The sequence below is a fragment of the Myotis yumanensis genome, unplaced genomic scaffold (genome assembly GCF_028538775.1).
Source record: "Myotis yumanensis isolate MYYU_CA2020_CCGP unplaced genomic scaffold, mMyoYum1.0.hap1 SCAF_5, whole genome shotgun sequence".
Classification (NCBI taxonomy): Eukaryota; Metazoa; Chordata; class Mammalia; order Chiroptera; family Vespertilionidae; genus Myotis; species Myotis yumanensis.
In genome coordinates, this window is record NW_027223756.1 from 71,077,588 (window position 1) to 71,221,766 (window position 144,179).

A 144,179-nucleotide genomic window follows, 5' to 3' on the forward strand; every position below is an offset into this window, starting at 1 on the left:
CACGGGGAATTGAACCCAGCAACCTTTTGGTGCACCTCACAACACTCAATCTACTGAGCCACACTAGCTAGGCACACCACAGCTTTTAAAAAAATATGTTTTCTTGATTTTAGAGAGAGAGAGATAGAAACACTGAGGAGAGACAAACATCAATCAGCTGCCTCCTGCATGGCCCCTACTGGGGATCAAGCCGACAACCCATGTGCTCTGATTGGGAATTGAACCACTGACCTCTTGGTACTTGGGTTGACACTCAACCACTGAGCAACACCAGCCAGGCCATAGCTTTTTTATCCACTCATTGACTGATGGACACTTGGACTGCTTCCAAATCTTGACTATTGTAAATAATGAAGATAGAGGTGTATATATTTTTTCGAATTAGTGTTTCGGGTTTTTTTGGGTATATACCCAGAAAGGGAGTTGCTGGGTCATAAGGCAGTTCCATTTTTTATGTTTTGAGGAGACTCCATACTGTTTCCCACAGTGGTTGCACCAATCTGCAGACTTAATGTTACTTAGGGCTGTTAGGCACAGTGTAGTGCCAAACAATATTTTGGAATAAAAGTGCCAAAGAATCTCATGAGCACACTCAGCGTTAGAGGATACCGATCGGTGAAACTGAGGTGGAAATGAGAGGAGGCGGACTCCTCTGGTCCTCTCCCGTTTAATTTCAGTTCTGGGGTACTGGCTGGTCTAATACAGGAGTGCTGAAATTTGCCTGACTAAATAGAGGGGTCTGTATCTCTCCCCCTCTTTCTCTCTCTTTTTTAATATACTTTATTGATACAGAGAGGAAGGGAGAGGGATAGTGAGTTAGAAACATCAATGAGTGAGAAACATCGATCAGCTGCCTCCTGCACACCCCCTACTGGGGATGTGCCCACAACCAAGGTATATGCCCTTGACCTGAATTGAACCTGGGACTCTTCAGTCAGCAGTCCGATGCTCTATTCACTAAGCCAAACCAGTTAGGGCACTTTTTCTCTCTTTTAACTTCCTTTTAACTTCTTTCTCTTTTATCTTTATTTAGACCATTCACTTTTAGGTTTTTATGGACAATACTTTTTATTATCAATTGGGTCTCTTGTGACCTGGAAATACTTGCCAAATTAAAGGAAGTTCGTTGTTGTTTTTCTCTTGTGAAAGACAGCAAACCCTTCTATAACACTCTGCGAGACAGATACAACCCCAAGCACTCACCATAGATCAGCTCGCAACAGCCCTAAGTCCCATTCTATAGATGAGAAAATTGAGATGCATAGAGACTAAGCAACTTGCCCACCATCACCCATATGATTAAGGGCAGGGCTGTGGATTTGAATCCAAGCAATGTGGTTCCCACTAGCCTCAGAGCCACTCAAGGTTAGTTTGATATATAATTAGCTTCTGTGAGCTGGAGCTGTGAGGGCTTACAAAGACCTGGAACTTTGTCTTCAAATGGTCTGAAGTTTAGCATTGGAACTGTGATAATAGTATAAAGCCATTCTTAGTTACTATAGTGGAGTGGATTTCTTTCTAGAGTAAAGAAAGCTACCACTAGATAAAATTGATATATTAGGTTATCCTTGAAGGTAAATAAAATGGAAAACATGTATTACCATTATAGCAACAGCATTCTACATCAGAGTTTCTGGGTTATAATTTGAGGGAATGCCAAATAAAGATTGATAGGTAATGAATCAAAGGAATGATCTTCATATTAGAAATTATGGACTAGAATCTGGACTAATCACAACCTAGACATAAATATTGTAAACCAACACCATGAATCTAAGAAAACCATGACATAGACAAAATAGTTGATCTATCGCCACCAGCATCCTGCCTTCTACAGATTATTTTCTACGAAACTGGAAGTTACTGAAATCAAACCAGAAAGTCTACTGGACCTGAGACTCTGGGGATGCAGGAACATGGCACGTAGTTCCCCACAATCCTGTGTCTGCCACCTTACCACCGATTCCTCCTGGGGATCGAGGTACTGCTGCTCCCCAATGCCATTCGGCTGTGTGGCACTGAAAAATTCCTGGTGTTGACTAGGCAAAGACCACCAACCTCTAGACAGCCTTGGAACCCAGGTCTCCAAAGGTGAAAGGTCACAGCCTCACCTCCCAGCACCGCCTTGGGTCTGTTTCTTATTACCAAATAATTTCCAGAAGGAGACCAGGCTAGGTCTAGTAGCAGTAGGAAGGGAAAGGGCAGTGTGAGGAGAAGCGATATTCTCTGCGCAGTCGCCGGTGAGTGACTGACAGTGGGAAGCGCAGTGGTGTCAGGAGGCAGACAGTCCTGGTCGCAGGAAAGGGTGGCAGTTTGAATGAGCCAGATGCTCTACAGAGGAGAGAACCTTACTGTGAGGAGATAGGAGGAAAGGAAGACCCTGCCAACAGAAGGGGCCAGCAATTGCTCAGGGCCACAGTCAATGGAGCCTTTGACAGGCCCAGTCCCAACAGAGCAGAGGTGAAAACCGCCTTCATGTAGCTGAGGTGAGGGACCACCGTTAAAAATAAATAAGAAACTCCGCATGTGTAAATCCGATATAAGCCGAACCATCTGGCTGAAAATGAAAACATTTTCGCCCTCTATCTTTGGGAAAATTCTTACTCGCGTTTACATACAGGAAAGTATTAACGCACCTTTTGCCATGTAGTTTCAACCCTGATATATGGCATTGATAATAGAAGCAGTTCAATGATACTTCCAGTGTTTGTGTAGCTATGTACATAAAAGGAGGTTGTGCCTACACCAGAAGTGCTAAAATCCTGGGGTAACACCTCATACATTAGTGGCCTTCCACGGTGAACAAAGTCATTTTTCAAGCAAGTCATAAAGTAGGCTGAAAAACAAGCGTTTCAGTGTTTGCCCCAAATGAGGCAGTGGTCCCGGGACCACCGTTCATCTGACATCATTTCTGACACAGTCAGCGCTGGTTTGGTATCTGATTAGGGCTCCCGCCACCGTGGTGCCAGACTTCGTCTTGAAGTGAGGTGGTGGAGGCAAATTAGTGTGTCAGACTGACCAGAAGGTGAGAGTGTCTGCCTCATGTTTCCTCTGGAGAGCGTCAGCTGGAATGGCCTTTGATTCTTTCCAAGACCATCTATTGAAGCTATTTGTGGAGCTCGGTAATAGGGGAGGACCAGCGTCCCACAGGAAGCTGAGCTGGCATCAGAAGGGAGGATGGCCTAAAGGATGCGGTGACATCTGTACCCCTTTGTGGTAAAATAGCCGAGTCATGTAAAGGCTGCATTGCGGTCTCCCCTGAAGAGCTGAATTCCTAAAGGCTGAATTTTCAACTTGGCCGAGCCACTGACCTGCTGCCTGGTTCTGGACAATCACATAAGCAATCTCCATGTCGAACTGTTTACCTTAAACAAGGAAATGCTATCCGATGCGTGGGAAAATTAGGTAGAAAATACCAAAATGTGCTCTGAGATTTCTTAATGAAAGGACGGTATATTCCTAAAGGTATTGTTTCTGTTCCGTGATTTTTTTCTCCACCCTCCACCCCTCCTGTTCTGTCAGCTGCTACACACATTAAACTTATCACAACTCCCAACCCATTTGACTTCCACTTTCCAGGTAACCTTCTGGATCTGCAGATGGAAGACTCCATGGTGCCTTTCCTTTATTCAATTGAGGAAAAGTGCACAACATAATTTTGCAGACCTTAAAGTCAGACAGAAATACCCATTACTATCTCCTGTTTTCTATTGAGAAAATAGAGCAGAAGAATGTGTTCTTTGCACCAGACAAATCTGGGCTTGAATCCTCACTCTGCCGCTTACATATGCATAACTCATGCATGCATACATGCATTCGTACACACACACACAAGTGTGAACCAAGATCATCACACTATACACACACGCACACACGAACACAGATGCTCTCACTAATGCATGCACACACAAGCCCACAGGCACTCATATATACATGAAACTTATGCCCATTAAGCTAATTTTTTTGCAGTGGTTCTGAGACTAGAGAAGCAGTTTTACGTGATTGGCAGTTCTGCTACATTGGAGCATGCTGCCTTGCTCTCCAGGAAGGACATTTTCTTGTATGTCTTGCATCTAGCTCAGAAAACCATTTCTCTGAGTGTAGGGGCCAAAGTATCACTGTGGGGCCAGGAGACTGGGTTTGACTCCTGCCTCCACTACCTAACAGCTATGTGATCTTGGATAAATTCCTAAGCACTTGTGCCTCTGTTTCCTCATCTGTAAATCAGGAATAATAATAGAACTGATTTCACAAGGTTGTTGAGAAAATTAAATTCATAAGCTACTCAGGACAAGGCTTGGTACATGGTAAAAGCTACTGATTTATTTGTTAATATTAAGGGGAGAAATTCAGCACAATTAGAAAAAAAGATTTCTTTCCCAATATGACCTTTAATGAAATTTTCCATGTGTAAATGGGTGAATGAAACATCTTATTGTGAATTAACAAAAACTTTAGTGGGCTAGTTCATTTTAATGCCACCTTTGAGAAGGATGTGTCATTTTTATAGCAAATGTCAGGCTTTTCTGGTTTACCCAGAGAGATGGTCAGATCGGTGCTCCAGTGACTTTCAGGAGAAATGAGAGACCATAGCCAGCTAACAGCCATATGTCTCTAGGCTCATTTCAAACTCTTCTCCTAAGAGATCAACTGAAGGACTTGTATACATGCATATAAGCATAACCAATGGACACAAGACATTGGGGGCAGGGAAGGCCGGGGGAAGGTCAAGGGTGATAAAAAAAAAGAGACATATGTACTACTCTTTGTAATACTTTAAGCAATAAAAATAATTTTTTTTTAATAATTTAATGGTAGGCAATTATCTGCCTCTTCAGAAATCTGGGGGATTGGGTGGAGGCAATAACCATGAAGAAAATGGGTTCCACTGTTTAATATCTATTTTCCTGAATGATGTAATATGTAATAATTTGTTAGTTCTCTATTTCCCTCATATCCAAAAACCCTTAGATGTGGATCTATTGTTCTGAATTATATTTAGAATTGCTGTCTTCTCATCAGTAAATCAGGAATCATATAATTGATTTCACAATAGAACTGTTCAAAAATGTTTATTGCTTCTCAGATTTTTTCTAAAATTATGATATACTTTGGATAGATACATATTGCTTGGACTTGGGACTTTTGGATTGAACAACCTGCCTTATGATGGTGCTTAAAGAAGAGTGAGGACTGCGTGTTAAACAGTGCAACTAACCAATATTTAAATAAATACGAATTCCCAAATTAAGTCTTGGTTATTAATTCTGAATTATTCTTTATGACAGCCTATTCTAACCTTGATTTCAGCAAACTTAAAGAGAGATATTCCATCAACTCATAGCGAAACTTCCTATTTATAAAAATAATGCTCCTTTGACATACATTACTCTGGGACTACATGATAGTTTAATATGTAAATCTTTGCAGCTCTGATTTCTAAATACAGAAATTTATTTCTGTCTCTTCTAGAACCTACCATTGGTGGTGTTCCTTAAGGGTCCATTGCCCTTCACTTTGACTTAAGCAGGAGTCCTCAAACTGCGGCCCGCGGGCCACATGCGGCCCGCCGAAAACATTTATCCGGCCCGCCGGGTGTTTTTGCCGCCGCTGCCTGTCCTGCTTAGCAGCCGACTCATCCCAGGCCCGCAATGCGCATGTGTGGAATGTCTGAGGAACAGTAAACTGGCCCCCTGTTTAAAAAGTTTGAAGACCTCTGACTTAAGGAGATAAGGTGAGCCTGCACCTGAGTTGGGTGACTGCCTTTCCCTCAACTGTAAATTTTCAGTCACATTATCAACCCATTGCCTGCTTCTCATTTTTATTAAGGAGTATGAGCTGCTTGAAGTTTTTAGATAAACAGAATAAATACTTATATATACCAAATTTATCATTTTCTTCTTTGAGATACCCCACTAAAAAAGTTTAATATACATTGCTTTCAGAAAAAAATTGGAGTTCTAGTCAAACAAAACTTAAAGTGTATAAATGAAAAAAAAAATGATAGAAAGGGAATTAATTTTTTTGATAGCCTGTGATGTCTCAGGCACTATTCTTTATTTGAATTACCTTACTTAATTCCCACAACAATCCTGTGAAAACCAAGGGATTGTTGAAACCAAGGAAATTGCACTCATTATAAGTACAAGAAATGAAATTTTATCCTAGATATAAGTACCTATGTATTCTGCTTTTCTAATACAGAAGTACATTATGGGTATTTCAAACACACTATTTCTCTTTAGTATCATCATTTTTTCAATCAACAACATTTACTAAAAGCTGGGTACATACAATGTACTATGATAGGAAACTAGAGAAATGAAAAACTCTGATTCCCATCTTCAAAGATGGGAATTTAGTTGGTGAAAGAAGGCATCTAACCCACATCCCCAATAACCATGTCAGTCTATAGAACAGAATGTGGGACAAATGGAAATAAAGAAAATTCAGTCCGTATGCATATATGGAAAACCTTCTGAAGGAGGAGGCAATGAATTGAATCAGGCACTTAATTATGGGCAGGAATGCACCAAGCAGGAAGAATTTATCGCTGCCTTGTGATGTGAACTCAGTAGAGTGCATTCAGGGGACAGCAGGAAGGCTCCCCACACCAGAGAGGTGCTCAAATCAAAGAGGAATGAGAAAGCAGAGGGTATGACCAGTTTGACCCAGGTTGTAATGCTAGGTGAAAAGTTTGGACTAAATGATATAAAACAACAAATTTATGAGCACTTAAATATCATAATATTTTATAGTATTGTGGGGCCAAAGGGGACAATAAGTGATGATACATTTGGAGGATAAGTAGGGCAATTGGGGCTTGAGGAGATAAAGTCTAGTTCAGGAAAATGATAATATGCATATAAAGGGGGTTGGGAAATAGAATCCAGTGTCTCATTAGATCTGTGAGATCCAGTGGAAAGTTTCAGTGGTGATTGGTTAGTCTGGAAAACTGGTTTTGCAATTCATTTGATTTTACAGGAAAAGACATCTTTCCTGATACAATTAATAATGGTATTCACTTGTGTAATGGAGACAGAGAGAGGAATCATTGGGAATATTATATAGATATAGATATAGATATAGATATAGATATAGATATAGGTATAGATACTTTAGTTATATTGAAAACAATCAATGTTTATGAATTTTACTAAAATTTGATGCAATTCCAAGCCTTTCTTTGATGGATATGTCATCGGGGTTCTAAATCATCTTTCTGGTATAAATCACACATTTAGGGCATTATTTACAATTTCAGGTTGCTGTTTTCTTTCAAGTGAATAAGAAAGTTTCAAAACAATATGATCAAAAATTCATCTACATTGATTTTCTCCCAATCTCTCTTACTTTACCACTTTCAACAGCAATCATTTCAGTGAGTAGTTTTATTAAAATATTCTGAAGCATTCCTTTTAGTTTCCAGTAGAAGATACCTTTCTTTTTGCACTAATATTTAATTGATTTATATAATATCTAACTAAATCACATACTTACAATAACAAATATAACTAGCATGAATAGGTTTAGATAAAACACAGCTGACTCTTGGTTCAAAGATGACTTGACTTGTGATCACAAGAGTGCATGGGACCCTAGAGCAAAATTGCCAGATGAAGCCAGAGCTTTTGGCAGGCTCCAAATAGCAGTCACTGTATTGTATTCCTAGCATGGAGGCAAGAGATAATCCAGTAAGCCAGACAAGTAGAGCTTGGTGAAGAGCTTGTGTTACTCCACAGAGGACACAGTCCTCTAAATGCTAAATAGTAACTAATATTTTTCATGGTTACTACGAGCATTAAAATGGAACCTGACATGAAGTATTCCTCATCTTACCTAATAATAGACAAACATGTAAATTGACCGTAACTTCACTGCACTAACCAGCCAATCAGGAGAGTATGCAAATTAACCCAACAAAGATGGTGGTTAATTTGCATACATAGGCTCCAAGCAGCGGAGTGAAGACTGAAGACAAGCAGGAGCAGCGAAGACGTAAGACTGAAGGCGGCTTCGGCCGGAGCAGCAAAGACGGAAGATGGAAGGCGGCTCTGGCCAGAGCAAAGGCCTGGGTCCCAAGTGCCGGAGGAAAACTGGTGCCAGCAGCCAGGAGAAGGGAAGGCCTATTGCACGAATCTCTTCGTGCAACAGGCCTCTAGTTTTATAATAAGAACATAGCTTAACTTTAAACATCTAGACCTTCCATATTTTCTTTTGGGGAACTGTCAGTACAAAGTAGAATAAATGTCAAGTCTCACAAGTCTGAAATTTGTAGTGAAGTCACGGCAGGAAGTAGATACAAAATGAGATAGAACTTGACATTATAAAGTAAAAAAATTTTTTTTAATGTATGTAAGCTTTGCTTTTATTCATTTCCCACATTCTTTAGTGGCTAATCCAAATGAACACCTACTTATTTTTTGAAAACCATAGCTTTCCAACATTTATAAAATTATGAAGTTGTTTCTTTTTAAGAACCACTTCAGAACATTTTTAACAACTTTCAACAACACAAAATAAATGCATCATCTTAATTTCCTAAAGTGCAATTAAGCAAAAAGTTATAATGCATTTCCTTAAAGTCACCAAATAAGCCTATAAAAGCAAAGACTATAATGAAGCATAATACCCCCAAGTTTAGACTTTAACATTATGGCCCTATATCTATTATCTCGTCTTACTTTCTTTTAAGCCCAAGACTCTCAGGGGTGTATCTGAATGGCAGAGTCTTGGTCACCTGCAACTCCCTAGCTGCATGCTTGGCTGATTTAGTTCCTTGGTATCCCAGTCTATAAATTAGAAAGGACCCAAGTATAAGGTGTTAAAATTACAGATTATGACAACCAAACACTATAGCTGATAATCAAATCATACTATCACATGCCAAAATAAATTTTTTTAAAAAGATGAAGGATCTAATTGAGAATATTTCAACTCCTTATCTTAAAATATAGTCAAATTTAACACAGTAAATTGTCTGGAAAATAAAATTCAACAAAAGAAACTTTAAGTGAGTTAATAATTGAAGATTATCTCCCCCATAGTTTATCTTTTGAAACCCTCTATGTGATAACCATGTCATATCTAGTCTTCTATAAATTGATTGATTCACAAAAATCTGTTTTAGTGGGCATTTTTCATTTAGTGAGCATTTGGAGAGCCATTAACAGCTTTTAGGTCTCTCCAATTTTTAATTATGACAGAATAGGTAGGTATGCAATGTAACACCAAAACCCAGTAATACATTACTTAGATGACACTGTACTTAAGAAGAAGGGGAGTTTGGAGCTGAGTACTTTAGCCGATAAAGCACTCATTTTTCACCTATCGGACCTCAGTTCCTGTTGTCTCTGCTTCCTTAAGTAAAATTAATTTTGTTACGTCAACCATGCTACCATTAGTTGATAATCCAGGAGGCAATAGGTGCCTTGCATATTTCATGTTTTGTTAGCTTCATGGTATTTCTGAACATGGGCTCAATAATAATAAGACATTTCAGATGTGCTTAGCGATCTACTAATTTTAGTTTTAGTTCATAAATTGCAAAAGCTTGGTACATGTTAACAGTTTTAAGCAGGACCGGTGAGACACTTGGGTGATTATTCCACTCTCTGTGAGGGAGGAAATATTGGCAGTTTTAACAAATGTGTCCCAAGTTCAGATTGAGAATTCATTTGTGTTTCTAATATTAATTCTGAGGATATAGATTACTTTGGGATTTCTAGTGTTCTGTGTTTGCCTCCCACTCAGACCTATAAAGCCCCCAGGTTAAGGATGAAATCCCAAACGTCTAGTGGCGTGCTTAGCACATAGTGCGCACTTAAAATATGAGGAGAGCAAGAGGGGTCTGATTTTCATGAGGACCAAATAAACCCACTAGGGACATTATGAAAGATGATTTGGGAATTAATTATCAGACTCCAGGCTATAGGAATTAAGACTCTGAGATGATGACAGAAGAAGCTTTCTAGAAACACCTCAGATAGGCAGAAAACTGCAGAAACAAGAAATGACCAGATGTCTGAGGCAGAGAGTACACTAGACTTTTAGGTGGGCGCTTTCAGGTTCTATTCAAATGTCCTCCAACGCAGAGTTGGAAAAATGTAAGTTCATTGAGCAAGGGACATCAGGAAACGAAAAAAATGAGATCACCCTTCCGGGACTCTTGAACCAGTTGTGCTATAATCGAGGAAAGAAAACTCAACTGTGAAGCATGTGGGGACTTCAATAAGAAGCTGGGAGGACAGAAGAAATCCCCGGGATCGGTCCTACCTATATTCCTGAGTGACAGAGCTGGTCTAGAGGGGTGAGAATGGCTGGCATACCCAGTTATAGTCCTAACACTTGGGCTTGATTTGGAGATAGTGTCATTCACCAAGGGGGTCTAGGCTGGCTGACGGGTAACATTAGCAACGTGTCATGGCTGACAATTTGCTGAGTGAAGAGAAGTACCATAGGCAGGAGCATGAAGAAGTGAATTACCTCCAAGGAGAATGTGGGGGCCACTTGGACTCTATCCGGGAATGGGGATGGCTTTTGGAGGGAAAGTCCAAGGTGTTTCTGGTCTCAGATCCGAAGACTGACTATATTATTATTGTAGTGGATTTATTCACACTACAATTCTACACAGATTTACCCACACTACAATTTAGATGTACATAAAAATGGAGTTAATTGAGGCGCAGAGAAAAGGTATTTTTTCCTGTTTCTCATTCAAATTTCTGGAGCAAGATTGTCCTTAGCCAGCTCTAAACCACTCTGAAACATGACCACATCAAAATACATCAGGTCGTTCCCTGTGGCCAGGCAAAGGGAAGCCTGGGTGTTCAGCTTCCTTGGACTGCTCCAGATCCTACCTAAGCATTGGCCTGGATGACACCCAGACATTCCCATTGAGTGCAGCTGGGCAGGTAGATGACTTGCCAGGTAATATATGTATTTTTGGACCTGCTTTGGGTGAAGGTGAGAAGATACTACAGAAGTCAGGAGAGACAGATGGAGAATGGGGAATGTAATTGGCTTTTATATATGCTGCCATAGATTTTCTTGGCCTCACTCATGTTCCTGCTCATGGAAGGGACTAGATGTTGACGTCTTGCCATCAGAGCTACTGCTTCTTATATCTCAGAAAGGAGACAGAATTGTCCTTCAGTGTGATTCAGCAACACTTAAATAATGCTATTAGGATAATATACAATGAACATAATGAATGTTATATCTGAGGAGCCCCCAAAATAAAAGATGACTGTTTAGTCACTGAAATTTTGAAATAAGAAAATTGTGCTTGCATTTGGACTATAAAATCAACTCTTCTCTTTATCTTCTCTGCATTTAAAATAAACCTCAATCTACTTGTAATAGAAGCATTTTCACTATGCATATTGCCCATTAGACATAATTCAAGTAGTGAAGAGCTATGGTAAAACTGACGTCATCTAAAGTAAGTTCCATAAATATCCTGGAGGTTAAGCTTTGCTCCAATGTTAAAGCCTACTTTTTTATCTTTTCTGATTAAAGTGAGGAAGCGTCTTTAGGGACAACATGATGATACAATAGTGATTTAGAAGTTAAAAATTTAATAGTGCCCTATCCTGTTTGGCCTATTGGATAGAGCACTGGCCAATGGACCAAAGGGTCCTGGGTTTGATTCCAGTCAAGGGCACTTACCTTGGTTGTAGGATCCTCCCCAGCCCAGGCCCTGGTCAGGGCTTGTGCAGGAGGCAACCAATTGATGTGTTTTTCTCACATTGCTGTTTCTCTCTGTCTTTCCCTCTCTCTTCTACTCTCCCTAAAAATCAATGGAAAAATATCCTCGGGTGAGGATTAACGAAAACAAACAAATCTAATAGCAATTCTCATCACTTTGTGTCTTAAAATACGCACTGCTTAGGGACATAATTAGCATCTGGTTAGCAGCAGAACAGGGAAAAGGGTGAAGTGAGTGAGGCACCCTCCTCCTGGCCCTGCTTATCAGGAGGTCAGGTAAGTGAGACAAGGTAGGGACAGCCCTGTCTCTCTTAAACTTTTCAGGTGATTATTGTCACATTTAGTTAACTGCAATATACAAATCCAGGAGACACAGGTTTTAGAAGAGTGGTGTGACCAAAATAGAAACAGTATGTCCTGAATTGATTGTAAGAGGTGACTTTTAGGAAATCAGAGAGAATTAAAAAGGAGTAGTTTAATTCTTGAAAACTTTTCTGTCATATTTGAGGACATGAATATTTATTGAAAGAAAAGAGAGCACTAGTAAAAGTGACTCTGCTAAAGAGTGTAATTCCCCTAAATGACAGTATCCGTATTTTGAACTCCTTTTAGTGCACGGTGTCCAAAATAATTAATAACCTGGGAACTGTGACAAATTTTGAACTCTGAGAAAAGCCCTACATAAATTCTTGAGCATTTTCCCCCTCTATTGTTTGCTTTCCAATCTCTCCAATCTCCTGTTGACTTAAATTAGGTGGCAAAGGGATATTTGATTATGTTAAATTTCTGCCCTAAGGTTAATGAGTAATGTTTGTGATCTGAAACAGGTATATTATATTGATAGTGTCAGGAATGCCTCCTACTGTGCAAAAAAGGTGTCAAAATGCCAATAACCAAGTGTGTGGTGAAGGTCATAGGGACTATATCTGGCCACTTGGTGGGCAGATCATAAACTCTTAATAAGTGGCACTTGGGCTGGGAAAGCCTCATAATTTGTCCACACATGTCTTTTCTTCTATACCACCACACCCCGTCAATTCACAGCCTACGGCTTTAAACATTTTCACGAGCAAATCTCAATGTATTTCTTTCTAACTCCCCTGCAAATAGGTGATAAAGAGGGGTATCTCCTTTGCTTTCAAAAGTCTAATTATTTTAGACCTCCAATGCAGTTTATCCATTTTCGTCTTTTAAAAAATAAATTACACACATGAATGAGTATCTTTAAAATGACGTGCCCTTAGATTACAGTCATGTGCCGCTTAAAGACGGGGATACATTCTGAGTAATGAGTCGTTAGGTGATTTTGTACTTGTGTAAACATCCAGAGTGCACTTACACAAACCTACATGGTACACGCCTAGGTTTTATGGTATAGCTCCTCAATGGTATTGCTTGTAGGTTATAAATTTATACAGCATGTTACTTTACTGATACTGTAGACAACTGTAACACAATGGTAAGTATTTGTGTATCTAAACATATATAAATATGTAAATGGTACAGTAAAAATACAGTATGAAAGATAACACATGATACACGTGTGTAGGGCACTTAGCATGAATGAAGCCTGCAGGACAGGAAGTTGCTATGAGTGAGTCAGTGAGTGAGCGGTAAGTGAATGTGAAGGCCTAGGATTTGACTGTCCACCACTATAGACTTTATAAACACTGTACACGTTGGTTACACTAAATTTATAAGCCATCACCAGATTAAATCAAGCACAAGAGAAAATGATGCAATCTAGGTTCCCAGTAAACACAAGATGTATGAAGCTGCTGTTGCACAAACCCGGCATACTGCTTTACAGCAATTTTACTTAATAAGTAGAAAGACTATACTCTAAAATAAGAATAAAGAGTACAGTACAGTAAATACATAAACCAGTAGCATGGTTGTTTATTATTCTTATCAAGTATTGTGTCTTGTACATAACTGTACATGCTATGCTTTCATACACCAGAAGCACAGGTTTGACTATACCAGCATCGCCACAAGCTCAGGAGTAATGCATTGCACTAAGACAATGAAGAGGGCCACAATGTCACTAAGCAATAGGAGTTTTTTGGCTCCATTAAAATCTTAGGGGACCAAAATGTAGTCATGCGGCACGTGACTGTATCTGTTTGTATTTCAATCTCCCAATTGCCACAGGATGAAGCTCTGAATCTTAATGGCCTGCAGATGCAATTTATGGAATTCCTAATCTGTCACCTTGTTGAAAGATACAAAGACTACCCCATGTGTCTGGTTTTAGAATAGGTTTTAAAATTTTGTGTATTTATTTCCAAACTAACATTCATGATTAATTTATAAGGATTTTTCTTTCTTTCTGTCATTCCATGTGTATGGAGTGTCTACTATGGGCAGGGTAGAATTCTAGGATTTGGGATATTAGTAAAGAGAACAGACATGTTTATGAACCTTGTTTTTGCATAATTTGCAGAATTCTCGATTGGATTTGGCTAGTTTTATTTACATGTGAACTATATCTCTATCACTGGAATGCAGTGCAATCAGGAACATTTATAGTTAGTTACACACTGTGATCTTTGTGTGAGAGAAGAGTTATGATCATTAATCTCATTCTCCTTGCATAGCAATTGTGCCTCGTGTGTCTTTACTCATCAGAAGTTGAAGGAAACAATCCTTCCTGCCTTTCCTCCACTCTATCACCTGCCAGTCAAATAATTAATCTGCCTACCACATCTTGAATAACTATAATTCAGAACCTCTGCAATTCACATCTGGGACAATGGTAGGGAAAATAATCATAAAAAGGGAATTTCTTCTAACCTCTTAATGTTCTACTTTTTCTGTCTCTGGCTTCCTTTTTTACTTTCATCAATGTTGTCATTTGCTCTACTTTTAATTCGCTGGGGACAAAAATGCCACGGGTGTTGTGGCATGTAGAACTTGCATTTTCAAATGGAGACTTTTCTGGTTGCCCTGTTGAACTCAGGTTATGAATGGCTCCTGCTGGTAGCAGAATACAGCTGTGGAATGTGTTAGGTTTCCATGTTGGATGCTTTGCAGTCCAATCAATATTCCTCATTGTTGGAATTATGTTTGTATTATAATACATAAAAGATTTGAGTCAAAGGTTAGAGGGCATTTATGTGCAATTCTTCTCCTACCATGACTGAAGAACTTTTTTTTATTTTCAGATTCATAATTTTTGATGAATAATGTTTTTTTTCTCCCTGAAAAATGTGTTGTTATACTTTGATTTAAATTCTCACACATACTGTACAAATGAGTTTGAATCATATTCCACTCCCCTTTCCAAGAGTTTCTTTGCTGTTGGTTATGCAGAATGTCAAGGGAGTTGTTAATCTTTTAATGTAAATCTTTGGGAAATGGGGTTTCTTTAAAAGCAACCAGATTGTGAGAAATGTTTTAGATTTTTAAAAAGGAAATTTAAATAGTTGTATCTCTAAATAATAAATCTTTGTCTTTGTAGGAAAAGTTTAATTTTTCTTCCAAAAAGATAATGTATAATATCAGCTAAAGTATTACTACTTAGAAAAATATAAGCTGAATGATTTGTGACAGCATTGTTACCTTTTTGTTTCGTTTTGGTATAAACATACTAGAGATACAACTTAATTTCAAGGAAGGTTGTGATATTACCTAAAAAACTAAATAAAAGCATACATAAAATATAATTTTTGTTGTTGTGTGGGTGAATAAGAATCAATTACATTAGTTACTGAAACCACATAATCAGAGAGGTATATTTAATGAGTGAATGTTTATTTGGGGGATTCTGGAATTTATCAAAGAGATTTAGTAGCTTTAATAGCTTTTCCACAACATATAAATCTAGTATAAACATGTATAAAATATTCTTCAAGATGATATTCATAGAAGTAATTGCCACAGTTTGTCTTGTTTCTAGTTTCTGATTTTCAATCTTCAGTTTTCACCTTAACTACAATTTCAAATTAGCTATCTCACTGAAAATAAAAGCCCACGTCAATTAAAATCTGTGTATTCACAACACAGGAAGCTGAGCTACTGATGAAGTGAAATTTTTTTTTAATTGTAGCACATTATTGATTTCCCTAGTAAATGGAAAAGTTACAGTTTAATTAACTAAAACAGAGACTAAGTTGGCACAAACTCAATCAGTGGGAAACCTGGCAACCAGCACAGATAATTGTAATGTGCCAAATGCAAAATCACGTTCCTACTTTGAAGTTTTGCTAACAAGGCACATTGCTAATTCTTGAGGGGAAGGGGTTGTTGAGGTGGGGGCTCTTCTAAAGCATTTGGATGTGAAATAACTTTATAATAGTATTTGTGAAAAGGTGTCATGTTGTTGAATATGTTCACATAGCATTACTTAACGAATAATTTATATAATAATTATGTATTGCAACAAAAAAAGCAATTGAGAAAAAGCAATCATTGAATTGTAAGAAACAGGTTTTTAAATATTATTTATAAAACATTTAGAAATGAACAGATTCTTACCTAACATTTGTGGACTTTAGTTATCTTAAATTATCTCTCTTTTATTTTTTGGTACTTTGTACTTATTCTAATTATTTTTATTTACTGAGTTATGGAAATATTTCTATATTACCACCAAATTAATGAGACCACCAGGCTTCTATATAAAGGCACACAATGAAAGTCAATTTTGTTGACTTAATAACAGTGAAAAATGGCAAATATAAATTCATGTTGCCTTTGGGTACATTTAAAGTAGGAGAGAAACTTTGTAAACATGTCCATATAGTCATAAAAAACATTTTATCACACTGCATTATTTTGTTCAAGTAATATCTTTCCTATGTTGTATTAGTATATCAATAACATGTATTTTCAATAAAAATAGACTTATTTTAACTGTTATGATTGGGGATTTAAATTTATAAATTAGGAACACTATACAAGATTTCTCTGATTATCATTCCTACACTAAAATATAAAAGTAGCAAAGAAAAAGTATACACTTAATTCAAGAAGTACTTATTATATCTCTACCATACACCAAAAACTGCCCTAATTGTGGGATGCAAAAAAGCATAACAAGTGATAACTGTTATCAAAGACCTTACAATTCGTTAAGTAGATAAGTTATGCTGCAGTTGAGAAGATGGTGTATTGAAACTTTAGAAAAGAAAACTAGTGTTGCTCTGGTATTTAGGAAAGTCTTTAACCTGGAAGGAATAAGGGCATTTCAATTAGTAGAAGGAAAAAGATGGCAAGACCAGACCAAGAAGAACTTGTTTAGGGAGTTGATATGAAGAGCCCCTGGCTTGAATAAGGAAACAGTGGAGGGAAATAATAATGGGACACAGCATGAAAAGGAAAGCCAGTTTTGGTCAAATTTAGAGGGCTTCAAATACTTTTATAATATGATAATTTTTATATTCTATACCTAGGCGATTGGGCTATATCCCTTAAGACTTGGGAGACACTGAACAACCAGAGGAATACAGTGTTTTGAAAAAAATTTAATCCAACGTTAATACTTAGGATATATTAGTGGGAAAGTTAATAGAGGCAAGAAGGCAAGAAGTTAAACAAAATTCAAAATTCAGTTCCTGAGTTGCAGTAGCAACATTTCAAGTGCTCAGAAGCTACATACGGAAAATGTAGATAGAGAACATTTCCACCATTATAGAAAGTTCCACTGAGCAGTGCTGGTATGGAGAAGAGGCCAATGGCATCAAGCATTAGAGAAAAGGAAATCACGTAAAGGCTATTTCCATAGTCACCCAAAGAGCTACTAGGGGTCTGATGTAAGGAGGGTGGCATTAGGAATACAAATTGAATGAATGGAGGCAAAATCAAGGTATACCTTAAAGGTGGTGGGGAGCTAATTGTGGAATTTAACTAATTCATAAGCCCACCCTCTCTGAGAGTAACTCTTTAAGAAACAGATACAAGATTCAGAACCAAAATGTTAGCTAAATTACTAAAGTAGCAGAATTGAAGAATATATTTTACCCTATGTCTAGATTTTAGGGGCTCTACCCAAGAAAGAGTTTGCCGCACTAGCGGAGTGTAGTAGCCAACCTCCATACCTTCTGATATCCATGCTTGCTTAGTTCCCTCCATTTTAAATACAGCTGACTTGTGTAACCAATAATATGCTACAGAAATGACTGTGTAACTTCTAACTTGGCTAAAACAACATGGACACTGAGGCACCCACTTTCCTCTCTCTTGCGTTGATCATTCTGGAAGCTAGCCACACAGGAAGGGTACTCCAATAGCCATATGGAGCAGTCCACATGGCAATGAACTGAGGCCTCCACCAACATCCAGTTCGAACTTGCAAGGCATGTGTGAACAGCTTCTCCGGCCCCAGTCAAGCCTTCAAACGACGGCACTCCTAGGTAACACTTTGATGGTAATCTCATGAGAAATCCTGAAACCAGGCATAAACCAGATACCTAGTTGATCTATATACAGTGGGGCCTTGACTTACGAGTGTCCCGACTAACGAGTTTTTCGAGATACGAGCCGTCTCTCGGCCATTTTTTTGCTTTGAGTTGCGAGCTAAAATTCGGGTTACGAGCCAGCTTCAGATACCCCACCGCTAGTTGGTGCAGCGAATGTCACAGTGAACGCCACAACATCAGCCCAGCATCACGTGTCTCACTCGTTCACTTTATGATTTGACATACGAGTAATTTGAGTTACGAGCTCTGTCATGAAACGAATTAAACTCGTAAGTCAAGGCCCCACTGTACTTAGAATTCTGACACCACCGAAACTGTGATATTATGTTTATTGTTTTAAACTGCTTAGTTTTAGGGTGATTTTTTAAAATATATTTTTATTGATTTCAGAGAGGAAGGGAGAGGGAGAGAGAGATAGAAACATCAATGATTAAAGAGAATCATTGATCACCTGCCTCCTGCATGTTCCCTACAGAGGATCGAGCCCACAACCCAGGCATGTACCCTTGACTGGAATTAAACCCTGGGGCCCTTTAGTCCGCAGGCTGATGCTCTATCCACTGTGCCAAACCAGGTAGGGCTTTTAGGGTGATTTTTATGCAGAAAGTTGTTCTTTATACAGCTGACTCTTCATCCAAGGATGTAAAGAAACAAGACTTTTAAACTTATTCCCTCCACACAGTCAAGACGTATGAGCAAATAGACATCAGAGTCTTACTACTCACACCTCTGAGATAAATTAACTCTCCTCTCATTAAGGCCTTAAGGGACAAATTTTGCAAGTATTATTATTTTTTAAAAATCATGTATGGAAGCATGACACCAGCTTCCCAAACTTCAGTGACTAATTGTGGAACATCAAGTTGAAGAATGAGGCTAAATGACTTTGGACACAGCTTACACTTAGACAAAGATGGACTTTACAATAGCATTTCTGGGGGTTCTACTTTTTCATATTCAAGGAAAAGACTGTGGATGAGGTATGGTGGACAATTTAGGAAACATACTTCACAAGCTGACTCTACTTTTGATGGAAGGTGATTATTTCTGCCTGTGTATTTAATTATTAGTATTTCGTATTTCTGCCCATAGTGTTGGCTACAGATATGTTATTTTCATTAATTCATTCAAAACATTTTAATTTATTTTTAGAAATGCTTGAGAAACACTGACACAATTTCAGTTCCTTACTGTAAAACTTATTTTAATTAGATTTTACTTTGATTATATAATGTTAATGCCAAAAGCAGATTAGAAGTTAACATGTATTTGAATATAAGTAATAAAAAAATTACATCATAAAAAATTCAAATGAAGTATTGTAAATCAAAGACTTTTAATAGGCATATTCATTGAGCCCCTATGTTAGACAATTTTCCTCAAACCCACATCACTGAATTCTTGGAAAGAGAATTTAATTTTGTGTTTCTATTTTCATGATAATCCCCAAAATTAATATATACATACACTGGACGATGTAGATGACCAATTATGTCTGAGTATGGCTGCTCAAGATCAGTTCTCATGTTTGTGCATGTGTTTACAATCCCACTTACATTAAGTGGAGGCCAAATAATGTGACAATGTGCTGTATGAATAAAAAAAACAGCAACATTTTTAATGTAGAAAAATGGGATGGGAATTGAATAATCATGGAATAATTATTACTTAATAATCATAATTATAGACAGCAAAATTGGCTGGCCAAACCCCAACAAATAAACAAATAAAAACCTGACATTGTGGCATTAGGTACCATAGTTGAGTTGAATAGACCTGTTGGACAGATTCTTTTTTGCCCAATTTGCAACAGTTAATTGGCAGCAAGTATAATGATAAATGAAGAGTGAAAATGTTTCTGTTAGGATCCAGAAATAATTGGTTTATATACCCATTTAATGTTGATTTCAATAACACTCAATTTCACCCTAAATTCAAGTAAACAATATAGTTTTACAGAGTTATCAAGAACTGCCTTGTTAAAATGGAGAATAATTATGGGTCTCTACCTTTCACTTTATGGTTGTTTTGTCAATGTCAAATAGAATCACTATCATTTTTTATATTAAATAATGTGCCCAGAGAACTAGGCTTTTTTAAAGGATTGAGTAATGGTATGCTCAAAACAGCAGCAAAAGATAAGAAAACACAGCTTGTTTATCTGTTAAATATTGTTATGTCTTTGTTATACGTGAGTTTTCAGAGTTAGTAGATTTTTTTATTTAGTAATTCAAATTTTTCCCCCTTATATCTTAAGCCTTGCCTTTTCCCCCCCTTTGAAACTCACACTCTAATGGGGTCAGTTCTCTAAGCAGAGGCTTAAAGCCATGAAAAAAGTTGCATGCATTATGTAATAAGTTTGTTGATGGCACAATATGTCATTTCAGTTTTTGTGTTTCTTCTCACACCTAGACCGGCACTGAAAGATGCAATAGAGTAATCAGCAAATATACGACTTCAATATCAGCTAAAAGCACTTTACAGAAGAGGAGACTCCAAGGCAACCGATTTCCTATGGCAGCACTTTCCTGAGTGGACGAAGGTAATTAGCCTCAATAGGAGATAATTTTGGTTCACAGGGGTTGCTGTTGTTTTAAGTCTTGCTGGGAAATTTGGATTTTCCATTGATAGCAGTTTTAGCATGTCACACTGGAGCCAGAGTGAATTAAAGTGAAGAGCTACACAGTCTAAACAAACATTCCTTCCCATTATCAGAAGCCTGACAACATAATAGCATAAACTATGGTCATGTGGCCACATTCACAAGTAATGCAGAAACAATTAAAAATCAAAGAAATGCTACATTTCCTAAACCAGACTTGAGTTGGGGTAAGCATGCTTAAAATTACCACTTTCCTCCCTTCCCACACAACTGTTGTTTTGAATTGAAAAATATAGATAGCAATGTTTATATGAACCGTTCTCATGATTAGTCTGTCTCTATCTTTTGGAAAACTAAGGTAGATCATGGTAATATTGCAACACAATTTCAGGTACCTAAACCTTGAAAATATTGTGTGATTTGGTATGCTTAATGTTTTGAAATAATAGTTCTCTATTTTATCAAAGTTTCATAATTATTGGAAAAAATTTAGAGCTACATTTTCCATTTTCTCCAAGGATGTTAATAGAATTTGGTTATACTGACTAAGCAGATTTTTTAAACATGGAATGGGTAATGTAGTTTACATGTTAAAAGTGAAATATTTTTCTATGTATTTTTTCTTTTTTTATAAAGAGGTCATTTAAAAGAATAACCCATACACATTGATGGAATTATACTTCGGTGGGTTCTGAAGTAAATATATTTTGTCAATAATTTAATATATTTTTATTGTTGTTTAAGGGAGGTTGCGTTAATTATATTTCAAGAAATATTTTAGGTTTAGCCCTTCTCTCCACATGTGTATGAGTGACTGACACAAGATGAATTCACCTGCACATGCTTTGAGCTTAGTGACCACATATCCTTCACCTTCTAAGACCCTTATTTTCAAATACTTTGTTTCCTTAAGTATTTTTAGATTTGTCCAAATATTTTTATTCATGAAAAGAAAAATATTAGTGATCACTATAGTAAAGCATCTTTGTGGTTTCTTCTGCAGCAATTCTCCGAACGCGGTCTGGCAAACATCTTGCCCTACTCTTACCTTTGTCCTGGTTTTTGTCTCTGAAAAACAATGAAATATTGGTCTAAATTCAGAGATTGGGGTTAAGAAATAAGTGATCAGGGCATACCAACATGCACCAAAATGAATGATGACAGGAATTCAGTTTATTTTTAATATATCTACTTTACACTAAAAACTGTGCTAGGTGCTGTAAGGGATACAATAATTAGAAATAGTCAGCTCTATCTTCAGAGAACATAGAAACACGGGGGAGATAAGCTATAGAAAAGTAATTACTACAAAAAGCACATTGTGAAAATGGTAGAAGAACAAAAGTTCTGGGGGATAAGAAAAAAGATACAAAGTTCTTAAAAATATCCCCAGTTCATTGATCCTCAAGCCATGCCATCCATGAAAAACACCTAAGAAAATCTTGATAAAAATCCAGATTAGCACTTTCTTGGACCCACTGAATTAAGAATTTCTGGGGGTTGGGGATAGAAACTAGGAATGCATCTTTTAAAAAATCTCTCCTGATAATTTTGAGGCATAATCAAATTTGGAAACACTAATCCACATTACCTGGGTATAGGAAAATTATGAAATGTTGTGTAACTATATCTTTAGCCTTCTTAATTATTTTATATTTAGGGCTATTCACATGGAACTGACACTTCCAAATTAACTTTCAGACAACTTTTATAATTTCATTCAACTATTTCTTGACATATGCTTCCATTTTCTTTCTTTCTTTCTCCCTCCCTCCCTCCCTCCCTCCCTCCCTCCTTTCTTTCTTTCTTTCTTTCTTTCTTTCTTTCTTTCTCTTTCTTTCTTTCTTTCTCTTTCTTTCTTTCTTTCTTTCTTTCTTTCTTTCTTTCTTTCTTTCTTTCTTTCTTCCTTCCTTCCTTCCTTCCTTTCTCTATCTTCTTTCTTTCTTTCTCTATCTTCTTTCTTTCTCTCTCTCTCTCTCTCTTTCTCTCTTTCTTTCCCTTCCTTCCTTCCTTCCTTCCTTCCTTCCTTCCTTCCTTCCTTCCTTCCTTCCTTCCTTTCTTTCTTTCTTTCTTTCTTCCTTTCTTCCTTCCTTTCGTTTTAGTCCATTATGTCTAACCCTGGCTTCAGGATTATAAAATAATGAAAATTTAGAAGACATAGTTCCTGCCCTTAAGGAGTTTTCAGCCCCACCACGAAGACATAAGGCACAAAAAAATGTTTATATGATAAAAGATTGCCTGAGGGGTAGAGTGATCTTTTACCTACCTGCTACCTGCCCTCTGTGTTTGGGGTGGGGGGGCACCATGAAATAACACCCCTATACCAGTTAGTGTTGGTGAAAGGGGAAGAACCTGACCTCCATTTAGCTTAAACCTCTATTTTAACAATATTTGTCTTGAAGCAAATCACTTAGCATTCTCTTCGTGTCTATTTCCTCAACAGAAAAATGGAGGTAATACCTTTCCTCATTCATAAAAATTATAGTAAGATGAAAAAATGAGATAATATATGTAAAAATGAGTTTTTGGGATTCATTGAATGTGTACAAGGCTCTGTGCTAAGTGTTTTGGTAGGTAGTGTCATTCATACTCAAGATCATCTTATGAAAGCTATATATAGTGCATAAAAACCATTATCCTCCCTGTCTTCTAACAGATGAGGAAACTGAGCTTTAAAGAAGTCAAGTGAAATGAGTGCTCAGTGGAAGTGTTAAAATCTAGATTTTTCTCAATCACAGAGCACACATTTAACACTCTTAACCAATACTCTATGCTGCAGTCTTGTTTGTGCAAAAGAAGCAATTGATTTCTAAAGTATTCGCTATTAGTTCCTTCTCTAAAATTTCCACATGTACCCTTAGTCCTCAATGTAGTGGTGTTTCTAGAATATTACTGTTGAAATGTTCATGTCAAATGGGGGAAGAGAATATGGCTGGCCTTCTAGCCTTCTCTTTTTAGATTTATCAAACTATATGATTTTCATATCAGAAGAAACAGTAAGCATGGTACTGAGGAGATGAAGTATGTGACCTAAGTGTCCATAAGAAAGAGGTGGAAAAAAAGAGTTGGCATCCACAAGCCCCACAAAATGAGATGCACTGACTGAGGGAGCAAGCCTGGGGGTGGTTTTGGATTTGGAGAGAACTCTGCTCAATAACTGAATGCAAAAAAGTGTACCTGAAGAAGATTAATGGACACAGAAAGGAGATGATTCTAAAGTGGTCAGAAACATTTTCCTTAGCTGCTCCGGTGTTACCTCCTAGCATCCAGCCTTGACTTTGTTATTATCTGGGGGGTCAATTATAGAGAAAACAAAGATGAGAAACATAGCAAACAGCAATATCACATCTTTGGATTAGATTGAAACTATTGAAAATCATTTTTTTATTTTAAAAATACCATTTTACTCAGTTATACCAAAGATCATATGGTCATTTAAAATTGGCTTGTGCATAAAGAGATATGGTATGCTGTTTGTGTATGTTTGACAAATACTTGTATTTTAAGATCATTTAAAGAGATTCTAGCAGAATGATGCACATGAAGTAAGTTAAGTAATAAAGTCACTGCCATTAAAACTTGAATGAGTTTCTAGAAATTTCTAACGTGTGTGTGGGGGGCAATTTTGATCTGATACTCTTTTCAATAAATGACTTTCTTTAAACTGTAAACCCCTTGAGAGGAAACAATATATCTTTTTAGTTTTGTACAATACTTAGTGCACTTACAGAGTTTAGGTATTTTTTTAATTCACCAGTTGGGCCAATAAAAAATTATTTTTATACTAGGGCACAGTGCACGAATTCGTGCACCTTGAAAGGAACTGTGGCCGTGAGCTGCGTTGGGCACAAGGGTGGGTCTCGGCCCATCCTCTACGCCCCCCTGGCCCCTCCCACCACAGTCCCCAGTCCCCTGTTTGCCGGCAGCCTTACTCCCACCACCGCCGCTCCCAAAGCTGATGGCGCCATCCCACTCGCACCCGCTGAAGGTATGGAGCAATTGGGGCCAGCGCTGGCAGCAGGTGAGAGTGCCAGGCAGGACCACAGCATGTGGGAGCAAAGAATTTTGCTCGCCCCAATGACAGCAACTAGTGCCCTGCCTTGGTCTGGTGCCCCTCTCACCTGCTCCACCATCCCGCTGCGGTGGATGCTTGCGGTGGATATATTATTTACTCAAGTTCAATCAACAACCTTTCAAGGTTTGGTTGTTCTGCTGTTCCTTCTATTTGCATATAAGGATATATATATATATATATATATATATAATGTGTATTAGACATTGCCAATGTACCATGCCCCAAAATTATATTATTGATCTTCTGCCAAACATGCTCCTCCCAGAGTTTGCTACATCCCAGTAAATGGCAATTTCTTTCTACCTGAGCTCAGGCCCAAAACTCTAGAATCAGCCCTGACTCCTCTTTCTCTCTCACATCCACATCTGATCCATCAACAAACTTTATATGCTCCTATTAGTTAGCGTAGAGGCTATGTTGCTCTAATAAGAAGAACACAAAATAGTCTTAAAGAGCTTAAAAGTTAGTTCTTTGTCCTCTAAGAGTTCAAGAAAGAGAGTAATTGTCCTGTTCCAGGGCAGTGGCAGATCTGCCTTTCTCAACACAGTCCAAGGTGCTCTAGTCATCACTATTTCCAGATAGAATGAAGAAAACAGGAGAAACAAATACAAGGCGACCATCACTAGGACGATGGCTAGGAGTTGACACATAGCACTCTACTTAATGGCCAATTTGAGAACCTAGTCATACGGACACTCTTTGCTGCTAAGGAAGCTTGGAAATGTTTCTAGCTGGGCACCCAAATGCCCAGGAAGAAGGATAGGACAGATGCAGGACAGCAGTGATCTTGGCCACAGTTTGTTTTTTCAAAATATATTTAGTCTCCAATTATTTATTATCTCCACTATGACACAACTACTGCATGACTACTGCAAGGCCTCATCATCCATCACCCCAGCATTCATCACCTGGATGCTACTGCCTTTGTTCTTGCCTCTCTAACCTATTCACATCTCAGCCGATGATGATGTTAAAATTCACATTGGATCATGGCATTTTCTGCTCTTAACCCTGCGATAACTTTCCATCTCAGTCTGAATAAAAGTATGTGGCCTGGCCCTGCTACTTCTTGAGCTCAGCTCCTATTCATAGAGTGGACCACCTGGCTCTTCACATGGTCCAATGTATGCTCCCATCTCAGGGAACATGTGTCCTCTCAGTCTAGCAGTTTCTTCCACCAGGACTCTCCAAGCTCACCCTCACCTTCATTTTGATTCAAATGGCCACCTCCTGGCAACCCAATTTAAAATTGAAATTCTTCTACCAACTTGACACTCCTTTTTCTCCATTAAGCTATGGAAGGAAGCAGAGACTTGAACTTGGGAGAAATTACATTTTTTGCCATTCTGAGAATAACCTATTCATGAAATTAAACAATTAATTTCCTCTCTATCTGCTTCAGTTTTCTCAGCTCAGTTAAACATAAATACCTACTTCAGGTTTATAGAGATTTGGAAACTTAAATATGTGAAAAAGACAATGTAATATCTTAAAAGTATTTGCATATAGTTTAGCTTTACATTTACAAATGTTATTAAAGTAAAAAGAGCGGGGCTGGGAGGAGGCGGGTAAAGGAGGGGAAAATGGGAGATATCTGTAATACTGTCAACAATAAATTATATATTTTAAAAATAAAGTAAAAAGAATTCTAAAGAATTTGCTTATTTCAAACAATATATTTGGATAATTTGTACAGAACAGTCCATTCTATGTTGTATTTCAGTCTCTATCTCTAAAGTTGTAGTAAACCTCAAAGGTGTCTTGAATATGTTTAATAAAACAATCATAGTAACAAATATTTTTATATGTGATGTTAAATCCTTGTAAAAACTCTATTGAGGTAGGTTCTTAGAGGGACATGTAGGATATGATTATGGCTGACTAATGATTAAAACAATAATATTTATAATTTGATAATTTAAAAATACTTCAATTCTGACACTAAAACACAACAAAAAGTTGTGTGCGTCAAAATAAGTATATTTTTCTGAGATGAGTATTTACTTACATGGGATATTTCTTTACTTTTGTTCCATAATATATTATTTACTCAAGTTCAATCAACAAAGAATATCCTAATACATTAAAGTGTAAAAAAATAGCCTCCAAAATAATTTCCTCTCTAATAATATGATAAATATGCAATGCTTGTCAAAGGCCACTAATTCAAAACAAACTACTCCAATTTTATTTCTTAAATTAAAAAGGAAAAAAAGAACATAAATTTTTCTACATATTACCTACATATATCCCCATAAATAAGTTTTTATATATAATTTATAAGAGTGACAAACTTAGAAAAAGAAGCAAATTATAAACAAAATGACAAGAGTTTGGAATTATCAAGGAAACAACCCAGATTCCTGCTAATTTGGTTTCAGAAGATGATAATAATGCTTTTTATCTCAAACTTGGCTCAAGCTTGGGGGAAAAATATTTCCCCAGGAAATTTTAGCCCAGCTGAAGCAATTAATTTTTCCTGACTGTATCCAGTATTCTTATTTCTCAATTTTTGCTACTCAATGCATGATCGCTAGAACACACGCATTTGGATGGTTATTCAGAATTGAATCAACAACTTTGGTGGCGTTAATATCTCTGCTGGCCTTCCACAAAATGCCCTTGTTACTCCAGAAGATGGACAAGAACCAGAATAGACATCCCAGTTTCCCAGATACAGCAATTGGGACAATCAAAAACAGTGTTTGAGTACCCACTGTTTCTTAAGACACCATGGAGGGAGCACAAATTTCAAAAAGGACATGGTAGAGGCCTTCAGGAAATAGAATTGATCATATTTTTAAAAATATCTTTAAAGAAAAAATGACAACCAAACCTCCTATTCGTTTATGAACAAGTATGGACACATTTACAAAACTTGTTATTTCTGCAAAATTCTCACAGTGGTGGCCACAAGAAAATTCTCGACAGTCTTACTTTTAACACAAACAACAGGTAATTTCAAATCCATCAAAAATGAAAATGTGAAAGCCATCTGGATGTTGAAAAATAATTTAATGGCTTTTTTGTAAATCTGCTACTTAGATAAATTTCAATATTGATTATGGAAGTTTTAGGATCACCATTATTTTCATTGAGTTTTATAATGGTACTAAGATAAGTGTAGCTAAAACATTTCCAGAGTGTTCTTGGGTTTAAAGGGTCACTTCCTTAATAGATTGGGGCTGTGTCAAAACTACTTTAAAATGAGATGATACATATAGGAATACTCTGTAAAGTTAAAAGCCTCATAGAAATGCAGGACCTTGCATAGATCTAGACCCCCATTTTGGAAGCACTTAACTATAATTACAAATGCTGATAAATGATGAAGTAAGATGCCAAAAAATGCTTTCATGGCCTTTTAAAAACAATTATTGATTGATTTTTAGAGGGAGGGAGGGAGAGAGAGAGAGAGAGAGAGAGAGGGAGATTTGTTGTTCCACTTATTTATGCATTCACTGGTTGATTCTTACATGTGCTCTGACTGATAGGGAATTGAACCCACAACCTTGGTGCATTAGGACAGTGCCCTAACCAACAGAGCTACCCGGCCAGGGCCTTCATTGCCTTTTCCACCAGTCTCACTGATGAGGAGGAATCCATGTCATCCATTAATATGGCAAGACCCTTTAAATGCCAGACACGTAACAAGAACTCAAATCTGAGGTCTCCTTTGAGCTAAGCCCCAGAATGAATGCTCTCTCACCCCCTCACCCCCCCGCCCACTTTTGGCCCTGTATAAATTAAACTTGTTTTAATAACATTTTTTAAATCGTGGTAGTCTAATGAGCATAATTGTAAAAATTATTTGTCTTCCAAAAACAATTTACTCCAACACAGCTACTTCAAAAATCAATAAGCTCCTTCTGACTTGTAGTTCTCCTCTAACAGTAGGGATGGTTTTGTTTACTTCCTCACTTTTTGGGTGTTGCGGGTGGCGGGGGGGGATGTACAAAACTTGACTATCGGTGGAGCATTAAGAATCAGCTTCAGACCAAAAAAAATTAGTGTGTCCTTAGGGTGTGCCCTAGAAAGCTGTCAGATACCTCTATCTCCCTCTACTGGCTAAATCATCATCCCAAATTTTGCGTTCTGGGGAGCCAAGGACAGGCATTCCCCCAGGAACAAGGCAGAAAACCAAGGAAAGCTGTTGTGGTCAGTCAGGTGCTGGGCTCCCAGTCAGGTCCTGTGCCTTGGAATTTCCTTCCCATCTTAGAACAAAAATAAACGAAAAAGTGATTGCCATAAATAAAGAGCCCTTGATGGAAAAAAAAAAGTATTTTCCTTATTTTTTTTTTAATTTACCCAAACAATTCTTGAAGATTGAAGTACAAATGCACAGTGTTCCGTGTGCATAGAATGTGACTTTCCCCGGGATAAATAGGGAACTAAGTCATCTGTAGAATAGTCCCATCAAATCTCATGGCTGAGAAAGTGTGAACATTAAAAAAAAATCCTATATTTACCTTCTTGATAAATGCCTCCTTAGGGCACGACTACCAGAAGTTAGAGAAGGCAAAACCTGAGGTTCGGTATTTTAAGTGGCATTACATGTTTTCTTTGAGTTCAGCGGGTTAACCAGGTAAGTGCTTTCACATGGAGGTCCTTCCTAAAAAAAAATGAGGACAAAAACGATGAGCTAGCCAGTTTTTCAGAGGTGGGGAAAAAACGAGTGAGAACACACCACGTTGGAGACACAGTCCTGCAGTAAGTGGAACCTTCTGACGGTGGAGGCCGTGCGAGGCAGCAGCTGGGTTCTGTCACCCTGACTGGGGCGGCCTTGTTAGTGTAGCGTGACCCCTGGAGCCCTCGCACAGATAATACCGGCACCTCTCCCCACTCTAATCTCCTACCCGTCTGAGCAATTCAGCGGGAGATAGGGGCACTAAGGCCATATTATTCTAAACAACATTTAGCTGAATGGTAGCTGGAGATTGTGACAGCAAAAGACAAATTCTCCCGGCCAAATACTTTCCTTCCCAGAAAAGTTTCCTGTGGTAGCACTTTGGAGACACAAAGATGTCATTAAAAGGGAACCCAAATGGAAGTCTCACACCAGCCTTAGTTGAACCTAAGGAAACTTGAATTTCAGACAGAATTTGGGGGGAGCTTCTTATGCTACAATGAGCTATGATAAATACCCAAACACCCAGATTCAGACTAAGCCATTCATTCATATATTTTGTCGGCATTATGTCATCTCCCCAGATATGTGTAGATAGCTTGTGTTAGCAGCTTGTATCTGGTGGCCTGACTACTTGGTGGCCACTTCTTGGAATGAGGCAGCATTATAGCCTAGCTGACAGTGGTCAGCAAACTCATTAGTCAACAGAGCCAAATATCAACAGTACAACGACTGAAATTTCTTTTGAGAGCCAAATTTTTTAAACTTAAACTATATAGGTAGGTACATTGTTATTAACTGAATTAGGGTACTCCTAAGGCTTAGGAAGAGCCACACTCAAGGGGCCAAAGAGCCGCATGTGGCTCGCGAGCCGCAGTCTGCCGACCACGGGCCTGGGTCACAAATCTAAGCGACAGTGGCCAAGTCCTGCTTTTCATCCCCTGCATTTGGACACTGCTGAATGTGTTTTCTCACAGCCCCGGGAGAAGAAAGTGAAACCTTTCTTAAACTCTTACAAATAATTTTCAGAGCTACAAGTGTCCCCTAACATTATTTTGTATTTGTATTTCGAAGTGGGAATCTGAGCAAATCGATACTGAATGTATGGAAGCATTCCCCCTCGGGTTGCTTTTTCTATTTCTATTGTTTTTTTTCTTTCAAAACATACAGCAACAGGATTTTGTTCTGATGTTCTAATAATCCAATTTGGGTTTTAAATTCTGGCAATGGGACTTATGGGAAAAAAAAACAAACTATCTCGCCGGTAATCTGCCATGCCTGGTGCTCTGAAATAAGATCAGACAGTGATGGGAGATGATTCTTTCCTGTGACAGGACACTGTGTTTTGGGAAAGGCTGATTAGTCTTTTAGTTTTGCCTGCACCAAAGATGAGATGGGTTAATATATCAATGAAGATCTGTTTTCTATGTCTTTCTTTTAAACAATATAGACGGACTTGTTTAATAATAAGGATAAGATTTCCTTTATTGAATAACATTTGATACAGCATTAAAATTTATATTTCATCTGAAATATATATTTCTCACATGTCACCTGAAATAGGTTCATTTGATTTGTTCTGTTGATCAAAGAAAGTAAGCTCTCTCTCTCTCTCTCTCTCTCTCTCTCTCTCTCTCTCTCGTGCGTGTGTGTGTGTGTGTGTGTGTGTGTGTATGCGTGTGCGCCCGCTATGGAAGAGCTGGGGGAATGATGCTGGCGGGCAGTAGAGATGCTAATTCACTCTTATACACTAAAGTAATTCACTTGTTGAATCTGCTATGTCTTGATAGATTATAAAACATGGCTAATTATTCCATTCTTATTAGAATGATTTGACCTGTTTATTAAGAGCTATATCTTTATGTCCTTTTTGTTATTAAAAACAAAAGGGAGAATGTTATGAATGGTAAACATGCTCACTATTTCAACTTAATGAGAAGCATATCACTTTACAACTGAACTTGGTAATTTTCAAATAAATCCCTTTATTTTACTGATTCACAAACAGAATCAAAGAGATGAAATCATTAAGTTCACCTCCTTCCTTATCATGGGAGTTCCTGATGGATCTGGTCTGCTGAATGAGTCTGTTTGCCCGCTCCACTTCAAGCTCCTGCACTTGACCATGCTTAAGCTATTCGTTACATCAGTGAGTAAATAAGTGGAGAAACAGAAATACAAACATTATTTTATGGTTAAAACATATCCAAATAGGATTATAGGAAGTGCCAGATTAAAAAATAGATAGATCAGGCCATCTGAGTAGGGCACTGTGTTACATAAATTGCTGGAATGAATCAGAAATATGATGCCAGGAAACTAGGATTTCTGCAGAACACTGTGTACATAACTATAACTGTAACTCATTCCTGCTCTTGATGAAAATTATAATATTACTTGCCCCCACAAACCTATCTCTGAGTAATTTATTTGGGCTGAGAGTCACAAGTTGGCAAGGAGTGCCAGGGACAGTGAGCTAAAAATCAGAAACAAGTAATACAAGGCTTTACTAGAAAGGCAATTTGTTATCAGATTGAAATAACTATTTAAATTGTTTAATATACTTCCTGAGACACTGTCTATCCCAGAATATTGAAAATGCAAATTGCAGAATGAAAAATGAAGATAAATGAGATTTTACAGACATGGAAGCCAAGAGAAAACATTTATATAATTTTGAACTAAACTTTGTAATTATATATAGCTTCCTATAGTGAGTAATGGAGAAACTAAAAAAAAAAAAAGACAATGTCTGGACTCTTAAAATGTTATAATTTTTAAAGGTAAGAGAACACAATTTACAAAAGCAACAGTAACAACAGCATGCTTAGGAACAGGTTTAACAAGAAATATTCTAATCTTACATAAAACACAATCCAATATTATTAAAAGCAAAACATTCTTGAAGATATAGAAGGCATTCCTGTTTTTAGAATGAGATAGCCAATATTAAGATGCCAGTTCTCTATCACTTAATTTATACATTTAATGTGATCCCAATAAAAATACCAATGACTTTTTTTTAACAGAGCTAGATGAATTTGTACTGAAGTTTATATGAAACAATAAATATGAAGACTAAAAAATACTGTTGAGACTCATGATTTCTAGTATATACATATACAGGGTGGGGCAAAAGTAGGTATACAGTTGTTCATATAGAAAATAATACAATAATTAATTAATAATAATACAAGAATACATTCACACTGTATACCTACTTTTTCCCCATCCTGTATATGTGTTTGTATGTGTACACATACACACACATGCATGTAGACATACATATATATGCTTATGTGCATGGATATATGTACATATCATGTATGTATGTATATGTGTATATAAATAAGTGCATTTTTTTAGTTTTCTTAGAAGCAAAGACACCCAGGAGCACCAGTACACCAAGTGCCCAGAACCTGTCTCAAGTGCTATTACTCTCTACAAGGAACCAGGGCTTCCCTGAGAAATGTCTGATTCTAGGACTGAGGCAGAGTTGGTAAATGAAAAAAAAAAGAAAAAAGAAAAGAAAAGGAAAACCACATAATTCTAGAAAGTAAGAAAACATTTCAAAAAATAAGGAGGCATGTCATAAGAATGAAGGATCCAGCTTAAAGAGGATTCTGAAACAATTTGAGCAACAGAATAATTAAGGAGTAGTAATAGCTTATAGATAATTGAAATAAGTAGGAATCTGTGAGAGTCCATACCAATAATAAGTAAATAATAAATGAAGGAAGGAGGAAAGGTAAAGGAGGGCTCTTGCCTAGAGTAGAATAGAGACTATCAACTGTGAAGGGAGTGGTGGAGTTGGAAAACCATTTTGCAGCCAACATAGTAAAGACTGGTTCAGGCAAACATCATAAAGGAAACCTAAATCAAAGAAATTTAGATGATAAGCAGGGTATTTGCATGGACTTAAATTAAAAGTGGGTCTTGCAAGGGGGGGGGGGGGGACTATACAATGGAAAAATCAGACAGCACCCTGAATGGATAATCAAAGTTAACTCCACCAATGAGAGGCAGATGGACATGAAGCCTGGAGAAGGATAGAGGGTCTTCCATGTAATATCTCACCTGAGACTGCATAACTTCAGTCTAATCTTGAAGAAACATTGACAAAAAAATGTAGCAAGTAAATGCCTTACTAGATCCTAGAGTAAATACTGTACTGAAGGAAAATTAATATTATATAGGACATTAGGTCAATTGACAGATTTGGAATACAGGTGAGGGATTAGACAAAAGTTAAATGTATCAAAGTTGATAAATAAATGTGATTTTATAAATGAATATCCTTCTTAAAATATATATCCTAAAGTATTATAGTAAGGGACCATAAGGCACAAAATTTACTTTTAAATGACTCAGAAAAATATTATATAAATAGATGGATGGGTAAAATACTTAGGTAGATTAGCTATATTAGATGATAGATAGATAGATAGATGGATAGATAGATAGATAGATAGATAAAAAGTGATAAAGCAAATGGGCCTAAATTTTAAATATAGGTGTAGCTGAGTGAAAGCTATATAAGCATTTTATGCATGAGTCTTTTTCTTACAATTTTTCTTTAAGTTTAAAATTATTTCCAAATTTAAAAATAACTTATAGACATTACACATAACTAATTTTGAATATAAAAATCTGAACATTTGATTAATAGAAAATCAATTTATGTCCCCTGCCACTAAACAAATGTTGAACAAATATTTAACAAATGCTAGTTTAATGTTTACCAAATATTGGCCTGCCTAGAGGCCACATCTCAGTGCAGACCTAGATATTAGTGAACTTGTGAGGTAGGCTGTTTTTCTTGATATCACCTATACCTCCTGAAAATTGAAACATAAAACCAACAGAAACAAACTTCTGGATGAATTCTTACCAATAAGGAAAACCTCCTTGGTTATCAAAAAGAAAATGTTAAAATCCCTGAAGAAAAAGCAGTAAGATCATCTTTGAGTCATTGATAGCCAGTAAGTGAAAGTATAGAGATAAACTTGATAACCAAAGTTTGAGGAGAGGAGAGTTCAAAAAATTCAGAGAAAAATTAGATTCAACCCCAAAACATAAATTTCTGGAAGAGAGTCCAAAATGTTTGAGGAGCTGAGAAGACCTCATAAATGCAATTCTAGCTGATGAAGAATAAAAAGGGAAGTACAGATAGAATAGGATTATAATGTATAATAATTTATGACTTCACAAATTTTAATATAGGCATAGAAGTAAAAAATAACTAGGCATATGACAAAGGCTGAATGAAATAGAGTGGTGGGGACAGCCTATATAATAAAAGGCTAATATGCAAATTGACCAAACGGCAGAATGACCGGTCACTATGACGCACACTGACCACCAGGGGGTAGATGCTCAATGCAGGAGCTGCCCCCTGGTGGTAAGTGCACTCCCACAGGGGGAGTGCCGCTCAGCCAGAAGGCAGGCTTACGGCTAATGAGCGCAGTGGCAGTGGCAGGAGCCTCTTCCTGCCTCTGTGGCAGCACTAAGGATGTCCGACTGATAGCTTAGGCCTGCTCCCCATGGAACCATCAATCAGACATCCCCGGAGGGCTCCCAGACTGCAAGAGGGTGCAGACCGGGCTGAGAGACACCCCCCCCAAGTGTACAAATTTTGTGCACTGGGTCTCTAGTGTAAAAATAATGTCAGGAAGACTGAAGTTCTCTATGAAGGGAGGTTTGTTCACTATCCTCCTCCCCACAACAATGCTAAAGGAAACAAAAATATTTCTGCTGCTGTATATGAAGCAAAAAGTTAAGGAATAGAAGATACTTTCGAGGAGAGACCAAGATGGCGGCATAGGTAAACACCGGAGACCGCTGCCGCAAACAACCATTTCAAAAATACAACTAAAAGACGGAACGGACATCACCCAGAACCACAGGAAGGCTGGCTGAAGAGAGACTCTACAACTAGAAGGAAAGAGAACAGCAAACCGAGGCTCAGAGGAGGTGCAGTGTGGAAAATACAAAGGTACCGAGGTGCGCGCGAAAGCGGGCTGGTGGCTGAGGGCGCGGTTGTCGTTTTCGGTCAGGAGTGAGTCTCAGACTCTGGGCTCCAGATCCGGGTGAGTCTCTAGGGACCCAGACTCAAACGGGAGAAGCGGGATCCGGCATCAGTTGGAACCTGAGGGCAGCTTTCTCTCCGAGGTTTGCAGCGGCTGCCGGGGTTCTGAGAAGCAGAGCCTCTGGGAACGGGACTGAGAGCGGCCATAACTGCTCCCTCCGCCCGCCCTGTGGATCCCACCCCGCCCAAACCCTGCGCACAGCCATTTGCCGATCGCCTCAGGCAAAGGCTGGATTAGCGCCTCCCCAGAAGGCAGACGTTTTCCACACAGCTGTTTCCTGCAGCCAGTCGGCCTGGTGGTCAAATCCCTCTAGTGTTAACTACAACAATTAAGGCGTGGCTAGAACAAGACTGCGCACAAAGACCACAAGGGGGTGCACCAAGAAAGCATAAAAGATGCGGAGACAAAAAAACATGACAGAAATGGAGGATATGGAGCTAAGAATCGCAATTTTGAGGGCTTGCCATAAATTTGTGCAGAGCCTCACGAAAACTAATGAGACCCTCGATGCTACGATAAAGAAATTAGAAAGTAAGCATACACGGACTGAAATAAAGAATATTATACCCAATAGCAGACCAGAGGAGCACAAGAATCAAACCAAAGATTTGACAAAAAACACCCAACTGGAAAAGCAAAATGAAAAAAGAATCCGAAAGTGTGAAGATAGTGTAAGGAGCCTCTGGGACAGTTTCAAGCGTACCAACATCAGAATAATAGGGGTGCCAGAAGATGAAAGACAGCAAGATATTGAAAACCTATTTCAAGAAATAATGGCAGAAAACTTCCCCCACCTGGTGAAAGAAATGGACTTACAGGTCCAAGAAGCACAGAGAACCCCAAACAAAAGGAATCCAAAGAGGACCACACCAAGACACATCATCATTAAAATGCCAAGAGCAAAAGACAAAGAGAGAATCTTAAAAGCAGCAAGAGAAAGAGACTCAATTACCTACAAGGGAATACCCATACGACTGTCAGCTGATTTCTCAACAGAAACTTTGCAGGCCAGAAGGGAATGGCAAGAAATATTCAAAGTGCTGAATACCAAGAACCTCAACCAAGATTACTTTATCCAGCAAAGCTATCATTCAGAACTGAAGGTCAGATAAAGAGCTTCACAGATAAGGAAAAGCTAAAGGACTTCATCACCACTAAACCAGTACTATACGAAATGCTGAAAGGTTTCCTTTAAGAAGAGGAAGAAGAAAAAGGTAAAGATACAAATTGTGAACAACATGCATCTATCAACAAGTGAATCTAAGAATCAAGTGAATAAATAATCTGATGTACAGAATGAACTGGTGATTACAATGAATCAGGGACATAGAAGGGGATACTGACTATTCTTGGGGGGGGGGGCGGGGGGGAAGGGGAATGGGAGATGCGGGAAGAGAATGGACAAAAATCGTGCACCTATGGATGAGGACAGTGGGTGGGGAGTGACGGCGGAGGGTGGGGCGGGAACTGGGAGAAGGGGAGTTATGGGAAAAAAAAAGAGGAACAAATGTAATCAGAACAATAAAGATTTAATTTTTAAAAAAAAAAAAAAAAAAAAAGAAGATACTTTCCTCAGCCTGAAGAGTCACAGATGAGACATTATCTGGGCTGAATTTTACATATTCAGAAATAAGAGGTTCAAGAGGGCTTTCTACTTAGAAGGATTGCTAAGACATGCCACAAAGGTGTGGAGTTGAGAATCTTAGAACTTTGGCTGGTTCATAAGGGAGACTAAAGGGCGGAGGTGTGTGACACTCAATGAAGAATGACGATAGCTGGACCATCTAAAGCTTGACTCCTTGTGCAGTCTGTCATGCCAGCCTTACATCCTTTCGGAAAAGACAGTAAAAGGTCTCAAGAGGTTTTTCCCCATTGTGTTCTAGCTGCTATCAAAGTTTGGGCCCTCTAGGAGAAATTTCCTAAAGACACCCAAACTCCAGTTGGAAGCCATAGATAAGGTATTAAATTTGGGTTCACTGTGGCTATGATTTTTTTTTTCAGTAAGATATCCGTCAAGCATCTATTGAAGAATATGGCAAACCCATTACAATAACATATCTGTAAAATATACCTTCTGAATGAATGCATCTCTAAATAACAGCTTTCTGTTCATCACCCATGAGGCCCTCATCCTTCCCTTTCCCAAAAGCCATGTCTTTGTCAATATCCTGTGTACTCCATTGTTTGTTTTTAGAGATGTTAATATAGACCAGTTAAATGTTGGGGGTATGTAAAAAAAATTATGACTCTGGTTTTGAAAGAGTTATTCTAGAGATTTTTTTTCCCTTTTATAGAGAAATTTGCTAGTAGGGCCAGTTATCTTTTGAGGCTGGTTGTAGTTTTTTATAACGCACCCATGCCATCTTTATATTTTTCAGTACACTATGATGGGTGGGAGCAAGCAGGAATGAATAGTGTTTATTTTTAATTTATTCCTCCCTTAACCCTGTACATCTGTTTGGCTAATTATTAATGTAAGGGAAGAAGTTTGACCCAAATCTGTAGTCTGGAGCCTTTCGGTTCCTGTGATGTAGAACAGGCAAGTGTACCTCAAGTCCACCTGCTGCACACCACAGCTTGTAGATGGGTCCATAGGGAGGTAGGGGTCTGCCTCTTTGGTAAAACTTGGGGTGAAGATGACCAACCAAATGGATTCCTGAAGAGGTCCAATTATTTTGAATAATTCATAAGAAACATTACTCGCATTTTCTTGTTCACTTGCTGTGCAGAGTCAAGAGAGAAACTTTCTAACGCTTCTGATGCTGGCTTCTTTTGAGTAACTATTTCAATATTGAACTGAGCTGTTTGCATTCTTATAAAACTAGGAAGATAATTACCCTCTAAGAATGAAATTTCCCCAGAATTGCCATGACCACATTGCCTCCCTACCTGCTGCCCTCCTAGTAACAGGTTGGTAACACATTCCCCCACCTGCTCCAGTACTTGCCTAACCTCCAGAAGAAATAAATAATTACAATGTTCCTCCTAGATATGGTGAGTACTACTGATAATCAGAAAATAAAAATTTCTAAACATTTAGGGCTAATCCACAGTTTTACAGATGGAAATGCAATTTAAATAGAACAGACAGATTTCATTGAAAAAGAGAAACATTTTATAGGAGAAACATAACAAAGGAAACGGGAAAGAACTAAGAAGAATCCAATGAGATCTGATGGAAAGTTCTACAAAATGGAGAGGAAAATATTATTATAATAAAGAATTTTGTTAGTAAAAATCTTGATGTGTTTATTTTAAATTTTCTATAGTAGCAGTAGAAAATAGAACAGATGCAGGTGAAAGCCTCATTAATACTATGGTAAATGAACTGGAAATTATCCTAACACACTGAGTAAAAAAGACAAAGAGTGGGAATTGCAGAAAAAAAGAGATAAACTTAATGGAAGATAGATCCTAGAGATCAAACAGCCCAGTAATTCAGGAACAGATAAAGAAGCAGATGGAGAAAAAGAAACAAAGAAATAAGGGAATATTTCTCTGTGCTGTTTTCAGATCAAGGCTCCTTATTGCTAGGCCAGATTAACAATAATAAAAGACATTCTATTTCACTTGGAAACATTTCTGAATTCCAAGGATAAAACGCCAATCTTCCAAGCTTCCAAACAGAGAGAAGTTTCTCAATAATGAACGAGAAGAGGGAGAAATATTCCCTCAGCAACTCAGGAAGCTGCAACAGAGTAAAATACTATTCACCGTTTTCTAGAGCAAAAAGACTAGCATTCAAGGATTATACAGGCAGCCAAGATATAACTGAACAGCGAGGAAGAGAATTTAAAACTTATCTCACAGAAACTGAGTAATGAAGTAGACAAAAATGTATAAGCATATAAAAAAATTTAAGGAATACAAATTGTACCTGAACTGTGTATAGAATAAAAACTGAGAACATTCATTTTCACTTATGCCCATGAAATATATTTAAAAATTAATATGGATACAGCCACAGAAAATCTTAATAAGTTCCAGCAATACATATTTTATGGCAACACCCTTGGAATTAAAATAAACTAAAAATTAAAATTTCTGGTTATTTAGAGATAGTAAACATAAGGAAGATGGCCAGAGGGAAGGGGGGCAGGGGCTGGGTGGAGGTGGGCAAAGTGGGGGCAGGGAGATAGAGACATCCATAATAGTGTCAACAATAAAAATAAAGTTAAAAAAAAGAATATTCTATATCAAAGCCTATAGTCTACAGTTAAAGGAAAACCCACAGCTTAAGATTTCACAAGTAAATAAGAAACATTTATAACAAATGGAATAGCCATTCAATTTAAGAAAGAAGAAAAATACAGGAGCTGGAAATTAATAAAGATAAAAGCAGGAATTACTGATTTAGGAAACAATAGTCACCGTTAACATTTATAGAGCGTTTGCCATATACCAATTACTGAATAAGTGCTTTGTAAGCATTGTCTTATTTAATCTTCATACTAACTCTAAGGGATAATATTCATTATGAAAAATACCAGTCACAGATCTTTCTGAGGCAAATAACTGCATCAGACTCTATTAAGAAAAAACAGAACTACAATTGTTATTGAGGTCTTTTAAAGAACTCTGTCAGCCGTTGATAAGTTTAGAAAATAAAAGGCCAACGCTCCCTGCAAAACCAAACCAAACCAAAAACTCAGACAGTTTGAATAATGTTGAGTACATGTCTATTTATATTTCTCTCATACAAATCTGGCTTGGAATTAATAAATATGACTCACATATTAATACCCCAATGAAAATTAAATCTGAAAAGCTGAATCTTATACAGGTTATTGTCTTTGTCTACAATTTAATATGTCAAGATATAAATAAGTATTTCCAAATAGAAAAATCTTGGAGTTTGAAATATACCTTCATCTGAAATTATATAATATTAAGAAAATAAAAAATGAGAATATTTTTCCAAAATTTATAGATGAAGCCATATCTGAACATAAAATCAAATTAACAGCCTGGAATATTTTGAATATTAAACAAGAAAAAAATGGAAATAAACAAATAATTCAACTCAAGAAATTCTGATGTATGAAAACTAGCAAAGAAGGATTTCTGAAACCCAAGTAAAATAATTACTTTGAAGCGGAGAGGGGGAGAGGGCTAAACAAAGAACTTACATGCATATATGCATAGCCCATGGACAAACTTTAGTGCAGGGAAGGCCTGGGGAGGGGGCAGGAGTGGGTGGAGGGGGTCAACAGTGGGTGGGAGGATAAGAGGGGGGACATTTGTAATACTTTGAATAATAAAGTTTAAAATAAATAAATAAATAAATGATAAAATAGATAAAAAGAATTGTTAAAAGTTTTTTTTGCTCTTACTTTTTATTTCTTTTTTATATTCTAATTCACTCTGAGTAAACTCAAGTTTGCATTATAACTGCATTTTTTTCTCAGTGTTAATTTTGCTCTGAACTGTTTCAAAAATTGATTTTAGAGATGGAATTTCTTTATGTGCTTTCCTGATCACATTCAGCTACCTTTTCCATGTATGCCCGTCTCCCATCTCATGGGCCTTTCTTGCCACCGACAGTGGACACTATAGTATCACGAGTCTGGCCATTCTTTTCAATGAATTGCTTTATTCCTTAATGTGGCTGCATTAGGAGTTGGATGGATTGCACAAGACCCAAGATGGGAAAAATCAGACCCTTTTCCTTTGAGAGCAAGAGAAAGACAGACACACCAGTCAGGCTCTCTCTGGGAATGTGGGACTTTAAAATGGAAAGCCTGATGCTTCTGGGAGACTTCTTATAGCCACATGGCCTGGCCTGTAGTGAGAGAGTGGAATGAAGCCAATGCATAGAGGGGAACAGAATTAAGGAAGCAACCCAAGTGCCTATCAATAGATAAGTGGATAAAAAGTTGTGGTATATATATATATATATATATATATATATATATATATATTCATTTATAAAATAGAATGAAATATTACCATTTGCAACAACATGGATGGACCTAGAGAGTATTATGTTATGTGAAACTAGTGACTGGTGAATGGATTTGTGCACATTGAAAGGAAATTAATTAGAAGGTGGCCAGTGGGGCGGGACTGGGCAAGATGGACTGAACACACCCTGGAGCCAACCTCCTGTGGTCCCTCCCTGGAGTCTGCAGTGTAAACGGGGTCCCTCCAGCATGTAGGGTCCCTTGGCCCGGGCTGCGGGGATCGGGCTGAAACTGTCTCTCCGACATCCCTCAAGGGGTTCTGGAGTGTGAGAGGGCACTCTGGAAAGTTGCCGTCATACAGGGTGTGGACCGCAAATGCAAGTATGCAGTAAACCAGATTTGGAGCTGACAGGGCCCCAGCAATAACATAATCCATGGCCGAAGGTGTAATCATGCGGCCCCATGAGGAATCAGGCTCCCTCCTCTCTGGTTTCAGGGTCCGTCACCCGAGAACCACCATTGCTAAGTCACTGCAGCTCGGCAGCTCCTGCACTGAGCATCTGCCCCCTGGTGGTCAGTGCACATCATAGCGACTAGGTCGGACAGGCAGAGGGACCCTTAGCATATTAGCCTTTTATATCCTATATAATAAAAGGCTAATATGCAAATAGACCAAACGGCGGAACAACTAGAACAACCAAACAACTGTTCGCTATGATGTGTGCTGACCACCAGGGGGTGTGTGCAGAACCTGGTGGGGCATTGGCTGTGGCAGGATGGTGGAGCAGGGGTGCCAGATTAAGGCAGGGCACTGATCGCTGTCATTGGGGCAAGCCTCTGGTGGTTACTGAAAATTCTTTGTTCCCACGCACCACGGTAGCACCCGGCACTTATGCTGCTGCCAGCGCTGGCCTCACTCACACCTGCAGCCAGTGCCAGAGCCACTGCTTGCACCTGATGCTGATGCCCGGTGTCAGTCCCGATCACTCCGCACCATCAGCGGGTGTGAGTGGCAGCTACCTGCCCTGATCACCCCTGAGGGCTTCTCTACCTCCCCCTGCTCCTGAGGGGTGATCGGTACAGAAGCCTCTGCTTGTACCCACGATGGTGCTAGCCCCACTTGCACCTGCTGCCAATCGCTCTGCACTGTCAACGGGTGCAAGGGGGGCCCGTGCCATCAGTGCATGGGAGCGACGGCATTGGGAGCCGGGCTGCTGGCAGACAGGGGACCAGGGGGGTGGGGGAGGACATGGTGGGAGGGGCCAAGTGGGGGTGTGGAGGATGGGCCAAGATCCGCCTCTATGCCTACCGCAGCCTTGTGGCCCACAGTTCCTTTCAAGGTGCACGAATTTGTGCACTGGGCCCCTAGAATATAGATAAGTCAGATAGAGAAAGATAAATCCCATGATTTCACTTATATATAGAATCTAAAGAACAAAAATAAACAAACAAAATAGAAGCAGACTTATAGATACAGAACACAGACTGATGGCTGCCAAATAGGTGGGGTGTGAGGAACTAGATGATAAAGGAGAAGGAATTGAGAAGTACAAATTGGTAGTTACAAAATAGTCACTGGAATGTAAAGTGCAAAATAGGGAATATAGCCAATAACACTGTAATAACTATGTATACCGGGTGGGTATTGGAAATATCAGGTGGAAAATTTTTGTAAAGTATATGGTTGTCTAACCAATTGGCTATATACCTGGACCTAATACAAAATAATATTGAATGTAAACTGTAATTGAAATAAATAAAATAATGCTCTCAGGTGCTTGTGCAGGTCATTGCTGCTGCTCAGTTACATCCCAGACCTTGTGTCAATCGGCTGTTCCACCATCTCTTTTCCCTCTGTTGTTGGCTGCTTGGAACCAAAAGAGACATTAACACATGGCCTTACTTACATTTCTTATTTTATATCTAGTATTTACTTTTCACCGATTCTATTGAGAATACAAAGTCAATTCTCTAAATGTCTAGTTTCACTTCCCTCCGTCAATCTTTTCTACAAGTGCGCTCCTTCTCAGCGCCTCCAGCACCACATCCTCCATTTTCTCTAACAATCTCCATGGAGGTGCTGTTTTCCTCTTTTGTAGCAATTCGTTCTCTAAGAAAGAGAAGCCCATGCAGCTGAGGATGGATTCTCTTTGTGTTTGCTCCAGTGATGCTGGATGTACACATACATCCCTTAGTCACCGGGCTGAGGTTTAGAGCGCTCCTCCCGTGACTCTGCAGGAGGAATCTCCGGGACATCTCACCATGACGGACAGAGTTCTTTTCTGGTGATTCTGAAGCAGCCTTACATCTTCAATCGGCAAATGAGAACCCTAATCCCTCCACGAGCCACTTTCAGCTTGTGCAGGCTCAGTTTGTTCCCGCAACTGATTTCATATCTTGGAATGTCAAGTGCCGCTCCCTATCCAGTCAGCCTCCAGCCTCCGTGCAATCCTGGCAATCCTCTACCCTCCCTCCAGTCCTGGAGGATAAAGGTTCACGCCCCGGTGTGCTTGTTTGTAACACAGTGATGCACTTTGCCAAAACCACTGGTTCTTGTGTCAGAGATCACAGACAGTAATGCAGGCAGTTCCAAATGTAACGACTGCATAGCATGGAAAATATAGTGTTAGAAAAGTAGAGAACTTCTATGAAGCGAATAAATTGCCCTGGGTAACATTTATCTGTAGGTCCCTGAGTATCTCAGCATTAGTAATTTTAGAGAAATAATTTTAATAGAGATTAGAAATTGATTGAGGAAACAGAATAGAAGACTGTAGGGAGCACTAAGGAGAAGCTCCCCAACTTCCTGTTTGTGGTGGGGTTACTCTCTTATTGTCAAGCTCTGTAGTTATGCTTTCTGTAAGTCACTCTAAAGTCCAAACATAAATTACAATATTAGAGAAGTAAAAGTTAAAATTTATGCATGAATAATTAATGAAAAGTGAGATAAGAATAAAATAGGGTAACATTACATGATTTAACATTGTTTAAAGGAGTCAATATTAAACTTAAGAGGATTTAACTGCAATGCAAAAAAAATAATAAAAATCTTTTAACATTTTTTAAAAGATTAATAGGATAAAAATTATTTCCATCAATACCTCAGCATGAAATTAATGGCATTTTTAAAGGGTTTCCCTGAAAGAATTTACAGAGCAGTGAGGAGAGTTAAGAGAACCAAAAAGGACTAGTGAAAAATGGGAACCCATGACTACTTCTAGGCTTGAAAAGGGAAAAGTGTTTTCCAGATGGGTGCTGTCCAAACCAGTGATGGCCACCCGGCCAAGGGGAGGGGACCTCTCTCCCTGACCTCTTTCCTCCCACCCCCCAATTTTCTTCTGGTGCCTCTCCGGCCACAAAACGGGGCAGAGAGAGAGATCAAAGAATAAATCTGGAAAGACAGAGAAAAACCAACCTGGAGGAAAAGGAATGTAATGGTAGAAAATGATAACAAAACAAAGAAAACATGAAGACAAATGGAGAAAATGTTAATAAATTTAAAACATTAAAGCTCATTAAATAAAAAACTAAAAAAGTGTAGTCTTTGTGGGATGATAGACCAAAAACAAGAATTAGGGCTAGAAACCTGAGCCAAAATATAGAACACTAATCAAGTAAGATTCCAAGCAAAATAATTTATTTTAGAAAATGAAATCAAGAAAGGAAATTCTAATGTTAGAAAGACATGATAAAATTAGAATGCAACAATGAAAATAAAATCAACATAAGCTGAGGCAATAACATACACAAAAAAGTAACCTAATAATGTACATTAGTAGAATTACTTTCATTATTTCTATTTTATACTTTATATATTTTCAGATTTTTAAAATAATAAGTATGCCTTATTTTTATCATCAAAAAGGAAACAAGTATTTGAAAATAAGAAACACATACAAACACAGCTCAGTTAGCCTGCTGATATTCAGTGATACATCAATTAAAAGACTTAATGACAGATGAGAAAACTGTTCATAATTAAGTAATTTGCCTAAAACCAAATAGTTAGTGAGGACATAAAAGTTTTTCTACTGTGTTGTATCTACTCTCTCTCTCTGCTACATTTTAAACTCAGTCTCAAGTACTAGTAGGAAGAGGCGAGCATCTCTCTGTCTCTCATTATATATGATTACAAATAATTTGGGGAAGCAGACACAGTACATTTGGTATCTAAACCCCTAATATAAATATTCCAACATTCAAAAACATACATGTTATTGTATTACTTTCCCAAAACAAGCAATTGTACAATATAAGCATAGAAAGAAAGGGTGGGTATGATAAAGCTCAAGCATGTGCTGCTTCATCACCAGTGTGGGCCGTACCTGCAGCAATGATTCCCAGTCCGACAGGGGCCCCCACCTGCCACTGTCAGAGAAGTCGTATATTTCTCCCACCACTACCCTTGTCCACCAGGAGACATGTTGGAAATTGCAGCATTTTTTTTTGTATTTTTCAACCCAAAACAATTTTTTTCAAACTTTACTTTCTATAGCTTATATTATCACTAGAGGCCCGGTGCACGAAATTTGTGCATGGGTAGGGTCCCTAGGCCTGGCCAGCGATCATGGCCGATTGGGGCCTTCTGGCTGCCGGCCGGGGCCTTCCTTTGTTCCATGCCACCCCCTGTTGGTCAGCACATGTCATAGAGAGCAATTGAACTCCTGGTCTCCCGGTCGAACTCCCAAGGGGACACTTTGCATAGCCTTTTATATATAGATAGATAACAAGAGTTTTTTCTTCCTTCTAATATAGTAAACATTAATTCAATATTTTCAAAAACTGCACCAGTCCCACTGCTCCCAAGGTACAGAAAATTCTCTTACAAGTGTGTCCTCTCTTCTGAGCCTTTGCCTAGAGAATCCCAGCTCCCATGGCCAAGCTGAGAATGAAGGTCCTAGAAAATAGCCTAAAGACCCTATAAATCTCAAAACTGTCTCTCTTTAGGAGATGGAAGAATGCTCTTCTTGGTCCTTACATTTTCTCTTTTGTATAATATGGTCATGTAGTCCCCAAGTGTGTATTCTTGTTACGTGTTCTGGATTTTTAAGGATTAAATCACCAAGTGGAAACTCTTGGCCTGGTCATTACACCTTTGCTTAGGTAAATCCATGTCAGGAAAACTACTCCCTAGTTAGGGTGGACATCCCAGGCAGAAAAGGAAAGCACTGAACACACGGGACTTCCCTGTCCTTGTCATCTCCCCAGAGCACCCAGAAGATTCCACAGTCAGTGGCTATTTTGTGTGGAAGTAAAGGCTATTCCACTGCCCTGTACTTCTGCTCCTGACATTTTACAGTAAGAGAAAGTCCAGACATTAAATAGAAATATAGGGGAAGCTGAAAACTGAATATAAATAAATAAAGTAAGCCTTGAATAATGGGAGTTGTTGATGTTCCTATAATTGGTCCTTGCAACTTTATGGAACAGATGGGAGTCCTAAAAGATCTTAAGAAAAGATAACTGGAGGTTGGCATATATTATATAACTGTCATATTTTGAACTGAAGGGGAGTTCTGGGGGGAAATAACTAAATTAGGAACATGTAAAACAAATGTGTTTATTGTTATCTATTATTTATGGCCCTCTGGATAGCTGGTAGTTCATTTGACCATACTCTGCCTAAGCCAATTTAAATTAATCTAGCTGGTAAATTGAATAATACTGTATCAACTGCTTTGTTGCAATCAAGATATATTGCATATACTCAACTCTCTTAATCTAGTAACCATATTTTCCAACGTTGATGGATAATTGCCTTTAAGTGCATCCCTGCCCTCTCTGCTTTTAGGTCTGGTTGATAGGATCATTACTGGAAGTGGTATGTTCCCAGAACCATTTTGAGAATGCAATTTGGCTTAACTCTGCCATCAGTAATATCAATATAATCTGAGGGTTCTAAAGGCTATTAGCTTTCTCTAATGGTCTTTGACTCCTTTAAATAATGACCAGAAAGGGTTCAACAGACAAGAGGAAACAAACTTCAACTTTCAACTCCCTAATCTTTTCTCCACTTTAGTTTGAACGTTCACAGTAATTCATGAACATATACTCCTAAAGGAAAAGGGTGCCTCTGCAAAGTTTGTGTGCTACGTCAATGAATTCAAAGAATACAACTTAATCAATCCTACAATTTCCAAAAATAAATTTGTAACTGCAGTAAATGCTCCCCTTTATACTTTCCTTGGACATTTATGTCATGGCATAATAGGAAGCTATGAAGAAACAGTTTGGTAAAAGTCTTGCCTTGTAGATTTGTATTAACTAACTAAAAATATTTTAATAATGCATGAAATTCCAAGTCTCTTTCAGCAATATGATAGGCTGGAATTATGAGCTGTTTGCACTTCCTGTTTCTTTTAAAACAATTGTTAGATATTATGATTGGCTTTAAAATCTCAGCTTGCATATGCCTCTATTCTGCCCAAGAAACCTCTTTTTTATCGCTTTTGCTTGTTCCTGTAATGTTCAATGTTATCATTTTGTGAACTTAGTTTAGACATCTTCACTTTTTAGCATAAAGTTTCTGAAAACTCAGCTGATCATAATTATTGATAACTATAATGACAGACTTGAAGATGATCGTGCTTCTACCACAGGATGTGTACTGGAAGGGTTTTCCAGGTGTGGTTAAGCTAACTGTGGGTCTACCTATGTTTACTGCTCCTCCTTGTGATCAGTAAACCCGAATGTCAGTGTAGCATTTAATCCTGGCAATGTCATTCTAGATAATAGAGAAAGGGCTGCCTGTTTTATATCATAGAAAAATGATAATTCATAATTCACATAATTCTAAGTGTAGTTCTTTTCAGCTGAAGAATAAAGAAGATCCACAAAACCTTGGGGGTAAAAATTATGGAGATGGAGATAATCTCTAAAATGATCATACCTCTAATACCAAGGGAACCTCTGTGCCAAAAGAAAACATATAAACAAATAAACAAACAAAAATATCTTTCTCTTTGTTATATCATCAAATGAGACTGTTAATATATGAGTACATTGTTTTTATCTTCAGTTGACATGAATATATACATCTAGTATATACATATGTAATAGAAATGTATATGTGTGTGTATATATATTATATATGTAACATATATAATATATAATATATATAATATATACACACACACATATGTGAGTGTGTGTGTGTGTGTGTGTGTGTGTGTTTGGACCAAAATAAAAATGAGATCATATATGGGAAAGTACTCCATGCTTTACAATACATTTAAAGTATAAGATTTATCATGTATAGACTTATAGGCCTAAGAAGCAAGATGCTCCTCCAATTGGAAGTACATTATCTGATTCTTAACTGAAATTTCCAGGTAATCATTGGATTGTCATATAGTTTCCCAGCCCAAATCCTTCCAAAAATGAAAAACTTAAATTATAAAATATTTACTAGAAGAACCAAGATGACTGTCTCAAATCTCTGGCTTCAGATACATGTGTTAGGCAATATTTCAAAAGGCATAAATAGGTATATGTTCTACATGAAAATCTACCTGAGTTATTCTCATAGATAACTAATTATCTATCTTTATACATATATATGTATATGTACTTGCACACATACATGTGTATCCATACACACACATATATAATGAGGTTTTTTTAATCAAATTAGGTAGTTTTTATATCTTGTCCCAAAAGCCATTGTTGCTTTAAGAAACAAAGATGTTTTGCATTAATTTCAACTAGTATTTTAACTCACAATCATACACTTTAAACATATAAATTACAAATAAATTCGACTATATGCTCTTTGAAGGGAAGGATTATGCCTTTCGTTTCTTGCATAATTTTGACACAGATCTTAGGATACTGCTAAATCCAAAGCGGATATTTGATAAATGTTCACATTGAATGGTTGGCTGAAGAATGTTTCAAATATATTCAAAAATAAAATTATATGTTTGACTTGGAGGTGTTCAGTCACTAATGATAATGAGAAATATATGCTTGCAGCACACAGAACAGCAGTCCAGAAAGAGCTTAATAAAATGTTAAGTCAAGCCATAAACTAGCAAAAACCATCCAACCATATAGCCTCAACAAACTGGAATGATGGAGAATTACCTTCTCTTTTCCCAAGAAAGGCTTAGGGTATAAAGTGAGACCTGTTAATCCAGGTCATCTTGGTTTTATTTCAAACACAGTGTGTAGGAATATTTAATCTTCTCCACTACTGCCAGGCTGTGACTAGTGTAAGATAATGACAAATCAATTACACCAGAGTCTAAAGTAACAAGACACTTTTGTCAAGTAGGTCTTATTAGTTTGGAATGTTCCAAATATTGAGCCATGATATTAACCCAGTAAATGCTCTAAGCAGACGCCAGTCAGCAGATTTTTATAAAGTGACTCTCATGTAACTAGCATTTTGATAAGGACTTCTGAGGAGTTTCTATCCCTGGTGATTCACTCTTGTTGGGGAGACAGGTTTAAAAGGGGAGCAGGTCTTGGGAAATGAGCAGGATTTGGGTAGAAGGACGAAGGCAGGGACTTGAGATAGGTGTATGACTCGTACAAATGCATAAATATTGAATGCACGTATCTGAGAGTCACTACTACATAGTGATAAGAACAAGGATTCTGGAGTCAGATTTCCTGGGTCAACTCAAAGCCTGTCTCCGTGCCCCCTAAACTGGCTTCATCTTGATTTTCTCATCTGTAAAATGAGGGAAATAACAGTACCTCATTTTTCTCAATGAATTAATATAATATAAAGTATATAAGTTAATATATGTAAAGTTAATATATACTGTATAAAGCAATTAGAGTCGAGTCTGGGACAAGTGAGTGCAATACAAGTGCTTACTTAATCACTAACTGGGAAAGACATGAGAGGGTCAATATAGACATGGCCTAACTGGAGCAAGAATTTTGGGGAATAATAGGCATATAAGGCAGGTTATAGCATCTTATACTCTAGTAGGGGTCCGACTTGTGCGAAATTCGTGCAAGAGTAGGCCTTCCTTCCCCCGGCTGCCGGCACTGGCTTCCCTCTGGCATCCGGGACCCAGGCTTCCCTCGCAGCCCCGGCTTCATCCAGAAGGATGTCTAGTCTAATTAGCATATTACGCTTTTATTATTATAGATACTTGCACTTTAAATTAACGGCAAAGCCCTGAGTGCTTCCTGCCTCCCAGGTCACTGATCTTTCCGATATATCAAACTGTCTAACTGTGTCCCAGTTTTCTTATCTTTAAGTTGGGGAAAATATAAACCTTACAGGATTTTGGTTAGGTAAAACCTTACAGGATTTACACCATTTTGGTGCTTGAATGGTACCTGGCACATTGGTACCATGTAGTTAATGTTAAGAAAACAAATGTTATTGATTTAGAATAATTATATAGATTACCTCTTACTGAATAAGCACCTCTCAAAATTAGTTCATGATTCTGCAAATCGACAATATGGGCTGGTCCAGCAAAGCTGATTTAATTCGGGTTTACCCCCGGATCTGCGATCGGGTGGTGTATTGAGTGAGCAGGGCTGGGAGGCTTGTGAATGTCCTCCACTGGGGATACCTGTGACTGAACCTCTCTTCATGCCATCTCTCATCATGCGGCCAACTAGCTCAGCCTTGTTCACAAGATAGAGTATTACAAGCAAATCTCAAATCTCTGTAGCTTATAATTTGCAATTACCTCACTGGCCAAAACCAGTCACATGGCCATGCCCAGAGTCAGTGAGGGGGCAACTGCCCAAGGACATGAGTACAGGAAGACGGGAACAAATTTGGGGTCTTTATTGCAGCACTCCACAAGTACATAAGTCCAAGTATATTAAATTCAAGAAACAAGCCTTCTAGTTAAAGGTGATGGCTGAACTAAATATATGTATCTCCCTCCTCCTCCAGAAAACCCATTAAAAATGATGATAATAAATAAATAAATAAATAGATAAATAGATAAACAAACCTAAAGGATAAAGAGATGGTGGGAAAAAATATTGAAGAAAACATTTCAACAATGTTTTTGTTAACTGATTTAGCAAAGCAGAAGATGTTCACCAAAATACTTACCAATGAGTAGTGGTGTAATTAATCATTCAACCCCTGCCCCTTCACTTCTTCTTCCCTATCATGCTCTAGACTTGGAGGTTTCAAGGACTGGGAAGGGTGAGGGGTGAAAGGAAGGACTGAAAATTGGGATATTGGTTTGAAACCTACATAGAAAGCAGATGGCCTAGCCGGTTTGGTTCAGTGGATAGAGCGTCGACCTGTGGCCCAAAGGGTCCTGGGCTCGATTCCAGTCAAGGGCACATGCTCTTTGCAGGCTCCTCCCTGGCCAGGGCCCTGGTCAGAGCGCATGCAGGAGGCAACCAATCGGTGTGTTTCTCTTACATCGATGTTTCTCTCTGTCTTTCCCTCTCCTCTCTTCCACTCTCTCTAAAAGATCAATGGAAAAATATCCTCGGATGAGGATTAACAATGACAAAAAAAAAGCAGTTAGACCGCAGTCCTTGTCCTTGTCTGCATGTAGACATGAACTAACTGTTTTACAGGAAAGAGGAAATACTTTGTCTGGAAAAGCTAAGAGGGAGATGTTTAGAATTTGGAAACAAGTAGGATGGGTTGAAAGTAAATGCTAGGATTAGAAGATAGTCTCTTTATCTAATGAAAAGTGGTACTCCCCAATCTCCTGCCTCACTGTTAAACTAGGGACAACCAAACATTCCTCACCCAGGAAGGAGATAAACGGTCTCTTCTTTGAAGAGGCAGCTTGGTCCCAGAAGGAAGACATATTGTCATTGAACAGGGCAGGAGTTCTTTATTCTTTAGCCAAGCACACAGAATTCCTAATCAGTTCTTCACTGATGAATTTCAAGCACTAGAATGATGCCTAGAACATAGTAGGCATTCAATAAATATTTATTGAATATGGAATAAATGAGCTTTAAGTATTTCATTTTTAGATATAGGCTGGCCAGGAGTACCACATGTTTGAGGAAAGTCTCCAACATAAAAAAGAAAGACCTAAAGAAATAAGCAAAAACCAAACAGATCGAGAGAAACCTAAAGAAAAGATATATAATGAAGGTATACATAATAAAAGCATACATAATTAAAAATCCTCAGAGAGATAACAGATCAACAACCCATATTATTAGATCTGAATTACATATATATGTATATATATATGTGTGTGTGTGTGTGTGTGTGTTTGCGTGTGTGTGTGTGTGTGTGTATAAATCAACAGAAATTTAAAAGATAAAGAAAAATCACCTCAAAAGTAGAACAAAAGACAAAGAGAAGAAATAGAAGATGAGAAACTAAGCGGCTCAAACTAACAGTCCTACATGCAACAAAAGTACTGGAAGAGAAAATAGAAAATCAAAGACGATTACAAGAATATTTTCCAAAACTGGAGAAAACCAGCATGTGAGTTGAAAGATGTTAACTAGTGTTATATGTTACTGTCTCACCCTTGGCCCTCCTAGAGGGTGGCTAGCACAGGCCCATTGTTCCTCAGGAAAAACAGGGACAAGAAAAAAAAAGTAATAAAAGTGAGAAAATACCTTCATTTAGCATTATTTTCTAATCTCCACGTCCATTTACTGCAAATAATGCAGTGCCTATATGAATAGCCCTGAGGAGCCCAGAGAAATCAAGAATGAGAAATAAATTTGGTCTCCAGAGGCCTTACAAATTTATCTCGCTAACTCGAGGCAATATCGCTTTGAGAATTGTAAGACTCCCTTCAAAATTCAAATGACCCCAACATATGTTTTACCTTGACTATCTACTACCAGCTAACACCTGTGGAAGTGGACACAGAATAGCATTTCTACAGCGTAAGTCAGTAGAATGAAAAAGGGTATCAAGAAGGAAAGTGGATGAAAACCAAAAATAATCTTGTTACTTCCCTATTTTTCAAAGTGCCTGCAGTCAATAATGGTGCGTTCTTCACTCATGGGAAGGCAAGTATATTTCACCATGGCCTTTTTGTTAAACTAAATAAATTAAACCTCCCTCATTGCTATCATCCTTTCACTCATGAAGAAGAGCAAAGAGTTCACCTATCTTTCATAATCCTACTATATACCAATGACTAATACATGTTTTTAACTAGTTAAAATAATTATTTTTCCATTCTGTAACTTTATAATTTTGTCTCCCTGCACACTTCCTATACATCATTCAGTAAAATCTTTGCTGAATAACTAAAATGCCCAAGGCACCCATTTCAGCAACATGTAACTAGAAACAAATATTTTAAAACAATAACAACCAGCATGTCTATCTCCTTGAAGAGAGAAGGCAACATTCCAGCAGGGGAAATGTGACCTGGAAAACACTTATCAGTATAATTTGACAGAAATGGTGGGAATTATTATAAGGCATCCAATGAGATGGGCGACAGGTGAGCTGGCAGTAAGGATTGGACATTTTAAATTTATATAGTGTGGTAATTAAATATTTAGTCCATGGTGTCAGAAAGAGCTGGCTCCTGATTCTGCTCCTTATTAGCTGTGTGACCTTGGGGTACTTACTTAACCCACATAAGCTCCAAGTACCTCATTCTTAAAATAGGTATCAGAATGTGACCTAATTTGTTCAATAATATTTGAGTGTCTACCATAGGCCAAGCTCTAGGGATGCAGTTATGCACAAGCTCTAGTGTTTAGTACAGTTTTTTTTTTTTCAAAAAGCAAGTAGTCACGTTGTAGAAAATATTCCGAAAGGGAGATAGAAGAGTGCAACAAACAAAACTAAACCTAAAAGAAAATCTTTCTGAGGGATTGGTCTTTTCATGGAAACCAAAGTGCCGTGTCGCATGTAGCCTACTTAACATGGGTAAGAAGAGCGGGAAGGCCTGTAGTTAGGGGTGGCCAGTGTCATCACAAAAGGAACAGAAGTCTGGAGGAGCCAGGGCAGAAGAGGAGGCCCAGCATTTTGACAGACAGTGGATTTCAGAGGACTGGTAAGCCACAATAAGGATTTTAGTCTTGAACCTAAGCATGATTAGAATCTATTGAAGGGTTTAAGTAGACCTCATTTAAAGAAGTGTTGTCCTGGCCAGTGTGGCTCAGTAGGTTGAGCAGTGTCCCATGGATCCAGAGGTTGCCAGTTGGATTCTCGGTCAAGGCACATGCCTGGGGTTGTGGCTCAATCCCCAGTAGGGGGCCTGCAGGAGGCAGCTGATGGATTGATCAATGTGATATTTCTCTCTTTCTCTCTCCCTCTCCCTTCCTCTCTCTCTTTCTAAAATCAATAATTAAAAAAAAAGAAGTGTTACAAGGATTATATGTGAAACTGCATGTAAAATGTCCCTTCCTTCTTTCCTTCCTTCCTTCTTTCCTTTTTCTCAAATCAAGAGCCCTCTCTAATTCAGGGGGAGGAGCACTAATTTATATCTCACCCATTACGTAAGAAGCTATGTGTTAAGAGACAAGTTATTGAGGACCCTGCTTCTGACTCCTTCTATGGATGTTTAACATGCCTCAGGCTGTGTTTCCCAGAAAGTGGCCCAGATGGCCCACCCCTAATTCAATTCTGACGGGAATAAATTTAAAACATTATTTTAAACAAACGTAATTTTAAGGCACATATAAAACACCCCCACTCCGCCCACCCTTGGAATAGTATTCATTCCTCTCTGATAAAAGGGAGAGCTTAGTGGAAAAGTTTTACAAGCCCTGATGGTAAAAGCTTTTGTTAAATGGCAATGCCATTCAAAGTAAAAACAGAGAGGAGGTTGAAAGAGGCCTTGAAGGCCATGGGGAGATTAAACTAAGCTTTGCAGGAGGGGTAAGATAGAAGAATGAAGAGAAAAGAAACGTGTTCCAAGCTGAGGACGTAGTGAAAGAAAATGCACAGCATCAGTTCACACGCAGTCAGTTGGAGGGAGAACAGAGGAGTGATCTGGATAGGACAGGGTTAGGGGTTGGGGTGGGGAAAGTATACAGTGAGATCCAGAGAGACAGGTAGAATGAGATTTCAGTGTGATGACTAATTCCAGAGTAAAAAAAAAAAGTATGATTTTAATTCAACAAACTTCTTCACTTTCTAAGGCACAAAATAAATTTGTACAAAATTGTAAGTATGAAAAAGTAGCCTCAGAGTTATAATAAAATCACGCAGTATAAATACATTTCCCTTTATATACACTGATGAAAAAACAGTTAATTGATAGAGATGAATGCTACTGCATGCTAAACTAGCTTCCATTCAACTGAATAGAAAAAAATGAATCTGGGGTCAGATCCCTTCAAATGAAAATGCATAATTATGAGCTCCTTCATAGGCCAGGAAGGGAGAGAATGCAATAAGTAATTAATACAGTCCATTGCACTGCACTGTGTAGTGCATTGATTCATGTCACATACAACATAAGTTGATCAACAATGCAGTAGATTGTTCATTTAAAGAGTAGTAAGTCAGCCTGAAAGAACCTCATATAATCATACAATTAAAAGAATGATACTAATAAAATTAGAACTTTAAATAAATCTATTAAAAGAAAACTATCAATGATCTATTAATAGAAAACTTGTTCAATAAGCTTAACAGAAATTACAATAACTACCCCAAAGGCCATGGAGTGTTAGAATGCCATATGCCCACTTTTACTCTGGCCTCGGAAATGCAAGAAAAGAGCTGTTCCATCATAGATCATTTATAACTGTGTTTGCTTATATACATTCTGATTTAGAGATCTTTCCCTATATTTGATAAATGTACTGAACTTTTGTAGGTGAAGCACGAGAAAGCATTTGTCTTATACCATTCTTAGTTCATGCATTTTTGAGAAAGCCAGTCAAAAGGAAGCCAACAGAGCTATTTTTAGGACATTGTCCGACATTTTTATGTCTTTTAATGAAAGAGATCCTTGGTTTTTGAGGAGGATGTGATAAATAGTAGGGAGTGTGGAGTTTAAAATAACATATATCTTGGCTAGAAATTCAATAATTTGGACACAATCCCCTTTGGTTAGATCTCTGAATTTTTCTCTGAGCACAGTATAGTCCATTTGGGAATCATTCACATATTTAAGCTGTATTTACATATCAGAATCATGTCTTGGTGAAAAAGGTGATAAAAAAAATGGGAATTTTCCAGAATGTGAAGAGGAAAGCTAATCAAATAAATATAAGTTTAAAAAAGTCAAGCTTTAAAAACATTCACTCATATTCATTTTGAGACAGGATACAAAATACTGAGACCATCCATCCTGATGAAAATTTCTAATTTCAAAAATAAAGAGCCCGCCAGTGTGGCTCAGTGGTTGAGCATCAACCCATGAACCAAGAGTTCACTGGTTCAATTCCTGGTCAGGGTACATGCCCAGGTTGTGGGCTTGATTCCCAGCAGGGCTCATGAAGGAGACAGCCAATCAATGATGTTTCTCTCATTGATGTTTCTATCTCTCTATCCCTCTCCCTTCCTCTCTCTCTCTAAAAATCCATTAAAACATTAAAAAAATAAAGAGAAAAAGTCTACAATGAGAGAGAGAAAGAGAGAGAGAGAGAGATTATGAAGCTACAAAGGAAAAGAATCTGACTGCATTAGATTTTTATGAGTCAGATTCTAGGAGACAATGGAGCAACTTATTCTGATATTCAGATTTCCAGGAAAAACAATTCAAATCTACAATTTTTAAATTACATATAGTACATATATAATTTTATTTTTGAAGAGGTATGCTCACATTGTTCAAAAATCAAAATATAAAAATATATAATCTACAAAAAGAAGACTCCTTCCTCTTTCCCCATCCTCTCCCTTACAAATGGCAATTTTATTCATTTTTGTGTATATTCTAATATTTCTTTATAAATATAGAAACAAATATGAATACATGTTTACTTCCAAGTTTCTTACACAAAAGATAGCTTACTCTAAATATTATTCTATTAGATCTTTTTATCACATAACAAAAAAGTGTTGGAGACCTCACCATTTTGGCACCCAAATCTTTGTCATGTCACACTTTTCGATAGCTTCCTACGACTGTGTGTGTATGTACAACAGAATTCATGTAACCAGTCCTTTATTGTTGAAGACTTGAGCAGTTTCCAAACTTGCAGTGTTATAAACAATACTACAATTAATATTATATATAGTAATATTGTATATATTATAGCTTCTTAAATGTCCATATGTGTCTATAGGATTATATCTTAGTAGTGAGATTACTAAGAAAGGTTAGATGAATTCCAGTAAAAAAATACCAAACTTCCTTCCTTCAGAGTTGTTCCATTTTTGAATCTGAAAAACAACATACAAGAGTGTTGGTTTTTCCCACAGTTTTGCTGGAAGAATTTGTCAGCCTTTTGGATTTTTGCCAATAAAAACGTAAAAAATGGTATCTCACTCTAGGTTAAACATGCATTTCTCATATTAGCATTGAGGTGTTGCTTCTTTTCCTACGTTTGAGGAGGCATTTTTGTATTTATCTGTGAACAATCTCAACTTTGTTAGTTTGGGGTTAGTCTGTTTTTTTCTCAATTTCTGAGAGCTATCTATATATTAGGGAATTAGCTTTTGTTGATTATATGAGCTACATCCCCACCTCCACCAACCATCAATAATTTTTCATTTATCTTTTGAGTTTGTGTATCGTGTATTTTTCATTCCATGCGGAAGCTCTTGATTTTTATCTAGTCAAAAATGTCATTCTTGCCTTTAATGACTACTGGATTTGCATTACAATCAAAAGGCCTTCCCAATTGCAAGGATATAGAATAATTCAGTGGTGTTTTCTTGTAGTATCTGTATGGTTTTATTTTCAAAAATTCAATCTTTGATCCATTTGGTATTTGTCCTGGTGCAAGATGTGCAACATTAATTTACTCCAGATGGCGAGCTAATTGTTCTAATAGCATTGTTCAAAAGTTCATGTTTTTTAATGAACAGAAACCATGGGTTAATTTTTACTTAATAACTTCAGATTGGACAAGGTTTTTCTAAACATAATACAAAACCCAATAGCCATGAAAATTAAGACTGGTACTTTCAAGCACATAAAAATAAGAAACTTCATCTTTACTCATTTTTTTTCTGATGATACCTTTATCATATATTAAATTCATGAATACATTTTTGTTTATTTATATGTCTGTTTTATGTGTCTGAGTACCAAAGTACCAAACTACATTCTCTTTTGAGGTTTATCATATACTTCATAACTCTTAGGACAAGTTTCCTTCATTGTTCTTTTTTCAGAGTGAGTTTAGCTGGCTATACATATTGTATTGTGTGTTCACCATCCAAATTCTCCTTCTATCATTACTTATCCTCACTTTATCACCTTCTACCTCTTCCTCTGGTAATCATATATTGTTTGTCTCTATGAGTTTGTAGTTGTTTTGGGGGGTTTTTTTGCTTAATACCATCACCTTTTTCACCCAGTCTCCCAAAACCTCTCCCCTCTAACAGCTGTCAGTCTGTTTTCTGTTTCTGTAAGTCTGTTTATTTTGTTCATTAGATACCCAGAAATCACAGACTGATTCCTTATTAGGGCAAATGCCTGGGTTGATCCCCAGTAGGAAGAGTACAGGAGGCAGCCAATCAATGATTCTCTCTCATCATTGATGTTTCTATTTCTCTCTCTCTCCCTCTCTCTCTTCCTCTCTGAAACCAATAAAAATATATTTAAAAAGTAAAATAAAATGGCATTAAATTAAAACAAACAAACAAACTTAGGAAAAATAGACACCATTGGTATTAAATCTTGCTATCTGAGACTATGATATGTTTTTCTATTAATTTAAGTTTAAGTTTCTATTAATTTCTGTATTTCAGGGCGGTCTAAAGTATTTTTCATACAAATGTTACACATTTCATGCTAAGTTTAGGCCTATGGCTTTATGCTTTATACTGATATTAAAAATGGAGTCTTCCATTGTATTTTTGAAATAGTTGTTTTATGTTTAAGTAAATTCTATTTATATATATTAATTTTATATTTTACCATATTACTGTATTATCTTACACTTGTAGCGTTCTGTTTTCTTCCTTAGTGTCTGAGGTTTTCCCACAAATAACATTATGTCAGCTGCAAATAGTAGTAGTTTTACCACTTCCTTTCCAATATTTTATACCTCAATTTCCTCTGTTGCCTAATCTATAGGTTAATCTCTTTCAGACAATGTTAAATTACAGTGGTGATAGTGGGCATTCATTCCTATCCTTGACTTTAGTGAAAATCCCTACAGTATCTCACCAGTAAGAATGGCACTGGCTTTTAGAGATAGATAGATAGATAGATAGATAGATAGATAGATATTCATATATCTACATATATAATAAAAGTAAGAAAGAAAGAATAATTAATTAAAATAATTCCTATATTGTTGAGTATGTAAAATAAAAATGAATGTTTATTTTGTTAAATGCCTTCTCTGAATCCAGGTAGATAATCATATAATCTATATGAACAGTTTGATAATACCCAAAGGGCAAATAGGCTCTTTCTGTACTATCTACTCAATTTTCTATAAACCTAAAACTGATGTTAAAAAAATAAAATCTATTCATTTAAAAATTAACTTGTATTATATTTAAAGAAAGGGTGATGTAAGTTTCAAGATACAGTGCCAACTGAGAAAGATTGAGAAGACAAGAAGAAGACATTTTGAAATAGAAAGAAGACTTGTTGGCCATGGCCTTAGAAATTCTCCATTGATACACAAAGTTTCAGTAAAAACACATTTCCTTCTATATCAATTTAGTATCATTTGGAAGTTTTTAATTTTATGATTTATCTTACACAAAGGTACAAAAACCTAACTAGGATTACAGAATATAATTGAATATTATAACCCCAACAACTATAATGTAACAACAAAAACTGCAAAGTAGAGGGGGGAAGGATAAGGGGAGAGTGAGTGACTGTGTTTTAATATCCTTTGAAATGATGCAATGCAGTCATGTACTGCTTAATGACGAAAATACATTCTGAGAAATACATCATTAGGCAATTTTCTCATTGTGTGTGCATCACAGAGTACACTGATACAAACCTAGATGGTATTGCCCACTACCCATGCAGGCTATATGGTGTAGTCTAATGCTCCCAGGCTACATGCCTGTACAGCATGTTACTGTGCAAAACAACAAAAATTAAATCAAGCAAGAGAAAATGATGCAATCAAATGATGCAGTAAACATGAGATGTATCAGGCTGCTGCCGGCATACCACATCATACTGTTTTACAGCAAGCACTTTTTTTTTAATAAGTAGAAAGAGTACACTTAAAGTTATAATAAAACTATGGTATAGTAAATACATAAACAATAACATTTATTATCATTATCAAATATTATGTACTGCACACAAGTGTATCTGCTATACTTTCATATACCTGACCATGCAGTAGGTTTGCTTACACCAGCCTCGCCACAAATACATAAGGCTTTGCACTATGACATTGCACTATGACGTCACTAGGTGATAGAAATTTCCAGCTCCATTTTAAGATTATAATGGGACCACCCTTGTATATGCAGTCCATCACTGACTAAAATTTGTTATCAGGTATGACTACTGACTAAAAGTAATAAAGAAATAGAAAATGTAGTGCACATTTTAATAACATCAAGAAAGCAACTTTAAGAATGGAAAACAAAATTTAATGGTCAATAGAAAGGAAAGATATTTGGTATGTGTTAAGTCTTCATACTTTCATAGAGGAGAGTAAACAAATATTAACTAAAACTAATCAGGAATCAGAGGTATAATAAGATTTTTCACAAGTTTAAAGATATCTAGACTAAAATCAGAAATTATTATTAGTTTTGACCTCAAGTTTGAACTTGGGTAAAGGTGCAGTAAGAAACAGAGAAAATGAGACTTTTTCTTTTATATGGACTATGTACTATTTTAAAGAGGTAATCCATGTTCATGCATCAATTCGATAGCCATGGATGCACTAATATGGTACAAGTTCATTACATATTACTAAATTATTAACATATAATTGGCATAATATTATTCCATTATTGTAACAATTATATTTGTGTATGTGCATGTATAGCTACACCTAGAAAAGTCTATAAGGTTACTAGTACATACTAAGCACTCTGGAGTGTGGAATGAGGTTGAGGATCCTTTCCTTATTAAATGTTTGAAAAGTAGTCTCTCTTTCTTTCTCTCTCTCTCTCCTTTCTTTATATAAAGAACAAATCTAAAGGAGAAACAAAAATTCCAAGGACCTAGGAAATCTAGAAATCTAGAGGCCATTCATAGATTTATGAGATTCCTAATCAGCTGCTTAGGGAAAACTAGCTCCAATAAGGCCAGTCAAAAAGAATTCTGCAGACACTGAAAGTTTCAGGACTATACTGTTAAATTCACCAAAAGGAAAAAGGTAACAGAGAGAAAAGTTCTCAAAAATATAATTACAATATGGTGACAGGAAGCGATCTGACTTTGGGTGATGGGCACATGTGTAGACTATATAGATCTTGTAACATAGAAACCCACTTCTGAAATCTATATGTTCATGTTGACCTATCACCCCAATAATTTAATCAAATATATATATAATTACAAATTAAATCATTAATTTATTCAATAAGTATTTATTGATTTCTTAATCTGTACCCCAAGTACTATGCGTGGTACTGGGCCTTGAATAATCCATTGATTCACTACACTATGACATTGCACTGCAATGGAAAGGAAAATGTAATTGCAACTACAAAAGGAAAATACAATTTATGCTCAAGGCAGATCATCATGGAAGGCAGATCAAGAATCATACAAAATGGTACATTTCTGGATTAGTATATCACATCCAAATGTTCCATGTAAAACAGGACAGCTCTACCTCTCTTGTTGTTATGACTCTCCAATTACTGATGCGCCTATGTCCTTCCTGGTGTGGTTATCTGTGATTTTGATCTATCCCCACTGACTCTTTGATACCTAGACCATGTTATGTCATTGGTACTCTTGAATGAATAAGGCATGAAAACAACAACAACACAAGAATGAATTAATTTCAGGTTCAAAATCTATTTCATTTCTTATGTGGGGAATTTAAGAATCCCAGAAGTGGGTATGGTTGCTCCTTGGATAGCCTCATTGCTGCTGACCCTGCACTCAGTTTATAATGGGATTATTGCAAATTGCTTTTACTCCACTTCTTATTTCCCTTGCCTGGATCCCTCCAGTTACTCTTTCCTTGGAATCTACTTTTTTTATGCTAATCTTCCTGAACATGGGAGTCCTTCATTTCCTTTCCCTGGATGCCTGCTTTCTACTCTCAAATCTGCCTGCCTATAACCCCTTGTATCTCACCTATCACAGACTATTATGGTGTCATGTGTTAGCAACTTGCCAAGGCATCTGTTGCAGGCAATCTTTTCTATTTTCTCAGATTCTCTTAACTTGCAAGAGGGTCTCTGATCAAGGGGTGCGCTCAAGGGGTTCCACTGCCTGCGGTCTACCAAATGTACTCCCGGAGTCTGTAGATCTTCCTACCACTATGGACTTCAATTAAATACCACACTGCAAAGCTTTCCCGGGGGATGACAAAACCAGAAGTGTGGATGGAATGATCCACAGCATGGGACAAATTTTAACCCATATGAAACAGGAGATAAGAGGAAGCTTAGAAGATGCAGTCTCTCTTTCGTCATTCCAAAGGATTGCTCCAAAGCACAGATTTTTCTATAGCCTGTTTGGAGTAGTCCCTTATGGAAATTTCTGCTAAGAATACCTACTGGCTATCTCTGAAGCTCACAAGAAAGCAATAGCTAGAGCCATAATACATCCCTTTCAGTTATTTTTCATCCTTTTGCCTCATTTCCCTTATTCCTCATTCTTGCTTCCCTGAAATTTTTACCTCCCAATAAAAGCATCAGCACTTGATGTTTGCTATGGACTGAATAGTTTTGCCCCCCAACCCCCCAAAAATATATGTTGCAGCCCTAATCACCAGTGTGATGGTATTTGGAGATGAAACCTTTGAAAGGTAATTAGGGTTAGGTAATGTATTAAGAGTAGGCCCTCATTAGGGGATTAGTGCATTTACTGGTATATGAAGAGAGACCAGAGAGGACACAGCGAGAAGGTAGCCATCTGCAAGCTAGAAAGAGAGTCCTCATCAGAATCTAACCATGCTGGCACCCTGATCTTGAACTTTCAGTTTCTAGCACTGTGGGGAAAAAATGCTGCTGTTTAAGCCCCCTAATATATGCTGTTCTGTTATGTCAGTCTGAGGTGACTAATCAGGCTCTATTTTCTAGCAAAACTGGATTAAGAGAGCACCCATGACTTTATGAATATTGGGCATCCATATTACCTACTACCTATTTATCTGAGTATCTGCCCATGCTCCTGGTGTTCTGCTGTGTTCAGCGGAGATCCTCATGTTCCTATTATTGAAGGGACTATCCCGCATCTAATGCCTTGTGCTGGCATGTACATCTGGTCTCTGAAATCCAGCTGTTAGGGTTTAACTCATTTGAGGGTTTGGAGTCTGGTTCTGCTGACCTAACAAGACAAAACTAGCACAAACCTAGAAAAGGAGCTCTATTGACTCATACCTAGAACTTCCAACCCTTAATAATCTGACTGACCTATAAAAAGAGAGAATCATTTATAAAAGGAAATATATATATATTGCCATTTTGACTTTGGCTAGCATTCCTGAAGTCAAACTATACATACTCTATCATGTGAGTAAATACTACTACCTATTACCAACATGCTATTCCTCATGTAGATGTTGATCACTGAGTTCCTTGCATAGGCTTGATGATAAACTGCATACAAACTGATAATTAATAATAAACAGGCTGTTAAATGGGACACTTTCAGTCTGTTTTTGACAAAACCCCCAAATCTGAGAATAAGGGTGGGGCCAACTACCACCAATCCTAAAGCAAAGTACGAGACCACATAAGCCACACTCTCAAAGAAGTACATTAGTTTTTTTAGCCTTTGCCCATTATTCAATTTCAGAGCATAAAATTTAAGACTGAAAATTTTGAGAGTGTAAAGTGTGTTGGAGAAGGGTGTCAGTATTCTAAGCTTCTCAGGAGCAAAGCTGAGTGAAAGAGGGGACCTTAAGACGCTCACTCTGGTCTTGAGTGATGTAGGACTCTCACCAGAAGAAATATGACGGTGAGAGCCTGGCTGAAATTGGCAGCACCAGAGAAAGGATTGCAGTGGGAAGTAATTAGCTTCGAACTTCAGTAGAACAAAGGTATTTATGGACCAGATGTGACTCCTGCAATAATAAACTAGCCTGTGATGCATTAAAAATTATTCCACTCAAAAAGATCACTTTGGAAGACCAACTTGATCTAATAAATGGATGGACCAGAGGAAACCAAGATGCAGAATGGAGACTCACAGATAGGAAGAGAGAAGGCTTTAGGCACAACGATTTCCAATGGGGATACCCTAAGAAAGTCAGTTCTAGATGTTCTCTAGCAACATGGGCACCTATACCCGGTCATATCTATACAAAGAGCTCAGCAAGTGGGGAAGGAAGTGGTGTGAAAGAGAACAAATTAATTGTGTTCACTTCCCCCACCGCAGTCTTCCCAACTTGTGTCAGACATGAGCTGCTGGAAAGGAAAAATTTAAATTGGGTAAAAGCTTAGAATTTTGATATTGCCCTTGACTAGACCAGTCTATTTTTGAAGACTGTATATAAGTTAAGGAATCAGGCCTGAGAGTCATTTCAGTTGTAGGGAAAAGTAAGTTGTGAAACACCATGGCAAAAAATAAATAAGTAAGTAAAACTAGTTTCTGGTTATCCCCCCTAAATCCATTTGTTTGATAAATCAGTAACTGATATATAGCAGCCCTTCTTTCAGGTCTCTAATGTATCTACATTCCAGCAAAACTGGAACAAGACTCTTCAGTGTTTAAAGAAGACCCTACTGACATTTTGTTCAGAATAATTAATTATTTTCAGGATTGGCCCATGTATTACAGAACTTTTAGCATGAAACAGTCTTGTCCATTAAATGTCGATCAAGCTCCCCAGTAATTTTGGTGAATATTTCCTAAGTGTTGTATCTCCACAAATTGAGAAACATTAATTCACAGTAAATTAGTTAATGTTGACAATCTGGGTATCTTCAAATTACATGGTAAACCCCAGCAACATTAGCAAAACACGAACCTTGGATGGAAAACTCTAGAGTCTCTCTGCAGTGAAAATATTACATGTTTAATAATTTATATCTAAGTAAGAATTTTAAAAGAATCCATTGAACCTGATCAATTTCCTTGAGATGTCCTGTAGTACTTGAAATGGAACCTGAAATCCAGTTAAGAATCAAGAGAAAATGCCATGTGGGAAATCTTATGTCTCTCCCTCAAGTCCTACCCAAACATAATGTGCTACAAAGTTTGTGATCCCGAAGTGTTACTGGCAATAATATGGCGAAATGAGATCTAAGACAGTTATAAAATGAGCACACCAGCAACTAAGAAATCATCAGAGATCATATTTGCTGCAAATATTGCAAAAGAATTTTGAAGAACCTATAAATTATAAATAGGAGATACTATAAAAAACAGACAATATGACATTAGGGATTTATAATAAGACTTCTTACAAATGGGACCTTAAAGATAACATGGTCCAAAGTGGGATTAAAATATAAGAATTAAATAAGAAAATGAAAATGAAATACTTTGTACTGTTTAAACAACAACAACAACAAAAATTCCCACACGCAACACACATATAACGAAAGGAAGAGGAGGTATCAGAGGTGAAGGAAAAGGAAGAGAAAAAGAAAGAAGAGGAGCGATTAAGTAAAAACAGGGAAGGAGGGGGAGGTAGTACCAGTAATTATACATCAAAGAATTAGTTATCTCTCTCTCTCAGGGACATGAGAGATGACCTACATTAGTTATCAAGGAGTGAGAACCAGAAAATAAAGAGATAAGATCAGCACTCGCTATATTAAAAATTAAAATGGATACAGCCTGAGGGAACTAAAACTATAGGCAAATGTTTTCTATGTAAGAGACTGGAACCAAATCACACAAAAGCAAATAGACATCAAAGGGCAGACATTGCAAAGTGCACATTAGCCTCTAACGTGCCCTCAAAATAGAAGGTTATGACAGTCACTAGAATAAATAAATAGATACAACGAAGACTGTAAAACAAGTGGTCCTGTAAACAGGAGCTTTGAATATACCAAACATACTATGGCTGAACACAGTATATAGAGACTCATATTACAAAGTAGAGAGATGAACTAATGACATTGAATGCAACACTTAAACTACTATTACACAAATAAATTATAAATAAAAAATTTTAAATAAAATGTGCCTTTAAAAGTTTCCATGGTTTATTACTTGGTAGAAAAAATGTAATGAAATAGCCCTCACTAGACTTAGCTTACTTTTCTCCCTTTACAAAAAAACAACCCTGGGAAAAAAAAACTACAATACAATATTAGATTAAATTTTTAAATTGTGAAATGAACCTTTTAATTTTAGAATGTTCAAGGTATGTGACAAATACTAAGAGATTAAATAACTTACTCAAGGGTATGTAGCTAGAAGTAACCCATCATGCCTCTTCACTCCCAAGCAAAAGAACTCACTGGTGATCTGTTTCCATGACTAGAAAAATGAGACACACATGGTCTCTTTAACAAGTAAAAGTGAGCTTGGATGGTTGGCTTGGGAAAGCCATTAGGGAATGAAGACCCTCCAAGGGTAAAGAGTGCAGACCTGGAGAAGAGAAATGCAATGTATTGAAGAAGTGGGAGGCTCCTAGTTGTGTGAGAAGTTGCTGTAATATCACTTCTCATCAGAAATGTAAGGTCCAATACTTACTTGCTTCTGGCCAGGAAAAGCAGCAGAGGGGAAAATAGTATTGAAAATGGAAAATATATTTTGGGAAGCTAGATGTTCATTTGGGGGCACAATATTATATAGATTAGTTAAGACAAATCTGTGTCAGCTGGGAAAATAGTTTTAAAATGTTCTAACATTTCCTATTAAAAACAAAATTTTTCAAAACAAGAAAGAAGCCCATCCTAAAACAATGCTTCTGTATTATACTTTTACTCAGTTATGACTCCCAAGCCCTTTGGTTGTCTCAATATTTTTTTAAATCTCTAACTTTGGAAATTATTAAAGAGTGTAGCAACCATTTCTTTATCATTTTACAATTTTGTAAATTAATAAAAATGGCTATCTGCAACTCCATTAAATTAAAACCCTTGAATTGCCCTAGCGGTTTGGCTCAGTGGATAGAGTGTCGGCCTGCAGACTGAAGGGTCCCAGGTTCGATTCCAGCCAAGGGCACATGCCTGGGTTGCAGGCTTGATCCCCAATAGGGGGCGTGCAGGAGGCAGCCAATCAATGATTCTCTCTTATCATTGATGTTTCTATCTCTCTCTCCTTCTTCCTTCCTCTCTGAAATCAATAAATAAATATATTTTTAAAAATTAAAAAACACTTGAATTATGTCTGTTGCCTCCCACTTTTCAAATTTGCATTTGTTTATATTATATACCTTAAATATAGATATTAGTTTGCCTATTAAATTTTAAAGATGCACTAAAGAAGGAATCAATGAGACCTGAAATTGTTTACCATAAGAAAAAATAAATAGGTAAAACAATATATTGATCAACCAATTTTTTGTTTATTATTTGTTAAATGGACAATGTTATAAATACTTATTGAACATTTTCTATATGCTAGATATAGGGAAGAATACAAGATTATAGAAGGCATGGTAGCCCATAACCTCCAATAGAGGTCTATAATAAACACACAGTCATCATGGAACAAGGTATGTGACAAATATCTCAATGTACAATAATCAGAAAACAAGGGAGGAAGTCATGTGTGCTGGTAGGCAAAATTAAATGCAGGCAACCTGGGGCAAAGAAAATTAAACTAAAGAATGGAGGAGGCATGAGAATAAATTTCCCAGATTTGCTGAGCTATAGATTATTATTTGGGGGAAATTGGAGCATAAAGAAAAATGTAAGCTGGATCAAAGTGATGAAGGGCCTTGAAGGCCAGTGTAGAGCTATTTGTTACTACATAGATAAAGCATCTGGATGACTGATCTTTTCATCCAGTTATCTGGCATTATCCCAACAGTGGACTCAAAATTTTCAGATTAAAAAAATCAAGGAAACATTATCTTTGAGTAAAGGTCAAGGAATATCGGAATTTGATTTTGGAATTTCTTCCCAAAGGGAACAGTGAGAAAAGTTAAGAAAATAAATTCTAACAAAATGTCAAAAAATAAAATGGCCTATAATAAAATGGATGTACTCAAATTCTAATTTATATAATTTTATAGACATTAATATTTTAAATGGTCTCTAAAGTGGTATAGTACCCTAACCCACACACAGCCAAGACACAATGTCATTGCATTGGCTCTTCTTGGATCATTTTTTTAAATGGTAACTGCACATTGACGGCCACTGAACTTACTTTGAGGTTGAGGAGTCTTTATTTATTAGTGCATGCACTTAAATCTGTAGATGGAAAGTCGTGAGTTCAATCATAAATTTGGGATTCATGAATTTGTAGGCAGTCTAGAGTTCAATCATAAATTTTGGAGTCATGTATTTGGCATTGGTTTCAGTCTTAACCAAAATGTATCTTCCTAACGCTAATCCAGTGACATCACTGTGGCCTTCAAACCTTAATCCCTGAGCGGGCGTAGCTCCAACTATAAATACTAGGAGTTTTTCACATTTTAAACTGTAAACCCCGTATAACCAAGAGTTTGTGACTTTAAGTGTATATGGAACTCAAGATGTTAATGCCTCTATGCATAAAATAAAAATAAAAATTCTGCAAGCACATATTTTAGCTCCCCAAAGAAGTGTTTTTCTCTTTCTTGAGTGGGGCATGAGGTAAAGACAATCTGTCACCATAACTTTGAACTACTTGATCTTGGTATGCTTTTTTGGTCTAGTTTTAATGTTTCTTAAACCCAATTTCTCTTGTCTTCCTTAAAATGGACTAATCTCCAATCATCATGGAAATAAGTCAAGTAAATGAAAAATCATAAATTACATGGGGACTCACTAATTCAGTCAGTTTATTTGGAAACAAATGCCTGGGGCTTCAAAGAGAAGTGACTGCCTCAGCTCCAATTCATCGTATACATTGGCCAATTTAACTTGCCAGGGAAATGATAGATGATTTAACAAAGTGAGTGGTCAATGTGACTTTCTGTTCTATCCACAGAAGTGTTGGGGGTGGGAATGAGGTGGGGGTCAGGGAGGATAGAAAAAGTCTGGAGCGTTACTTCTAAATCACAAAACACTCCGGTTAGTTACATTCTCTCAGTTACATACTCTCTCTCCCCCGCCCAAGGAAGTATCATAAAACAACACCAACATTTTCAAAGTTAAATGCCTTCAGTTCCATTCTTTTTTAGTTATACATACTACAAAGCACTCGTAGGATATTACAAATCCCCAAGCGTTATGAAATACAAAATTAGACATGTGCCAATCAGAAAATAATTGAAACTCCCTTGCAGTTTAAGTTACATTACTGGAAACAAAAACCAGAGGATATCAACAAGAACAACAAAAAATGAACTTAAGATGTAAATTAGATTTATCTTATAGCCATTTAGTGGTTTCCAGGTGTAAATTGCTTTCATCATGTTTATATTACAACTTAACCATGTGAGATATAAGAGGTAGATAGTATTGTTCCTATTTATCAGAAAAATAAAACTGAAGAATGACACAGTCAAGGCCACATGGCTAAGTAGAAGACAGATATCTATAATTATTTCAACTTTCCACTATAATCCACTGACTATTAAAATATAAGTGAGAAAAAGGAGGTTTAGACAATAGATAAACTATTTTGTAGAATCCAAGATAATACTCATTCATTTGTTCATTGAAAAATTATTTCATATATTCATCAGTCTCACACTTTATCATGAAGAAGTGAATAATGTAAAATGAAAAAAATGTCTAGTTTTAAAATAAACAGGTTGTCAAATACAGAATTTTTAGAGTGGCATCTAGTTAGATGAAATTGATATTTTCTCATTACTTTGCTTCTGCATCATGTATAGAGTTGTTGGAGTTTTCCTTGTGCATCACTTTTAAACTTTTTCTGAAGATATCTGGAATTAGAATTCTAAAACAAAATTCCATCTTGAATTACAAAGTTTTATTAGTATAGGGGAATTTTATACAAATTTTTACCTCAATATCAAGTGGTTTATTTAAAACATAGTAATGTATTATGGACCAAAATACTTTTTAAAAAGTTAATAACTTTTTTATGGTGAATTAATCATAGTGGAATTTTAACTCTTTTTACTCTCAAATTGGGGGACCATATAGTATGAAGTGGCAAGTGTAGACTTAGTTGAAGGGGCATTTTGGAAAAAGATTCCTGAATTCCTGTATTGATGTACAGGAAGTAGAAAGCAAATGTCAAATATAAATGTAAAACAGGACATAATAAACTATTACAGCAGACCACAAAAGTGGCTCAGTTCAAACGGGCTTGTCTGGGAATTTTGTGCTATCCAGATGGGTCAATTTGATACATGCACTTATATACATCCTACAAGAGTCAACTAAAGTCTCTTATAACTGGAATGTATCACAAGCTGACAGCTTATGAAATACCAAAGTATTGAAATACAAGCATAGTGTGATGAAAATTAGAATAACATACAAAAATCAACTTTAATTACTTGTGCATTAATTGGAGCCAAATTCCTTGTATACTCACAAGGAGAAGCAATTGGACTAATGACAACATCTGCTAGATGTGTAGGCAAGGACAGAATGATAATTTTATTTTCAGCTACATTATGAAGGAAACAGAGAAAATATAGAAAATATGACAGGCTAATTAAATAAATTAGATATTTTCACTTACTGTACAGTGAATTATCATGTTAACCAAGGAATTACCATGTAATTTTAGGCAAAGTCATTAGAAAACAAAACAAAAATAAAGTAATTATGAAGACAATGTATTCTCTAAATAAATATATAAATCGGAGCCTTGGGACTGAAGATTCAAATAATAAAGATGAATAAATACAAAATAATAAAATATTAAGAGCTATGAAAGTTTATGCTTAAACAAGGTCACAGGGGGCGGGGGACTTCTTATCTGCTAGTAGCAGCAGTCATGTTCATTCACATAAACAAGAAAGATTGCTAAGAGGGATGGCCATCTTTAGCAAAGTTGTAAATAATTAGGTAAATTAGCAGGGTAACCTGCTGCTTTTCTGCCTCTTCCTCCCTGCCATCTTCAGAAAAAAAAAATACAGAATTATCATAGCACGTGCATTTGAACTTGGTTCCATTGGTACTGCTTTTGTGTTCTAATTCTGCTCATTGTACACTAAATTTACACCCTGACCCACAGAGCTGGATAAAATCCATTTCGCTAAGTCCCTTCATGTTTGGCGATCCTAAATAAACTACCTTCAACAGACTATTCCAGTGCCTGTGTCCAGATTTAAAGCCATGTAGCACCTGGACTTTGTGAGCTTAACCTGCTGTGACAAATAAAAATAAATAAGAAGGTTTCCCGTAGTTGACAACCCAGGTGGAAGTTTTACTACAATTTCCATCAGTCATGGGACAGGCTTCAAGTGAAATAAACTGTATTTACATGCAAGTTTGTTCAGAAAGGTGACTGTGTTATAGCTTTCTACAAGCTCTGAAACTTGCAAAGAACTCTATAGATATAAATTGTGAAAATAAACCCCCTTGTCCACCTGAAATTTCATATATATATATATATATATATATATATATATATTCTTTACATACATCTTTTCTGTATCTAGACAACTTGAACCAAATAAATTTTGTCCTAATATAAGGAGAAATCCAGCTGGGCACTCTATGTTGAATGACATAAATGTTTCGGGGGGAAGAGCCAATTTACACATACTTGCTCAGACCTGTATCTCACATGGATCCTTAATCTAAGTTTCTCCTTTATTCTGTTTTACTGAACTGATGGTGTGGGGGGAATTGCATCAATCAAAATTTTTGAACATACTTTATGAAGACAAAAATAACCAACCCTCATACAACTACATCGGAGATAGAACACTGGACACAGAAATCAAAAGTCTAGGATTGAAATCAAAATCTCAAAAGTACTTTTTTAACTAAATTTTTCCTAAGCATATGGTGTGAAAGCCCGAGATGAGTCAAAAAAAAAAAGATTTATGAGAGAAGACTTAGAGTAAGATATAAAAATTTGTTATAAAGCTATTTATTTAATAAAGTTTGGTGATACTGACACAAAAAGTAAACCAAACTCAAGTTCAGTGAAGAAAACTAAAATATTGTATTTAGTTAAGGGTGGCACTTAAAAGCAATTGGAAAAGGATGATTTAGCCATTAAATAATGTAGTTAGCTTTTCAGGAAAAAATAAAGTTATACCTCTATTTCTACCAAGCAATAAGATGGCTTAACCATCTAAACCATTTAGATGGTTTAATAATATTAATGTTTAAGAAAAAAAATAAATGGAAAAAGACCAAGAAGAAAATATATTTATCTGATCTTGTGGTGTGGAAAAACTTACAAGTTAATAACCATTAAAACACACATGGTACATTAGTGAACACAGTCCTAACTAATAAAGAACTACAAATATATAAAAAAACGAACACACCAATATGATTATACACAAGAGTCAAGGACAACTATATATATATATATATATATATATAGTCATTCAACATAAAAAACAAGGCTTCATTCCATTTTTAACCTAAGAAGTATAAATGAAATATCATTTTGAAATGGTATTTTATTTCTTATTTTCTGTTTGAAAAATCTAAAAAGTAAGTTATAATACCCAGTGTTGCTTGGGTAAAGCAGACACTCTCATATACTGCAAGCAGGAATATAAATTAAAACATTTTGAAAAGATAAGTTGCCAATATGAATCAAGATCCTTAAAAATGTCTATGAACCTTGCTTGGTTCAGCAATTCCATGCCTGGGGATTAATCATATGGAATTAATTTAGAGATACACACTAAGATTTATGTATAAGGATAGTCATAACAGCTTTATTTATAATAGGAAAATAACTTAAAAACTCAATAAAAAAGATGAACTGAATAAATTATAATACATACATTAAATGCAATATCCTATAACTATTATAAATCATATCTTCAAAGAATATTTAGTGACATGCAAAATATTCACAAGAAAATCAAGATACAAAATGTTATATATATTTTGATTCAAATTTTTTTATTATGTGCAGAATAACACTATACTGAACAGTAAAAAAATGTTATCCCAGCCAGTGTTGCTCAGTGGTTAAGCACTTACCCATGAACCAAGAGGTCAAGGTTCAATTCCCCATCAGGGCACATGCCTGAGTTGGGGGCTCAGTAGGAAACATGAAGCGGACAGCTGATTAATGATTCTCTCTCATCGGTGATGTTTCCATCTCTCTCCCTCTCCCTTTCTCTCTCTGAAATCAATAAAAACATTTTTTTAAAAACCTATTTAAAAAAGAAAATGTTAACATGAGCCAAGTATCAACTTTGGATTTTAGTTTATTTAAATTTTCCTTTTTACACATTTCTGCATTTTCCAAAATATCTACAATACATATTGCTTTTTAAATTTAAAGACAAAAATCTTACACTATCCAGTGTTTAACTACAGCTTCACCAGTTATGCGATCCCAACTAGGTCACTTTACCTTCTTTATCCACCTCCATTTCAAGTGTCCACCATCCCAGTTATACTTTTCTGAAGTAGATATATAGTGTGTTTAACAGTTTTGGAAAAAATAATAAAAGGATTACACACATTTAAAATTTTTTTGTTATTTTATAAAATAAGCAGGCATTTACAGTGTTATTAATCTCTGATGCCCTCCTAAAAATAGGAACAAATGCTCAAAAGTGGTTTGGACTTTATGGTCAATAGAATTAGTGTGAAAGGTATATCTAACTGCAGATACACACTGATTGCTGATGACAAAATGCTTACATCCTCCAGCAACTAGTAAACTAAAACAAAGCTGAAAGAAAATGAGGATGTCGGCATGAAAAAGAAATCTTCTACAATGTTCTAGATATTTTTGTTAATATGAAATAGTATTTCCATGATTAAGGAAAAAGTGTGAAGAGATTGCTTGAGTTGATACATTGCTTGAGTTGATACACTACTTCTGAAATACTGGATCATGATCTATTCTGTTTCTGTCAGGAATCAGTGTATACTAATGTCTACCAAAGGCACTTGAGGCAGGTTTTGATATTTGGAAGTTCATCATTGCTGTTTGCCAATTTCTAGTCCAAGTGAAGGTTAAAGTTACTATGTTGGTGATAAGGAGAGGGTAAAATAGGTGGTTGAATGTATAGGATAACAGAAGTACAGTAATCCTCACTTAATGTCATCAATAGGTTCTGTGACTTTAAGCGAAATAACACATAAGGAAACCAATTTTACCATAGACTATGTGATAGAAACAACTGAGTTCCTAAAGCATCTCATCAACATTATAACAAAATGCCATTGAGCCAAATAACTGTAGTTGAGGACGTGTTGTATCTGGTAGTTGAAAGAGAAAGGTAGGATTGCCATGTTTCAGAAAATCCACAGCTGCATTTAACTGGAATAGTAATGTTAACAACAGTAACAGCACACAACATTATTTTACACTACTAAATTTCAATCACCTTGACAATAAGGAATTATCACATGCTGAGAATTATAAAATGGACCCCTTCATTATATACTGCTCCAGTGTGTGTTTTTAATATTTAAGGAAAGCCCTAACTAGTTTGGCTCAGTGTATAGAGCGTTGGCCTGTGGACTCAAGGGTCCCAAGTTCGATTCCAGTCAAGGGCATGTACCTTGGTTGCGGGCACATACCCAGTAGGAGGTGTGCAGGAAGCAGCTGATCGATGTTTCTCTCTCATTGATGTTTCTAACTCTCTATCTCTCTCCCTTCCTCTCTGTAAAAAATCAATAAAATATATTTTTTAAAAAATATATATATAGAAGGAAAAATGTTAAACTCACTAGTCACATTTCTAATCTGCCAAGAATCCTCTTACATTTGAAGTCAGAGGGTCTACTATCAGGTAAAATAAAACAATGGCATAGAAATGTCTAATATTTACATTTTTAGGTATGAAATTATAGAAATTAAGTTTCTGAAGTTTGAAGATTCACCAAGGTTAGAACTCACAGAGGATTTAGAAATGTTAAAAATTCAACTTGATTGAATGTCTAGTCATATTCTATCTTTAATAAAAATTGGTGAGATATTTTGTATGTTAGAAGAAAGAATAAGCTTTTTAAAAATATTTTTACTGATTTTTAGAGAGGGGAAGGGAGAAGGCGAGAGAAAAATCAATGTGAGAGTGAAACACGGATCAGCTACCTCCTGCATGCCCCCTTTTGGGGATTGTAACCCAAGTATGTGCCCTGACCCAGGAACTGAACTGGCAACCCTTTGGTGCACAGGATAATAACCAACTAACTGAGACACACAGGTCAGGGCCATTTCATTTTTATCATCCTTTCTGATGGTCTGTTATTCAGCCAGCAACCTACAATAGCAGTAATTCCTGATAGCAGTAACTTTTATAGTAGTTACTTTGACGCTCTGATACAAGTTGGTCACTTTTGTTTCTAGAAAGATTAAGCAAGCCATGCTTTATTATTATTTATTATAATAACATCAACCTCAAATGATATGTCCTTGATGAAGAAATTTTAAAGAAAAATCATAGTGTCACATTCTATGGTTCCATTTAATAACCTTCTCCCCTTTAAGTCACGATATTTCTTCATGTTTCTTCTGGAAGTTGAGAAAAAGCTCGCCCAGGGAGTGACTAGGGTGATCAGAGTAACAATGTATTTTCAACAAACACAAAAGGAAATTCGCTGAATGCCTCCTATTCAGAAGCTCTCCTCCCAGATGCCTTCTCCCTCTGCTGTAGTGAAGCAAAAGTAATTTCCCTTGCAGAGTTTCCTATATGCTGCTTCTCTCATCTACAGATTGGAGACTTAACACAGTTACTTGCACAGAGATAGATACAGTATGTATACTAAAATTGTATGGTCCATCCTCAGCTTTCTTTAAGAATGTAAGCATATTCACTCTGCAGATATCTAGGCCTTTTCTTACATGTATAAGGTGACAGAGGCTGTAAGTGTTCACCATTGTATTTGGACTCACCTGAAGAACCTGGTATGGTGCAGTGGCAGGTTCAAAGCTAATTTGCTAAGTACTTACTCAGCACATTCAATGATAATGAAAGGAGTTTTTATCACTTATTATTGAGTTTGACTGTTGAGAAACATTCATTAATGCTGGAAAAAGCATGGATCATGGAGCCAAGTATTATCTTAATTTAATCTCAGTTCTAATTTCTAGGCTCTGTGATAGGATACATATTATTTCACCATTCTGATTCTCAGAGTCTTTGTCAGTAGCTAGCTATGTTTGGGGACAGCGATAAAATTGATAAAATATGCTGGAGTGATGCATACATAATATACAGCAAATAAGTGGGAGTGAGTTTTAAACACTTGGTTAAAATACACTAGAAATTATTTAGCAGGTTACACTTCCTGTCCATTAAAAGTTTATACCTTTCTTAGCAAAAGTATTCAGAGCATGAGGTAATTTTTTAAGAAAAGCTGTTTCAATGCTCAAGTTTTACATGATAATTGAAATATACACTGATACTTCTTTTTCTTTATTTTTAAAACTGGTAGACTACAATTCCATTTTTTTTTTTTTTACTTCACTAACATCTCTCTTTGCCTCTAGACTTGAAGCTTCATGAGGTTAGGGACCAGGTCTGTTCTGCTCCCCATTGCTTTCCCAGTGCCTAGCACACAGTAGGCAGTCAATAAATGTGTTGATGGAATGAATGAAAACTAATGAACCTCCTTTAAGAGAGAGCATGTGATGAACATGACGAATGGCCAGCCAGCCTCTCTGGCCTCACTGATCTTAACAGGAGGGAATGGGGCTACAAGCAGAAAAGATCCCATTTGATCTCTGATCAGCCCACTAAATCTTTATCATCAAATAATGGCACGAATAATATGTCAAATTAATTTCATTTTGCATTTATAAATGGCTCTTTGTTCCAGAGTTGGGAAAAGAAGAAGAACATTCTTGTCTATAAAAATAAGTCATGGAACATGCCCAGTATTGACCTGTTATTGTTTGCCTGCACAGGAGACCTCTTCTTGAGCCCACTCGAGGTATCAGTGGCGTCCTGTGAAAGAACAAGTCAGATATCCTTGCTCTACCAAAACGTTAGGCGACCGGCGAGTCGGAAACCCGAGGAAGGGGCAGTTTAGCTTTATATTTTACTATCTGCCACTTCTTTTGAACAGCATGGGTGGTACTTGGGGCCTCTGGCACTGTTCCCAGAAGCACGGCCCCTGCCAGGCAGAATTTGCACCTTCACAACTGCTGATTGACCGTGATGGGAAAGGCAGGGTCCCCCTCTGACGGCAGCTTTCTGGGAAAGATATTACACCTCCCGTGTGGCTGTGGAGAGGGCTCAAGGAAAGAGGAGGATTTGGTACTGGTAGGTAGCAGATCATTTCCTTCGTCATTACATCTGTTCAATCTACCATTTATTTTGAAGATTTAAGTTCCCTAGACACGGGTCATAGAAAAATAATAAAATATGAAAGCAACGAGGTTTCTCTTTTTCTTCTTCTTCTTTCTCTCTCTCTTTTTTTCTTTTTTCTTTTTTTTTTTTTTTACAGAGTATTATAAAAAGTTTGTTTTCCTGGCTAATAGCAGCCAATGTACAAAGCTTTCTTCGTTAGGGTTAGCTATTTAAACCATCAGCTCATTCTGCAAGAACATCAAACATATGTCTACCAGATGCTGGGAACAGCGCAGTCCTTCGGACCTGACTCAAGTGAACAATAATCTGTGGACAGCGGGTGTGAACCTGAGCTGGGCCAACACCTCATCAGACCGAATGGCTAATTGATTTCAAAATTAGACTTGGTATTTCTGAACAATAATCTTAAAAGGCAGCAATAAAATACATCAAGATCCTTTGAGCTGGCCAAGCTTTCATCCAAATGGCTTATTACAAAGAGCTGGCACACCTGAACTTTGGCACAGTCAAATAAATCCAAAACCAGCAAATGGAAACCACATTTGGCACTGGGGGGTTTGTCAGGAGAAGTTCGTATTCACGAGGAAACATGATTTTTGATTTCGAAAATAATTTCTGTGTTAGTGGCAGGAAGCAATTCATTGAATGCGTTTTACTTGGACACCTGTGATTTATACGATAAAATATGCATATTAGGTATCTGAAGGCTTCGGGGTGTCATATAATCTTTGGAACACCAGGAGCAGCCAGGACACAGCCAGGGTTATAGTAGTTCCATTAGTGATAACTTAATCGCATGTGTAGACCTACCCTTTTGAACTCTGAAGAGCTGTTTTGTGGCATCGGGGTCCAAAAGGGTTTAAATTTGACTGCTCTGCAGTGACAATAAATTATACCAACTATTTTAGAAATGCTTGGAATCTTATCTTGCCTTCAGACTGAGGCAACTGAGATTACAATCCCTGGCTTAGAAGATGGCATAAATTTTGAGAACAAACACCTAAGATTTACACAACGGCAGTGGTATATTTCAACACCCTTCTCTTGCAGCATTTTATGAGTACTTCGACAGATACACATTTTAAAAAGGCAAATAATAGGGCATGTCTGGGTGGGTCCAATGAATGAAAGAATTGACTGTTTGCCTAATCCTTATAAAAATGGGATTCTCATTTTATTTTTCTGGCTATTTCAGAGGGGAAAAAGCTTTTGGCATTTTCTTCATGCTTCTCATCCAAATAATTGACTCAATTTTTAAAATTAAATTGTATGTAAAAGTTCTGCTTAACTGGATGTATTTGATTGGTCTTTTCACTTTCTTGCTAGAACTAATCCAAAGATAACAAAATATTTCCTAGGAAAAAAAAAGGATGAGAAGAAAAAATTGAAGGAAAGGAAACAGAATCCCTAGCAGGGGTCTAACCCAGAACTCAAACAGCAAAGAATTCTCAGGAGAACAAGGAGGACAGGGAGCGACTTGGAGAATTTATCTCCAATTGAAAACATTTTTCTTTCATTGCACTCTCCTTAGTTTCCAAGGCAGTGTATCTTTGTTAAACACACACACACACACACACACACACACACACACACACACAGTGACAACCTAAGAGCAATTGTGATTATGACTTTTTAGCTAAGAAGTTACTCCCAGCCCATAGCCTGTGCTGAGCTCATTAGGGGGTGACTGCCTCTTGGGAATTAGTGGTTAGAGATCTAAGGAAAGAAAGTCAGATATGAGGGTCATCCTCTGCTCCTCCATTAATTCACTCAGTGATCTTGGACACATCTTCCTTTCTGGACTTTAGTTTCCTCATTTTTAAATGATGAGAATTGGACTAGATGATCTCTAAGGACTATTTCAGCTTAAAAATATTATAAAGCTATAAAATAGTTCCTTCAAAGTTGAGATAAACAAGCTTGGTGCATGCGTTGTTTGAGAGAAAACAGAAGAAAAGAGATATTTAGGGTGTGATATTTAATGAACTGGATTAGGACACATGAAATGGTTTTAGAAATTTGGTTTCTAACCACATTTTTTTCCAGTATAAATGAGATAAAGAGCTAATTGACAAAAACTTTAATGAGAAAATACTATTTGAATTATAAATAATTTTTTAGCTATAACTAAGTAGATAGAAAAAAATCACTCATTAACTCTACTAATTTTGCTAGTGCAGGGAAATAGCAAAAATCTCCAAAATAAAGTTCATTTCTGGGAGCACATCCCGCAAATCACATTCTCCATTTATCTAGTTAGTCAACATATTCTGAGTGTTTCTTTTATAAAGACAAATGAATACTCAAGCTATACACATTCTCTAGAGCATTACTAATGCAGAATGCTGAGTTCAGGAGAGTTTTAGAAATTATGAAGATTAACTACTTGATATTCTGTTTATGTATTAAATAAAAGAGTAAAGCATGTATTTAGTTTCAAAATATTATGGACTCTTAAAAATTGGAATCCAAAACAGTACTTAACTTACAAAATCACTTTTATGTTCTATAATCAAATACAAAATTTTTAAGGCTTTCCATTTCAATACATATTCAGCAATTAAAATTTATATTAACATGACATTGTATTATCTACACCTTTAAATAATTTTTTCTCAAATCTAATGTATTTTATACCTTTTTCTATCATGTTGAATATGCCTTTTGTCTCATTTAACTAATTTTCCTGATTAATATTAATGAAAATAATATTTAACAAATGTATTCTAGTCTGCCAAGTGTTCTAAATGCAGTAACATTTAAATTTAACAATAAACTTGGAAAGTGGGTACTATTGTATTATTTTACTGATGAGGAAAACAAGTTTAAAGAGGTTTAAATAACTTGCCCTGGTTAGCACAGTAACTTTTAACTGACCATAACTTACTAGTTCCTATTTTCTGCAATAAGCACCATTACTACTGCAATGAATGTAATTTATTCATTCATTCTACAAATATTCATTGTGGCCTACTAGATGGCAATTATTATTCTAGGCACAGAGGATAGCAGTTAATTTACATTCCAGGAAGGGAGATCAGATAATAAATCTCTCTATATAAAAGGCTAAGTGACCCTCCAACTGGTAGCTATGATGTGCATTGACCACCAGGGGCAGACACTCAACGCAGGAGCTGCCAAGTTGCAGTGACTTGGCAGCAGCGGTTCTCGGGTGACACACCCTGGAACCAGGGAGGAGGAAGCCCAATTCCAGGGTGCATAACCTGAGAACCGCCTTCTCGTAATCCGAGACCCCTTGGGGGATGTCAGAAGAGCTGGTTTCAGCCTGATCACCACAGGCCAGGCCAAGGGACACCACCTGCCAGAGGGACCCCACTCACTCCAAAGACGCCCTTCGAGCCCTGGCGCCGCCCCAGGTGCTGCCTGCCAGGGAGGGACCACGGGAGGTTGGCTCCAGGGCGTGTCCAGCCTGTCTCACCCAGTCCTACCCTGCCAGCCACCTTCTAATTAATTTTCTTTCAATGTGCATGAATCTGTGCACTGGGGCACTAGTAAGTAAATAACTAAGCAAACAAACAAACAAACAAATAAATAAATAAATAAATAAATAAATAATTTCAGTCAGAGGATAAGTGCTCTGAGGGCCACCATGCCTAGCCATGCAAATTGTGACTAACTCTCAGTATTGAGAAGAAAAATAAGGATGATGCAATAGAGAGTAATTGGGGAATGATTTTAGATTAAGGAGTCAGAGAAGGCTTCTCAGAGGAGGTGGCATCTAAACTGAGATTTAAATGACAAAAGCATCCAGCCTTGGGAAGATCTTGGGCAGGGGCACCAGGCAGAGCAAATAACTCCTACAAAACCTTTTAGGCAGAGACCAGTTTTCTGAAAACAAAAAACAGGAAGAACATCAATGGGGCTAGAGCTCAGGGAGGAGAGGAGAGTAGGCAAGATGAGCACAGGGAGGAGGGAACTGGTCTGTGTGTGGCCTTCCTGGCCATGGTAAGGACCATATTAGTAAAATATTAATGTAAACCTACCTGTTAAACTATTGTTATTAGCATCTGTTTTATTAACTTAAAGTAGAAGTTTATGAACTTTCTGACTCTTAGGATATTTGGAGATTTTAAGGAGGAAAAAAAAGCTATGGATCACCTCCCTGGAAAAATGCACCCATACACAGAAGTGTGCATACTATTTCAGGGGTTAACTGAGTTCATGTTTCCCCAGGAGCTTATGTATGGGCCCATGGATTTGGGGTTAAGGAAAATCACAAAAACTATTTAATAGTGAGCTAAATGAATTGTGATCCTTAAATCATAATTATAATCTCCACCTAAGTAGACAGCCCCCCACAAAAAAAATTATATAGTCCAGACCATAAGACCTATATATAAGACTAAGTTTGCAGTTTCAACCTCTGAGTTGGTTTGTGTTTTTGTTTTTTGTTTTTTTTTAACAAATCTATAATTCTGGTATGCAAAAGCCAATTTTTTTTATTTTATTTTATTTTTCAATTACAGTTTGTATTCAATATTATTTTGTATTAGTTTCAGGTATATATAGCATAGCACTTGGACTTTAGACAATCACATACTTTACAAAGTGTTCCCCCGATATTTCCTGTACCCACCTGGCACCATACATAGTTATCATGATATTATTCCCTAGGCTGTACTTTACATCCCCGTAACTATTTTGTAACTGCCAATTTGTACTTCTTAATCCCTTCACCTTTTTTACCCAGACCCCGACTCCTTTCCCCTCTGGCAACCATCAGTCTGTTCTCTTTATCTATGAGTCTGTTTCTGGCAAAAGGCAAATTTCTAATGCCAATTAAAAATGTTTAATAAATAATTACCAGCAAAATTGGACCAAACTGATGTGAGGTTATGTGTGACTTATGTTTACTTGTGCCACTCAAATGTTTTGTGGCACAGATAGTAATGTATTGGATTACAGAATGATGACTTAGTCTCCACTGGTTATGTTAATAGATAGACGGATGATAGATAGACAGATGATAGACTAATGATAGATGGATATATAGATAGATGGATGGATGGATGGATGGATAGATAGATAGATAGATAGATAGATAGATAGATAGAAAGATAGAAAGATAGATAGATAGATAGATAGATAGGGTCCTATATAAAAAAATCAAAATTCTAAACACATAAGCCTTGAGATATTGGGGTAAGGAAACATGGATCTGTATAACTTCTCTTCCTTCTGAAAATTTTCTTGAGTATTACATACATCTTCACTATATATTCGAAATACCAACCGTAAGTTAGCACACAGGGCTCTACCCACCTCCATCCAGCTGGCATTCCCACAGGTTTTAGATGGCAGCCTAGTGTCTCCTCAGTGCAAACCACCTCAGGCTATAGGACACTATGAATGTTCTCCCTCAGCACATACAAGCAATACCTGGACCAAACTAACTGATGCTCGCCTAGTGGGAAGTACACAGCTTCCCTCGGGCTCTCTTCCTGTGAAGAGTGGTCTATTGACTCAGCTGCTATGCAAAAAAAGCCCAGGCAGGACACCCTGGCCTCTTGAGGGGCTTTTCCAGGAATTACTCCTAACAGATTCCCAAGCTTGTTTTTTCCTTTGTTTTCTCCATTCTTACTTAACCTTTATTTATATAGCGTAGCCTTGTATCTTCAAGGCATTTTGGCATCATTAAATTGCTAATACATCCCACATTGTCTTAAAGGAGGCCTTATTCTCCTTGTGCTGTGGAGAGCCAGAGATGGGTTAATTAATTTGCTCAAAGAACCTGAATGTGAGTCAGTGATTAGGCTTCAATTAGAACTCTGAGTTTCATACATGCTGTTCTTTTCTCAGGTCTCTGGGGCACCATGTGATTATCTGGGAAATGTTCCCAAAGACCAAACTAATTATCCCTCGCTCTGATGCTTCTGCTTCACATATAAACACTTCTGAGGCAGAAAGAGGAGGCAAGAACTGTAAAAAAAATAAATTTCCTAACTTTCCATAATGTACTAATGCATTGACTATAATGAATGTATTAACTCTTATTCAGGCTTTGTAAAAATAATTTTCTCATTATTTGAATCTATTTTCATATGACCACTTAAAACCCAAAACAATTATACTTTAAGAAATAAAATATTAGATTAAAGTAATTAGAGTTGAACTTTTGCTGCAGTACACTCATTTATTTATTTTACTTTATGTGCTCGATTGCAAAGCTAAGATTCATTTTTGCAGGTAGTGAAAAAACAGAAAAGAATGTATATTTTATAAAAGTTCGAGTGGAGAGCTGCCAAAATTAAATTATTTTTAATCCAATCCATATGAAAATTTGACATATGACTCAATAAGGAAAATTCGGAAGAATTCTTCTTCACTAGCTTTCCCTAATCCTTTCTCCCTCCTACAGCGCCTGTGGACATGACTTAGTTTTCCTCTTTCTCTGCTCTTCTCTGGATCACTGTAACTGACCTCTTCCCATTTACATGAAGTTGCATCCAGGTTTTTTTCAACTATACCTCAGGCCCTTATTGTAGAATCTGCTATTGTGCACATAAATTTCCATCTGTATTTACTCCATGGCTCCAGAAGTCTCTTTTGATGACTCAGTTCTGTATTTTATTTTTACACTGCCGCACTTCTCCATCAATGGCAGGGATAACTCTCCTGAGTCTTTGGACCACCCCCTTCTTTTTTATATATCTCTTTTACAGAAAAGTAACACATTTGTACTTATAAAATGTTACTTTGCTCACATTTCCCACTCCCTGAGAAGCCCAATAATAGCTCCCTCTCTCTGTGGGATTCCCCACAGCACCACCAACATAATTGCCCAGTGTTCATCTTTCAGGCCCCATCACTGCCATTCTGAAAAACCTTTCAAACGGCTCTCAGGATTATGAATTGTGGTCATTAAATCATAATTATCAGAGATCTCAAAATAGGCTACATAAACCATCCTGGTCATTCCTCAAACACCACACTTAGGTGTTCCCTGAAACAATTTAGGGTATTTCTGTGTTGTTGTTTTTTCTGATCATGACCCAATTTGTTGGTCTTTAAGGGCTTGGTAGAATTCCATCCTGAACATTCCCTAGATTTCCCCTTATACATGTAATAACTTCTTCTGTTCCATTCTACATGTTGTGATTTTCTGAATTTAATCTGAAGCTCTTCTCCTCTCCTCAAGAATTCTTTTCTTATTAACAATACATGCCCCAGATCTCTTCATTTACCAATTGTTTATTACTGCTATCTTCATACTTTATTGTTTCTTTTAAAATTCCCATTTTGTAAATTCATCTTGTTATTCTCACATCTGTCTCCTTGCCTTTGTCTCACAGGACATAGTCTTTGTAGATCTGACACCTATTCAATCTGAAGCAAGCAATGCCAATTCTATGCCATGGCCTTAATTATCTGTTGTCTATTCAGTCTTTAAAAAAAAAAGACTAAAAAATTAATGTACCTTTTTTCTACCAGAAAAAACAAAACAAAACTCAATGGAGTTTTTAAATTTATGTTTGCGAATTTGTGTCACTCATTTGTTTTTTAGCGGAGATAATAATATGTTGGATTATAGGGTAATGCCTCATTCTCCACTGTTTATGTTAATATCCATATAGTAGAGGTGAGTATGGTGTAGTATTTCAAAAGGTAGGTGTCAGAACCAGATTGTCTTGGACTGTATTCCAGTTCAAACTTTAATAATTTTGTGCTTCTCTATGCCTCAGTTTCTTCATTGATTACACAGAAATAAGCACAGTACCTAACTCAAGATAGTTGTGAGGTTTTAATAAGAAAAATATACTTAAGGAACTTAATAAAGTCTGGCACATAGTATGTGCTCAATAAAATATAACTATCAATACATTTAAAATTAGATTGAGTTTATTATATAACTTTCAATATGTTGGCTATTGGGGTGGGGGAGGCTGTGGAAAACAGAGTATAAAAGAACATACTACCAGATTCAAAATAACTTATAAAATATTTAGTGTGGTTAGGCATTAAAGTTATACCTTGTTGGGGTCTAGCCCCAGCAGGTCCAGGGGTTCCCAAAGGTGTGGACGGAGTTGGTGAAGAATGAAGGACACGGAGGCAGCGTTCAGTTGATCAGCAGCCTAGCCAGGTTCTCCAACCGGGTTCTCTAGCCAGGTTCGGTTTTTATTGTCTTGTTACATCTGTATTTATACCAGTTGATTTTAATCCTATCCATTCTATTCCAAAGGTTAGGGCTTTTGTTAATCTAGTTCTGTTGAGTTTAATCCTGTCTAGGTTAATCTCTGTGTTCCATTATAAGGGCTATTCCAAGGTCACTGCTCTACTGATAAGCTACAAGGAAGTGACTGAAGGAGATTATCCTACCCAGTAAAGGTTATGTCCTCCCAGCCCCGCTGCTTGCCTTCCCTGGGACTGCCCTGTGTTGGTGGGTCTCCAGGGGTATAGGCTTTGGTGCTTTCCCTGGTGGGCAGACCCCTGGGGATGTGGGCCCAACAAGTCCCAAATTTATTGCCAACAGTCTCAGTCCAAGTTCTTCATAAGTAGTACATGGTATTTCTGTAACACTAGTGGGTTTCACTGATTTAATCTCTTCCTTAGTCTTGTTAATTCCTAACTCCAGGGAAAAAATCCCCACCTGGGGAAACCTTTCTCAGAGAGGTGACCTTGGTTAAAACACATAGCGCTAAGAAGGGGAGCAAACATATTAAGAACAGTATGCCATATACACCAGGTCCCTTGAAACATATGCTGTGCAGATGTTTCTTCCCTGCAGCGACTGTGTCAAGCAGCAAGGATGGACTGGCTTCCGGCAATACCTTCAACTAATAGTGTAAGCTACTGAGAAATTTCATATTTTAAATCATTCAGGTAGGATGGCATGCATTTATCTAAAGAACATACATACACACAGATATAGGAATTTCCCTATATGTTCTCAGTATTGCTAAATGTAAGTATAAATGTTCTCTCTGGTCTGGTTCTCTTTACCAATCCAAATAGAAAGTCTTATAATATAGTGTTTTCATCCTACTTAATTGTTAGCCCCCGAAATTCATTCACGGTAGTATCTGTATCCATTTTTCTAATGGCCATATATATGTCTAAATTTTCCCAACATTTATAATCAGTGGAATGATAAGAAATGACCCCAGTAATATAACTCCCCCATTCTTGCACATAGCAAATCATCAAGTAAAACAGAGGCAAAGCTATGAGTCATGCTGAGGCCTAGGCTAGACATGGGAGGGGACAGAGTCTAAAATGTGCTTGAAAATTGGGTTTTGGTGTAACTTTCATATTTTTGAATAGATTCATAAATGCACAAAATGCCAAAACTCACACAACAAAGAGTAGAAATATGCCTATATCTATTAAAAAATTGAATCAATAAATAATAATCTTCCCAAAACACAAAGTATCAGGCCCAGATGGGTTCACTTTTTAATTCTATCAACCATTTATGGAAGAAATTAGATCAATTATCAACAATCTCTTTCAGAGGACAGAAGCAGAGAGAATGCTTCATAACTCATTCTATGAAACCAGCATTATTCTAATACCAAAACCAAAGACTTTTTTAAAAAAAAAGGGGTATTACAGAATAATATTTCTCATGAACATAAATGCAAAAATCCTCAACAAAATATTAGCAAATCAAACCCAACAAGTGGGATTTATCCCATGTATGCAAAGCTGGTTCAATATTTGAAAATCAACTAATATAATCTCTCACATCAATAGGCTAAAAAAGAAAAATCACGGGATCATATGAATAGGTGCAGGAAAAATATTTGACAAAATCCAGTACCCACTCATGATTTAAAAAAATAAAAAGAAAACTCTCAGTGAACTAGTAATAGAGAGGAACTTCTTCAACTTGATAAAGACTATCTACAAAACCTATAGCTAACATCATAGTTAATGGTAAGAAACTCAAAAGCTTGCCCATTAAGATGAGGAACAAGACAAGGATGTCTCCTTCACCACTCCTTTTCAATATTACTGGAAGTCCTAGTTCATACAATAGGACAAGAAAAGAAATCAAAGGTATGCAGTTTGAGAAGTAGGAAATAAAACTGTTTTTGTTCAAAGATGATATGACTGAATCAACAATAACAACAAATTCCTGTTACTAATAAGCATTTATAGCAAGGTTGCACAATTCAAGCTTAATATGCAAAGTCAATCACCTTTCTATATTCCAACAATGAACAAGAGGAATTTACAATTAAAATCATAATATCATTTATATTAGCATTTCAAACAATGAAATATCTAGATAGAAACTAACAATATATACAATACCTATATGAGGGGGGAAAAACTACTAAACTGTTAAACAAAATCAAAGACTTAAGTAGAGAGATATTTCATGTTCGTAGATAGAAAGACTCAATATTGGCAAAATGTCAGTTCTTCCCAACTTTATCTATAGTTCAATACAAAATCCCAGCAAGTTATTTTGTGGATATTGACAGATTAATCCTAACGTTTATATGGAGAGTTAAGAGACCCAGAATAGCTAACTCAATACTGAAGGAGAAGAACAAAGGTGGAGAACTGAGACTATCCACTGTTAAGTTGCAGTAATCAAAACAGTGTGGCTCTTGTGAAAGAATAGACAGATCAGTGGAACAAAATATACCTACATAAAGAGAGTCAATTGATCTTTGACAAAGGAGCAAAAGCAATACAATGCAGCAGAGATAGCCATTTTTTTAATGACTGGAACAACTGGACATTCACATGCAAAAAAATGAATTTAGACAAAGACTTTAGACCTTTCACATACAAAACAAACAAAAAACTCATGGATCACAAGCTTAAACGTAAAGCACAAAACTATAAATTAGAAGGTAACATATGAGAAAATCTTGATGACCTTGAGTATGGCAATGACTTTTCAGATACAACACTAAAGTTACAACCTATGAAAGAAATAATTGATAAGCTGGACTTCATTAAAGTTAAAAACTTCTGCTCTGTGAAAGACAATGCCAGGAGAATGAGAAGACAAGTCTCAGACTGTGGGAAAATATTTTCAAAAAACACATCTGACAGGCAACTGTTATCCAAAACAAAGAACTCTTAAAATTCAACAATAAGAAAACAACTCAATTAAAATGGACCAAAGATCTTAATAGATACCTTACCAAAAAAGATGGCAAATAAGCATATAAAAATTCTCCACATTAAATGTAATCAGGGAAATGCAAACTAAAACAACAGTAAGATACTACTACCTGCCCTTTTGAAATGTCCAAATCTGGAACACTAACAATACCACATACTGGTGAGAATGTAGAGCAACAAGAACTCATTCATTGCTGGTGGAATTCAAATGATTTTGAAGGATAATTGGCTATTTCTTACAAAACTAAACATACTCATCATAAGATTCAAGCAATCATGCTACTTTTCCCAAAGGAGCTAAAAAGTTATATTTACAAAGGGACTTCTGTATGGATATTTTATAGCAGCTTTATTCATAACTGCCAAAACTTGAAAGCAACCAAGATGACCTCCAGTAGGTGAATGGATAAACAAACTGGTACACCCAGAAAGTGGATTATTATTCAGCAAAACATTGAGCTATCCAGCCTTCAAAAGACATGGAGGAGCTTTAAATGCATATTACTACGTGAAAGAAGCCAACTGAAAAGCCTACATACTGTCTGATTTCAACTATATGACATTCTGGGAAAAGTAAAAGAATGTAGACAGTAAAACATATCAGTGGTTTCCAGGAGTTGTGGGTAAGGGTAAGGGGGGTGGGGGTGGGGGACAGGTAGAGTACAGAGATTTTTAAGGAAATGAAAACACTTTGTATGGTCCTATAATGATGGATACATGTAATTATATACTTTTCCAAACCCAAGGAATATACAACACTAAGGTGAACCCTAAGCTAAACTCTGGACTTTGAGTGATTATGGTATGTCAGTGCAGATTTATCAGTTGTAACAAATGTACCATTCTGGTGGGAATGTTGATAATGGGAGGACTGGGAACAGGGACTATATGGGAAATCTCTGTACCTTCTTTTTAAATTTTCTGTGAATCTAAAACTTCTTTAAAAAAAATAAGGACTTTAAATATTAAATAAATAGGATACAGAGGAAAATTTTGAAGGAATATAAAGAATAGCAGTATTAATCAACCAGATATCAAGTTTTATAAGAAAGCTATTATTATCAAGATAACATGGAATTTGTACAGGATAGATAGGCAAGTGTTACAGAATAGAGAGCTCATATACAGTATCGTGCTATATAAAAAGTGTAATATTACAAATAGTCTGGAAAAGACCAAAAAAGAAACTGTTAGATAATTTCTTGGTTGTATAGTAAAATAAAACTTGGTCTTTACATCATACCTTAAATAAAATAATTTCCAGATGGATTAAAGGTCTAACTATGGAAAGCAAAGCAATAATGCCTTGAGAATTTCTTAAAATATAGAAAAAGAATCGTGATGAAAAAGTGATGAATTTTAATATACTATAAAAGTTATTTTGATGAACATACAGTAGGAATAAAAATAAAGGATAATATCTTTATGATTTTGCAATAGAGAGTGTGATATTGTCATTTTTTTGGTGTTTGTCCCAGCTCCTGGCAAGAGCTCCTGAAACCCCTTGTAATGTCCTAAATATGATAAAAAAAAATATAGGAGCACCTTTTGTTATAATATTTGGTTTTTGTTGCCAGTTCCTGAAATAGCTCAAGAGTGATAACCAGGAAGACATGCCTTCTGTTATTCATACCAAGCTCCTTCAATGAACCCTCAGTTTATGTTAATGAAGTGACTTTGGGATGTGATCCAAAGATTGGGGGGGAGGGAAAGGGTGGTTGGTTGCTAGCATACCAACAAAATGATTAGAGGGTTAGAACTTTCCACCTCACTCCCACCCTCTGGAAAGAGAGGCTGGAGGGTGAAAATGGCACAGATGCTTTACTTGTGGAGTCAGACCAGACCTTGGTTCAGCAACCTTGGTACTTGAGTTCAGGCTAGGAAAGAATTCAGAGCCAAGACTCAAACTGTGAGAGAAAGTTTATTGAGAAAGTCACAGAAGTAGAAGAAATGAGTGGTAGAAGAAACTGGCTCAGAAAAAAAGTTACAGAGGCAAAAGAAGGGGGCCCTTGGAGCTTAGGTGAGAGAAGAGTAAAGGTAACTCACCTGAGAGGAAGAGGTGGGGGACAGGAAAGGCAAGGACAGGCCCCCAAGAGAGAGAGAGAGAGGCACTGGGTCCTTTGTCCATGGGCTTGTAAGGGTGGAGATTTTAGGGGAGGTCCTAGGAGAGAGTCTCAATAGAATATTCATCAGCTTTCCAAGTGTATCCTTTTGGAGTTGTGGTCTCCACTGATTGGTCAGCGCCAGAGCAATGGGTCATTAGTCCATGCACTGGTCCTGAGGTCAGCCATGGAGTCCCTTGCCTGGTTTTGCTGCTTTTCTGGGCCTGGAGCTCAAAAACAACTGAGGCCTAGATGTATTTGATGTGGGTCAGAATCTCACTGTCCTGGGCGCTTAATGCCTAAGAGCTAAAGGTCAGGGGAGTATCCCAACCACATTATCAGTGATATGAAAGGTCAAAGGTCTAAACTGCACGACCAGTGATATGCTAGGGGAGGAAAGGTTACTCTGAAGGTGAGCCCCTTGTTTTCCCAGTTTTGTCCATTGAGAGGCGCCCAGGGTTTTCCCCCTGCTGACCTCCTTGCTCTGCTCAGACCTGTGTAACTGTCTACCACGGGTGTAATGACCATGGGCAATGATATAACCCATCATGCCTATGGAAGGAAGCCTCTGTAACCTTAACCAAAGAGGTTCAGAGAGGTTGTGAACACATAGAAGATCTGGGAGGCAGCATGCCTGGAAAGAGCAAGCTCCATGCCCCTTCCTACATACTATGCACCTCTTCCATTTGGCTGTTCCTGAATTGTATCCTTTATAATAAACTGGTAATAGGAGAGTGCGTTCCTGAATGCTGCGAGCCATTCTAGCAAATTATCAAACCTGAGGAAGGGGTCATGGAACCCTGATATATAGCCTCCTGATCAGAAGGATGGGAGACCAGGACTTGTTATTGCTGTCTGAAATAGGCTCAGTCCTGTGGGACTGAGCCCTTAGCCCATGGGGTCTGAGCTAACTCCAGACAGTCAGAATTGAACTGTATGACACTTAGTTGGTGTTGGGAGAGTTTGGGAATTGGTTGGTGTGGGGAACCCCCACCTCCCAAAACACGTGTCATGTCAGAAGTACTGTGTGAGTTGAGAAACTATGTGTTTTGTTTTGTTTTCCCTTTAGGGAAAATTTCTTAACACAACTGATACCCTTATAAACAAACAAAAAAAAAAGAGGAAAATGGATATATTTGCCTTCATTGAAAGAACTCTTTTTAACCAGATACCCTATAAATAAATTAAATGAAAAGCCACAATGAAATGCATATGCATAACAAAGAAAGAATTCCTATTAAAACATTTAAAGATTCTCCAGGATAAAAAGACATAGATCCCAGTAGAAAAATACAGAAATGTTATGAACAAACAATACAGGCAGAAGCCCAAACAGTTACTATTAACACATTAAACCTCTGTAGTAATAAGGGAAATACAAATAACAACCGCAGTGACATATTCCACACCCCGTCAAATCTGCAAAAACTTGGAAAGTCTAACCAAAGCAAGTATTGGCCAGAATGTAGAGAAAATGACTCTCATTTGGAAAAATATTTAGTGATATCTAGCAGAATTAAAGGTGGTATATCTTATGACCCAGTAGTTCAATTTCTAGAAATGTATACAACACAGAGAAACATATATATATATATATAAAACAAAACACATCCAAATTGTTTATTGCACAGCTGTTTCTGATGGCAGCTTTTAGATACTTCCTAAATGTCCATCAATACAGGCAGGTGGATAAATAAATGTTGGTACATTTGCATAAGGAAAAATAATACACTAGATAAGACTCACACTCAACATGACTAGTCATTTATCAACATGACTAAATCTCAAAATCATAATATTAAGGAGAAATGATTTTGGCACGTACATTTGCAGTGCAAATGTGGGGTAGGAAAGTGGCTGATGGGGCTGATGAATGAGGAGAATTCTGAAGTCCTCTAGAGTCCTCGGCTGAACCACAGCCTCTAGTACAGTGATGGCGAACCTATGACACGCGTGTCAGAGGTGACACGCGAACTCATTTTCTTGGTTGATTTGTCTTTTTAAGTGGCATTTAAATATATAAAATAAATATCAAAAATATAAGTTTTTGTTCTACTATGGTTGCAGATATCAAAAAATTTCTATATGTGACACGGCACCAGAGTTAAGTTAGGGTTTTTCAAAATGCTGACACGCCGAGCTCAAAAGGTTCGCCATCACTGCAGTCTAGCACTTATGCTATTCACATCTCCAGACACAAACACTTAAACTCAGATTTTCTTTGCCTGTGGAGTAAATCAGTCAAGTACAAAGATTACAACTCTTACTAATAATGTTTTTTTCATGAAAGGGATTAACTGGATTTTGGCAGAATTGTGCTTTTCTTCTTTAAGCTTTTCTCTTCCCATGATCTTATAGGAAGAAACTATTAGAACTAATATTTTTTAAAGAGAAAACAATATTCCTCCCAAGAGGGATCTTGCCTGGAGCAACCTCTTTTATACGGTCCTCCCTCAGGCAGTAAGCCCAGCCTTTTATAGACATGGTGTGGCACAGGTGTGTGGAGCTGCACTAATGAGCAGCATAAGCTCTTAGTTACATTCCCATTTACGGTGTCATCAGGGTCCAAGAAAGCAAGAGTATTTCAAATTTAGGTTAAAAAAAAAAAAAAAAAAGAAGGGAAGATGCTGAGGCTCTTTTCAAAGTTAATTATGCTGGGAATGCTGATTAAAATAAAAACTTTGAACTGGTACAGTGCACCCATTTATAGCAAATCATTCACCAGTGAAAATTACCTGGAGAAAGAATATTTTAAACTCCAATGGGAAAGGGGGGTGGGAATAAAACAAGTTTTCCTATAATGTCAATCTGGGCCAAATTTAACCAACCTCCATTCTAGATCCAAAATTTGGGCCAAAATTTGGGCCAAAATTTGGATCAATACAGTGATCTTTGTATTAGTTCTATTAGCTGGCTTTTAAACAGGGTAAAAATGAAACCAGATTAATGACTTAACTGGGAGACTAAGCAGCACTGGACACTGCAAACCAAGCCTTGGGCTCCTTAAAACTCGAATTGGCTCATCTACAAAAGTCAACCTCAAATTTTATCTTGGTTTCATTTGGAAAAATCCTCCTATTATTATCAAAGGTAGTTACCAGTGGCTTTCCTTTGGGGAGTGGTTTGAATCTTCAGTCTCTCCCTATAACTACCACAGTATCTAGGTTAATATGAACTATCTTGAATAAGGACATGTGTTTAAGCTCCTTATTATACTCACATGGGATAAGGAAGACATGCAGTTCACAATCACATCCTTTTCTCTTGCACAAAGCTTGAAATCGTCACAGATGCTAATATGTGCAAAAAGTACAAATATGCTGCTACTTTGATTTTTACTTCCATGCCATCTGGCAGTGAGGATGAAGTGAGTAAAAGTAGAGTGACAAGCAAAAGTATCAGCCTTTCATGTCTAATGTTGTAGTGGTTGAGGTGTGAAAGAAAATGGAAGAGTATATATATGTGTATATATATATATATATATATATATACATATATAAATATACATATATATATATATATATATGTATATATATATATATATATACTAGAGGCCCGGTGCATGAAAATTCATGCACTCGGGGTGGGGAGTCCCTCAGCCCAGCCTGTGCCCTCTCACAGTCTGGGAACCCTCAGGGGGAGGCGACCAGGCTGCCCATCGCTCCTCCTCTCTCTGGTCGCTGCCGCCTCCTCCCCCCCATCACCGTCCCCTCCCTCTGCCCGCTGGCATGCACCTTGGCTGGCCTGGTGCCGCCTGCTTGCCGGCCCCACCCCCCGCCAACTGGTTATTCCACCGGTCAGTCAATTTGCATATTATGCTTTTATTATATAGGATATATATATTAGCCTAAACTGTTTAGTCCCTTCCAATGGACAGTGATGACTCAGCAATTGCAAAGCCAATCACTAGTGAATGGGATGAGGTTAGACACTGGACCCCAAAGCCTAGTATTTAGAGCAAAAGCACAGTAGGAGACAAGCCAGTTATATACCAGTCAACTGGCAGAAGACACCAAACCCAAGTAGGTCAGGTCCAAGAACCAGGATCCTAGAGCACGGTTAATGTTAGAGCTGACTAGAGTCAATGAAGAGGAAAGGAAGCTAAGAAACCCACCTCACTTTGTAGGCAGAGTTCTTTGTGGTAGCTTCTTATGAAGGTAATATGTGTCTCACTCCTTTGTCCCCATACCTAAACATCATGCTGCCTCAGTATTTAAGGGGTAGCATTTGATACTATTTCATCAGGTTGTCTACCCCCACACACACCTTTCTAGTTTTGACACATTTCACACAGTTGTCATACCCACTGTCCTCAGACAAGTCTGTGGGCTTCAGGCAAACCAAGGTGTACTAATACAAATGTCTATAACTGATAAATAATGAGACATCTGAAAGACTTGTGGCAGCTAAGACCAGAAAAGAACTCGGTCTCTTCTCCTTCTCTCCTTGGAAATTGATGCTCTGTCATCTTTTCATCTAAACACTTGCTCTTCCAAATTTTTGATTCTTGCCAACGCAAAGAAAATTCTTCTAGGTGCCAAATCTGTCCTTTTTGACTCAACTTTCCTCTTTATCTTCTATGTGAAACCTCATCATATCTGCCTGTTTCTGTTTCTGAATGGACTTTGACCTCATGTTTTCCTTTTCTCCTTCACAATCATCACCTAGACCCTGAACTCATAAAACATGCATTATTTTAATTAATGTGTTGGTTCCAGCCTTTCCTCTCCTGGGTCTGTTTCCCACACATCAGTCCCTAGTTCTGGGATCCCTGAGATGTCTTGTAACTGGATAATCAATGGGGCCATGCTGCCTGTCACTACTTGAGCCAATTAAGCAGAGACAGGATTGAATCATATATGAGCATTTATTCCAATACTGCTGGTAGTATAGGAGAGCAGCAGGTCATTCACAAAAATCTGCTCTGCACCCCACCATAAGCCAGCTGCTTATATTGGGTAGAAGAACAAAGATTACATGGGGAAGCAGGCAAAAGGGTATGCCAAATGGGCAGTTATTAGGTAATGCAGGCTAGATATTTGCAAAGGCCTGTGGATATGAAAAGGTCTGGGGTCTCGAAGGGCTGGTGATATGCAAAGGGTTGGGGGTCTTCAAAGGGCTGGTGGCTCTGGTTTCTGCAACAAGATTGTTAATCTTTCCATAATAGGCAGCTCCCTGGTGGGGAGGATGGGCTGCATTTCCAGGTGAGCTCCCAGTTCCCACATGCAACTCCCAGCCAGGTTAGAATGTGCCCTCTTGAATCAAAACAAAACAGTCACGTTTAACAAAGTATGATTAATATTTCTTACAATTATAACTGGTCCCCAATATTCTATTTCTGCCCCTATCATTCTCACCACCTATAACACTAAGTTCAAACCCTTCCCCTAATACTCAGTACCTGGCAATCTTCTCTATCCAACCATATTTCCCACCTAACCCTTTGTACCACTCATTTCCTTATTTCCAATCTTGCCATGCTTTTTCCCCATTTCTAATCAATTTTCTTTGCTTAAAAGTTTCCTCTTTCCTCTCCAGCTATCCAAATGCTACTTATCCTTCCAAGTTCATGTCAAATTATCACCATAAAGTCTTCTCTGAAAAATTTGGTCCCATAGGCCTATTTAAATTCCATAGCCCTATTTGTCAATATCACTCGTTTAGGTATCTAGAATATCACATTATGGTTTGTGTTATATAATGCTTGTTTTATAAGTTCAAGTTTGCTTCCCTCAACTGCTTTTGAGAGCAATGAGTTGGGATACATTCCTCTTATATTAAACTTTCTCCCCTGAAGGGACATGAAATGGCCCAATAGGCACACCATGAATATTTAATATATATTTATGACATTTTGTCTGAAAACATGGATAAAATAAAAAATTACATTAAGAATGACTCTTGAAGAGTCCATTTGGGATTTGGAGTGGTTTAAGCACTTGATACACAAGAATTCATTTAAAGACACTGGAAGTGAAATATTCTACTGCCTCTGACCTCTGGGCCTGCAGCAATACTGGCACATTATACTCTGGTTTTCGGCCCTTCTACCATAGTTTCTGGGCTGCTTAATTGGCCTGCATTCCAACCTCATCATTGGCATGTAAGACATCACCTACACATTTAAAGAAATAGTTAACTCTGACCACTTGCTTTAGCAAGTAGAACAGAGATTTCCAAAGAATGGGAACCCCACAGCTCTGCCATGTCCTTCGTGACCTGGGAAGGTTCTGCTGTGATGTCCTCACATCTCTGTGTTGAGTTCATGTTCTCCTCCCCTAAAGATGACACGGAAAGCAAGACAGCAGTAAAATGAGAACCCTCTAGAAATGGAAGAACAAAGTAAATTTGATCTTGAACTGAGAAACAGTTCTCTTTCTAAAGACCTTATGTACATGGTACCTTCAGATTAAACAGAGTAATTTGATTTTTATTAAGCACCAAAGAAGCAGAGCGCCTGGGTGAAGTGGTCACTAGCGCTGATCTGTTCAGCAGTTAGATCATCTAATTAGTAAACACTACAACAAAAGCAGGAAATATAACCACAATACGGAAAATTTATTAAGTAACAATGGAGTGAAAATTCTCTTCAGTTAGATATTCCATATTCCATCTTCAGAGACTGTAGCAAAATTGTTTAAAGCATGGAGACCATGTAAATTTTGTAAAATCATAAAGGAAAGGAAAATTGTTTTTACAAACAACACCAGAACTGGGATCATGGGAAAATGAATTGAACATGCATTGTCTACATGAACAAATAGAATCTGGGAGGAATCAAACAATTAATTTTGAACAAGAGCATTTCATTTTTAACATTCTTTCTTCGCATACATGCTTTAGAATTTCAGGAATGAAACCACAATGGGTTGAAAAATACCAAGTTAGCTCACCAAATCTATGTGTGAACAAGATTAGCATTCAATAATGTGCTGCCTAATCTCACCCTTAAACATATTATTTTCAGATTTGACTTAAATAGCTAAGTTACCCCTTTATCTCTTTCTTTGTCCAAGCCAATCTCTTCCCTCCCTTTCTTATACAATACCATCTTTTCTTCTTGCTCAATATTATCAAACCAAGCCACAAATCTAATTAAGCTGTCTTGATGCCAAAATCTCTGCTCCTGGAGAAATGCATCATGCAGCTCATCTAGGTAAATGAATTAAAAGAGCATCCAGGCAGGTATCTGGTGAATGTCTCAGTTCATCCTTGCATAATAAACTATCTTCTCCTGCTCATTCATTTGTCAGTCACAGTAACTAAGGATTATTATTTGCTGAATGTACGTGACACCAGCAATTTGCAAAGTCTGTTGGCAAGAAAATCAGGTTAGAATGACAGAGTGAGAAATTAAGCAGAAGCCTGATGTAATTAGCTACAACAATCAGTGCTCTAATTTCTGATTTATTGTTTCCTGTTTTCCTGCTGCACTCCACTCTGTGTATACTGTATGTGCTTCGTATAGGCCAAACAATTGCCTTATCAGTCCTGGCAAAGCGAGAGGTCACAGTTAACAATATTTATTTAAACATGCAGGATGCTTCCCGCTGCAATTAGGAAATAACTATTACTAATAGGTCCTTGGCACTACTTCCTCACTTATACAATTTTTTGGGGGGGGAAAAAACAGAAACAAGAAAGACTTGGATTCATTTCTTACAAATGCATAAGAGTTGATTTAGCTCTCCCTCTAGGAGAAATTTTCTTCTCTCAAAAGGTTTGTGATTCTAAATGAGCCAAACAAATCATTATTGTTACAGCTAAATATCCATAAAAATATGGAAAAAAATATTCTTCCTGATAAATAGTGGAGTTTATTTTCAAATCCACATGGAAAGATACCCTAACACACACCTTGGAAACTCTAGTCTGTAGAGAATGTCCTTGCTTTCCATCATTCAATCACAAACATAATGAAGTTAGACAGGGGTGGGGGGGAAGGGTTCATATGTGAAGAAAGAATTTTTAAAAATTGCATGTAGGATATATTTAGAAGAGGTTAATTATGAGCATTTTGAAATTCTAAATAGTTTTTTTAAGCTCTGAAATAACAAACTCTTCATAAGATAAAAATACCACTATACTTAACCTAAAATAATGTTAATATTTCTGAAAATCTGAATATAACTCAATTTGCATCACTAGCCATAAAAAGGAATATTTTATAGATCCTTTTGAAAAATAAAGAAAATGGATATGATGAAATAAATATTTTTATTTTTATTCTTTTAATTTCAAAATATTAGATATGAAACTCTCCCAGAACACATGTCTAACATAAGATAAAGCAGAACATACTAACCAGGTCCTTGGGGAACCCTCAGAAGCTAGTCAGACTGCAGAGTCATATGGGAATTAGAAGACACATTAGATCTAGTGTCAGGAGACCTGGATTTTTTTCCAGGACATTTCTCTCATTAACCAGTGGTCTTGAGCAATTCATTTGACCTCACTAGGTCTCATTTTTCTTATAAATAAAATGAGAAGTGTGGACTTGATCTTGAAATTGTTTTTATAGTAAAAATAAATATATATCAAGCACTTTGTTCTCTGTCAGGAGCTATGCTAAATATTTTAAATGATCCAGTTTTTGCTATTAATAAAATTAAATTTAAAACAAAATTTAAATTTAAAACATTATAATGAAAAGAGGGACATTATATACAATTCACCGTTGACAGTTCCTTTCTTTCAAGGTGACATATACTTCACGTCTTTTAATTCTCTCAATAGTCTATGAAATAAGAACTTACTGTCCCTATTTTACAGATGAGGAACCTGAAGCTTTGAAATTCTGTAACTTGCTTGAGGTTATTCAGTTGGAAAGAGACCCAGAGATCATTCTAAACCAGGCTAATCTGTGCCCATAACACAAGTACTTAACCTTTTTGTTCTATAGCCTTCTATCTTAAGATCTTAATATATTAAGATGCTAATAAAAAATACATATAGATACATGAAGATGAACACAAAAGAATATCTTAAACCAGAATGTAGAAATCCACAAAGTCCTATTGAAATAAGATGGAAGATAGTGTGTGAGCACCCAATTGTATATGTCTAATAATAGTTTCATGAAAATGACATAGCAATTCTAAACAAATATCATTAAATCAATCACTAAGTAGTTTTCTGAGTAGTTTTTATGCTTTCAATTCAGAATTGTATTCTTTTTTTAAAATTTTTATTTTTTTTATATTTTTTGTTTAAAGTATTACAAATAGTAGTACATATTCAGGCTTGTATTCTGTAGGAGGGTAGAATGTACCCTCTTTTCCCCAAAGATCCATAATCCAGTTGCGGTTATACACCATGTTGTACATTCATTTATGATAAAATCTGAGGTACACACAACAAATGCTGAAGGAAGTCAGCTGATAAATTTCAAATATCAGAGCTAGAGCAGTCAGGAAGCATGGATGAGATAAATAAATATACTCTGAATTAATAGAAGAGGGAAAGGAGAGCTTTTGACCAACACCTTCAAGAAAATGGCGAGAAGGTGTTAGTCAAGAAAGCAAAAAGGGATAGTAGTGTTAAATAAAGTCTAGTCTAATTGTGTTCAGGAACAGAAGTGTGTATATGTGTGTGTGTATGTGTGTGTGTGTGTGTGTGTGTGTGTGTGTGTAAAAAGAGAAGAGGCCTCATATTCAAAGGAGTTTTTTTTAGGCATCATTACAAGCTCCATTTGTAATGGTTAAATTCTGAAATGAAGAAAATGCCAGCAGGAAAAGAGAGGAAAGACACATGTGAAAAACTACTTTCAAAGTAAATTTTCATTTATTCACTCAATCATTTATTCATATGATTAACCTTGATTATAACCTTATATCCAGGAACTATACTAATATGATAACTGAAAAAATGAACATCACTAAGACTCCTTGAACATTAAACAGACAATCAAATAATACTATGAATAACTATGTGCCCACAAAGTTATAACCTAGATGAAATGGACCATTTCCTTGAAAGACACAAAAGGCCAAAACTCAAACAAGAAAAAAAATAGAAAATCTGAATAGGGTCTGATAATACCTGGTTCCCATGGCAATTGCCACACATAAGTCTCTGCTCCAGTAATCTGTGACTCCCTGTATTTTTCTGACTGTCTTTCTAATCTTGAAGCCCTGGTTTTCCTTGAACCCTCATCTATCCTTTGGGTCCTAGAAGAGTTAATTTTTCAGTCTGTTGAGTTATTTACTCATTAGAATGGAGTGACAACCTCCAACTTCTTTACCTACAGAACCAGAAATAGGAAGTCCCTATTTTTGTGTGGGTGATTGGGTAAACATTGCTGTCATTTGTAGAAATAATATTTGTTGGTAGTAAAGTATTGTTGAAATTATTTCAGCACAGTTGTGACTTAAACCTATACATGGTCCATACAAGCTGACTATGAAAGGCATGCATCCATTAATTCTTTCATTTATCCTACAAACATTTCCTGGGTGCAAAATAAGCACTGTACTAGGTGTTAAGAAGTGATGAACAAATAAGACACTGCAGTTCAAGATGTCTATCAGGAGGTAAAAGGCTCTCCATGAATGATGGTTAGCTGAGGTTGAGCCACTCGGGTATCGTCTTCAAGAATAGTAAGATGGGAAAAGTAGACAATATCCAAGTATAGTGTTGAAGGAAGGCATCTAGCACAGTGTACTTCTGGGTCACAGACTTAAACTTCTCACAGAAAACGACCATGTTTATAAGTATGATGGCTTATGAGAATCTGAATTGAGAAATTCTCTGATTTCTTTAAAACTCACTACTGCCTTGACCTGATGTAAAGGGCTGGAACTGGGGGCAGTAAAGTTTGTTGGATTGCTATTTTTCTTTGACATCAGTGACCCACCCATCTGAGATTCCCCTCAGCAACATGTCTCAGGTGCACCATAGGCAAGAACAAGTGACACTGAAATGCCATCAGAATGTTGATGCCAGGGTCTCTTTTATGTGCCTCCTAACCTACAGGATGGTGTGTACCTGGTTGAGAGGTTTGCCCAATGTGTGCTATCCACAGCAAATACAATCCAGGCCACTGGAGATGCATCTTCCAGGAGCTGCACTGTGTGACTTCCCTTGGTTTTTAAAATGTTTGGGTCTATCCTACCTTTCTGCACCTGCAAGGAACTCTGTATACCTTCAGCAGCATTGTGAGGGAGGAGTATGGGAAAATGACTTTGGCAATGCGAAAAAGCTCAACATCAAAAACGGTATTGAAGGAGAGGATGAACTCAAACTGCAATAAATAGATCTCTAACTCTGATAAAGATTAGCATGATGCCTACTTGGAGCTGAGAAAGAATACCAGTAAGAGAATGCACCAACAATGATGGCCAATTAGTCATTCAACTCAGGTGTAGAAAAGGAAGAAATGGCAGAGAAGTTAGATAGCAATGTTCTGCCTGATCCTCCAGTAATGATGATCACCGTGATTGGGATGAGAAGAATAGACAGCTATGGCCAAGGATCACAAGGGTCACAAGTCTGTGTAGATACTGTGGCTCAATGCTAGCTGAAAGAAGATCAGGTCAGACCATCTGGCATCAGTATCACAGATCTTTACAAGAGTCAGACAAGATCTGTGAGGAAATGTCCAAATAGAATGAAGAGAAGGGGGGTACGACTAAGCATACCTGGAAGGAAAATGAGAAAACCATAATATAATATAAAGGAGGTCAGGGTAAGTGTCCTAAGAGGGACAAGCCAAAGAAAAAGAAAATAAATGTAAAAATGAAAAAGATATCAATGCCCTCCAGGGGCTCATTAGCAGAATCATTCTCAGGGCAGCTAAGTGAGAGCCTCAAGAGACAGTTTGTGTCCTATGATGACAGGAAAGAATATGACCAAGAGAGGAGGCATAGTAAGGAATTGGAAGAATAGGAACTAGCCAGTACTCCCCCAGCTCAGAGGACTGGGTGTCAGAATCCAATGAATAGAAAAGAGGAAATCTTTCTCTCCTTACACTTGCCCTATCACACTTTCTCTCTCCCCATTCATATTTTGGTACCAGTTTCTCCTCATGTTAAAATGTAGTTTTTTGATTCTGTGCCATCTAATCAAGCTCTCCTGGTGGCATGCACTTACCGGTGGTAGCAGGAGAGCTATCTTACTCAGATACTTCCCATGGATGACTCTTTTTAACTTGGGAAGAGATTGGGAGGCAGAACCCCCCTTGAGTTTCCCAATCTTAAGGATATAGCCTCTGCTTGTCCTGTTCAAGTTGCTGCAGCATGAGTTTTATAAAACCATGCCTATAGCTTCTAACTGGGGCTTATGTCTACTCATATTTTGTAGTTCTGGTCTGTAAAAATCAACATTTAATAAAGGGAAGTGACTTTTCATAGGGAGGAGAAGGAAGGAGTGATCAATTCTGCCAAATGCTACTGACAGAGAAAGATGAAGGAAGATAATGGCAAAATAAAGGTTAATAATGAGAAGTCGTAGGAGCTTTGACAAATGGAGGTCCTTGACAAAAGCAGATTCATCAGCTTTGAGGTGACACATGTATGGACTTAAAATCAGGCTCCACCACTTAATAGCTTATGACTTTGGGCAAGAAACTTTAATTTCTGAGCCTCAAATTTTTCATCTTGGCAATTAAGTTATAGTGCCTACAGTCAGACTGGTTGGATAATTAACAAAATAACATATGGGAAAGATCTTGGCATAACTTAATAAATAAATGGGCTTTCTTGCTGTTTCCCAAGTCACAAAAAATGGAAAATATTGCTAATTAACCAGTTTTATTAAAGCCAAATAAAGCTTTACAGTATATCAAAATTTTTAAAATAGATGTCTAATTTTTTGAAACTACTCTTCCACTCACAAATTTTTTTAAGACAGCAAAGTTTAAACTTTATAATGGGAATAGTCATAAATTACTTAATAGCACACAATAGTTAATGATCTTAATAAATGCTTCAAATTCCTATCACAAAGGAAATAACTAAATCATGTTTCTTACACTAAGAATTAATATTTTTCCTGAAGTAAAAGCACAATGAAAGAGGAGATCATGACAATGGGAGTATTAATAAAGTTAAAGGCATATTAACTTAAATTAAAATGGTAATGATGTCCTAGTAGAAATAAATATATTATTCTTTTTAGACTAAGGGGACAAAATCATGCAAAATCTCAGGCAAAAGAAATGTCATCCTTGTAATGGAATCTATCATTTGCAATTAATTAAATGTTTTAGCTGGGTTGAGACTTAACTGCTGCACAGATCTTAAAGCAACATGAATTTCTACCAAGATATTGAAATAGCTAAAAGATTTTGTCACCTGGGTATTTCTGTGGTGCTCTCTTAATTGTATCTTTAGGTGAATGGAATTCCCTAATTTTAATTTACTCAGATCTGTCAATATTATCCTGGTTAGTGCATTTTGTGTCCTATTACAACCTTCTTTTCCTTTTTTTTACCTAAGCATTTATTAATTTATTTAACAACGTTACCTCAGTAATTCTCTGAGTCAAAAACAGGATACAAAAATGAACTGGATAAATCAGTTTCTAAAGAACGTTTTGTACAATATGGGAGGGTGAGAAGGTGTAGAAAAGATACTTAGCATAGACAAGTAAATAAACATTAAATATAATGTGATAAATGTTTTAATACAGACATATAAAATACTAGGGGAGCAAAAAAGAAAGGTTAATTCACACTGCTAGGGGGCAGAGCTCATTTTAGAATTTAAAAAATATATTTACAAGGCACCTAAAGGCTGTGGAAATAGTGTATTCAGACTTATTATTGGTTAGACCTAAATTTATATCTGGCTTTACTAGCTATGTAAATTTAAGTAATTATTAACTAATCTGACTTTCACTTTCCCCAACAATGAAATAAGCATAATCATGCCTGCCTAATTGAAAATATTTTGTTAAGGAGTTTTGTACCTATGTTCGTAAGAGACTGGCTTTGTAATTTTCTAGGGTGTGTGTGTATGTCTGTGTGTGTGTGTGTGTGTGTGTGTGTGTGTGTGTGTGTGTGATGTCTTGTCAGGATTTTGGTATCAAAATTAGGCTGGCTTCATAAAACAGGTTGGACAATATTCTTTCAATATTTTCCTGTTTGAAGAATGTGCTAATATTGGTGTTATGTCTTTATTAAGTGTTTGGTTAAAACTCACCAGTAAAGACATCTATTGTTGAAAATATTTTTGTAAAGAAGTTTTTAGTTATTGACTCAATTTCCATATTAAACTATTCAGATTTTTAAAAATTTGTTTCAGTTTTGGTAAGTATGTTCTTCTAGAAAGTATCCCATTTCATTCAAATTTTGAAATTTATTGCAATAGAAATGTTTGTAATGTTCTCTTATGATAATTATGTCCATAGAATCTATAATAATCATCCCTTTTCCATTCCAACCTTAGTAATTCTCTTTTTTCTTTTATCACTCCAGATATTTATCAATTTTATTATTCTTTTCAAACAAATTATTTCACGGACTACTGTTCTTTTTATTATTTCCTACTTTCAACATTCTTTGTGTTTAATTTGTAATTCTTTTCACAATTTCTTAAGATAGATACTTGAGAGGATGTTATTAGACTTTTTCCTTACTATATAAATATAGAGCTATAAATTTCTATTTCCTCTTCCCACAAGGTATTTAAATATTATATCCTTATTACTATGGAGCTTAAAATATTTTCCTAATATCTATTAGTTTACTTTTTCACTCATGTATTTTTTTCAGAATTATATTTGGGACTGTATTGAAGATTTTCTAGTTAATCTGTATGTATTTTTGTGGTCAATTTTGGTAAATGTTATAAATACACTTGAAAAAATATATATCCTTCAGTTATTATATGCAGTATTCTACATGTTTAACTAGATCAAGTAAGTTAATTGTGTTTATATCTTTATTGATTTTTTTCTCCCCATTTCATCAGTTACTGAGAGATATATATTAAATTTTCCAAATATGATTGTGAATATTCTGTTTGTCCTTTAGTCATGTCAAATTTTGCTTTATGAATTTCCAAGCTATGTATTAAGTGCATACAAATTTAAAATTCTTAAGTTATCATGCTGGATTAAACATTTTATCATTACAAAATGTCCTTCTTTATCTCTAGTAATGTTTCTTGCCTAAAATCAACTTTCATATTAGTTTGATATACCAGATTTCTTTTGATTAGTTTGCATTTTCTGTGATTTTCCATCCTTTTACTTTCAACACTTTTTTAATACTTATATTAAAGCTACATCCATTGTAAACAGCACATAGTTGGGGGTTTTTTAAGGAGTTTGATAAACTTTATCTTTTAATTAGTATTTATTATATTTATATTTCATATAATTCCTCATATGTTGAGGGTTTTGTTGTTTGTTTGCTGGTTTCATTGTGGAATTTTTTTAATCCTTACCTGAGAATATGTTTCCCATTATTTGTTTGTTTGTTTGTTTGTTTTGGAGAGTGGAGGAAAGGGAGGAGTGGGGAGACAAAAAAGGAGGGGGTTGGGAAAGAAAGCCTGAGAGAGCGGTGGGTTAGTTGCCTCACACACACACCCTAACCAGGGCCTGTAATCAGCTTGCAACTGAGGTACCTGACCTGACATCAAACCCTTGATCCTTCTGTTCATGGGCCAACACTCACTCTAACTACTGAGCAAAACTGTCCAGGGCTATATTGAGGTTTAAATCATGTCTTACTATTTGCTTTTTTCTCCATCCCACCTCATATTTCATTTTATATCTTACTTTTTATACGATTAATCAAAAATTTTATATCATCTTATATCTCACTCTGTTTCTTCTCGGTGGTACATTACTAACTTAAGTGATTAATCCAGAGATTACTGCATGCCTTCTTGGCTTATCAAAATCTAATATGAATTAGTAACTTCATCACTTTCCAGATAGTGCAAGGACCTAATAATAATCCATTTTCCTCCTGTAATTATTATGATATATCATATATACCTCAAATTCACAAGACAACTTATACAATCTATTTTAAGTTGATATGCTCAGATATTTACCCTTGTGGGTTTTTATTTTTCTTTAATGCATCTACATGCTTCTATCTGGATCATTATATCTGAAGAAATCCTCTCAAATCTTTATAACTTTGGTAGTTTTCCAACACCTCCAAACAATTGTTTTCATTATTTTAGCTATTCCTGGTAAGAGTATTGGTCTGAAATAAGCAACTCTGCTATTCTGGAAGGAAAAGTTCCACTGGATATCTCCATCTTAGACATCTTTCCTAACTCAAATACCTGCTTGACATCTAGATGGCTAATAGCTCAAATGATATTGAAACCCTGGCCTGTCCTTAACAACACCTCTCCCTCAGCAAAACCTCACTTCATTACAGCATTCTCATGTTATTTGATAGCACTGTCAACCTTTTAGTTGGTCAACCTCAAATCCTTGGAGTCATTACCTTTCATTCCTTTTTCCCCCTTAGACATCATATTCAATCTGTCAGAAATTCTGTTGACTCTATCTTTAAGATTTATCCAGAAATCAACCAATAGCCTCCATCTGTACTGTTACAACTCTAATCTGAACCACTATTATATCTCGCCTGGATTACTACAATAATTCCATAGTAGGTCTCTTTGAGCCTACCCTGCCCCCTGCAATCTATCCTCAACAATGGAGCTAGAATGATCCTTTTAATCGTTAAATCCTGACACTTCTCAGCTGATACCTCCCAATTGCTGCACATTTAAATAAACAAAGACCTTAGTATAACTTGCAAGGTCTTACTTGACTGTCTCCTCCCTGCCTCTCTGACCTCATCTACAATTTGCACTGGACTCTCCTTCACCACACAGGCCTCTTTGCTGTTCCCCAAACAAATAGGGCTCTGTCACATCTCAAAGTGCATGCTCTGGCCATTTCTTCCATACCGAGAGCTCTTCCTCATCTGTTCTACAGGCTAACTTTCACCCTCACAAGGAATTGCTCAAATCCCACCTTTTTAATGAAGCAAGCTTTACCATTACCAATTGATTTAAAACTGCAACTTGCTTGGCTTCTGAATAGCCCTTTCAATCTCTCTTACTCTGCTGTAAGTTTTCTTTTTTTCAATCGATTTTTCATCTTCTAACATAATATATGATTCACTTATTTTATGTTTTATCTTTATTTGTCTTCACCAGCTAGAATACATGTTCCCAGAAAAAAAAAAGGAAGTCTTTGGTGTATTTTCAGTGGTATATTACAAAGATCTCGAACAATGTCAGGCATATAACAGACTCTCCATACATATTTGTTGGATGAATCTGTGAGTAAATGAATGTATAACTTTCTCGTTCTACACATTCTTGCTTAGAAGTTGAATGAGATATTTTCCTCTCTTGAACCATAAGGATATATACCATATCCCTGTGAATTGGTATCCTATGTCAATTGTAACAAAGTACCACAAACTTGGTAACTTAAAACAACACAAATTTATTTTCTCACAGTTCTGGTGTCCAGAAGTCCAAAATCAATATCTTGGGGCCCAAATCAAGGGTCTAAAGCCATGCTCCTTCCAGAGACTCTAGAAGAGAATCCATTCCTTGAATTCAAAATCTAGAATGAAATTCCTAAGCTTGTGGCCACATTACTCCCTCTCTGATCCTTTCGCATCACCTTCTCCTCTATACATGTTTCAGAACTCCCACTGCCTCCATCTATTAGGATACATGTGACAGCATTTATGACCCACTTGAAAAATCCAACATACTATGCCCATCTCTAAATCTTTAACTCAATCACATCTGCAGAAACTTTTTTTCCCAAGTAAGGTAACACTTCAGGTTCCAGCTATTAGGACATGATATTTTGGAGGACTATTAGCAGCCTACCACACCAAGGAATGATGGTGTAGTGAGTGTAGTTTCCTTAGAACTTTATGAAGCAGAGCTGTCATACCAGCCCTAGAATCCTTATTTTGGGATATAGAAACTATTTTAAAGCACTGTACTTTTGGGCCTTGTTAAGTTCAACCACATTGAATTCTAACCAATAAAAACTGTTGAATTATCATTAATATATTTTTATTGTTGTTAATCCTCACCCAAGGGTATTTTTCTACTGATTTTTAGAGAGAGTGGATGGGAGGGGAGAGGGGGAGAGAAAAATATCGGTGTGAGAGACACATCGATTGGATGCTTCCTGCATGCTCCCCAATCAGGGCCCGGATCGAACCTGCAACCCAGGTATGTGTCTTTCACCAGGAATCGAACTGGTGACCCTTCAGAGTTTGAGGCAGCACTCTAACCACTGAGTATAACAGCCAGGGCCATCACTAATATTTTAAACTGAAATATTACATTTACCTAAAATGAAGTTTCACAGACTAACCCAAAGGTCATGTTTCTTTAATTTAGAGTGGAATTTTATTGACTCATTGTATAACATTGGTTATTTCACATTTATCAGAAACTCTGATATAAAAAAAATGCTCAAACTTGGTAATGAAGTTTGGTAGACATTTTTTAAAACCTGAAATGCCTAGAAAATATAAAAGCAATGTAAAGAAATCTTATTACGGAACTATTTAGAATCACTCTTCTTTACAAAAGCACATTTAATACCTGAACAGTTATCTTCTTTACCTATTACATTTTCTCAAGAAACCTAATAAGGACAAAATTACAAGTCTAGACTGAGTCCCAAAGACATGAATGTTCACAAGAAAGTTATGTTCTAAACAAATGCCATATTTGACAAATGCTGGTGAATAATGACTAAAAGTGCCTAGCTTTTTAAATAGAAAACTGCCTCTTTAGTTCAGTTATTTAGCCTAATTGTAAAAGCTGATATTTATTTTGACATTTATTAAATAATATATTAACAAAATAGTGGGCAATTCTAATTCTGCAAAAATAATCCCCGACAAACTTTCAAGATATCCTCCAGGGAAAAGTATTATTAAGAATTATAAACTAAAAAAGCTTTTGATTAGGGCTGTGAAAGACAGCTCAGCAGGCTGTGAAATTCTAGTGGACATCTATGTTTAGTCTTTGTCCATATGTCCCATTATTAAGTAACACTGTTGGGTCAAAACTCTCAGGCCCAAATAAGCTATTACCTAATAGAGTGATGTACTAAATGTTATCATGTTATAATTAAGCTACATTGGCTCCCAAATGATGCCCAAATGATCATATAGACCATACATTTTATCAAAATACCAAAAACTATGTTCTGGCTTTTTTCTATAAATGATCAACAGTTGACTTATTCAATAATTACTGTACCATCATCTAGTCAGCTGCTTAAGGCAATATCCTTTTTTTTTCACATCCAAGTGGGGAAGTAAGTCCTACCTGTTTAATATCTCATCTCTGTGTGTCCCTATTAAAACCACTTAGATCAACTCCAGAACTATCATTTACCACCCAGGTTCCATTAAGCTCCTAAATGATCTCCATGCATCTGTTGATGCCTCTCTAATACATCCCCCTCCTTGCAGAGGGAAGAGTGAATACATCACTCTTTTGCTGCAAACCATTTGGTGATCCACCAGATTCTTCAAGGCCATTTATAATCCGGCAATACAATGGAGCCATTGAGAACTTGGGCCGTGGAGCCAGACCATGTGGGCTCAAACCCTGGCTCTACCACCGCCTAGCTCTGTGATTCTAAGAAGTTACTTCATGTCTCTGGTTCTTGATTTCCCTTTCTGTAAAAGAATGAATGTAATAGTACTGTCATATTACTATGATTGTAGGGATTAAAAGAAACCGTGCTTATAAAGCCCTTATTCCAGTGGCTGGTTTGCCGTGAACATTCCAGAAAAATGAGTTGCTATTATGTCTCAAGTCCTGTGTTCTCTACGGTTTTAAGAAACTGCTGGCGGTTCTCTGTGGGTACATTTACGGAAAGAAACCTAAGTGAAAGTCACCACTTTGCTTCTTTATTTGTACCAAGACCCACGCCTTGTTGCGAAAAGAGGCAAGTGCTGACTTTTGCAGAGGTGGCTTAAGAGGGCAGGGCAACTGCAGGACATTACTGCTCATTTGCTGGCAGTGAGTGTGTGGTGCAAACCAGAATTTCAGTCTGACCCTTGATTTCATAATTTAATACCAATATTACTTACATTATTAGCTTTACTGGTGAATCAGGAGCACGTTGTTGGAGTCCAGCTGTGACCTCAGGGCAAGAACTTTTTGCCTGCTGTCACCTTCTGACAGTTTGGGCTGTTAATTACCTCAATCAACTAGAACACAAGCACCTCTCTGTCTGCCAGCTGGCAGGCTCCGCTTCAGAAACTGGCAGGTTGGGAAGATTTAAAACCTGTAAAAAGGGCTGCTATGTAAACAGTTTATTGTGTAATATTCGATGACCACAGTAGACCGGCATCAGCAATCAAAGGGAGGTGCTGCTATTGTGCCTTGGTGGGTTAGCAAAGAAGAAAGTTAAAGCCAGCTTTTGTTTATATCCTTTTTTTTCTTTTTTTTATCCAGAAGAATGAACTAGGAATTTCAGTTCTGTTGATGTCTTGGAGGAAAGTTGGTCGTGTAGTTCTGCTGAAATAAACGCGGATTCCAACAAAAAGAAAGATAAGTAAGCAGTTGTGTTTACTTTGCAGAGGTCACAAAATAGGTGGAAAAGCTTGAAGCTCTCTACTGGTGAAGGATGCTGTATGGGCATTCACTCTCGAAGGGAATCTATACCCTTTACACGTGTGGAAACTGTGTGTGGGCTGTATCATGCTTGCTGACTGCTACTATATTCTGACCAAAACAGCTTTCCTGTCAGTAACATTTAAAATACAATTTCTGAAATCATGCTCAAACTTTTGAGATTGTATCTGGTATGTCACAACCGCCCTTCCAAACGCCATAGAAAGAATGTTAATGTTAATGTGAGTAGACTATCAAATGATAAATTGAAATGCTAAATGGTCATTCTTCAGATTCTACTTGAACATTAAAATTCAGACATCTGGCCTTTCTTGGTTTAATGGCTTGTTTCATAAGCCAAGTGGCTTAAGTTCAAAACATGATCAAAATCTAAATTATTTATTTGTTTTGGAGGAATAAAAAAAAGCATACTATACTATGATAAAATAACACAGTAATTTTCAGCAAAGAAATGAAACCAAATTAGCTTGTATCTGCCTTTGATTCATTTCTTTGAGGCATTTCTTCATAAACCTTTCTAGAAGAAATCGTTGCTTTCTTGATATTTTCCTTGGAATCTCTTTTCATATAAATTATCAGACCTATTTAGAATTAACTATTTTTATTCAAGTGTGTGCACACACGCATACGCCCTGCCTAATAGTAGTTACTACAGGTTTGTAATCTTTCTCTTGCCTTTCAAAGAAACAAAACTTACATCCACTTCTCCCTTATCCTTTGAAATTAAAACTTCCTTTACCACTGTTGATAGTAGTAGATAATATTATTTGCTTAGTATATGCCACACAAAGTGAGAAGCACTTTAAGGATATTGTTTCTCATCTATTCTTTGCCTTATGAGATAGGTATATGATTGCCTTCACTCTACTTATACAACTTGCTCAAAACCATGCAGCCTACAAATGTTAAAGCAGAGATCCAACAAGAAATGTTTGGCTCCTCTCTTTAGACTCAGTCACCCCAATACACTATCTCCCAGTCAGCACTTTCTTGAAACTCTTTCTTGAAAGACAATCAAATCTCTGTGCTTTATTGGATCTCTCCCTTCCCTCAGCCAGAACTTCATTTGCTTTTTATTTTTCCTCCACAAATATGGAGGATTCCCCCACCCCACCCCACCCCCACCCCCTGTTTCTAGGGCTTCTTCCCATCCACTTTTCTCATTTACTTCAGTGGCTTTGACTTTTACGACTACTCATGTGGGCTCCAAAATCATCAACTTTCCTGAGTCCCAGAACCCTTTATTTGATTGTGGTTAAGCTCCCCTCTATAGCAAACCTGCCCTTTCACTTGTAATTGCATCCTAGTTATTGGCATTACCATCCACCCAAACACAGGATTATCTTTCATCTCTTCATTTCACCACCCATTCAGATGAAAAAAATCTTAAGAATCTTACTTTCAAAAAAAATCATTTTTCCTTATGCCCAGAGCATGGCTAATTTGAGTCGCCATTATTACTCACTAAAGGAGTACTGCAGCAGCCTCTTAAATGCTTTCATTGCCTCTTGTCTCTGTCCTCTCTAATCAGTTCCAAATTGTACCACCAGAAACATCCTTTTAAACACAGAACAATTCTTAGTACTCCCCTTCTCTAAAACCTCCAATGGCTTTCCGAAGTACACAGACCAATATCCAAACTCCTCAGTTCAGTAAACCCCTGGGCTTATTTCTGGTTTATCTTAATCCAGCTTAACTTCTGCTTCCATACTCTAAGATGCATGCTCTACCATTTGCTGATTGTGCCCTGCCCTTGTCTCCTCTTCATTATGCTGGTGTTCTTTCTTTGTGAGCTTATTTCTCTTTCATCTTAATCCCACTTGATGTACCTCTGGTTTTCTCCTATGAAACTCCTTATGGTCCCCCCAAAATTCATCCACCTCTTCATTTATTTCAGAAATATTTATTGAATATTTATTATGTGCCTGACACTATACCAAGATCTGAAGTCTTAAAAATAAAAGGCAGGGTCCCTTCCCTCAAAGAGTCTATAAAAAGCTAATAAAGAAGACAAACAAGTAAATAAGTAAATAAAATGACATATGGTTTTCATGAAAGATATAAATTACCAAAGCTCTCTAAAAAAATGTGCTATGAGGAGAAGGAGGCGGAGGAGATTGCTTCACTAGTGAATTCTACTAGCATTTAAGGGAAAAACAATAACTATACACAAGCTCTCACAAAAATTAAAGATTCCACCATTATATTGATATTAAAACCAGACAAAAACTGTACAAAAAAGAAAATTAAAGACCAACATCTCTCACCAATATAGGCGCAAAATTCTATGTAACATTTTAGCAAATCAGTTCAAGAAATACATTAAAAAAATATGACAAGTAGGGTTCATCTCAGAAATATGAGGTTTGTTTCAACATTAAAAAATCAATAACTGTAAGTTGTATTAACAGACTACGAAAAAATTTTATTATCTTAGTAAATGGAGAAAAGTCATTTGACAAAATTCAAAGTCAATGCATAATAGAAATTCCCAGGAGAGTGAAAATAAAAGGAAACTTCCCCAATTTGTTAAAGAGCGTCAACAAAAATTCTACATCAAATACTATATTTAATATTAAAAGAGCAAATTCTTCCCAAGTTAATACTGGGATCAAGAACATCTAATAAGCCGAAACCGGTTTGGCTCAGTGGATAGAGCGTCGGCCTGCGGACTGAAAGGTCCCAGGTTCGATTCCGGTCAAGGGCATGTACTTGGGTTGCGGGCACATCCCCAGTAGGAGATGTGCAGGAGGCAGCTGATCGATGTTTCTCTCTCATCGATGTTTCTAACTCTCTATCTCTCTCCCTTCTTCTCTGTAAAAAATCAATAAAATATATTTAAAAAAAAAAATAACATCTAATAAATATTGTACTGAGGAAGTTAGCCAGTGCAATAAGGTAAAATAAATAACTAAGCTACAAGTGGAAATAATTGCATCCTTACTTCCAGCCATGATTGTCAAGGTAGAAAATCCTAAGGAATCTACAAAAAACACAACTAGCAACAAGTAACACCAGCAAAGTCACAATATATAAGGATAACATACAAAAATCTACTGCATTTCTATATATTAGCATCTAACAACTGAACATTTCAATTATAAAATCACAGTCAGCATCAAGACCATAAAATATTTAGGGATAAATTTAACTAAATAAGTGCAAAATCTGTACACTGATAATTTCAAAACATTGTTGAGAGAAATTAAGTAAGTTAAATAAATGGAGAAATATTTACAAATTAGAAAATTCAATATGTGAAGAAATCAATCCTCTATAAATTAATCAATAGATTCATCATGACATCATTAAAATTCCAACAGGCTTTTGTATATAAATTAATTAAGTTGACTCAAAAATATATATGGACATGCAAAGAAAATGAAATGGACAAAACAATTTTTGAAAGGACAACAAAACTGCATGACTTGCATTACTGAATTCCAAGAACTATCACAAAACTACCGTGTGGTATTAATGAGGATATAAACATAATAAACTTAAGATAATTCAATGAGGAGTGAATAGTCTTTTCAACAAATGATGCTGAAACAACCTTTGCTACACACCACTTATAAAAATAAATGCAAAATGGATCACTGACCTAAACATAAAATATAAATCTATGACACTTCCAAAAGAAAGCATGAGAAAAAATCTTTACTACTTAAGATTAGGTAAAGATTTCTTGGAGGGCACAAAAATAAAAATAAAAAACCCAACCAAACAAACAAAAAAACATAAAAGAATAAATTGATAGATTGGGTATAATCAATACAAAAAAAATTTGCTCTTTGAAGACATTATAAGGAAATGAAAACACAAGCCACAGATTATTGGAGAAAATATTTGCATGACACATATCTGAGAAGGAGCTTGTATCCAGAATATATTTTAAAAACTCATAGTAAAATAAAAAAACAAATAAGATTTAAACCAACAACTCACCTGAGAAGATTATGTGAATCACTAATACACACGTGAAAAGATGTTCAATATCATTATTTATCAGAGCGATGAAAATGAAAATCACAACGAGATACTACTAAACACCAACCAGAATGGCTAAAATTAAAAATGGTGATGATAAAAATGCTGGCAAGAAGAATACTGAACAAATGATACACTCCTCTGTTTCTGGTATGAATGCGAAATGGTACGGTCACTTTGAAAAACTGACATTTTCAAACTTTAAAAGCATAAAGTAAAACATTTGCTTACCAGTATCTCTTACATGGTCTCCATCCTCTTCCCATTCCAAACATGTATGTCAACTTCAGATCGATTTTTCAATACCATACATTCATTACTTTGTTCATTTATTCACTCACAGCGAATTTCAGACAAGATTTTTCACAGAAGATAAGTTTTACCACGTACAAAATTTTTCATGAAAATTATTTGAGGTTTAAGCAATTATTTCTCAATCCCAAAACACCCAAAGCAAATAATTCCTCTGTGCCTAAATAGGTTACGTTAATCAGGTTATACAAACTTAACAACCTAATATCATAAAACAACAGAAGTTTGTTCCTTACCGTGTCGCAGTCATTTGCAGTTAGAGGGGCGTGTGGGGGTGGTTTTTCTCTATGCAGTCCTTCGAAGATTCCTTGTTTTCCATTTCAGTGGTTTTACCACCTTTATGTTCACTCCTCTGCATCCTCCTCATCTATCTGGAAAACAAGCAGAGGCAGTGTGGGGATCACAAGATTGGTCTTAGGTGCTAGGTCTGAAAGGGTATATTGCTTCCACCTGCAGCCTATTGACCAGAGGTCAGAACCCTGGCCCCATCTCCCGGCGGGGAAGGCTGGGAGATGCGCCTCAGCTGTGCGCCCTGGAGTTAAAGGAAACAGGTGAGCACACAGCATTGTCTCTGCCACAGTGACCATGAGAAAAGCACACCTAATCCTCTTCCTTTGGTACTTACACAGACAGTTCGCCGTCCAGCAACATGGGTTGAACTGCGGAGCCCACTTCTAGGTGGCTTTTTTTTCAATACCGCCCTCCCTTGCTTGGTATCTGCGGGTTCACAATCCCATGGACTCAAAACAACCCCGGATGGAGAACGGTATTTCTGTTTTCCAGAAGGGCAGTTTCCTAACCACGGTTTCCCAGCTGCAGATTCCCAACTGCAGATCCTGTTTTCATCTGTGGTTGGTTGAATCTGCTGATGAGAAGTGCTGACCATAGCGTCTAAGTTTTCAACTGTGAGGTGGTCAGTGGGCGCTCTTCAAGGGTCTACTGCAGTTTAGTTGCTTCAAAATTTTTGGAGCAAAATGAGATATAAATGAATGATTAAACTTTCCTTATTATGAAATCAGAACCCAACTTAATAACAGATATTTTCTAGGCTGAACATTTTTCATAGTACCAGTTACAATTATGGGAGGACCTCATTAAGCTTTTACTGTGATCATCAAAAAATGCTATGTAAATGGCTCAGTGAATGAAATGAAAGTCAAAACTTTTCCATATTTGCATCCATGTGTATACATGAACTCCGATTTCTGCATCCATGTTTCTTAATGAATTCAAACAAGAATGCCTAGAGTATGCACCAGTCATCATTTGTTTTCTTTATTTCTACTTCTTACCTAGGACAAAAGAAGTACATGTTAACTACTTTTTTATAGCATGAAGTAGTGGAACGAGAAGTGGATTATGAGGTAGGAATCCCAGTTCTAGCCCTGGCTCTACCATTATCTGTGGTCTTGATAAGCCAGTTCATCTCTCTGGATCTTAGTAAGTGAAAGATAGAGACCAGATTATCTCCAAGGTATTTTCCTAATATCCTCAGAGTCTTTATGAGGCCATCAGCTCCAATGGGCTTATCATTCAGGGACTGAATGTTTTGATAGCTGAATGTTTTATTCCTCAACTGGAATAAAAAGAAAGGGAGGGAGACAGAGAGAAACTGAATTGAAACAAAATTCCTCTTTACTTTAGGAATTTGTAATGTACAAATTGAATTCAACCCAGGGAAAATTACAATCATTTCTGTTCTTCCCACCAGAGGTTAATTTGGGCTCAGAAAGTCAGTAATCAGTGCCACAAATTATAATCTAATCTACCCTACACTTTTTGATTACAGAACAGGTTCTAATAATCCAACAGCTGAGACAATCAAATAAATATTAAAAAATACTGAAATTTCCTGATTTGCATTTAATTTGTAAGGAGTAACCACAAACAAGATGATTTAAGCCTCAAAAGAAGCCATATAGAGCAGAGAAATAGCAGAGGAATAGAAGCTTGAAAATCTGTATTCTATTCTCTGCCCTGCCCCAAGTTATTTGTATGATGATGTTGGCAAATCACTTACGATCTTTAGATCCCAGTTCCTTTATTAAAGAAAGATTGTGTTGGTCTGTAAGATGTCTTATAATCCTGGGATTCTTTGAGTCCATGAAAAAATGAGGTCTACATTGAGAAATACAGATAATCATATAACATTCAAAACCTGTCCCAGATAAATCCCATAGAAAGACTCAGAAACAACGTTTCCCTACAAGGTAAGTATTCTGGCTTATCTTGGACCTACCACCATTGTTACAAGATAAAGCAAACAGGTAAGTTTCATATTTTGCTTAGAAAATAAAAGCATGAGTTCAGTTCATATGTCACAGATCCCAGCAGTTTAAGGGAGAATAACTGAAAAATAAACAAATATGTAACTTAGATCAATGGAAAAGAGAGGAAAATTTGTCACTTTTTTAAACCCAATCAATGAAAGGAGAGATGCAAATGCTCCTTGGAAGAAATACATTTTAGTTTCAAACCTCAGTTTCAAACTGGCCAGGTTGCAGATAAGAGACTTCCTCCAAAGAAAGCAGGAAAAGAATATACTGAATAAAGATTCAAAATAAAGTGAAATCTATTTTTCTAGCAAAAATTAATACTGCATTTGGAACTTAAGGTGAAAGAGAATTTTTAAAAACAGATTTTATTCACAGAAATATTCTCATAGCAGGAAACTTTTCTAGAACTACATTGAAATATCTCCTGAATATTATAGTAGCACATAACTTAATTTTTCTTTAAATGTATTTTGCTAATGGATCTCTCATACCAAACAGCTAACTAGCCAAAATGGTTCAATTTTATAATTACAGTGCTTTTCATTCTTTTGATTATTACTTTAGATTATCTCTAGAACAGTTGGATAATTTAAACTTTAAACTTGAGAGAACAATTCTGTCAGGAAAAACAAAGATTTGCTAACTACTCAGGTCTTAGGACAATCATAAGAATTTAGATTCATAAAACCAAGTAAATAGAGGTGGGTTTGCCTTACTTACCACATGATGAGCACCAAGCTTCTTTTGCTTTAAACAAATAGAGACTGTCATTTTAAATTTCTTCCCATAAGCAACAAATACAGTAAGATACTTCACAAGTAGTCAGAAAGGAAATCAGACTCTTGTGAGGATTCTCAAGACGCTTGTGGATGCTTGTACACACACACACACACACACACACACACAGCCTGTCTTGGAAATAAGGAAAAATGTGCTCTAACAGTTTCTACAGAATATACTTTATTTTTTTAAAAAAATATATTTTTATTGATTTCAGAGATGAAGGGAAAGGGAGAGGGAGATAGAAACATCAAAGATGAGCCCTGACCGGTTTGGCTCAGTGGATAGAGCATCGGCCTGCGGACTGAGGGGTCCTGGGTTTGATTCTGGTCAAGAGCATGTACCTTGGTTTTAGGCACATGCCCAGTAGGTGGTGTGCAGGAGGCAGCTGATCGATGTTTCTCTCTCATCGATGTTTCTAATTCTCTATCCCTCTCCCTTCCTCTCTGTAAAAAATCAATAAAAAATATTTTTAAAAAATTTTTAAAAAAAGAAACATCAATGATGAGAGAGAATCATTGATTGGCTGCTTCCTGCATGCCCCCTACTGGGCATTGAGCCTGCAACCCAGACATGTGCCCTGGCCAGGAATCCAATCAGCAACTTCCTGGTTCACAGGTAGATGCTCAACCATTGACCCATACCAGCTGGGCAAGAAAATATCTTATTAATCCTTGGGCAAATCATCATGCGAACCTGTGGAAGTTGAAATCTTGAACAGTTTTGGCACTTTAAACCATCCGTCATTAGAAACTTACAGTGTTTAAAATAGCAGAGGCTCTGAGTGCATAAACAAGTTAGAAATGAAAGGGTGAGGGCTATGCGCTCCCCGCCATCTTGCCTGTATCCTCCATGTTGGGGCCACGTGTAGCCTTTTTCCCGGAAGCCCAGGCCTCTGCTGGCTGCGCCCGGGATTTTAAACTAACCAATGACAATCAAGGGAAGTGCGCGCCATAGATATGACCACATCCTGTGTAACAAGACCCGGCTCACGCCTGGCCAATCGGCAGGGCCCACAATCCCCTTGCGTCACCCCCCTATTTAAGCCGGATTTTCCCACGGGAGGGGACTCTCTCTTCCTGTCGCCGGGCCGGCCGGGAGCAGGGCCGGGCCGGCCGGGAACGGGGGTCGGTCTAGCTAGTCCAAAGAAATAAAAGGTCCTTCTGCTGTTGCATCGAACTGGCTCCCAGTGTGGAATTTTTTTGGGGATCTTGGAATCTGGGCATAACAAGAAAGATTTCAAAAATAATGACTCAGATGTCATTTTACAATTCCCCTTCACAGTAAATATCTAAAATAATAATTTTTAAAAATATGCTTTGCTTCCTCTCTGTTCTATTGTAACTTTAATTGAAAGGGTCAAAGGACAGTCTTCAGCCTTGTAAAGGCAGATTATAATATTACCATTCACAGAGAATAAATTGGAATCTAAATAAGGCTTATATGTGAGTGGTATGCTGGTACATATTTAACAACAGGCTCCCTAGAAGAAAAAATGTGCATGTGTTTATTGTTTATTATAAATTTTACTAATATAAAGAATGTGTGGCATAGAGATTAGAACTAGTAATGATTTCTAAAATTATTTTTTTTTCAATTTTATATAGTTGATTTATTCTCACAGAAGGCTTTTGTTGACTTTTTGCCAAACTCTTAAATCCATAATCAATCTCTGGTTACAACTGATGAATAAATGTAGTTCCAACATGAACTTTGGTTAATATTTTCATTTATTTTAACAAATGAGATGAAAGGAAAAGCACTGAAGAAATATGTTGGGATTTCACTCATTATCAATGACATGAGCATTTCCCTTACTGAATCTCGTAACAGTTTGCAAATACTAGAAGGATAGGTCATTCAATTTTGCACTAGTCACGATGTAACAGCTACATATTATAACACACTTTTAAATTTGACCTGCAGGATTAACATCATCTCCATCATTTTTTAAAGTCCTGACATCAGGAAAGAAAGGAAGAAAGAAAAAAAGAAAGAAAGAAAGAAAGAAAGAAAGAAAGAAAGGAAGGAAGGAAGGAAGGAAGGAAGGAAGGAAGGAAGGAAGGAAGGAAGAAAGAAAGAAAGAAAGAAAGAAAGAAAGAAAGAAAGAAAGAAAGAAAGCCTCAATTCTTAGCATTTGCCAATTTCTGTGGTTGTGCTTCCACTATGACAGAAGTCAAACTACTAACATTTATCCCTGAAGGTGGGTGGAGTTGGGAAGAAATACACAAAGGCACACTCACATGGTATTTTCACAGTACCATATACAATGCAATACTATATAATATAGTAGACACAAATTGTCTTCAGCATAGATGATAGTATAATGCAGTAACTTAATCAGGAAGTGATGAATGTTGAGTATGTATTACCTTTGTTGTTAATATTTTATTTAATTGTAAGTTGATATAATCCAATTTGTTATAATGGCTATGGTTAACCAGCTCACAAAATTCCTCAATATTTAGCAACCAGCTCTCGTAAGCCAGTGTGAACCAGCTCCAGCACACGACTACCTCCTGTTCACAGTCCACCAGGGGCTTGAATCCTTGGCATTCTGTCATAGCTTCATGAACATAAATTTTTTGCCTACGGAAAAGATTACTGAATTCCCAGAAGAGAACTTCTTTTAACTTCATCTAAGAATATACTGCTTAGCAAATAAGTTCTGAACTTGGCAAATGCTTTTAAAGTCAACTAATAAACCTTATAAACATCAAATACCCACCACAGAAGAACAATAGAGAGTTTACGTAGGTTTACATTTTATAAAGTTTTAAAGATTTTCTCTTTCTTTGTTTCTGTAACAGGTTATAATGGTCAAAATAAAAGTAGCAGGCAAATAGTCTGCTTATTCTCCCTGAAACCATTCAGAACAAAATTTATCCTAAATAATAAAAGCCTAGGTGGCATGATGCCCCCGCGTGATGTCGTCACAAGATGGCCTCCACAAGATGGCTGTGCACACAACAGAGGCAGGGCCCGGTGGCCACTCTGTGCAGTGAGGCCTGGGGGGTCCCATGGCTCTGCATGGCACAGAGGAGGCAGGTCCCGGTGGAGGAAGTGGGTCATGGCAGGGGAGGGCAGTTGTGGGTGATCAGGCTAGTAGGGGAGCAGTTAGGCGTCAATCAGGCTGGCAGGGGAGTGGTTAGGGGGTGATAAGACCGGCAGGCAGAAGTGGTTAGGGGCAATTGGGCATGCAGGCAGGCAGGCAAGTGGTTAGGAGCCAGCAGTCCCAGATTGTGAGAGGGATGTCTGACTGTCAGACCGGCAGTCGGACATCCCCCGAGGGGGTCCCAGATTGGAGAAGGTGCAGGCCGGGTTGAGGGACACCCCCCTCCATGCACGAATTTCATGCACCAGGCCTCTAGTTTATAGTATAAAACATCCAGGCCTATAAAATTACCAACACCGCATCTTCAAGAATGTAAGCAAGATACTTGAATTTGTAGATCAGAGTTTGGCCAAAATTTTAAAAAGTGATCTTGAACACTGTTAGAAAGCTAAGTTAAAAGATGATGACAAATGAGTTATGTATTTAGCTGTGAATCTAACTATACAGCTGAAAAACAGAGAGACAATGTGACTTAATGGAGAAAGAGCAAGAGGGTCAAAGAGTTGGAGGAAAAGTCTTTGGATCTAAATTCCGGTCAAGCCTCTTAAGTAACTATGTTACCTTTGGGAAATTATTTTGTCAGTCTAATCCTCAGCTTCAGAGGATAAAATGCTTAGTGGACAATGCTATCAGGGTTACTTGAGAATATATGTGAATTACCTGGCAAATAGTAGCAGATCAGCTACTATTATGAAAACATATTCCTTTCTGCCTAAGCAGACTGGTGGAGTCTAAGGCAGGGACCCATTAGAGAATCAATACTCATAATTTTCTCAAGATTCTTTTTCTGGGTAGCTTTATTCAAAACAAAGTAAGCAGAGATTTGCATCAGCTCCAGAGGCTACCTCAGACCCCAGATATCTAAAATCAACAACAAAAAAACAATTTTAAAAAATCATCGAACTTATCCTTTGGGTTGAGGCAATGCAAATTACATCTGAGACTTTGAAGCTATATCTGATCGCCATCATGTACAAATGTACTGCAAATTCTCTGCTGTCTGTTACACACAGTCCTCTAATCAAGGAAATGAGATGTTTAAGGTCTGCTACTTGCTACTGAGTCACACTGCATTCAAAAGGCACCGTTTCAGAATGCTGACATTAGAAAATTCTAGTTCAAATTCATATTTTACGTAAAATGCATTTCCTTAGCCCTCAGCACCCATTAGTTCATTAGAATGCATTCATTTTTCATTTAGTTTTCCTGAGAGAAGATGAGGCCACGAACAGGTAACTTACTTGGGATTTGGGGGAAGCTACTATTACCTGGGCAGCTACTACCTGGGAGAGCAGTCATAGCTTCTCAAGGCAACAGCTCATCCCACAATGCCCTTGGGTGTACCGCAGCCACCAGCTAGTGGTGTGGGGGATGAAAAAAAAAAAGGGTGCTGCCTAAACAAAATTATTTTATTTTGCAGCTCCATGTTGAGTCAGGTTGTTTTTCCTGAGCGGGATGCAAGGGTGATTTCTTTCCCAGGTTCTTGTCCAGATGGATTCGAAGAATGAAGCCACGGACAAAGGGTGGTAGATGAAAAGGGTGGAAATTTATTGGAAGCAAGTACAGACTCCCACATAGGGAGGGGTCACAAGGGGGTAACCCACTAAGCTCCTTTTTCCTAGGATTTATAAAGGCTGCAGTTCTTTGTTTCTTGTTGCTCCCTTCTTATTGGTCACTGTATCAGCCTCAAAGCCCAAATCCCACATGGTGCTCCCCCCCACCCCTCCCCCCAACCCCACCCCGCTTTCTCTCCCCCTTCAGTAGTAGAAAATATCCTGTGAAAATCTGTTTTCCTCTTTTTTCTATTCATCAGCATTTCTCTATCCTCTGTGAAAGTTTGTTTCCTCTTTCTCCCCATGCCCTGAAGCTTTTCCCTATCTTATGTGAATGGATGTCTTCCTTTCCCCTTATCCTGTGGCACCCTTTTTTCCTCCCTCCTCTGTGAATGTATGCCTTCTGGCAGCTCCAAGCCCTCACCTATGCCTTCCTCCCCCATGGACCCTCTTTATTCCTAAATCTGCCTATTTTATCTCTAAAACTCCTTTCATTGTGAAAGCAGTACTGGTCATAGTCATAAAACCACTATTTTTCTTGAGCCATGAAGAATATTTTCTTGGCTATTCTCATTAATGTAGAAATAGCAATAACTTCGTAAATATTTTAGACTCTTCTGTAACAGCAGAAAGTCATCTTCAGAGGTGGCCAGTGACCACAAAGAAGTGCTGCAACTGAGTTAAAAGTATTTCTTCTTCGTACTAGCATGTCTCTAGAAAAAATGTAGGAACCAGAATCCCTGAAATAGCAAATAAACAGCATCCAGATGGAAAGTTAAAGTCCAAAAACAAAGCCGTAGCAGCTCCGAATGTCTACATAGGAGAAGCTAAAGGATTTTCCTTGACAGTATTTGCTTAGCAAGCACACAGTTTTCACTTAGAGAATATATTTTTTTAGAGCAACTTGGCACCAGGATTTGGAAGAAGCCCTGGTGGAGATTATGAGGGAACTATATACAAAGACCAAAAAGAAAAAAAAAAAAAGAAGAATCCCACACTTTTTCCCATATGCCTGAAATTACTAAAGTGAGAACAGAATAAAAATCTAAAATTATACACTTAGCTGAAAATCTTTACCCAATTTATTTTAAGAAGCGTATTTAATCAATAATCAATATTTATGGATTGCCTAAAATGTGTCTGGTGCTGGGTAAGAATAAAATATGTTCTCTGCCTTCTTACTGTATGGAAGTAGGAGGGACAATGGTCACTGGGCAAGAAAGTGATGTGATTGGTCTTAGAAGCATGGGAGTTTCCCTCTGGAAGTGGAATTTCAAAGGGAAATTACCTGGGCAAGATCTGAGATGTAAGGCATGAGGGAAGGACAGAGGGAGAACAGGTACTGAAAAAAATTTCTAGCAGAGAAAACTGAACTGGGAAATCAAGAATAAAACCATAAGTAGTTTGAGAAACTTAAGAAATCTAATCTGAGCAAAGAGGGTATATCAGACCTGGCCCATAAGGAAATGGGAACTATCTACACTACTAAAAGAGAAACATGGTAATTAGCATACGACCACTACCCTTCCCATTGGCTAATCAGCATATACTTATGCAAATTAACTGTCAGCCAAGATGGCGGCTGGCAGCCATGCACTGAAGCGAACAGGGAGGCTTGCTTGCTCCAGTGACAGCGGACTCCAACGTTCCCCGCCTCACTTGCCAGCCTCTCAACTGCAACTCTAAGCAACTATGTTGCAAATATAGAAGCTAAGCAAAACCCCAGAAACCAGCTTTCAGTCAGCCGGGCTTCAGCCAGCCAGACCACAACATTGTATCGAATACAGAAGGAAAAACAAAGGCCAGAAACCGAGGCCTCAGAGCTAAAGCTGGCCCACAATAAAAAAAAAAAAAAAGAAAGAAAAAAAGGAGCAGTTGGGAGCTTCAGTCACCCGCCAACTGGAAAACGGCCCTCAGCCCCTTAGCCAGACTGGCCAGGCACCCCAGTGGGGACCCCCACCCTGATCCAGGACACCCTTCAGGGCAAACCAGCCGGCCCCCACCCGTGCACCAGGCTTCTATCCTATATAGTAAAAGGGTAATATGCCTCCCGGCACCAGGATCAGTGGAGCCACGAGGCCTCCCGGCACCGGGATCAGCATGACAGGGGGCAGCGCCCAAACCCCCTGTTTGCCTTGCGGCTCTGTGAGTGACAGGGGGCGGGGCCACAACCTCCCCATCCGCCCTGCTCTGTGAGTGACAGGGGAAGGTGCCCCAACCCCCTGATCAGGCCTGCTCTGTGCCTGATAGGGGGGAGCTCCCCAACCCCCTGATCGCCCTGTGGCTCTGTGTGTGACAGGGTGCAGCGCCCTAACCCCCTGATCGGCCCTGCTCTGTGTGTGACAGGGTGCAGCGCCCCAAGCCCCTGATCGGCCCTGCTCTGTGGGTGATAGAGGGCGGTGCCCCAACCCCCCCCCCCCCCCACGGGCCCTGCTCTGTGTGTGACGGGGTAGAGCCATAACCTCCCCATCGGCCCTGCCCTGAGTGTGACAGTGGTAGCACCCCAACCCCCTGATCGGCCCTGCTCTGTGTGTGACAGGGTACAAAGCCCCAATCCCCCTGATCGCCCTGTGGCTCTGTGTGTGACAGGGTGCAGCGCCCTAACCCCCTGATCGGCCCTGCTCTGTGTGTGACAGGGTGCAGCGCCCTAACCCCCTGATCGGCCCTGCTCTGTGTGTGACAGGGTGCGGCACCCCAACCCCCCACACCCCCCACGGGCCCTGCTCTGTGTGTGACGGGGTAGAGCCATAACCTCCCCATCGGCCCTGCCCTGAGTGTGACAGTGGTGGTGCCCCAACCCCCTGATCGGCCCTGCTCTGTGCATGACGGGGTGGAGCCGCAACCTCCCCATCAACCCTGCCTTGAGTGTGACAGGGGGTGGTGCCCCAACCCCCCAATTGGCCCTACCCTGAGCATGACTGAGGGTGGCATCGCAACCTCCTGATCCGCCCTGCTCTGTGCATGATGGGGCAGCGCCCCAACTCCCCAATCGGCCCTGCTCTGAGCCTGACCAGGGGCTGCACCTAGGGATTGGGCCTGCCCTCTGCCACCCGGGAGCAGGCCTAAGCCAGCAGGTCGTTATCTCCTGAGGGGTCCCAGACTGCGAGAGGGCACAGGCTGGGCTGGGGGACCCTACCCCCCTCCCCAGTGCACAAATTTTTGTGCACCGGGCCTCTAGTCCTATATAATACAAGGGTAATATGCAAATTGACCCTAACAGCAGAATGACTGGGAATGACTGGCCACTATGACACACACTGACCACCAGGGAGCAGACGCTCAATGCAGGAGCTGCCCCCTGGTGGTCAGTGCGCTACCACAGGGGGAGCTCTACTCAGCCACAAACCAGGCTGACGGCTGCCAGCACAGCGGTGGTGGCAGGAGCCTCTCCTGCATCCTCAGCAGTTCTAAGGATGTCCAACTGCAGCTTAGGCCTGCTCCCTGCTGGCAAGTGGACATCCCCCAAGGGCTCCCGGGCTGCCAGAGGGATGTCTGACTGCCAGCTTAGGCCCAATCCCCCAGGGAGCGGGCCTAAGTCAGCAGGTGGACATCCCCTGAGGGTCCCAGTCTGCAAAAGGGCACAGGCCGGGCTGAGGGACCCCCCGAGTGCACAAATTTTTGTGCACCGGGCCTCTAGTACTGATTATAATTACAAAGAGTTTTGGGATTTGCTTCACATGCATTAGTCAACAAGTAATTGTAACTGCAAGAAACAGTGACCCCCCAAAACTGGCAGAACCAAGGGAAAGGTTGGGGTAACTAGAATTTAGAAGCTTTGAGGGGGGCCAACGCTGAAATCCAGACCTCAGAGGAAGGGACTTGGGCCAGCAGATGCTGATTATATCTGAAGGGATATAATGAGACTGGTTCTGGGAGTGGAAGGGGGAATGCTAGAGGCTGAAACACACTGCTTCAACAGTGCAGAGCTATTGGTCCATGATTGGGGAGAAGACTGAAGGAGCGGGTCTTTTCTCCAACTCTTATTAGTCAGAGTTGACTAAGAATCTGATATTCCCTATAAGAAAGTCTCAGTGTGTCAACCCAACTGTATTTTGATATGGAATCTGTCCCCCTCTTTTATTAATACTTAATTTAAATCCATATTATCACATTCAAAAACTAATTCATTAAAATATTACTGAGTTATTTTAGTCTCCATTAATTTACCTTTCACTTAACCCTTCAGTTTCCAATTTAAATGAGATATATTTTACTCTGACCAAAGCCTATTGTAAATATTATTAAAGGGGCACCACTCAGAGCAACTTGCTCTTCACAGCTACTTTGGGGAGAAAAAAGACAAACTCTCCTCTGAATGAAAGCAACAAAAGAAGATACAAATGTTTTTGCTCCTCTGCTATTCTAATATGTGGATACTAAGAAGAGCTTTAATCTCTGCCTTTGATCTAAAAGCAATTTAAGTTGGGAGAATAAATAATGAATGGGATTTACCCTTTTCTCTTAATTTTGATTGACGAACATTTCTCACTACTCCTACAGGAGGATGAGAAGGTCAAATTTCTGCCAATAGCTATACACATACAGTTTTATAACACTTTTTAAGTATGGAAGTCTTTATATTAAAATGAAATTACAAACTTCAGGTAATTTGCAAGAAGTTTAGCTTGACTTTTGTATTTTTTTTTTTCTCCAAAATCACCTGACAAAGTGTGAACTCCAACAATTTGTTAAATAGTGACAACCTCCAGAATCTTTTGTTTTGTTTTCCTTGGATTCCTTTCATAGATACTACAGCAAAAGTTAGAAAAGACGACGTGGGGCGGGGTGGGGGGTGGGGGGGCCTGTTTCATCATTTTAAAACATCAGAGTTCAAATATATTATGTATATAAATACAAACCCAGAGTTTCCAAAATGGTTATAATTTGCCCAGCTCAATGGTTGATATCTAGATATATTTGTAACATCTCACAGCCCTCTGCGCTGATTTTTTAAGACAGATTTTACAGAACCCAGCTCAAGTTAACAGAAGTTGTAAATTATGTCTAAGTGGACTTTATAAACAAAAGTTAAAGTTGAGCATGCAAGGGAATATTGAAAAGTTTGCATAATGCTGTCAACATCCACAGTGCCAATGTTCATCCTTTCTTTTATTATTAGCTGAACTTTTTTCTAGAGACATGGATATCTGTCTAACTAAGTATGTGTGTACAGATTTATGTTTTCAAATGAAACAAAGCTGTGCAGTTATGATTGCCGGGGTCGACTAGGCTCCGCAAGCACGTGCTTCCTCAAGCCTATTAAAGTACAGTACCAACATTTCCCTCTCGGAGCTCTGTGAGTGTGATCCAACCTGAGCTTGTGTTTCTGGGAAAGCGCCTGGAGAATACCAATTTAATTTAGAAACTGCTCAGCTTAAGTGTTGGGTAGGGTTTGACAGCGTGGCATCAGGTGATCAGATAACTTTTCAGAGATACCACAAAGAAAGTTTGAAACGTCACCAGAAAGTTTACATGAAGTGTACTTTGCCTACAAAGGCATGGCAACATCATTTAAATTTATAACATGTGCCAGATTCCAGTGTTTTGTTACATTACAGAATTGTGATGCTAGTTCTCTACTTTCAAATTATTTTGGTGCCTGGTATGGGCTTTTGGTTGAATTGTAAACGTTGTTATTCTGTTGCACACTATTAACCTAATAGCCAAACTGGAAATTCTGAGGTAATAGAGTTAAACAGCTATTTCTCCTGCTGCTTGAAAGACTGTAATGTTGTTAAAAGCGTATTTTTGGACAGTTCTTTCTCTTCTATATAGGCTTTTTTCATTTCTAGTACATGGAGCTTTTAAAAAAATGTACAAAATGTTGTAGTTGAATTTGCTCTGTGTGTGTGTGTGTGTGTGTGTGTGTGTGTATATATGTATATATACATTCATCTTAATTTTATTGAATATAATATGCGCAATCTATCTTAAATAGTATTATATATTGTCCCTCAAATTAATGGGGGTGGAGGGAGGGTTGTGTTCCAGTCTAGGTGAAAGCTATGCATCAGCAACGAATATAAAGAGAGTGTATTTCCAAGGATAATCAACTTTTTTTAAAATGATACTTTAAGAAGAAAAAAAAATAGGTTAAATAAAATCTTCAACCTCTTCTTCTAAACTGGCCCATCACCTTACTTCTCTGCCCACCTTTTAATTGAATCCAACTTTTTATTTCAGGGCCCCAATAAATTCCTCCCCCTTTTTAGAGTTTCTTTGAAAATATCTTGTGAATATCGAAGGAGAAAAATTGTACTAACAGTCTTGCAAATCTCCTGTATTCTCTAAGCAAGAACAAAGATGTCCTCAGGTTTTATTTTGTTTTGTTTGTTTTGTTTGTAAAGGGAGGGTGGAACATTAACACACGACAACAGTGAGATTACACAGATAAATTTTTGAGCTCTTTTATCTAGTAAACATTCTAATGATCGACTTCAAAGGCAGGGCGGGGAGAGGGTGGGGGGAGGCTCCCCCCCCCCCCACCCCCCCCCCTTGTCCTCTGTGCCAGAGTGAGAAGCGAAGCTCTTTACCACTCATATGGGAGATATGAGGAGCCTTTGAATGGATCATTGCTTTTTATGGGTAGTAATGAGGTGAGAAGTATTCTAGTGTGTGGCACAGGCCTTCATTAAAAAGAGTGAAACAGAAAGGCTTACAGTAAAAGGGGATAATTTGTTCTAACATACTTGCTAAATTGTGCTGTAACAATGCCAGTTAACAGCACTATATTTTCCATAGGATTTCTGAATGCATTTGTGTGCAATTATTCTGCCCATACAAAGTTAAGGGTGTTTTCCAATAGTTTATGTTAACTACTTGAGGATACTCCTTCAGCAGAAAGTACATTGAGCCGCACAGTTGAAGAGGGTAAAAGGATCCAGAGATGTTCTCATTCCCCTTCTGAAGCCAAAAGATTCTTGTAAAGTCAGAAATTCACAGAACCCAAATTTAAATGAATTCCATTTGCCTAAAAGGTAATATCAGAAGTCATCATAAGCCAGTTCAATAAATAACAAAGTTTAAAGTTTAAAAACATGTATTCCAATAAATACAGTTCATAAGAAAGAAAGTCTGACTTAGTAGTTTCAACTCCATCATTTAAAAAAGAAAGAAAAGCTGAAAAATAAGAGCAAAGATATTGCTACATTTGTGAGAAAATTATAATGTAAGGGAACTGTATGTTCTACAACATACCAAGATCACTTGTTCAGTCTCTTACTGAGAACATTGGACTGAGATTTTATTCACTGGAAAAATCGTTCTACTTAGAGAAACATAACATGTTTTTGTTTTTTCACATGACGAGCTATCAAAAGAGAAAATGTCATAAGAAACATTAAATTTTGGACAAAACCTAGAATTTGGGTACATCATCTGGGAAAACTGTTTTAAAAGTGGCAATTTTTGAAGATGGGTCTACTATTACACTAAAAATGTCCTAACATTAGATTTTGCGGGGGGGGGGGGGGGGGTATCCGTTGAATATTCTTAAAAGGCAATAATCCAAATATTAATTGTTTCATGAAATATGTCCCAGTTTATAACTGATGACACAATGTTATTGGAACGGCAATATTTTAATTAAATACAATTGATATGCCACCACGGACTAAAATTGGAGGCAAATTCAAGCACCAGAAGTTTTTATGGTGAGACAGGAAGTATCAGTGTCTGTCCACTCAGTGGAATTTCTGAGGCGTAGCTGTGGAAAGAACTTCAGTTGTGTCACTTTCCACCCTTTTCATTATTATTCAGTTTTTGCATATTAGATATTTGATATTTTGGGGAAAATATTTACAACCACAGTTAGGTACATAATTCTAGCTTCAAAAATAAATACTGTCAAACTTAATAGAAAACAGACAGCGTGCCTACAATAAATGTAATAGGCTCAGCCTCGCCTTTCTATTTCTTTTTATTGGGTTTTTGAGAAAGTCTATGAAGGAAATTCTAATTGCAGTTGCTTTTAGCATATGCTCAGTCAGTTTCTTTAAGCCTTTGAGAGAGAAGTGGTAGCCCTGGGCTATGGGATAGAAACAATGGTATTTTTCCAAGCTAAACTGAATCTATGAGCATTGTGAGTGGCGAAAATTGTATTTCAAAATGCTTATCATTGTACCACAAGAAGTCAAAACAGATAAGCGTTTTTATTGAATACAAAATAACATCTTATTCTATGCTAGATTCATTAACCTAGCACATTGCCCAAAGAAAAGGGCCAATCTTTTTAACAGTCAGAAATTACTCTCCATAATCAGAACTTCACTTTTTCTTAATTGAACACAAATGTGGACACTGAGTTAATTAGTACAAATAAGGTAGGAAACCTAGAAACTAATGTAGTAGGAATGAGCTTTAAAGGAACATTTGCTATTTTTTAAGATTTCCTTTGCATTGTGTCTCATTTATAACTAACTAGAGAAACTAAAGCTTTTCAGATGAATGAAAAGAAGCCATACAGAGTTAGGCGAATACAGTGTGAAATGAATATATTTCATTGACACTGTTCTGAGCTAAGCTTGTCTGATTCCCTATGACATCATAGTTCTCCATGATTGGGAATTCTAATGGCTTCATGATGTAGAATGTCTTCATTTGCTTGAATCTATTCTCAAAGTTCCTCTGAAATGAAAATAAAAAAATTGAGACAAAACCAAGTATAAGGAGACTAAAAAGATAATAAATATTGGACAGAAAATGCTTATCCAAATACTATGTTAAGATGAAATCTATATAACAAAAACATGTGTCTGGGGAGGAAAAATAGTTACTATATTCTAAACAAAATGTATACATACCTACACTTGCAAAAAGTTTTATTGGAAGACTACTAGTAGTTGCATTTTTATAAGAAAGTTGGAGCCATTTAACAAAACTGCCATGTACTCTAAACCTCTGGCAGGTGTGGGGACTGACAGGCCCAGCTCAAGTCACTTCCACACATAAATTAGACTCATAAGCTCCCACCCTATCCATAAGAGCCCCCTTGTCCTATCTGTATCACACACATTTGAAATAATTATGCTTAATTTCTCAATTTTTTTTCTTGAACTGTTCATAGATTGTTTCGGGTACATTAACTATTTTATGATAATCTCCTTTAGTATACAAATAAAGTATATTATAGTATTTTCATTTCATCAAGAGCAATATATGAATAAAAATAATAAAAGTAAAAAGACTAGAGGAGCAAACCAGATTGCATATATTGTATATTTTAAGGTAATTATTCTGGCCTATTGCCTAATTTCTAATAAATCTAATAGTGGAAATTATTGTCCAAATAAGAAGAAAAGACATCAAATTGGCAAACAGCAGGAGTCTTTTTATTTTTATTTTTATTTTTTCCATCACCATTTATCCCCTCTATGCAGTAGAGGAATCTTTAGATGAGCATTGTTTGTGGTACTCCTTCAAAAGTCTCCCTATCTGCCCTCATAGGTTTGGCTTAGTGGATAGAGTGTCGACCTGTGGACTGAAGGGTCGCTGGTTGATTCTGGTCAGGGGCACATGCCTGGGTTGTGGGCTCAATCCCCAGTAGGGGGCAGACAGGAGGCAGCCAATCAGTGATTCTCTCTCATCATTGATGTTTCTGTTTCTCTCTCCCTCTCCCTTCCTCTCTAAAATCAATAAAAATATATATATTTTTTTAAAGTCCCCCTTTGTTTAGGATTACCTTCTTTGCTTAAGATTATCTAGGGGAAAAAAAGAACAAAGAATGAAAGTAAAATAACCAAAATTTAGAATATTTGGAAAAGAATGGAGACTAGTTCGAGGGAATAAAAGAAGGCAAAGACATGCTTGCATTTTTGAAAGCCATTTTTCATGCTTTTCAAATGCTGAATATGCTAATGTAGTACACTGAACCAGTGATTTGGTTTATTCTGTTCAGATTTCTGTAATATAAAGAAATTATGACTATAGTGAGTGCCTAAACATGACAAAGTATAACCAATCATGTTTCTTATTCATTGAAAAATACTAAATGAATATATCATGTGTTTGTCCTATTCATGATATTGAAATGGGTAGAGGTATAATAACTTTATACCTCACTGAACAGAAAACCTTTTATTCGTTTAATCAGAACAGCACCTTTCCAAATTATCTTGCAAGTCATAAAATTATCTCTTATACTGTGATTTGCCATGTTTTAGGTCACTTGTCAAAATCTTTAAATTACTAGTCATATATAGGAACCCCAAATATTTATAATTAGGATCTCTGTGGTAAGACTAATTTATTTAATTTTCTTATTTATGCTACCCATAACTGGAGGAATTTTAATAAATATTTACCTCAATATTCTCTTTGCTCAATTTCTCTGTAGAAATGATTGAGGGTCCATTTCAGTTTACAGAGAAGTGCCATATTTCGGGACATTTAGCAAGACATTCCAGAGCTATAAATAAAATTCCAACTTAATTCCAAACACCATTCTGTACCTCAATAAGTAGAACCATAGAAAATAGCTGGCTGGCTGCCAAAAATTGAGGAATGGGACAAAAAGGCTTTTTCAGATCCAAGTTAGTGAAATGAGAAAATTAAAATGAATGCTCCTTGTGATGTGTAGAAATCTTCATTATCCTTAGGCTAGCTCAAATCATTCCAATTCTAAAGTTAATTTTTCTAGTTAAAATAGGTAACTGTGAAATGACAACATTTTTGTCTAAATACTTTCTGGCAGTAGAGAGAGAGGGTCATGCAAAAGAGTTCCCCTGCTCTACTCTCCCCACAGCCTAGAATTAGAGTGAAAGTGTTAATTTCCTTTGAAATGTTTCTTTCTCAATAACAACATGCTAAAGCCCAAGAATTTCTCATTATATTATTGCAATTTTTTTTAAATGTTGGCTTATCCAATTCTGATCTGAAATACCTTTCTCTAATTAGTGTCTTTGAAAAATTGAACACAGACAGATTTTAATCCTTCATTTACTAATTTTATTTTAATGCTATTACTCAGCATATGTTGGCTACATTAAACCATTACAGTAAAAATTAAAATGAAAGTCATATGATTTATCCCCCTTTAAAAGTGCTCAATCAGTCTAATAAAAGTTGAGTACCAAATACCAGATGTCTGATTTAAAAGAAATTCTGAACCAAAAGAAAAACCCTCCCATTATTCTCTTTCAATATTTAGTTGAGATTAATGCCATCCAAGAAAAAAATAACATTTATATGTAAATACAGTTGTTTGGATGTATTGAACTTAAGTAAGAAAACACAGGGAATATGTTAATTTTTATATGTATTGTTTTAAACCCCCTTTCAATAAAAACATTTGTATGGCTTTTATACACAATCGAACCAGCTTAATATTTTAAAAAGAAAAGGAGGGTGGTTGTTTCAGTTTAGAATGCAGAAAGGCAGAATGAGAGTACAAGATATAATCAAGATAGATATTTAAAATCAAGTGTTGGTCATTACTTTTCCTTTAAACTTTAGTTCTTCCTCACTATTTAATTATCAGCATAATTTCTTACCAAAATCCATTGTCTGCGAAAATAAGTGCATGTTCTAAGGTGTGTAGAAAGACATTTTCAAAAGAAAGAGACAAATAAAGGCATCTATCCTTAACATTTTTATTACACTTTAACTCAATTACTCCCCATATTCAGCACTCCCAAACACAATTATTTTCCCCAACTCCAAGTTTTTGCCCATATTACTTTTGTTCTTCCAAGAACAGCTTTTCTCTTTCCAAGACTTAAGAGCTATGCCTCAAAGATGATTTCACATAACATTCTTTTCATACTTTTTATATTATTCTTCCCTTCCACTGCCATGACTACAACACTGCTGTGGTGGTCCCTGGCTAGCAGTTCCCAAAACATATTTGCCTTTTCTCCTGGGCCCAGTGAGAATACATTTCCCAGACTTCTTTTCAGTGAGATATGGACATAGGATGGTAGACTAACCAATGGGCTGACAGCAGAAGGAGTGATATCCTTCTGCATGAGCCACTCTCCCTCTTCTGCCGGCTGGATCTGATTATTGTACTATGACTATGGCAGAAGCCACATGATGGAAGTGGCAGAGCTGGAGTTCCTGAAGACTCTGCATTAGAGCACACTTTCTGCTGATGATTGAACATTGCATGGCAAGAAAAAACTTCTATTGTGCTTACCCACTGAGATTTCTGGACTTCTTGCAGGTGATGTTATCTTAACTAACAAGACCAAACTTATGATCTCTTCATTGGCTAAATATCCATAATACTCTGTGTTTTTCTTATCGGTGTCTGTATTCTCCTTGTATAAGAACTAGTGGCCCGGTACACGAAATTTGTGCATGGGGGGTGGGGGGTTGTCCCTCAGTCTGGCCTGCACCCTCACCAATTTGGGACTCCTCGGGGGATGTCCCCCCTGCCAGCCTGCTCGCCCCCAACTGCCCACAGGGACCCTCGCAGGTAGCAGGTACTGATTAGGGGAGGAGGGCATGATTGTTTCCTGGGACTATAGTTATGGAAGCTTTGCAGAGGGTTCTGCAGGCCTCAGAGGGGCGGGCTCTGGACAGCAGCCCTGTAATTCTGGTCGTCCCTGGAGGCACTGGCAGGGGGCAGGGAGTTAGGGGGGTGCTGGGGGGCAGCAAGGCCAAAGGGGGAGTAACTGTCAAACCTTCCTGCTTGGCTTCATTATTTAAATTGTACATGGCTGTTTCACAGCTGTACCTGCTCAGGGCGGGGCTCCAATCTCCTGTAGTGGGGTGGGGGCCTGGCCAGGGCGGAGTCAGGTGGGCTAGGAGGGCAGGTTTAGCCGTGCCCCCAGTGAGGACCAGCGCACTTCAGCTGAGGATGGATGTGGCAGACGGCGCTGCTGCCCTGGGGGTGGGGAGAAGGGTCTGACCCTGGGGGTGGGCTGCTCAGGCCTGCCTCCACCCAGGTCTGGAGTTGTAGGGAGGAGAGGCATGCCTGGCTCCAGCAGAGGGGGCCCAGCAGCTGCGGCCACGGGCCCCGGGGTGCCTCAGGGGCGCTGACAGGTGGTGGCCTGTGTGCTATTGTTGTGGGTGCCCCTGGCGGGGGTGGTGGGGAAGAGATCAGGAGTCGGAGTTGTGGGCTGCAGCTACCCCCAAGGCTGGATCTTCTCCCCGTCCGGTCAGCCTCCTCGTCCCCCCAGGGGTACAGGGCTGGGGTAGGGTGTCCGTGCAGGGGGATTGGAAGAGCTCCCCGTGGCCGCTTCCTCTTCCTTCTGGGCAGTCTGGGCTCCTGTCAGGCGCTATCCTCAGAACCCAGGGAACTTGGCTCTGGCCACCCGCCCCCTGCTGTGTGTGTGTCAATATGCAAATAGGTCATTATGGGACACCACCATGGACAAATTAACATATTTCCTCTTTTTTATATAGGATGATACTTTTTGCCTTTCTCCTTAAGGTCAGAAATTCCTTTCTTTTTCACGTTTAGTGCTGGCAGTATTAAGCAATCTCAGGCACAAAGTAGATCCTTAAAAAATTGCCCTGTACCCATCAACCTGAGTTTATTGAGCAACCCCAAATTAACAGTTTCATGGTTGACTCATTCATTCATTAATTTACCTATGCAAAATATTTATTTCCTCCTTATCACTTTTGAGGCATCTACCCAGCTTACATCGATTCTCCTTTTTTGAGAACCCACATCCTACAGATAGTCACCCTGCATAAGATTTTGGCTGACTTGACTAGAGTTTATGGATGTCACTTAAGCTGGACCAATTAGATGCTGTCCTCAAGAAGGTTGCTAGAAATAGCCAGTTAATCTTTTATTGTACCTAGAATTGTATCATATATACTTGGGAGCAGAGAGCAACTATGCTATATTACATTGGCCTGAGAAGCCCAAAAAGCTAGTCAGTGGAGCAAAGAAGAAAAATAAAGTAATCACCCAGAAAGAAACATTGCATTTTGAAGGCTCTCCAAGGCTTATGTAATTCTTTCCTAAAGCCAGGCCAAATTCTACCACTGTTCTCTGTAGCTTTTAATACCTTACCTGTTTTTTACAAGCTATCTCAGGATGGGTCTTGTTACTCAAAACTAATACAGCTGTAATTACCAAAACTAGACATTTTGCTTCCACCTAGGGATACAATGAAAACAAGAGGTACATGGCCATTCCCCTCATGGTAAGAAGAGTAGGTGGTAATTCAGTAATATTGCTAAGGGGTAAACTTATCTTTGTAATGCTGATTTTCTATCTCTTGAAGAAGGAGATTTGGAAGTGATTTTATTTTATGTTCCACATTTAACAAGAGTATTTTTTTAACACCCATGGATTATTATTTGTTTCTATCCTGATTTTTTTCCTCTTGTTATTTTGCCATCCAAAGAATGCTACAAAAACTGTAAATCAAACATCAGCAAAAGCAGCTAAAATGAGTGTTGGAAAAAGAGAATGGTGGGACACTTGGATTTGGATAGTGAGATTGGTGGTGAGACAGTAGAAAGATATAATATGTAAGTGAGAAGGAAGATGCAGGATTTAGGGACTAATTTAGTGAAGACTCAAGGATGACTGAGTTTTTCACATGAGTCACTACCATGATGTTTGTTTAAAGGAAAGATGATATATGCATATAGTTGCATTTGAGAGTCTCAACCCTCAATGTGTATAGGATATTCTGGAAAGTTTTAAAAGATACAAATTTTATGACTTAGTTGGGTAGAAGTGAATTCGGTCATTATGATATGGAATTTTTGGACTGGAACAGGCGGTGTTCCCCTGGGCAGACTGGTTCCCGGGCTCTTTGTCTGCGGGAGTCGAAGAATGAATCCATGGATGGAAGACGGTATAGCAAAGGTAGAAATTTATTGAAAAACAAGTACAGATTCTCACGTGGAGAAGGGGAACGAATCTCACAGCACAGACTCCCACGTGGGGAGGGGGAAAGAGTCCCACTGATTTCTTGTTTCCGTGGTTTATAAAGGCTGCAGTTCCTGTGCCCTGATATCCCCTCTGATTGGTCAATATTCCCTTTTGAATTGGTTACTGTAGTAATTCCTGAGCTCAAAGGTCAAACATCACTTGGGACATGTGATAACCTCCTCCCTCATTGTCCTATTCCCTTCGGGTTTTCTTCCTCCTTTATTTTGTAAATATAGACCTCTTGGTTACTCCCAGTTCTCTTGTGTTATGTAAATGTCATTGCTGCAGCTTCCTTGTGTTATGGAAATGTACCTTCTCCCAGCTTTCTGGTCTTTTAAAAATGTAACTTCTCCCAGTCTGTAGCCCTGTGTTTTTTTTCCATGGACCCCAATTCTAAAAATTCCCTAAACCTGCCTATATTCCCCTAAAATTCCTGTTTCAATTAGTGTTTTTTTTAAACCTCCTGCCCCTAATGATTTTACTGTATTGATGGGGTTAATAACAAACATCATTTTAAGTGTCTCGACTTTCCACAAAAATGTTTGTTTATTTCTAAAAGATCTTTGTATTTAAAATAGTAAGACATGGTACAGAAAACTTGAAATTTATGACATTTAATAATACGGGATTGAAAATGAGGGCAGAGGATGAGGGGAGGAATAAAAATTAAAAAGATGAAGCAGAAATCTATTCAGTAATACATGGGGTGGAAAGCTAAACTTTAATGAGAGACTCTATAAATTCTGCTCTTGCAGATTCTTTTCTTTACCTCACATATCGAAGCTCCTGACGACTCAGAAAATCCAACAGATGGCAAGGCTGACTCAGGAACGTAGCTGAAGACTCACTTCAATACCTTCTTCCTGCTGAATCCTTAGTCTCTCCAGCGCCATTCAGAGCCCGCTCCGTGATCACCTGTTCCTTTCTCTCAAACAGGTAGCGGCTCAACTTTTCAATGCTCTCTGCGATGCTTGAAATATCTATCTATCATGAGCTAGGTAATTAGCCAAAGCATTATTAATAGATAACTACCTACTTAATAATTAGCTGCTCATCGATATTGAATGAATGAAATGGTCACTTAAGAATTAGCTAGAACTCTGTCTCTTTCTTCTCTCCAAAAGGCAAAAAGACAAGAGACTTTGTCCATCATTTATTAAATGGAACATCAACAGGAACTGAAAGCAAGCTTAGTTTCTCCTCCGATACAGAATAGGCCAAACAGGCAAGTATCATTAAAGCAGAAAACATGTAATGGAAAAAGTGGAATGTAATGGGTTTGATTTTGATGGTATTTTGCAAACAGATACTCCAAGTCAAATTTCATAGCAGTCAAAATGACAGAAATCTGCAGAGTGGATGAAGTGGGGTGTGTGTGTGTGTGTGTGTGTGTGTGTGTGTGTAGAAAGGGACAAATTCCCTTTCAAAGGGAAGTTCAGAGAAAAAAAACATATCATGCCACCTAGTGGCAGAAAACAAGCCGATTTCCTTCTAATCCTATAATATAAAGCAACATTGCCTCTCCATCAGAAAATCAAACTAATTTATTAACAGAGTGGAATCTTGATTTTGCAAATTACACAGTAGTTAAAATTTAAATGTCATGGTTGTGTTTTAGTTTTTTGCCCACCAATGGTATTAAGAAATATGGTGAAGTTTAAAGAGCCCTGGAGTCAGAGTCAGGATCATTCCCATTACTCTTTCCAACCAGGCTACTTAACTATGTGGAGATCAGTATTTCCCATAGAGGGGCAGGATACTCTAAGCTGCTATCATGCTCTTAAATTCCGTGTTTCAAAGTAAGCAATAGACTACTTCATAAGGGTACTCGTATCTAACGCAGTCCCTTGTGACAAAGTCAAGCCCCCATCTTTACTATTCAAATACTTGATTACAGAACATCTTTTCACACTCTCAGTCCCATTCTGGGCACATTTTACAGACTCCACACTTCATCCCAAGCCCTTCTTTATGGCTACTTTGCATTATTGGATACCTACTGCAAATAGCCCTTTGATTACTATTCTTAACTTCTAGGAACCTCAGTGGTATATATCTGTAATATATTTTTCTAACTTACATAAGTGTCCACATAGTCCCCTTTTTTCCTTTGAAATCAGATGAAGTATTCCCCAAAGAGGAAAATAAGTAAAGTTTGGTATTATGTAGCAATGTTCCTCAGATATTGTAAAGTATAAATTTCCCTTTCCCCCACCCTCACTAATAATATCTATCCAAGGGTAACCTTGCTGATCAGAATTAGGAAAGACATTAAAAACCAACAATTGATCTGAGCTGCTTGGAGCATCTCCTAATAAGCTGCCTATTCTTGCAACCAAGAAACGAGAATGTTAAGCTTTTTTGTATTATTCCAAAAGAAGTAAAATTTTCTTAAAATATAATATTTTAACTCTTCTAAATGTGACAGAAAGCCAGCAACATTTCTCTGAAGCAGCTGTTTAAAAAGTGTCAGTCATCTGCAGAAAGAGTTTTCCATTGCAAATCTGACTTTCTTTAGACCGGAGTCTTGCTCCACAGCCCAGCCCCAACCAATAGCATGGATAGTAAATAGGTTTCGAAAGAGCATGAGCAGTTAATGCAAGAATCTGTTTCTTTGCTCTAAGAAGCCAGTCTTAAGATTACACATTACCTGATTGTGTCATCGCTATTCACAACATGTCACAGATGAAACTGTGTAAGGAGGAAAATCAGAGTTTCTTTCTCCAAACTGGAGAATAGAAAATAAATGAGACAAGCAGAGGAAGGGGATAGTCTATACATTAGCCCTCAATAAGCACACAGAGGGACGGGCAGTTAGATTCATGGTGAATTGCTGACATTCCCCTGATGCACTCAGAAGTATAAGATAGAAACAATGTTCTTGAACTTGCTAATTACTGTATTTATTTATTTACTCAACTCCCTTTATCTTTTCCAGACATCCTTCAAGCCTCCAGCCTCCTCAACAGACAGGCACACAAATGCATTCAAGCACTTCACTTCCCGCTCCCCGCCCCCCTACCCTTTATAATACCTCTATTTAAATCTTCAGCCCCTTATATTATATGTTTACTTATATATATAGTAAACTAGACTGTTAATTATAGGAGGCAGAGACCTTATCTTTGTTAAACTTTGGACCTACTGCTATGACTGGCATATAATAGCCACTTAAAAAACCTTTATTGAATTGAATAGACTGTGTTCATTTAAACAGAGTGTTGTTCATACTGGGACCAGAGGATTCAATCTTACTCCCTGCTTTTCATTGCAAAAGGCATGCGTATTCTCAAGAGCAGAGTTTCATAAATGGAATACTCTTCTGTTTGTTTGGAACTACAAGAAAAGAATGCTTTCCTTGGTGCTCTTTTCAGAGCATAGACAGCAAAATACTCTACTGACTGTTATTAAACACTTCTGATCGCTGGGAAGGACTAGGACATCTCCTTCAATGAGGTCGGAGACAAGAATCAGAGGAAGTTCTTCCCTCAATTTCCAGAATACTATGAGGTAGGATAACATTTTCATTTTTCTTCAAACACTTTATTTTTTCCTATTTTCACCCATGGTAAGATCTATGGGCATAACAATACATTACAGTTAAACCACTAAACATGGCAAAATTTAGCCTGAGGAAAATGGTGTATCATTGTTGTTGATGTTTTGCTGTGCAAATAGTTCACTCTGGGAAAATCTCAAAGAACAACCTAAGTTTGTTCCTGGAAAGGATCTATCAATCTTATAAATGGAGCCAAGAAGGAAAGTTTCAGAGGCTTTGGTCTTGGCATGCCACTAAAGGGAAGCCAGGGGCTGGAGCAAGGGATGGGGTCAGGGCAGATAGTAGAAAAATAGAAAAGATGATCCACAGACTTCTACTTGAAGCTAACTCTGTCTGAACTAAAAGGTGCCATGATGGAGAAACACTTGGCAGCAGCCTCCAGATTTCCTGCATCTTTACAATAGGCTGATGTTAAGATTATTTTCCCATAAAATCATCTTTCTGGTACTGGTCTATACCCACATACTCCCAGACATTGGAGGAAATAATGGAGTAGCTGCAGTCACCATGTACCTGGGTGTCTAGATGTGAATGACGAAACAGTAATCTGGTGTGTGCTTATTAAGGCATAGACACGTTTATATCAAAGGGTGGGGGCAGGAAGAGACGCCACCTCACTCTTTTCTCTCCAGCTAATTTGTCTGATATTAATTTTCTCTCATGGATGCCTTGCTTTGTTGTTTGATAGTAAGACTACTTTTTGACTCTTCAACTGGATTGCCCCTACCTTAAAGGCAATGGTGCTATTTGCTGTTTCTTTCTATCTCCCCTCCTTTATCTGATCTATCTCCCTGTCACTCAAAACAAATTATACATGTGACAAAATCTTGAGCTTATTTTGCATGGAATGATGCTAATATTAGGAGGAGTTTAAAGTTCTAGGTAAGAGGGAAAGTGGATGTTATGAAATTTGAAAGTAGTTAAGGCAAATGTGAAGAATTAAATTTTTTATGTCTGACAATTTAAAATAATTATGATAATCACTATTTATAGGGCTTTGATTAGATGCAAATTACCATACTGGATTATTTTCATGTCATCTATTTCATTCTCACAAATATCCTACAATATTGAATATTACTAGCCCAGTTTTACAATGAAAAAAATATCAGATTGGAGAGTTGAGACTTGCCCAAGGTCGCACTGTAAGGAATGGGAGAGCCAATTATCAAACCTAGATCTGTTAGACCCTAAATTCTTGATTTCAACTCTGTAAGCAAAAGCACACAGGGGTGTTTTACTTGTTTGTTTGCATGATTTTTTATATTTTTTGTCTGGGAGAGGGATTATAATTTCACTCAAGATAATTTAAGAAACCTTATAATAGAAAAAGTTACAGTATTCCAGGCAATGTAAAGAATGTTATAATAAGGTCCCACCAAAATGTTTTGAAGTCAAGAACATATTTTGCCATATTTTTCACTTCAGGACCAAGATTCTTTTTCTCTGATGATCCAACTACCCAATGGCTCCCTACATAACTGAACCTGGATGTCTTACAAACCTCAAGCCAATTGGTCCACAACAAAGCACTAATTTTCCCCATCCCAACCAAATGTCCTCTTTTCCCCTCCTTCACTCCTCATTTTGTTTGAAGGAACCAATCTGGCAAGTCAACCCTTGAGAAACATGTTTAACTTCGCCTCTGCTTTATGAACACCTCACAAATCTGATTTCTTTTCCTCCTATTTCTCTGGCCCCCCTTTCTCAGCTGTATTTCAGGCTTCTTCTTCCCTACTCATTTCTTTCATGTTAATGTGCCTTAGTTTTCAGATCCTCTGCTCTCTTTTCTACTCTGTATACTTTCCTCAAGTGATTCTGTTGCTGCTTAATGCCTTATGTACCATCTTAAGATGTGAATAAATTCTACATCTCTTTCTCTTCCTCATTATCCATAATAGATACCTAAAA

General features: G+C 37.4%; 1 pseudogene; it reads left to right on the top strand.

Annotated features, from left to right (window-relative positions):
- The first annotated feature begins 52,383 nt into the window (after positions 1 to 52,383).
- LOC139011395 (FACT complex subunit SSRP1 pseudogene) lies at positions 52,384 to 103,265 on the top strand (annotated as a pseudogene).
- The last annotated feature ends 40,914 nt before the right edge of the window (positions 103,266 to 144,179 follow it).